Genomic DNA, 144,179 nt, shown 5'->3' on the forward strand with positions numbered 1-144,179 from the left:
TATATGTGCTCACATGATTCTCACACACACTTATAAGATGCACCAATCCAAAGTCTACAACATTAGGCTCAAAGTCAGCATCCAACAATATGTTGATACTTTTCATGTCTTTGTGGATTATGTAAGGGATGAAGCCATGATGAAGAAATGCAACTCCCCTAGCTGAACCCATACCAATATTAAATTTTTTGGGCCAATCAAGGACATCCAATGCATCAACTTTGTTTCTTAGCTAATAATCAACGCTTCCATTCACCATAAAATCATAAACCAACAATTTCTCATCACCGAAAGAGCAATATCCCAGTAATGGCACCAAATTTCTGTGCTTGACTTTTCCTAAGGTCTCCATCTCTGCTAGAAATTCTATATGACCTTGAGTGCAAGCCTCTCCAAGCTTTTTGGTGGCAACAGTTCTTCCATCGAGGAGTACATCTTTATAAACAATGCCAAACCCACCATCTCCAATAATATTGGTCTTGCAAAAGTTATTTGTGATCCGTAGTATATCAGCCAGTGTCAGGCAAAGGAGAGGGCTTTCAAACATGGCTACATTTATGTTGAGGGGCTCTTTTGACTTGCTATTACTCATAAAAGAAAGGGTAGGTTCAATGGATGGATTCAATTTTATTTTCTCATCCACCTTAGGGAAAACCTTGTTATCTCAACATTTTCCATTTTACCAAAGAAAATATAAGGCCCAACACGAAAAGGGTGCTTCCTATTATGATCCCAACAATCACCCCAGTGCTAAATAGATGAGGTTGTTGTCTTGGAATGAGTTTGCATTTTTGGCCCATTTGATTTCCACGTACAACCTTGTTTCTAAGAAATGAAGAAGCAGTAAAATTACTACATCCACCACCCTCAGGAAGAGCTCCTTCCAGCAGATTATCTGAGAGATTGAAGAAGTTGAGATCCATAAGATCACACAATTCATCGGGGACTGATCCTAAGAGATAATTATCAGAAATGTCCAAGTATATGAGTTGTGAAAGGCTACCAAGCTCTGGAAATATGGTACTTGTAAATTCATTGGTGTGAAGATCCAAGTAGGTTAGACAAGAGAGATTGGCAAAAGATCTTGGAATTCTCTACTAAATGGATTTAAACTTAAATTTAGTGTCTCGATCTGATGCCAGATTGTGCTCTTTGGAAGCAAGCTAGCAATGCCACAAGATAACCTGTTTTGCTATACATATAGACCAACATTGTTAACCAAATTTGCAAGAGTAGTTGGCAATGAGACATAGCTTAAACTTACAGCTTAAAAACATTAACATTCTAAATTCTCAAAACATAGTACATACCAGATTGAACATTAATTTCGATTTTAGTTAGAATGTTGCAAAGAAAGAATTCTAAATCAAGAAAATTCATAGCTTAAAAACATTAACATTCTAAATTCTCAAAACAGAATACATACCAAATTGAACATTAATTTCAATTTTAGTTAGAATGTTGCAAAGAAAGAATTTAAATCAAGTGCTTGGTTTTCCTTTCTTTAGGAAAAATCATTAACATTCTAAATTCTCAAAACGGAGTACATACTAGATTGAACATTAATTCCAATTTTAGTTAGAATGTTGCAAAGAAAGAATTTCATGTTGAAATTGATTTAATAGAAGCATCTTAGGTGAACTTGACTGCATAGAACCCTGAAGGGGCAACCCACTAAAAACATGCATTTTTATTTACCTAAGCTGCCTTGAAAAGATTTGAATTCTTCCATGAAACCACCCCGGATTTGTACCTAGCCCAAAATACTTATTTATACCTCCGTGGAATTAAAACTTGGTGGATGGCCTGACTCGCCACTATCTTTACCACTAAACCAGCATTCCATCCTCATCAACAAATAAGTTCCCATATTAAATTCAATTTGTTGTGATAAAGATGGTGGTTTTTGTAGCTAATCTGTAATGTGATTTGGGTCCATTTTTCACACTTGGCCGCGATTCCCTCCTTTCCCTTTTTCCTAATATTTTCCAAACTTTTCTGAGCTGCTCTCTCAGACCAATTTATGTACTTTTATAGGACTTTCCCATTTTTCTCGAAAAACTTGGCACTCTACTTAGAGGGACGAAATTGTCATTCTTTCATAGAGTACATGCTATGTCAACATTATTTAAATAACCTTCCACTTACTTACCCACGTAATTAGGGAAAATGCATGTGATAAAAACCCTACATCTAGCGCCATCTTTGACTTTCTTAGGGAAATGAGATGAGTTCAATATTGAATAGCTATAAAAGATTAAATTTCATTGCCTTTTCTTTGTTCTAGCACATCTCTTTTGCCATAGGTAGTGGAATGTGACCATAATGATTGCATGCTATAAATTTCACATATATTATGGCAACACCGAGAATCTTTGAGGACAAACTACTAGTAGTGTTGTGATGCAAACATACATTGTAGAAAGGCCTTTCATTCAAGTCTAGTCCTGCTTAGCAAATGGTCACACTAAAAAAACATGGCCAAAATTTATTGGATTTCATCTGTTCAAGTTGTTTTAGGAATCTTTCCTTTTGGGAATGACATGTTCAAAGTGAATGAGGCAAGAAGCTGCATCTTAAAGAAAAGGCTTGCATCCCAAATAGCCTGCATCCTTTTGTGCTATATATTTTTGCCATTATTGAGTGATTGATATTTCAGACCTCAAAAAAAGCATAAAAGAGGTTTTATATTTATATATATGTTGGATAACTTGTTTGACCAGATCAGTTCAAATGGACAAGCGAAGAAAATGGCAATATATCATAGATCTTGAGGTGCAAGACCTCAAAGGTAAAATGACGTTCTCTAGTAAAGATTTGGTTTGGATGGAAATAAATAGAAAAAACAATAGTATTGATCGAGTTGATGTAATCCCATTATGAAGAGTTGTTGACATTATCAAAGGAGAGGAAGAAAATCCTATTTCTCCATGTAAATTCATACGAAAAACAAAAAAAGAACCAAAACAAAGAGCTACTGCTGCATTGAAATATGAGATGTGAGTATTTAAAAAATGTATTTTTTGTATCTTCTGAAACGACGTTTATCTTTCTTTGTATGTACTAACATTTTAAATTTTTGGTTTAGTTATCATTGTTCATTTTGCCCAAAGGACAAAACAAGAGAACCTCCAACTAAACGAAGGACCTCATTTGTGCAGAAGAGGGGTTGCCAATGCCATTTTATTGTGAAATTTATGCATGAAATTCCTGATAGAGAAATACTAACTTTCAATATGTATGAACATGAATATGGGGAAGGTTGGGCTTGTCATGGTCAACGTGACACTTCAGGTGAGACTAGGACCTTGCATAGGCCAAAGCTTTTAAGGGACGTTGTTGCATATGTAGAGAGTTGTTTCTTTTTGGGAGTGCCTATTGATGTAGTGTATAGAACCCACATTAAGAGACATGTTGACATGGATGTGGTAGCTCGAGATAGAGATTTCTTCTTATGCAGGAAATATATTGTAAATATCTATAATAGGTTGGCGAAGGGAAATTATCAACTTCACAAAAAGGATGAAATGAGTGTAAGCCTTTGGTATTAAAAGCATTGGGAATATTTTTCTTTTACGAAAAGCCCAATGGTGTGGAGGTCCTTTTTATAATAGGGATTCAAACAAATTGGATGTTGGAGACAATGGTCACGCTATCTCACAATAGCTTAATAGCCATGGATTCAACATTTAATACAAATAAATACAGGGTAAGTTAGATGTCAATTATTAATTGAATATATTTATTTAAGTTGTATACATTCAGAATGATTAATAACTTGTATTTGACTTTATGTAATGTTGAATATGACAATATCAGTTGTATACACTCATGGCATTTGATGAAAAACAAATCGGGGTTCCAGTTGCATGGGTCGTGGCATCACGAAACACATAAGATGATATTGTAATATGGCTGGAGCAGCTCATGCGCAAGTGTTTCCAAACCCGTCCTGATTGAAAAGTCAATGCTTTCATGGTTGATGATGCACTTCCTGAAATTAGTGCCTTGAGATAACTTTAACATTGCCATGATATAACCAAACTTGCATTTTTTCTAAAAATAGCACACTAAAATGCATTGAATATGGAAGGAGGATCACAGGTTGTGATGTGATCTTATGCGTTTGGCATGTACAGAGGGCTTGGTTAAAAAATGTCAATCGGTTGGCCACTAGTTCCATAAAAGCCAATGAGATGTTCAGTGAGTTAGGTTTCATCATGAAACACACTCTCAATAATGAAGTGGAAGATGCAATCAATCAATTTTTTATCAAATTTGCAGATGAAGAGAAGTTCTTAGACTATTTCCACAAGAATTGGGTCACTGGAGATAAGATTCGTAAGTAAACAATTTTTTCATATTATATGCATTTTTTCTTCTATAAAGGTGATATAGTGAGACTGACATGGTTCTATTTGCAATTAGGTATGTGGGTGAAAGGTTGTTGGGAGTTTCTTCATGTAAATCAGGAGACCAATAATGTTGTTGAGTCATACCATTGTTACCTAAAAACAACATTTCTATCTGATAAAAGGAAAAAATGTGCACGGAGGATGGATTGGTTATTGCATATGCTACTAACAACAATTGAACCTTGTTATCAGTTCAATAAAATCTTAAAATAAGAAGGATTTCTAAACAACTACAAGAGAGAAAAGCAGCTAGAATCATCAGTGGAATGAGGAAGAAAAATTCTAGATACTGATTGTTGTCCTCATGAGAGCATAACCCGTGCTTATTAGGTGAGAAGTCAGACAGATCGAGGTAAAAACTACCTTGTCACCTGGTATCGTACGGATTGTATAACGTGTGAATGTCCATGGCCTATCTATGGAAACATTTGCAAGCATGCCATCAAGGTTAATTGGTTGTATTTCCACTCGGATAATTCAAATCCATTGCTTCATCAGCATGTAGAGGATAACAAATGCAATGACCCACCTAAGATCAATATAGAGCCTCAAAACCATGATGTAGATGTCGATGCTACTCTTATGGCCACAAACATTATTAATGCAGATGTTGAGGCACTTCATTTGGCAAGGGAAGAGTTGTTTAGCTATGCACATCTCATTTTAGATAACCCTCCTACTACTTTGACGAAGAAAAATTAGTTGACTGGTATGCTTAAAAAAATGTTGGATGAAGCCAATAATTTGCACATTACTAATTTTGACTTCACACCTGGGTTGGGTTCTCTTGATCCATCTTTGAAGAGGAAGAAGAGTTTCCTTAGCCCCACAAAGGAAAGAAGAAGTAATAGCAAAAAAAATGGTTTGGAAATTGATTTAGATGTTGATCCATCAGAATATGAACCATTTGAGTTTCGATACCTCAATAAGCGAGGATGTCATCGATCAAATAATGCCCTGTCTATGGTTCCAGGTTAGTTTCATGTGTTGAATAGAGTCATGGTTTTAGATTTAAGTATTTAATCATGACCATTCTTTAACCTGTTGTATGTTTATTTTTATAGCAATACAATAATCCCCAACCTTGGCGATAACCCAATACCAAAGGGAGATGCAAGACCATCCAACCTTATCTGCCATACCAGGTACATTTGACACTCTTTCATTGTGTGCGCACATATACCTTGATGCTCTAGCAAATTTCTTTGCGATAATGTTTGACACTTTGCTAGGTAACTATAGAACAAGTGGAGAAGCATCATTTTTTACCATGACTGATCATCCATGGAAGGGCTTCAACTCTAGTGGGAATCAATGAGGTATGCACACAGAATAGATAAGCTCGGTTTTCATGGCCTCGTCAGGTGGGTTTCCCTTTTTCATATGATAAATCTATATATGTTTTCCTATTGTTATGTTGTTATGAAAATACCCATTTCATAATTTGCTCATGGTCACTGCAAAATTAGGATTGCCAAATGTGATCATTATCAGTGCTTATGTTTCTTCCCATGCATTGCTCACTGAAACAAAGTTCAATCCTCAACGCCTTTCCCTCATTAAGGTTTTAATTGTATTTCCTATGCCAAATTTATGGGATTTACATGCCTTTTTATGCTTGTTCATGGTTGAGGAGAAGGACCATCATATGGGTTCATTGCCCATGCTTGTATTTTTTCCCTATCCATCATGCTAGCTATCAAATAGAATCTCTTTAATTATTTATGTTCATGAAAAATGTTTGATTTTTATACTTAAACATGTAGTTTCTATTTTCTCATACCTATGTTCATGGTTTGATATTTATTAGATTTATAGATCTTTATATTTTACATCTTTATAAAGTTATGGTTAGATGGTCAAAGGTCAGTGAGATTTGAACCTTATCATTGCGTTTTTTGTTGTTGGATTTTTGATTCCTTGCCTCTAGTCAGAGATCTTGTTGGATTTTCATGACCTCATCAAGTTGATTTTGCCTTCATGGAATAGTATATGATAGCGTAGTAGATTTTTATGTTATTTTGAACATGCCCTCTTCATGATTTGTCGATGTTCACTGAACGATGCTATGTCCTTTTATTCCTACGATAATATGTGAACTGCCATATTGCCCAAATCAAGGTTGGTTGTTATCTTTAATTTGTGTGTTCGCTGAAAGTATTTATTTTGATCTTGTGTGCTCATGTATATATGTGTGTTGCAGTTCTTGGTCACATATAGTTTATGTTCTTCTAGGATAATACAGGTGTTGATTAATTTTCAAAATTTTAACATGGACACTCTTTTTTTTAGGTTATTCTACAGTTCTGCTTCGAACCTCCATGTGGAAGACATAAATTCTGACCCAAGCACACAACATGGTCTTTTTCCAAGCACACAATTCTCAGCCAAGCACACAATGTTTATCTAGGATCCTCAGATAATTTCTAATCTAGTTGACTAAATTTTTATAGTTCAGGCTTGTTGGGAGGGGTGGTAACTATTGTGGTTGGTTGGTTGGAAATTGGTCTGCTATACAAATATGTTTTGTTGTAAAACGCATCATGGAAGTGATGGTCATGGTTGAAGGCTTGTATTTTATCTAGTCCATGGTTTTCCAACTTCCAGTTGTATAGTAAGTGAAAAAGTTGTGATAGATTAATTTACCTTTTGTATAAGCATCATTACATGAAATGATGCTCTAGAAGCACCAGGGAAGTATTATTCAATAATGTGGTAGTTTCCACGGTCTTGAGGAAACAATTCTAGCATTTTGTAATAAATTGAATATAATGAAATCCATTGCAGTGAATTTCTTGCTAGCAATCTGTTATATTTCCAAACTTTTGATGTTCAGCTCCACTCCATTTTGATATCTTCCTTTTTATGTCAGTAAAGCAGATCCGTTGCAATCATTGTACTTATCATTCCAATGGTAGCCCCTTTAAATTATTAATTAACCAATTTAAGCTAATAAGGAAGATCCTTCCAAGTGTCCACTCTATTCCATCTATGTTCCTCAGACATGCCAATGAAAACACTGATTCATTCTTTGAAATCTGCTCCCTTCACCATATTTCCGCTTTTGAACCAATCTTCTAAGGAAGTGATTTCTAGTAAATCTTTAACATAGAATGTGGCCCATAACCATATCCATACAATGTTTGGGTCCATAAACAAATTGTAGTTTGTGTGAAGGTGCATCAACATTTAAATAGGCAGATTAGTTAATAGGAATCTTATGGTCGTTGTATGTATTCATGCTTGTTTCAAATTAATAGCATTTTCCAGACTTAGAAAGAAACTTATATGGTAGCTTTTATAAAATTAGAAGTGCTTTTATCAGTTTTGTTTTAGGCACAGATCTATCTCAGTTGAAATCACAAGCTTGTTGGGTAATCTCTGTACAATCAAAGTGCCCTAGGGTTTTTCAGGGTGTTGAATTCATATATATAGTCAAAACACTAGTTTAAATAACACAAATCAAGTTTTCACCTCACCAAATTCTGGCAACGGAAATTCTAAAAAATCACACTAAAAACAACTTCGTCATCATGTACATCAGCAAACCACTTGTGATTTTGGAAAACCGTGAACCACCTCCAACACTTCCTTTGGTGGTTTTTGGAAATGAAGAGGGCTACAGGAAATATAAATTGTAGTCGTCGATCTAGAGATGGATGATTTGGCAACATATGGACATTCATTAGCCCAAAAATGAGAGATTGATACATTGAGTCTACTAAGATGACAATTATGGTTATGGATGGAAGGCAGAGACAATTTTCAAGGGTGCAACAATTTCAGAATATTATCTAATACACAAGGTAAAGGTGGCAATTCCTTGCAGGAAATCAATTTTCTCTATGAGAAATCAACCAAGGGTTTGTATTCCATCCTATTTCTTCCTAGATAATTGAGAGTTATTTGTTCTCTACATAACTAAATGGGGTTGTTTTGATATTTTTTGATGAGGACGATGATCCCAAACATGAAAGTTCAACCAATTGTATGTAATGAAATATAGGACAGTTCCAGTTGCTCATTACATGGGAGGTCTCTATACACTACATTTTTTATCTATACAAAATTCACATACATAATTAAAAATTGTTAAAGGACATCATGTCAACAGGTCAAATTTTTTCCTAGGATGTAGATTTACTCTAGGGTTTGATGTTAATTACTTAATATCTTATCTAGGTATGGTGATTTCATTGAAGAAAATATCTTTGGGAAATCAAAGTCCAATTATGGTCATGTTGATGATTGTTGATCATATGTTTTAAAAAAACAAGATAGACTTGTATTCCCGATAAGGAGATATTCAAGAGTATAAATATGCAAGACCAAGTTCTAATTCAAGCCAAGAGTGATGGTATAAATTTCTCTACAGATTATTTCAACTCTGAAGGAAGGTGAAGATACATTTGTGAAGCTTAGACTAGCACTAGATTCTATAACTAATTTTCATGCAAACTTGTCCTTAGCTAGAATGAAGCTTATACTAGGCGCTTCAAAGTCAAGTTCAATGAAAGATGTTGGACAAAAAGAATTAAATTTTATCAAGAGCTTATCTTTCCATTTTGGACCTGAATTGGCATATGATGCTTATGATAGGAAAAATTGAGTTCTCATTAATAAAAATGAAAGATTTTACTAGGTGAGCTCAAAGCTTCATGTTTTGCTACTCTAATCTTAATTCAAGGCTATTCGAATAGATAATTTCACCCTCTGAGGTTGCAAATATGTTGAACTAGCCAATTGGAAGCTTGCAACCATGCTCAACTACAAGTATTATTATCTACATAGAAATTGCATATCAAAATATTTGAGAAAGGGAAAAAGGTTGACCTTTTATTATCACAATGAGGAGTTAGCAACTTGGTTTGGATATATATATATATATATATATATATATATATAGCATGTATGTACACCCCCATAATTAGTGTGTGGTGAGTGTCACAAGTCAGTGAAGATAATCTCCAAGATAGAGTATATTCCCAGGAAAGTTGAATTGGTTTTAGTTGATGACACAAACAGGCTCAGGGTGGCAGAACTCCATCACTGGACATTGATGAAGCCAAAGAGTATGCATTTCTCATCATACCCTTTAAATGCTTTTATTTCAGGGGATGGCTTCTTTCTCTTCATTTTTTCAAACACCTGCAAAGTTTTCAAATCAAAAGGAAGAAGGTGAAGCTTGTACAATATGGTTCTCAGATTCACCTTGTTGTATCTTCTAATGTTGTACCTAGTTTTTTTTCTAAATATTGTAGCTAGTCTCAGTGACAGAAGCTTTAGACTAGCCTATGATGGCTTCAAAACATCATTAGATTAGCCTTTAAATTACCTAATGAGATCTTGGGTAACAATACCTCAATTTGTAGCATGGAAATCTTGGGCCATAAGAAATATCGTACATATCATAATGAACTTTGCAAATGCCAATGAAATCCTCGACTCCTTGACACCCAACATAGTTATTGACCATATTTTGATTGTGAATAATAGACATTTTCTGCAGTCATCAGTAAACATATCTTTCCAGCACTGGACCCTAACATAAATATTTCGAGTTTAGGAGTTTCTAGTTGTTCCAGAAGCATATCTAGATCTAGATATTACTTATGGTAGACAAATTGGTTACATCTTAGGACCCTGTGTAGTGCACTCTATGTAGCATGTCTAAAGTTGTGAAGGGTTGTATTGCAGTTTACATTCAAAATATTTCAAATAATTTACTTTAAATTTAACTCAACAACTTTCATTAAAAAGGCAAGGGCAATTCATGAATCTTATGATAAGCTTAGGAAAGGACATCTTGACACATTTATGTTGAATTTTTTTGTATGCTAGAAAGCCCTCACTTGACTAAGGATGCATGTCATATGTTGGCTTTGATCCCTTTGTGTTGCATGTTTTCAATGATTATGTTAACCTCTCATGGATAAATTTTATGATTTTGTCATCCAAAGAAACAAGTTACTTACAACTAAGGATGCTTATTTTTTATTTCATCATGTTGGAAATTTTGATGCCCATTAAATTGTTGTGTTGATTAAACATGAAATGGTGTTTTGGAACAACTTAAGGCAATCATCCATTTAGGAAACAGTTTGTCCTAGAAGGAACATCTTAATGAAATCGTCCATTTAAGCAACAATTAGGTGTTGAATTCCTATAGTACTAATATGTCCATCAAAAGTTGACCATCTGTGTATTAAGGAAATGATAAAATTTTAACTGTAATTGCATTTGTTGTATCTTCATTGTATCTTCATGGACTTGTAGGACAACAAACTACTCTATAAAATGTATGGTGGTGTAGGACCACGAATTAATTTATACCTTTTATGTTTGTGGAAAAACCTGTGAACAGTTTATGAAACCAATGTTTTGGACTAGCTTAGTGAGTCCATCATCAGGGCAATGTGATTTGTATTTTGAGAAGAGAGAGCGTGAAATTATGGAGCTATTAATAGTTATTTGAAAAAATATTTGATGTCTTTTTTAATGTCGACCTAACTGATTCATAATTATTAATTCATATATATATATATATATATATATATAATTAATTAATTTATTATTATTATTATTATTATTATTATTTTAAGTCACTGGTTTAATTAATGATTGATTATATTTAAATGTATTTATTTGATTTATATTTATTTCTTTGATTTATTTATTTAGTTATTTATTTATTATTATTATTTTTTTTATTATTATTATTAATTTTTTTTGAATTGATTATGTATATATTTAAATTTATTTATTTATTATTATTATTATTGTTATTATTATTTTAAGATTCTATGTTATATATATAAGTTCATTGCTATATATTAAATGCTTTTGAAGTAATAGTTTGAATTTTTTTTTACGTTGACTTATTAAATTATATTTAAAAGAGAGTTAGATAGATTTATTTATTTATTATTCTATTAATTTGTATTTACTGCTTTTTTATTTTATTTAATAAGGGTTTCCAAGTGCTACTTAATTTTAGTTCGTCATCTCTATTCATTTTTTTCCGAAGAAAGAGAGTTCATAATTTCTATTAAAAGAGAAATTACATGCTGTTGATGCCAAGGGCATATGCTGTAGTGTGGTTTTCACCACTGTTCAAAAATAATCAAAAATACATCAAGATAGTCCCACTGGGATGCAATGGTTCTGTATCCCTCATAGAAATAACAGTGTCATACAAAATAACCAAAATAAAAACAGAGTTTTGAGGAGAATATCCCTCATTCAGTAAATATAGCCGATCTGTACTGTGCTGTTATATACAAAAAGAAACATGTAGAGCAAAATTTATATGGGGGGGGATCCCCCCATAGGAGGCCGTCTATATATGGTCGATGAAAAAACCTGTGCATCCCCTCTGGTTTGTATTCCTCAATCAGCCAGTCTCCTAGAGGTCGATCCGCCGCTTCTTTCGAGAGCCGGTCAGCAGTTGCATTTCTTTCCCTGTAGATATGAGAAACAGTGATCTGGTCAAAATGTGTTTTAAGAAAAACAATTTCTTCCAAGATGTGTTTCAATGTCATCATCTCTATTCATGTTGTTGGAGGATTTCTCAATTTCAATTGCCTCTTTCACCCTTCTTTTTAAATAATGGTCTTCCTTGTGAATTAATTTTGCTTGTTCCATACAGATATAGTGTGAGGAAGAACATGCGTGCTCTGCCAGACCTGATTTTTCTGACCTGTTTCTTGTAATATCATTAATGTGTTCTTTTAATCTTATGCCAAAGGATCTCCCTGTTTCACCTATATATACTTTTCCGCATGAGCAGGGAATCGAGTATACTCCTTTGTGATTTTTTGGGTCTATTAAGTCCTTAGCAGAATCAAGCATGTTTTTTATGGTGTTAGGGGGCGTAAAGGCAACCATGATGTTATGCTTGGCGAGAATTCTGGCAATTTTGTCTGTGGTTCCTTTTATATAGGGTAAGGAGATTCTAGGGTTTTCAAGAGTTTTTCTTTTTTGGTTATTGGTTATGGATTCTTTAATTATTTTTTGGATAATGTGTTTCTGATAGCCATTGTTTATAAAGACCTTGTGGAGATGGTTAAGTTCTTCCTCTAGATGTTCAAGGTCAGAGATTCTAGAAGCTCTAGTAGCTAGGGTTTTGATGACACCAACTTTTTGTTTCGGATGGTGGTGGGAATTTGAATGAAGATATTTGTCAGTGTGAGTTTGTTTCCTGAAGACCTGGTGGCTTAGTTTGCCATTTTTCTTGGTAAGGAGGACATCTAGGAAGGGGAGTTGGTTGTCTTTTTCAATTTCAATAGTGAATTTTATGTGTTTAGAGAGGTTGTTTATGTGTGATAAAAATTCATTAAGTTTATCTAAACCATGGCTCCATTTAGCGAAAATGTCATCTACATATCTTTTCCATTCTTCAGGGGTAAAGGGGAAAGACCTAAGGGCCATTTGCTCAAAGTGTTCCATGTATAAGTTGGCAATCAATGGTGATAATGGAGAGCCCATTGCAACACCATGTGTTTGCTCATAGATTTTTCCTTTGAAACTGAAGTATGAAGATTTAAGGCAAATGCCTATTAGTTCCACAGTTTCAAGGTCTGTGATTTTCTTCAATACTTCTATGGCTTCATCTACTGGAATCATAGTGTAGAGAGACACTACGTCAAAGCTAACCAGTAGGTCATTGTCACTAATTTCTAGGTTTTTAATCCATTCTATGAAGGAAGCAGAATCTTTGATGTAAGAGGGAGTGTTACCGGATAAAGGTCTAAGTTTGTTTGCAAGGTATTTTGCTAACCAGTAAGTGGGTGATCCTATAGTGTTTACTATGGGTCTCAATGGAACTCCGGTTTTATGGATTTTAGGCACACCATATATTCTAGGGATGATGGCATTATTAGGTATTAACCTGTTCTTAATAGTAGAATCAAGAGAGGAGTTTTTAATTTTGTTACTCACTTGGCGAAGGATTTTGCTGCTAGGGTCCTTGTTAAGAACTCTATAGCAGCCACTCTTGTTAAGGTGTTCTTCCATCTTATAATCATAATCTGTCCTATCCATAATAACAGTGGCATTTCCTTTGTCAGCTTTTAAAATTATAATGTTTTTGTTATTCTTGATGTTTTTTAAAGCTTTGGATTCTTCTTTGGATATGTTGCTAGGAGGAGGTCTGGCATTTTTGAGAATTCTGGCAACGTCCTGTCTTATTTCTTCTGCAACATTTTGATCAGTGTTTTTGATAATGACTTCAATGTTGCTTATGATATCATTTATAGGAATTTTGGCTGGAGATAAAGCGAAATTTAGACCTTTTTCTAGAAGCAATTTCAGGTTATCATCTAATGTTAGCTTTGAGAGGTTAATTACAGTTGAGTTTCTAATTGAGTTTCCAGTTTTGTTTACTGAATTCGTCGAGTTCTTGATGTAGTCAATGGCAGCTGCGTGGGGAGCTTCATTAGTTTTCTGCGTTGAGCTATTTAAATGGGCGTTGGATGGGGGTAATTGATGTAGGTAGCAGCGAAGGTGGAGCTGTTGTCACTAGATTCTGGATTGCGTGATGCTGAAGAGTTGGTTTCAACCTGTGTTGTCTCAAGAAGATCCACATAACATCATTGTACCTAACATCAAATCCTTCAATCTTGTACAATTCTATTTTTTTTGCCATTAATTAAGAGACAAACCTGTGTAACCAAGGATACCTTATCACTGCTACACTCAAGTTGAAACATAAAATTCCATTCTAAATTTATACACAGGTCCTAAACATGTTGAAGTTGGAACATTTTCTTGCTTATAAAATAACTAGCTATTTTGAATTCAGATTACTGTGGATGGATGTATTTATTGGTTACATATTTTGACATTAGAGGGTTCGAACTCCTTTAAATCACCTTTGGCTATAAAACTGACATTTGAAAGGTATCTATTCCCATCGAATTCACCCTGGACTTGCATTTGGTCTAATCTGCAATTGGCAGCACATATTTCCTTGGGATTGGACTCATAGCAATTGATAAGTTCAAATTCTCATTTTAAGGTCTTAGTATAAGCATACTCAAGTCTCCATCAATTTAGGGTGCTGAAATAGACAATTTTTTCTAGAAACAAGTATGTGAGGCCCCAATTTTTGTGGTTTTTCTCTCTTAGTCGACAGTCTTTGTATGGTTGTTGGTGGTATCAATTATTTATCTGTAGTGAATGTTTTAGTATATTACCATAAATCTTGAAGACAATTTCCTACATGAATCTTTTTTACTGACATTGATCAGAATAGGTCATAGAAAATCCTTGTATTTTTTATATAATGATATGATTAGTTCCCATTTGTGTGGCTAAACTCAACTCAAACCTTCTCTTCACCAATGAAGCACAACATCCTCTTACTCATTAGCATCTTACTTGAGTTATAGTGGGAAGTCATTCTACACATTAGGTATTGTCATGTTGTTGATAAGATTATGAAAAATTCAATTAAATAAAGATTTGACTAGTGCTGGTGTGACTGTCAGGTGAGACTAGAGAGGGCATCTGAGATATTTTGTACTAATTTGTTTGCTCAATGATTTGAATCTCCAAAGCATCCTTCATGCCATATATCATTTATCTCTTATTTTCCTTCCAAGTCTAAGGCTCTTCTTGGTTGTGCTTCCCATCTTCCTTGTGCTCCTCCAGGTTGCGATTAACTACTCTACACTTTGTACAATTAAAATCCAAGGGAGTTCTCACTGTCTGCTTTTGTGATTGATAAGTTCCCTATTGATGCAAAGAAGCATGAGTGGATTGCAAAAAAGGACTCTTGGTTTTAAGGGCATCATTATAGTTCCAATTTAAATTACAATTACAATTACATAGATTTTTATATATTTGTGAAATTGAATCTTGTTCATGATTTCATTTCAACTCTAGCAATTTGACATGTCTATGTTGCTTCTAGGCTATGTTACCGCTCCTTCTGCCACATCACTATTCTTTGTTCAAAGGAAAAAACCTGGAGCATAATATTTCATTCATTTTGAAAAGGAAAATGAAGCAGAAGATAGAATCGTGTGCAGAAGACAACACCATAATATATTAGTGATAATCACAAAACCATGAACGAGTTACTTTTCTCAAAATACATTTGTCCATATACATGGAATATATTACATTTTCCATAAATTTGTCTCCCATACAAAAAATCGTAATCGTTGCATGTTGGGGAAAAATAAAACATTAACATGTTCTTCTTTAGTGAAAGAACCATGTTATGATATACTGAAGAAAAATTATAAAAACAACCCATTCGCACATTGGGGATCTATATTGAAGGTGATCAATGATTTCTGTTGCAGTGGATGGTGATCCTATGCCATATTTGACATCTACATATGTGCTTAAAAATGATCTGGACATTATATCATTGGACATATTTTCAATGTTCACAGAGTGATTGATGGTAAAATATTGAAATTGACAACTCCAATTTATTGCTTCCTTATGAAGGAGTTTTAAATTGTCCTTCCGAACTCAATAGATGCCTTTCATCTGATTACATATCAACTCCGAGTTGGTGAAGACTTCAATATCATTGACATCATGTTGTTTTGCCTCTTTTAGCCCTTCAACAAGGGCAATGTAATATGCCTCATTGTTTGTCGTCATTCCAGGAACTTCTCTCTTTCCATGAAATAAATGATTTGTTGCCATATTGTAAAGGACAAATTTAACAACTGCTCGACCTAGATTTGGAAAGCAGGACACTTCAATGCATAAACGCCACTTTTGCACCATTTTTTACACTTCAAAAACCTAGAAAATAAGATAACAATAAATTCATGTTAAACAAGTAGACAATTATCTATTTCTTAATACTCAACATGTTTTTTAGTCATATATAATTCAAAAAAGCAGATAATTTTTTTCACAAATTCAATGTAAGACTGATTGACAAATTTTGTTGGAGTATCAGAACCAAATTGAATGCTTTCGATATTGTTAGATATAAGTATCCCTATGACTGTTACAATGTCATATTTCCTACTAGTAGTTATAAGGTGGGGCTAGAAATTCCATTTCAGAACTTGCAAGAATAATTTTCAAAACAGTAATATTTCTTAAGTGCACCGGTCTTAAAAAGTTCCTGCATGCTCAAAAAGATAAATTAGTGTGATATATGTTGTCAGATGACGTTATGGGTTATACAATGAAATTTAAGATAGTCTCACGACACCTTTTGATTATTTGAGTAGTTTCTCTAATCTGGAATTCTTTCATTGCAACATTCTAACTAAAAAATTAATGTTCAATATGGTATCATAACAAAATTAAAGAGAAGATAGAATCTCAATAATGGAAAAAATAAATAGCACAAAAGGATGCAGACTATTTGGGATGCAAGCCTTTCCTTTAAGATGCAACTTCTTGCCTCATTCACTTTGAACATGGCGTTTCTAAAAGGAAATATTCCTAACACAACATGAACAGATGCAATGCAATAAATGTTGGCCATGTTTTTTGAGGGGTGACCATTTGCTAAGTAGGAATAGACTTCAATGAATGGAGACATTAGGAAAATTCAAGCACAAGAATTTTGGTGCCATTACTGGGATATTGCTCTTTTGGTGATGAGAAATTGTTGTTTTATGATTTTATGGTGAATGGAAGCCTTGATTATTGGCTAAGGAACAGCGTTGATGCATTAGAGGTCCTTGATTGGCCCAAACGATTTAAGATTACTATGGGTTCAGCTAGGTGCCTTACACTTCTTCATCATGGCTTCATCCCTCACATAATCCACAAAGACATGAAAAGTAGCAACATACTGTTGGATGCTGACTTTGAGCCTAAAGTTGCAGACTTTGGATTGGCACCTGTGAGTGATCTGGATTTACATAGGAATGAAATAAAATACAGAGATAACCATAAAGACAGATATGCAACGGAAATAATACTTCATTTCATTACTGTAAAATACTGAAATATGCTTACAAACAGAAATGGTAATAAGCCAGCTAAGGCGATGGTAGCTTATCTCTGAGAAGAGATGTGGTGGCTACATGCCTCTGAACTGTTCTAAAACTGTGTTACAATGAGGCTCGAAGGCCTATTTATTGTTGAGAAACAATGGAAAACCCTTCACATTCCAAAACCTAACCCTAGAAGATGAAATGCCAAATTGTGGGCCCTGTTTTGGGTAAATTGGTACATCAATTTCCCGGGGTCGTAACTTTGGCATACGATCTTCGTTTGACGCGTACAATATCTCGTTAGAAAAATCTATCCGAGTACTACCACTTTGGGAGACAACCACCCATGGACCCATGTTGCCCTAGATTTCCCAAAAAACGTTGTTTAGGGCCTCAAAACGGCTCCGGAAGTTCAGGACCCGAAAAACTGCTAAAAATAGTAAACTGTGCTACAATTTAGGAAACTGAAAAAGCTGAAAGAGACAGTTGTGGGGGTCCAAATGGGATAGGTGGGTGGCCACCAACATCCACCTGGATCATTCCTCCCCCCTTAGGAAGCAATGGTCCCCATTGCGTTGAGTTCCTCCTTGAGATGAGGAAGCTTCTGCTGAGTTCCTCCAGAATATGGTCAAAGTTGGATATCAACAACCAAAGGTGATGTCTAGAGCTTTGGGGTCATTTTGCTTGAGCTCCTCATAGGAAAGGAACCAACTGGACCAAATTTCAAAGATATAGAAGGTGGAAATCTGGTAGATGGATTCAATAGATAATCAACAAAGGGAAAGGTGTTGAGGCCTTGGATTCTGTCACTTATGATGGATCTTGGAAGCTTCAAATGCTTCAGATGCTTCCTTTCCAACATCCTTGATTTTCTTTATTTAGAATTCTTTCTTTGCAACATTCTGACTAAAATTGAAATTAATGTTCAATCTAGTATGTACTCTGTTTTGAGAATTTAGAATGTTAATGTTTTAAGCTAAAAATTTAAGCTATATGTCTCATTGCCAACTACTCTTGGAAGAAAATGTTGGAAAGTGACAGAGAGAGAAGTTGGAATCTTAGGAGGAATATCAAACTTTTTACTAATCGATGACCTGTTGGATTTCTCAAACGAAGAAATTGCAGCACCAATTGGAGAGAAATGCAGTGATGCCAACGGAGCTGATTCCTCCACAATAACGGACACCGCCAAGATGGCAGGAACCATGCTAAGTTGCAACAATGATTCCTTGCTAGATAACAGAAGAAGTTCCCACATTTCAAATGTTGTGAGCACAAATATTAAAGATCACAATTCTCCAATAGACCTTTCTATTTTAGTGAGTCATGTTGTTTCTTCTTCTAGACCCATTCGATGGACTACTTCCATTTTTGTTATTTAGTTTTCCATGAGAAACCCTAAGGTAAAAAATCAAATAAAAATTTACCTTATGTTTATTTCCATCCCCACATCATTTAGAAGATGATTTGCAAATTAAGTTAATCTCCATTGTTGTTTCATAGTGTGATGATTTGGTAGAAATGGAATGGATTTCAAACTTTGGGGAAGACTCCTTCTCCACTGGTAACATACCTACAAAGATAACTCATCATGTTCTTGACTCTGGTAAGAGGTCATCTAGCTATATATTAGAAATATTGCCCGTGCCTAGTTGAGCTCAAAGCAAAAGGTCAAGGGCACCTATTTGTAATTGGGTTACTCGCATACTTATTTCTCCAAGTTCCTCTGCAAGTATAGTATATCAAAATGGATCTACTTCAGAATCATCTAAAAAAACCGGTGGAGAAGAGTCTGTATCTGCAAATAGAGATAGACTTAGCAAGACTGAGACCAACCACGTTACATCGAAGAACAAATGTGTGGTGCAGGTGGATCATCATGGAACACAAGTAAGGAAATGCAGTCACTGTGCCACCCACAAGACCCCACAGTGGAGGACAAGTCCTAAACGTCACAAAACACTGCAACGCCTGCAGTGTGAGGCTCAAGTCCGATAGGCTTGTTACACAACATTTTGTCACTGTTCGTGTACTTCCCATTCCTTGATCCTAGAGGACCTCTATAGTGAACCCTACGTGCTTTGCCTTCATGAAGAAACTCCCATTGTGTCCCTCTTCATGAGCAGATAAATTCCCTTTTACACCATTTCCCCTAAAACTTTTTTTTTGCCCAGTTTACAACGCTGACGCTAATGACCGTTGTCTCCCCTGTTTCGATTTGCAGAGATTAGCACTACTCCTCGCGTCGACTGGAGCGACTGCGCCGTGTTCCAATCACGTCGGTCCTGTTATGGAAAGTTTTTTAAATTCGGAGCTGAAGCTTCTAGATCTAGAAGCTTCGTAATGAAAGTCTTGTAAATGGTTTGGCCAGATGGGGTCGAGGATGACAATTTGGGCTCCTTTCCCCTATAATGATGGAACTACCTCAAGGGATAAGACCTTCTCCCTTGAGAATAGGATCCATTTCCCATCTATTTTTCCTATATAAACATCCCTTCTTCCCAAGCACAATCTAGTTAGCGTGCTTATGCTATTTTGGTTTGGAGTAGACAACAAGATATTACTAGTTGTAGCTATCTAGTTGTGTGAGGGAGAAGTGTGATTTGGTTTGGAGTGAAGCCTAAAGGGAAGAGCTTTAAAACTATTGTTGATTGAGGCCATCATGGAATGCTAGCAGAAGTGTGTGGGAACCTGGTCTTGTCATAGGAGGACTGCAATGTCAAGACGAATGGTTGTAATCTCACTTTGATATTAATATATTCAACTATCGATTGATTTCCTACATGTTTTGTAATATTACATATTCATGGCTTAATGTTTCCTGACTTGTTAAGTAGGTTGAATTTCAATTTGTCTATTCTCATGTTTGTTTTCTGTTGTTGTTTACTTGTTTCAGGTGTTTGAAGAAGGAAGCGAGAGATAGTTGGAGTGAGCAAGCGAGTAAATCATGAAGCAAGATAAGCGAACCGAGAGGTAGGCCCTCTTGATTGATTCTAACCTAAGGAAATATTCCATAGAATGTATCTGTTGTTGCTATACCCATTATTGAGCCAGAGGAATTCGTTCGTGTCCTCACTTATAATTTTACTTCACCACAAATTGGCAACTAAGTTGGGGATCCCAATCCTTTTGTTTGTCTTGGATTTCATGATTTCATGAGAACTTTTCTAGTTCCACGTTTTACCTTTGGTTCTGTTTCTTTTCTCATGCCTACTAGTATGAGTCTAAAATTCATAGTAGCAGATCTGGTCCCTGTCTCAATTTTTTTTTTCCTTAGCTCCCTCGTTCAGTGCGCTTAATTCGTTGATAGTCGCACTGATTAGTGCAAGTTGCTAAGAAACAGTCACGTCAACCAGACTCTGTCACTTGTTGTCAGTTAGGCAGTCACGCCGATGGCTGTAAGTGGAGATTAGGGCTTGACACCAATCTTGGCCAGTGTGTTCTGCTCTTGTGGTTTTAACCCCATAAGCGTTTCAGACCATTTTCTCCCTTATTAGAAAGCTACTTTTCATTTGGTTTTGTTTGCTTGTTGGCTTATCATATTTTTGCTTGATTGATTGAGTCAATGAGTGGCCAACGACACTAGGGCATCTAGTTGGTCATCCATTTAGAAATTTGCAAACTCGCTAAGTCGGGTTGTAGGTGTTCTTACTCTTTGCATTTTTGTTTTGGTCCTTTTTACGACTTTGACCTCTTTTTGCACAAGTTTGAAAAGTTTTCATTTGCTTGCCTAAACATTTCTTTTCCAGCATGGATTACATTTCTTGTCTTGTGTTTGGTAGATTCGGTGTTTCATTGATCTGAATAAACCTTTCTTTTCATGTTTTCATCTGCTTGAAGAGATTATTGTCTCGATTTTTTTTTCATTGAAAGATTATATGCGAAAAGTTTGTTTCATTGCTTCATGAAAAAGTATGAAATTATAGCTTGTTGCATCATTGTGCAACGATAATTTGCATTGTTAAAAGACTATAATAGCATCAACATTTGAAAAAGGAAAAGAATTTGGTGCTTTTGAAAGGACTAATAGATAAGTGCTTGTTAGGAAATTAGGAATTTGAATGCATTTTTCATTAGTATGTTTTTTGAAAAAGTAAGGTAGTGAAAGATCATTGTGTTTTTAGTTGCTTGATTGCTTGCATTTGATTGAGTAGTTTCTACCCTCTCTAGTGTAGGCATTTCATCGAATTGAAAGGGTCTTGTCTCATTTAGTTACATTTAAGGTTTTTCGAGTAGCATCGCTAAGACTTGAAAACTGAAACATAACTCAAGATCAACTTTAAAATGAATTCAATTAACCTAAGGTGCATTTGACATTAACGATCATATCTAGAAGGTCTAGGCTAGAGACGTGTTCCATTGTCTTTAAACCTAGAAGTTGTCGTTAGCTTCGGCATTAGATAGAACTAGTATGGAATTGTGTTCCCTGTACCGTCGAGTATATAATGAGAGACCCCACTAGGCTGCAATCTTTGTATCCTTAGGAAGCCAAGTCGGCCACCTTGCAAATGTGATACACCGAACACAACATTCGGGGAGATTGCTTGATCATACTTCTTGGTTCGCCACAAGGTATTCTGCAGTTCACGGTTGCTTGGTAATCCTGTTCACCTAGATCATCCAGAGTAGTCATGTGATCTTTTTCACTCATTAAATTTAAAATATCATTCAAGCACTTGTCCTCTTGAGCTCGTTTCCAATTGAAAGCGATAGAGTCATCTTTGTTTCTTTCTTGAATCTTGAAAAATGAAAGAGCCTCAGTATTTTATGCGTCTTAATAATTGATTGCCCACGATCCAAAACAACCTGTTAGTCTTTTTTTTGAGACCAAATCATGAGTTTCCTTAAAATAAAATTTTAAAGCCTTGAATTTATTTGTTCCACCGACTAAGACAAGATCATCGTGGCTGAACCATATGGTTCACCCAATTCCTCTTCCTCTCCTCCTTCTGAAAGATTGTTTGAGGAGTCATTTCATGAGTTACCAGAGTCACTTGAGGACCAAATGTTGAACTTACAATTGTTTTCAATATTCAATTGTTGTCATCTCATCCTCCGCCTACTTTCGATACTGGGTCATCTACTAATCTTGGCCCGGAATCTTTGGACAACCCCATTCGAACTCCAGAGAACTCACCAACCACTGACGGTCAGCTTGGACTGGTTATCTACCCTTCGAACCCTCTGTTTGACCCTGTTGTGATATCACCATAGTTTCCTTACAGTCTGTATGACTAGCCGGGTGTTCTTTTAGAACTATTCCCTCATACTCGTTCGACCATTCATTGTCATTTTTTTTCAGAAATGAAACTCGAAGGCGATGCTCTAGTCACATCTCCGGATGAGTCCGAAGTTTCTACTCCACACACTGTTGAGGGGGAAGAATTACAATTTCCTCCCGATTTTTTCCATTTTTCAGAAGGTATTCCAGCTAGTTTTCCACCCAACTACACGTCTTTGGTGCAGTTGGTTTCAAGTACACTTAGTGCCTCATCACTTTACCATAATCCTAGTTGGGTGTTAGGCGCCAAGCCTACTTCAGGTCCATTCATTACGAACACGACTTCCCAATAGATTGTTACTTCAGTCTCGGTGCAACCCACCATTCCGAATACTCTTGTATCATCAATCCCAGTTACCCGTCAGGCAGAACAGGAAGTTTCAAAGATTGTCTCTGTCAATTCCTCCGTCCTGCTAGTCAGTGGCCAAATCGTGCCACTGTCTAGGGGGTAGATCTTGGATGTTTCTATGGTGTCAAGTTCCACTAATGTGAGTGGCTCACAAGCTCACATGCTTGGTATAAACCAACCTTCTTCTAGTATTATTCATAACCCTGTTGATCCTACTAGATCAAGAAATATCTAGTACCAACAGGTTCAAAATCTCGTTGGTCCGTCTGGATTGAGCAATGTTCAGTATCAACAACACTATGGGGCTTAGGTCCAATACCAAAATCCTTACGTTCCATATGTTTCTCAAGGAATGGTTAATCAACATAACACCCTCCAATCTGGGCAGTACATTCAGCCTCGCTATGGCCAAATTCAATTAGACAATTTCGCAGGCATTGTTCAAGTACCCTTGCAACAGCAACGACAACCTCTACAAAAACAAGGGAAACCTTTGTTATAGCAAGGGATCTCTGCGCAACAGCAAGGGAAAATTATCCAGCAGCAAGGTCAATTGCAACAACCGCAAGGTGAATCCTTACAATAGTCGCAGGGCCAACCTCTGCAGCCCCATGGAAAAAAAATTCAACCTCAAGGTCAACCCTTGCAACAGAAAAACCAACCAGGGCAACAACAACCCTTGTATACATATCAAAAAGGTCAACCCTTGTAGGCGCAGGGTCAAGGTCAAGTGTTGCAGCAGCAGGCTCAAAATCCTCATGTCCTAGGTCAACAAGTTCAGAATCCTGCCGGCCAAGGGCATTAGGTACAAAATCCCTATGTCCAAGGGAAACAAGTGTATCAACCTTATGTCCAAGGACTGCAAGTCCAAAACCCTCTTGTTCAGGGACAATAGGTTCATCAGCCTTATGTCCAAGGTCAATAGGGTCAACAATACGTTACTTATCAACAACCTATGGCTGGACAATTTCAAGTTATTCAAGGTCAAAATTCTCCCTATGGTCAAGGTAATATGCAATGGGGGCAACTTCAGATGCCATATGGCCAAAATCCCCCACTTTGGGGCCAAAATCCTTACTAGTAGGGATGGGCTTCTCCCTATGGACCCACTTATCGACCTCCCATGCCTTTTAACATCTAATTACCTTTCTTAGCTACACTCGAGTTTCCAAATGTTTCACGCCTTACGAATGATCTGATCCTTCATTCACCGTACTGGCCTCTGGTGCCATCCAAAATATCAAGTGATTGCCCAAAGTTTGATGGGGAAGCTAAAGAAGATCCTCATGCACATGTGATGACATATCACCTCTGGTGCTTGTCGAGCTCATACGTGGATGATTCCATTCGTCTCCATATTTTACAATGAACCCTCACGGGTGCTGCAGTGAAATGGTACATCGAGCTACCTCGAAGTATATACCATGAATTTAAATCTTTAGCCATGGCTCTCCTCACATATTTTCAGTTTCTGGTTCACTATGAAACTGGCACTTATTGTCTGACATTGCTTAAGCAAGATATTGTGATGCACATCTCTGATCACATACATGAATGGAGATGTAGGCGTTTCCTGATCAAATTCAATATTGTTGATTAGTTGCTCACTGAATGGTTTACCAAATTGTTCATGGCTCCAATTGCTCGCGATATGCTATGGGTGGGTGCGTCACTGAAGAGAAGTCCATTGCTCATGCCCAGTAATTGGATCTAGTTTACTCTCAGTCTGGAACTTTATACGAGTTATTAACCAATGCTCCGTGCCATCATCTGATCCCGTAGCATCAAAGTCACCAACTGTTCCTCCCATTGATGGAGTTATTGGTTCAGTATCCGAGACCCCTACTAAATATTCTTCCAAACAGAAGTCGGTCTCAAATACTGTACCTGATAGTTCATCCCAAAATCCATCTGGAGTTAGTAAAACCTCAGAGGTCCACGTTTTCCAGTCTACCGCAACAGACAAATCCTCGAAAGGGAAAAAGAAAGGCAAAGGCAAAGCTAAAGTCGATGCCCCAAAATAGGGTCCTCCCAAATCGTCTGTTGGCAAATCTTCGCAACAGAAACCTAAGTATCCCTGCCTCATTTGCGAGGAAGATCACTACACTTTAGATTGTCCCTGATAATCCGAAGTTAGTCTCCTACTCAAAGGGACCCTTGTTGTCCTCAAAGAGTTGTTTCTATCTCAGTAGACCCAAATAGTAGACCAACCGCAATCTTCTTCCTCCGGATCTCAAGTTTTCATGATGAGTACGCCCATTAATGTGGCTACTAGATTGAAAGACTATCAAACTCCTGCTCTGATAGCTAGGAAAGAGAAAGAAGTTGCACCTTCTTCTTCTACCGCGAGTTCTGGCCCTCTGCATATTGAGCACCCTAACCCTAATTCTGCCATGTGGCCACCCTCTCAAGGTGAACTATGGAAATCCTTGTATAATCCCAATGCCCGAGTTGCTTAGCACTACAATATTGTTTAGGATCCGGCTCAAGTGCCATTAGCCATGTCAGCTCTCGAGGTACTCCAAAGCTGCCCATTGCAGTGGAAATATTTACTGTTAGCTATCGGGGGCATTGACCCCACCGATTCCAATTTGATATGTTTTGATCTAGGGAACCATGTTCCATGGCTCCCTCATCGGATTTCCTTTCTTATTCAGGTAATAATCAATGAGAATACTATCCACAAAATTGTCATCGATGAAGGTGCTTCCACCTGTATCATGTCAACCACATGTTAGAAGGCTATTGGTTCCCCTACACTGAACCAATCTCCGAACACTTTGGAAGCTTTCGATGGGCACGATTCGCGACCCTTCGGTGTCTTACCTAACCTTGCCATCACCCTAGAAGGCAATACAGTGCAAGTTGAAGTAGAAATTGTTGACACCAATCTCAATTATAATCTTCTACTCGGCCGTAGTTGGACTCATGCCATGCATGTCGTGGCCTCCTCTTTATTTTGTGTGATCCATTTTCCCCATCAAGGGAATATTATCACCGTCGACCAGTTGTCTTTGTTTGACTCTTCCTCCTCGGATGGAAATGTTCCGTATGTCAAGCAAACTAGTGCTACCTATTAGAGTGTGGGGGCAGGTCTCTTCAAAGATTTTGCCTTAATGGGAAAATTTCCACTCCCTCCTCCTCATGTTTCCTCTATTAGCATGATATCAATCAAATCTGATCCCTAGGTCATACCTGCACCAGATCTTGTTGATACTTGGGGCGAGGTTATGCCCCTCAGTCCCACCGAAGTCAATTACATGGAAATTGTATCAGCTTTGAACTCTGCATCCTCTAATTCTCATATGCCGAAGACCTCTCTCAATACGTACTCTCAATCCCCTTGGTTTGGAACTTTGGAATCCCCTGATCCCTTAGCCAAGCTGATGAAGGTATCATGGAAATCGTGTCTCTCAAGGAAGCCCCATGGATCGATACTCATCATCGCTCCTCGTTCCTACCTCGCCCGGTGGTCATGTCTACCACTTTCGAAGAGTCCTCTTCTCCATTCCCCCCATCAATTTTTACTCATGAAGTATGGTTGGAAGGAAATTTGGGTAATATTACCCAAACGATGCCGATTGATATTTATATCAAACTCGGTATCGTTGAACATGTTCATATTGGGGTATCTTGTTCTCTGGATGAGATCAAGACATATACTCGTCTATTGCAAGAATTCTATGATGTGTTCGCATGGTCTTATGAAGAAATGCCCAGCATTGATCCTAGCATTGTAGTGCACGAAATACCAATGTATCCGCACGCAAAGCCCGTTCGCCAATGGCTTCACCTAGTGCACCCTAGGAAGGTCGTTTCTATTAAGGGTGAAGTTTAAAAGCTTCTCAAAGCTAGGTTCATCTATCTCATTCCCCTTACAGATTAGGTGTCCAATATTGTCCCGGTGACTAAAAAGCAAGGCACGATACTGGTTTGCATGGATTATCGAGATCTTAATCATGCCTGTCCTAAAGACAACTATCCTACTCCCTTCATTGATCAAATCATTAATGAATGTGCTGGGAGTGAGATCTTTTCCTTTATGGATGGTTTTTATGGTTTTAACCAGATCAAAATCGCATCGGCCGATCAAGAAAAGACAACCTTTATCTACCCATGGGATACGTTCGCGTATAAGAAGCTCCCTTTCAGCCTTAAAAATGTTGGATCCATGTTTCAACAAGCAATGTCCTATGCGTTTCATGATATTCGCAACATTTTCCAGCCTTACTTAGATGAACTTCCCAGTCATTCTAGTAAGTGCCAAGATCACCCAGACCATCTTCGTCAGATTTTTCTATGTTGTAGACACTATAACATTCGGTTAAATCCGCACAAATGTGTTTTCTGCATGGAATCATGATGACTCCTCGACTTCGTCATTTCCAAGGACGGTATTCACTTGAATTTGTTAAAAGTCGAGGCCATTGTAAATTTACCTCCTCCATCCTCACTGCACCAACTCCAGAGCCTGGAAGGAAAGGCCAACTTTCTCCGTCGTTTTATACCCAACTATGTTGGGCTAGCCACATGATTTACCTAGTTGCTCAAACAAGGAACACCCTTTGTATGGGACGAGATGGCCCAAAATCTTTTGATGATCTCAAAGAAGTCCTCTTAAATTCTCCTTTGTTGCATCCCCCAGACTATTATCGAGATTATGTCCTTTACCTAGTTGCGACCCCTAGCACCATTGCTATGGCCTTGGTCCAAGACGACGACGAAGGTAGTGAACATGTAATCTCCTACCTTAGTCAGAATCTTCTCGACACTGAAACATGTTATGCACATGTCGAGAAGTTGGCTTTGGTTGTCGTTTAGGTTGTTCAACACTTTCGACAGTATATCCTTTTGTGCACGACTATAGCGATTTCTTAATGCAACCCTATGACCTATATCCTGACTCGTTAGTTGCTGGAGGGAAATTATTCTAAATGGGTCATCATCCTGTAAGAATTCGATTTGGCTTCACTACAGTGAAATCTAAGAAGTCACTTACTTTCGCCGAATTGATTTGTTCCCTTCCCTCCAAGGCTGTCACTGCTGGTGTAGATGAACAGCTTCCAGATGAGACCCTTTTCCTGACTTGCACCCTTGATCGATGGTACGGTGATATCATCATGTATCTCCAAACGTCCATGTTTTGGTCTGCATTGACCAAGGATGATCGTCGAAGGATTCGACATCACTCCCAACCCTGTCGTATTATTGGTGATACTTTATACCATGTTGGTTTCGATTTAGTTCTTCGTTGATGCCTTATGATCCAGGAAGCTTAAAGAGTTATCAATGATTGCCACTTTGGGGCATGTGGTAGTCATATGTCTAGTTACACTACAACTCAAATAATACTTCGCGCTGGTTATTTCTGGCCGTCTATCTTCAAGGACTGCATTCTTGTTGTTTGCAAGTGCCACGAATGCCAAATTTACCAACACAAGATGCATGCCCCACTCGCTCACCTACACTCTGTCATTACTGTTGGTCCCTTTGCCAAATGGGGCATCAATTATATGACATGTAACCCTCGTTTGGCCAGGGGGCATGGCTATATTATCGTCGCTGTGGATTATTTCACAAAATGGGCCAAAGCGATGCCTACATATTCTGCAGATGGTAAGACGACAGCTCAATTCCTTTTCAACGATGTTATTTCCAAGTTCGACGTACCCCAAGCCATTGCCAAAAACCATGGCTCCCATTTCAGAGATTACATGATGGTTGAGATGACATCTTCATTGGGCTTGCGCCACAATGGGTCGACCCCATATTACCCTCGGGCCAATGGCCAAGTTGAAGTCGTGAACAAGGTCTTGGTCACAATGCTTCAGCGTACTATTTGGATGCGCAAGTCAAATTGGCCTCTCATGCTCTTTTCAGCTTTGTGGGCCTACCAAACCTCAACCAAAGACGCAACTAGTTTCACACCATTCTAGCTAGTCTATGGTTTGGAAGCAACATTGTCGATCAAATGTGAGATTCCTTCACTCAAGTTAGCAATTGAGCTCCTCCTCGAAACGTCACCTCAAGAGGAATGCCTCTTATATTTAGAATGATTGGACGAGACTCGTTGTCTCGCTGCCTTGGTCATTGAAGCACAAAAGAAATGGATCAAATCCATTTCAATCAATTGGTCTCCCCTCACACATTCTCTAAGGGAGATTTGGTCTTATTATATGACCAAGCTAACGATAAGCTGGGGGCAGGCAAGTTCGAACCTATGTAGCATGGGCCCTATATTGTGAAACATGTTTTGTAGAAAGGAGCCTATGGGCTTATTGATTATGAAGGAAATTCTCTTGATAAGCCCTGAAACGGGCTTTACCTCAAAATGTACTATGCCCAGGTCATCTAGCATGGTTACTTATGTACATTAGTGTGTGATTCATTTTTGTACAACGTGGTTTGTGTGATAGTTTTCAAACAACTTTCATGTTTACTATGCTTTTCTTGCTTTGGAGATGTTTGCGACTCCCCACATTGGCTTCGCTGATGGTGCTTACCATAGTACCCAGAACTTATCATCCGTGGCATGGGCTATTTATGACCCTAACGGTGAGTTGATCGACCTTCAAGGTATCTGTCTGGGTCGCAAAACCAACAACATTGCTGAATACAGTGCGGTCATCGAACTGTTGTCAGAAGCCATCGCTCTGGGCATTAGAGAATTCATTGTCAACCTGGATTCACAGCTTATCATCCTTCAACTTGACGGGAAATATTCCATCAAGAACCCTCAAATATTAAGAATGTATCAGCGTATCCATCTATTGGAAAGGCATTTTGATTATATTACATATCATCATATTCCTAAACGCATGAATCCATTGACAGATACATTAGCTAATTACGTGTTGAATAGACATTTACGAAACATGTAAAATATAAAACAAACCATTTGTACCATAATAGACAGGAAAATACAATATATATATATATATATATATGGTGAGAATTTTTTATACATCAGAACCCAAAAAAAAATAATATGTTTCTAAAATAACATCGGTCGCTCGCAAGCCTCACACATCCATGGCACGCAGGCCTAAAAAATATGTAAGTGCTAGACCTAGGAACTAATCAGCATGGTGATCATGGTAGCATGAGACGGCTCATGCAACACAAGTCAGCAATCAATGGATTCGATCTGAGACTCCCACCGTGTGTCTCTGGTACTAATGAGGAATGTCTCCTACCCAGGTATACTCCGGGATGCCACGAGTTAACCCCTCAAAGTTCCTACATCTACATTAACAAGAGAAATGTTATAAGCACATATATACCAAAAATGATTAAAAAATCTCAAAATTAGAAAAATTGATTTTTTACCTTTGTCATCGAAGTCCTCTCCATCTCGTAAGGGCATGTCTGGATCTCCAGGGAAATTAGTGCCATTGTATGGCTAGTCCTCCATGACGATCTTCTATTGTCGTAGCCATGAAAAGAATGCAGGTCGGTATGACATATGCTGACCCCTAATGATCTTGGGCATCAAATGGCTCCAGTGGGCCATCCGCGGATCGTGTGGCATAGGAGGATCTACCTCAGTCAGCTGATACTAGAACAACGGTACTCATTCCAGGAAGAAGGTCACAAGTACAGATTTGAAGCAAAATTGATTCAGATTCCCCGCCTTGGCTTTGGACAACTGGTGCTTGATGTTCATCTTCATGGCCTCTGCCTAGTTCAAGATCGTAGGAGCTGTGCAGTCAATAGAATAAAGGAACTTTGACTTCTTAGACTCATGTTCCAATTGGGACCCCGCCACTCTATTGATAGTCAACAGAAGCACCCTCAGTGTCAAATCCCGCACATTGGAAATCTCAATCTTCCCACTCTTGGATTTCAAGGCCTCAGGGCAGTGTTCAACAAACAAGGAAGATATGCTTGCCCCAATTAGACGTGACCCATACAAGTTCACCAGCTCCCCTTCGCAGGATAGTCCAGTGCTGAAGTATATATCTGAAGTTTCCAACTCTAGCTCCTAGTCACCAATGACAAAAATTTCCCGATTAGTGTCCTAAAGACTAATCAGATATCGAAGCAACTCGGGTTGAGCCCACATCCCTAGTGTAAGAAAGAATTTGAGAAGCCCGCAAGCCCTCAAAGCCTCCAGGCAATTTGGGTCATTCATTGCCTGGGTGTCAACATCTTCATGTTCCCAGTCTTTCCAATCCACCATTTTCAGTGATTCTCTCCTGCAAAAGCCATTAATTTGAGTCAATAATCATCCTTAGCACATAAAATTTAAGTTAAAACGGTCAGTTTTTTAGAAAATAGGGTTTTTCCCTATCGACGACACTGGTGCGCCTGTTTTAAAAACAATTGTGCTGATCGATGTGGATGGCTTTGTTAATCACCCTCGGCTGGCATGATTTCGTTCCCAGAAATCGCGCTGACAGAGGGCGAAAAAGATTTTCAAAAACTCCTTAAAAATCTTAAAAAGTGGCTAAAAGCAAAAATAAAGAACATAAAAATGGAGCTCAGGGCTTCAACTGTTACCTGGAACTGGCAGCTCATCGATTGACCTTCCGGATCTCCTGCAATATGCTCCAGAACAATTAGGGCAAAAGTGAGTAAAAAGTATTCATGGCAAAGGTAAAATGGTAAATGGAAAAAATATATTTACTTTTCCCCTTTTTATTCATTTTTTCATGAAAATATCAGGTTTTTGTAAATATTTTGACCTATTTTGCCTCAAGGACTCGATAATACACTTTGCCTTACTTATGCAGTGGTAGGTGATGGATTTTCGACGATGATGATGAGTCACAGTTCAACTCTTTTCTCGACTCGTTAAAATCAAATATTGTTGAGTATTTTTTCCTTTTTCACTTGTTAAAGAGAATAAAAATGGGGGGTCCGCTTTCAGCTCTTTTCCAACCCTTTAAAAGTGAAAAGATGGCCAAGCCATTGTCGTTTCGAACTCGTTAACGGATGTGAAACGTCGTGTGCCAAGTATAAGTTTACCCCATTTCCGGGCTAGGAGGCATTATTTACGAAAAAGGTACTCCTTGACTGAAATGGTCAAGCAGTTCTCTCAAGTATTGTTTTCTACCTTTTCGGGCTCAAGAGACACAAATGTACAAAAGGAGACCATGCGGAGTTTTCTTTTACGTGTCTTTTTCAAACTCTCTAAGCATGAAAAATATATCAAGTTACACCTTTGTCGGACTCGTTAAGCTATTAAAATACATCGGATTCATCAACATGACGAACATGAGCATCTCCTTCCTAGGGCTCATTAAACTTACTAGGTCAGATTCGTCCGAAGCATGAACTTACAATGCAAGCATATGTTATCCCCTTCAAGCTTGCGATTAAAAAATTAATTGGAGTACCTACCAGAAATGGTGGGGGAAAATTTGGAAATCTATTAGTCATGTCGACAACTCACTCTTGAACATGACACTCTTCTCTTCATGTCAGGTTGGGACATCCGCCTTTGTATTATTGACCTTCCTGGGTTTGGGCCATTCATTTTTGCCTTCCATTTGATCTCTACCATGTCATCATGACAACTGATCCTATGGATCCAAAAGTTGTCAAACTTCCAGTTGTGTCGCCGACATGTTCAAGAGTTGTCCTTCTACAGTTACACTTACCTCTCATTCTCTGTATCATCCAAAATGATTTTGCATCCTCTCGTCTCGCATCGATGATGTGGGATTCATTATGGCCCTCCTTCGACACGGTCGCTTTCTGTCGAATTCAACTCATTATCTGGGAAGTTTATCGAGAGACTCCCTTCCAGTACCTTAGAGCTTGCATGCCCTAATGGCAAGTTCTTCACACTCGACGAAAAGTTCACATCATTGGCTTTTGATCGAGTGATTTCACGGGTGTTCGACTTCAGTTCCTCTACTCACATTCTGTGGATTGTACTGTTAGTACCTTAAGGACCATTGTCATTATTGGTGGTTTCTCTCACGCTTGTTAACTGTTTACATCATTGACTGGTAATCAAGTGACTTTCTAGCATGTTCAACGTCAACACATCTATTCACATGCTAGAATCTGTACTTTGATCGGGTCGTGTTGGAGCGCAAGACCCTGGACTCAAATCACAAAAGTCTAGGTTGCGAAGTGATGTGACATGGTTATGATGATATGCATGTCTCTCTCAGATGGTTGGTTGTGACCAGACCATGAGTTATCATATGTGATCCTTCTCATTACTGGATGGCTGCGACCATACCTTGGTTTCGTTATGATCCTCCTTGATGGATGGTTGTGCCCATACCTGGATCCATTTACATGATCATTCTTTGGATGGTTGCGTCCATGCCACGATTAATGTATCATTTGACAGAGATATTAGTTTATGTATATGTATATGTATATGTACTTGCTTGCAGGTTTTCCGACGGTAGACTACAATTCCTTGCACTGATTTATAAAGCATTTCATCCCTCACTCTAGCTCGACCTTGTCATTGTCCCTATACTCCCCATTCCTTGATCATGGAGGACCTCTACAGTGAACCCCGCATGCTTTTCCTTCATGAAGAAACTCCCATTGTGTCCATCTTCATGAGCAGATAAATTCCCTTTTGCATCATTTCCCCTGAAATTTTTGTTTTTCCCATTTTACAAGACAGACACTAATGACCCTTGTCTTCTCCACACCGATGTGTAGAGATTAGCACTACTCCTCGTGCCAATCAGAGTGACTGAGCTGTGTTCCAGTCATGCCTGTCGTATTATGGAAAGTTTTCTAAATTAGGAGCCAAAGCTTCCAACTCTAGAAGCTTCGTAACGGAACTTTGGTAAATGGTTTCGCCGAATGGGGTCGAGGATGACAGTTTGGTCTCCTTTACCCTATAATGATGGGAACTATCTCAAGGGATAAGACCTTCTCCCATGAGAAGAGGATCCATTTCCCATCCATTTTTCCTATATAAACCTCCCTTCTTCCCAAGCACAATCTAGTTAGAGTGTTGATCTTAGTGTGCTTCTGCTATTTTGGTTTAGAGTAGACAACAAGCTATTACTAGTTGTAGCTATCTAGTTGTGTGAGGGAGAAGTGTGATTTGGTTTGGAGTGAAGCCTAATGGGAAGATCTTTAAAACTATTGTTGATTGAGTCCATCATGGAATGCTAGCAGAAGTGTGTGGGAACTTGGTCTTGTTAGAGGAGGACTGTAATGTCAAGATGAATGATTGTAATCTCTCTTTGATATTAATATATGCAACTATCAATTGATTTCCTACATGTTTTGTAATATTACATATTCATGGATTAATGTTTCTTGACTTGTTAAGTAGGTTGAATTACAATTTGTCTATTATCATGTTTGTTATCTGTTGTTATTTACTTGTTTCAGGTGCTTGAAGAACGAAGCAGGAGATAGTTGGAGTGAGCAAGCGAGGACATCATCAAGCAGGATAAGCAGACCAAGAGGTAGGCCCTCTTGATTGATTCTAACCTAAAGAAATATTCCTTAGAATGTATCTGTTGTGGCTAGACCCATTATCGGGCTAGAGGAATTCGTTCGTGTCCGCACTTATAATTTTACTTCACCATAGGCTGCTGCCAGAGTACAGACCTGCTGTAATTCCTACCTTTGTAGGTACCCAACATTCAAACTCCCATAGGAAAGTTATTGAGATGAGGCATCATAATTTGAATGACATCGATGAGAAACCACGTGGACACATTGAAAAATTAGTCCAAGGAATGATAGAATATAACCACTCTTCTTCTGAGCAACAATCAAATTTTGGTAAATTAGATGACGACAAATTCTTACGCCATAATAATATTAATCCTAGAGAAGACATGGATTTTCTGTAGGCAAATCGTTTAGTGATGACTTTTATAAGTTCTTCACACAAAATCTTGTACAGTTTTCTAAAAACAATTACTGATGTGTTTAAAGGCTTTGCAACATTCTAACTAAAATTGAAATTAGTTTGTGTTCATTGTATACAGTGTTTCTATTATACTAATATCGGGTAAATATACTCACCTAGAATAACTTACTTCCCGCCTGGTTTGAGAGTTCTAATCGCAAGAGTTCTGAAGGAAAACTGTGTTCAAGCTCGATGGAAAATGGGGAGCAGTTTTGTAGGAAAGTTTTGAGTTCTAAAGGAAAATTGTGTCCAAGCTTGATGGCAAATGGGGAGCGGTTTTGCAGGAAATTTCTTAGTTCTGAAGGCAAACTGTGTTCAAGCTCTATGGCAAATGGGGAGGGAGTTCTCGTGTGCGCCTTTGCAGGAATTTGAATACTCCTTTGAATATTGGCCACCAACTCGGAAAATCCCATAGCGTCACGGCGAGATGTGACCAAGGAATGTCAGGACTCCCGGATCTGGGTTTGTCAGACGATATCCCACAGCAATTAATGTGGAAGGGTGGCGGAGTTGCCGAAGGGTGGCATAATTGCCAACTGCCGGAGTCAGACGTTTTTCTGGGCGAGAACGGAAACTGGTCAATTCCTCCGCCTTGTTAGACTACTCCTTTTATATTTCGTGGCATTTAGGTTTTTAGTAGTGTGATTTCTGTAATAATAATAATTAGGTAAATTTATATTTGGTTGCGTTCGAGTTTTCGGTTGTAGGAAGATAAACGCAATATAACGGAAGCTTCTCAATAAAATCATTCGGAGTGAGGGAAATATTGAGTAGAATGTAATATTTAAGGTGGGGTGTGACCTGAAATATTATGTAAAATTTAATAATATTACATTTTAATTAGAATTTCTCCCCACCCCTGGTTATTTATTAGGTGGGGGTGGTTATAAATTTTGGGTAATATATAATATCGTAATATTAAATTTTATGTAGTCAGTATATTTGTAACAATTAGTGGTGGTTATAAATTTTGGGTAACATATAATATTGTAATATTATATTTTATGTAATCAATATATTTGTAACAATTAATATAGATGTGTTCCATCTATAAATTTAATTAATAAGTGGATAAAAACTTAATATTTACAATATAACAAGATTTTTAATCATGAATATTTATCATGGATATTATTAACTTCTAAGTAGGTTTTTTTACAATACCATGGGCCAATACCCACAAGAGAAAGATAGAGAGGGAGAAGAGGGAAGAAAATCATAATGGCATGGGCTACTACCATGGTTTATCAAAACCATGGGTCATCTAGACCTTTGATTATTATGTTATGGATCTAGGCTTTTAATTATTACAATACCATGGGCCAATACCATGTCTTATCAATACCACATGCCCAAAAACAATAATTTATTTCAAAATGAAAATATTTTACAAATATTTTATTTTAATTTAATTTTACAACATTTTTTAATTAAATCTAAGAGAAAAAAGGTTATAATTACTTTTGAGGTATATCTAAACCATCCATCCTCACGACTACTAATAATATTTTCATAGAGATTAAATGGAGGTTTTAATAAATTAAAAAATGAGAATACTTGTATATATACATATGTGAAATTTATATAACATATATAATATTATAAAGAACTAGCATCTTAAACAAGGATCCAAGCAAAGTGATTAACAATGATAGAGGAAAGATAGTGCGTGATTCTTTTAATTTTTTTATTATTGTATTTTCTTTAACATGATTGATCCAAAATATAGGTTTAATATTTTACAACCAATTATGTTTTTTTAATTAATTTAGATGTTTTCTTAAATACAATACAATGGGATCATATTTAAGAAAGAGACTAAGATGGAAGGGGGAATAGAGTGTGGGAGAGAGATATAGAGGTGAGAGACACAGTGAGAGAGAGAAATGAAGAGAGAGAGAGGAGGGGGAGAGAGGGAGCGAGAGAGAGAGAGAGAGAGAGAGAGAGATGGTTTTGGAGGGGCAAAGAGAGGGAGTGAAAAGGGATAAATGAATATGGAATGAGGCAGAGAGGAGACGAGGGAAGAGAGAGAAAAGGAGAGGATAAATATAGGGAAAGAAGGGGAAGAGAGAGACAGGGAGACATAGATATGGAGGGGGGGGAGAGAAGGAGAGAGGGAGGGAGATAGTGATAGAGTTGGAGGGTGGAGAGAGAGTGTGTGTGTGATGGGGGCAGAGACAGAGGGAGGCGGGAGAGAAGGGGAGAGAGAGGAAGGAAAAAGAGAGAGGACTTGAGAGAGAGGAGAGAGAGAGGGGGAGAGAGAGATGGATTTGGAAGGGGAAGAAAGACATAGAGAGATAAATGTGGAGAGGGAGTGGCAAGAGAGAGAGAGAGAGGGAGAGGAAGAGGGAGGGAGAGATAGATCGATAGATATGGAGAGAGAGAGTGTATGTCTTGGGGGCGAGAAGGAGAGACAAGGGGAGATAGAGATATAGAAGGGGTGGGGGAGAGGGTAGAAGAGAGAGGCAAAGAGAAGGAGGGAGGAAGAGGGATAGGTGGGATATATATATATATATATATATATATATATAGAGAGAGAGAGAGAGAGAGAGAGAGAGAGAGAGATGTGTAGGGGGGTGAGATAGAGAGACAAATAAGAAGAGATGGAGGGAGGTATAAATATAGATGGCAGGGGGAGAGAGGAAAGAAGAGAAAGATAGAAAAAGTTAGGGAGAGGCAGATAGAGTGAGACGGGGGAGAGAGGGAGGGGAAGAGAGAGAAGGAGAGGGGGAGGGAGATAAACATGGAATGTAAGGTGGAGAGAGAGGGAAGAAGAAAGAGTCTCACAGAGACAAATACAGACATAGAAGTTAGATCTAGAAAGTCACAAATATTTTAGATATTCACTAAATAGATGTATTGATTTCAATGTAGTTGTTGATTTCTAATCCTATTTGATCACATGCACTATATGCATTGATTTGAGTGTAGATGTTGATTTATAATTCTATTTAATACCTTACACTAGATGCATTGATTTCAATGTCGATGTTGATTTCTACTCCTATTTGATTGCTTGCACAGGATGCATTGATTTCAGTGTAGATATTGATTTCTAATCCCATTTGATCGCTTGCACTAGATGCATTGATTTCAGTGTAGATGTCGATTTATAATCATAATTAATACCTTACACTAGATGCATTGATTTCAGTGTAGATGTTGATTTCTACTCATATTTGATTGCTTGCATTAGATGCATTGGTTTTAGTGTAGATATTGATTTCTAATCCTAGTTGATCGCTTGCACTAGATGCATTGATTTCAATGTAGATGTCGATTTCTAATATAATACCTTACACTAGATGCATTGATTTCAGCGTAGATGTTGATTTCTACTCATATTTGATTGCTTGCATTAGATGCATTGGTTTTAGTATAGATATTGATTTATAGTCCTATTTTATTGCTAGCACGAAATGCATTGATTTCAGTATAGATGTTGACTTCTAATCCCATTTGATTGTTTGCACTAGATGCATTGATTTTAGTGTATATGTTGATTTCTGATTTGATGCAACAAAATGTATGATGTACATTAATTTCAAAGTAATTAGATTAATAGTGTGCATTGATTTCAGTGTAAGCACATCTCTAGCTCCTCCATGTATATCTCTATCTCCCATTGTCTCTCCTTCTCTTTCTATCTATCTCAACCCCTAAACATACACACTCTCTCTATATATCTATCTATCTTTCTCTCCCTCTCTCCCTTTCCCCTCCCTCTCTCTCTCTTCCCCTTCCCTCTCTCTCTAACATTTATCTCTCCATATCTATATCTCTTCCCCCCTCCCTGTCTTTTCCTCTCTCTTCTTCCCTGTCTCCCCCCATCTATATCTCTATCTCCCCTTGTCTCCCCTTCTCACCCCCAAAGCACACACGCTCTCCTTCAGTGTAAGCACATAAAAATTATTTACCATAAATACAATACTTGCATTTTCATCCTAAATAAAATGTTTGCTTGCCCCAAATGTTTGCTTCTTGAAACTATAAACTATTTATAATTGGGTACATCCTTATTACTTTGCATTCAAATGCGATAATAGAAAATAACTACCATTGAAAATTATTTGGGGTTGAACACTCCATAAGTCACAATGATTGACTTTGGAGAAAATTACTATTAATATTGGAGAGCAACAAAGACAAGGTATGCTGTTTACAGTAGCTCAAGTTAAATATTTGAATGGTCTATGATTCCAACTACTCTTTTCATATGATCGATATGAGAAAATGGAAAAACTAATAAGCGTGACAATATGAATAGTTTCAGATTGATTGCAATGAAGATTGCTTGTAATTGACTATATGCTTAGTATTCACATTTTCTATCTAATATCAAAATTGTTACATTAACACTTTGCACTCAAAATTTGTATTTCATCATTTTTCATCATTCAAGTTGCTAAGAGTCTTTCTCATCTCAACAAACTGAGGTAACTAAGCAAATGTTAAATTAAATTGACCAAATTAATCTTAGACATATTTAGCATATTTAAAATGATCAAAATAATTAGATGTTTAACAAATTTTGTATGACCGCACACGACTAAAACCAACCTAGATCCATCTTAACACCAGATCTATCAAGCGCTAAGAGGGATCAAATCTCTTAAGGTGCAAACCTTTTCTCAAGTTTTTCACTCAAAAAATAGGTTTTCGCCTCGAGAGATTTGATCCATCTCGACGCTTGATAGATCCAGTGTTAAGATGGATCTAGGTTGGTGTAGTCTATAATTAAAAAAAAATATGAATATGTTGTAAACTAATTAGAAGTAAAAAAGATGTGTGAATTAGATGTTTAAATCTTATGCTTTTCAAAAATATTTCAACAAGATATTTAAATAAACTATTTGAACATCTATGTTAATTAATTTATGTCGGTATCAACTTCATATATATCTATATATAGAAGAAAAACAATTAAGTTTTTATGGTTAAAATTTTATTCAGTCCTAAATACACTTTATTTAGCATTCAAAAATACAATTTAAATAATAAAAAATAACGCATTATATTTTGCACTCTAAAAAAATTTTGCTTGTAAAGAAATTTGATCCCTCTAGGCTCATGTTAGAAAGTATTTACAAAATTTATGGAATTTGAATTTATTTCAAATAATAGATACAGCCTTTAGTTTCATCATTGGTAGTGGTGTTCTCATCGCCGCAACCTTGATATGTGCTCTTTCAAAGAGAAAATCTTGTTGGTGGCAGTGTTCTCATGGCCACAACCTTGATATGTGCTCTTTCAAGGGGAAAATCACAATGCAACCTTATTTTTTTGTTGTATTTGTGTGCACAAAGGCACACTCACAACTTTGAATCTCCTCTCAAATCTGGCTGCAGATTCGATAGGATTCACCAAGATTTCAAGACCAAAATCTTGAGAAAGGGGGAGCACTTAAGAAGGCGTGGTTTGATTTTGGATGGCGAAAAAACTTGTGGCTCAATTTAATGAATAGGATTGATGAACCTTCGCATTTTGGAAGGCCACAAAACTCATAGCTCAATTTAATGAATAAGGTTGATGAACCATCGCTTTGTGTTGGAATCACAATTTTGAAAGTGAATTCTTGGAAAGTGAATTCAACTGTATATTAAGAATGGCATGAAGAATGATATACATAGTACATTTAGTTTCCTAGGTTTTTTGGACTCTAATAATTAATTATCATAACACACCATAACCCAAATCATGACCCTTGGATTAGGTGTCTAACAATGTAAAATGATTTTTTGTGCTTATTTATATTTTGGATTTAGAGGAAATTAATCCATGTAGAGGGCATAGATACCTAAATTGAGTTGTGGGATTGAAATTTCATGGATGGTTGATGTTGTTGGCATATTGTTGACTTGTTGGGGCCTGACCCAGGTTCAAAAGTGTTTTAGCCAAACAAATCCCGAAACTACCAGCCCTTTCAGCAACAGTCTGCGGTGCGCGGACTGAGGTATCACCCGAGGTAGCATGGGAGGGTGCTAGAACCAGGTTTTCGCACCCTAGGGATGTTTTGATGAAGTCTAGGAAGTTTGCGAACCGATCATGCACGCTTGCACTGCTTCGCGCAGCTGTTTGACCTTTGTGTAGCTCTGTAAAGAGAGCGAAGAGGCACAGTCTAGATCCTTTAACCTTACTGCATTATTATTATAGATTTTAAATTAATTTTGTGGGCCCAATATTCTTATCAATCATTCAACATTCATAACAAGTGTGCGCAATCATAAAATGTAAGGAGATGCATAAACATATAATAGAAGCATAAACATACAGATCTACGAATAGATGCACAATATTTCAGGGTCAACTTACCTTTTATTAAACTTTTGTTCTGTTACAATCCCAACTCCGCCCTACGCACTCAACTGCAGGGGTCCACGCACACAGTTGCGGACTCTACCAGGCCTCTGTGAAAATAGTTGCAGAGCTCCTACTGCTACAACCCATGACTTGGACTTACAGACTCAAAGCGAATATCACATTCAGAAACCCATATCACTTGAGATCAAGACTAAACACTATTGACTTCTACACTTAGAGCCTTGCTCTATTTATACATTCCCATGGTCCACGGACCATGGGTAGGCTGACACACTCTATATTAAATTACAATATTTTAGGGTAGACAACCCTAGACTCTCGTGCTCCACGCCCACATTTTGCGGGGTCTTTACATTACATTGACCAAACTCGGGCTTTAAGCCCCAAAAACCCATTATGGGGGGATCCACTGCCCAACAATCCCCCAACACAATCATCGTGACTCGTCCTCGAGTCACCCGGCTGGTGTGGCAAGATTTGCGCGAAGTCCATCCAAGTATGCCTGTGCTGCGTGAAGGTCCGCAACGCCCCATGCTGTCGTTGTCTGCTCCATCTCTTCCTCTAAATCATCTGCGTCTGACTTGATTCTATACTTTGATGCCGACTTCTAGTACGTGTGTTTATAGTCCTGTAATTTTGTCCGGCTTGTCGAGTCACGAAGACTATACTTTGGTTGATTAGTCAGAAAACCAGCACACCCGTGTAGAGCTTCAGGCGACTACCATTTAATCTTCCTGGGAAGGGTTCTCCATTAAGTTTGACTAGCTGGACCGCGCTCCCATCTGTAACTTCTTTAAACACATATGGTCCTAACTAATGCATTCTAAGTTTCCCCGATTTTTTTTTGAACTTGTTGTCATACAACAACACTAAATCGTTTACCTTGAATGTGTGCATCTTGATATGGCTATCATGCCTGGCTTTCTTGCGTTGTTTCTCTACATGTTGATGGAATCCCACCAGAAATCATTCTTCCTCAATTTCTTCCAATTGCACAATCCTTTCTTCCAATACTTCGCGGTCTGACATGCCTGTCATCACTGCTATCCAACAACTGGGTATGATGTATTCCATTGGCATGACTTCTTCCGTTCCATAGACTAACCTGAAAGGTGTCTAACCTGTCAATTTCTTGCGTATGGTTCTGTATGCCCATAATACGGTAGGTATGCACAAGTCCTAGTCATTTCGCTTCATGTTACATACTTTGGTCAGCGTAGTCTCCATAATTTTGTTAAATTCTTCTACTATCCCTTTAGCTTGTGAATGGTACGGTGTCCTTTGTTGATGATACACCTGGAATTCCTCGGTCAGTGTGCTAATGGTCTCATTCAAGAAGTGAGTCCCTCGGCACTCATTAAAATTTTCGGGAAACCAAACCGTGTCAACACATTATCGAACAAAAATTTCACAGCTGTTGCAACCTTGCAGTCCTTAAACGATTGTGCTTCCACCCATCAAGTCATGGATTCTGTTGCGGTGATGATGTAATGTGCACCCATCTTCCCCTGAGGTTTGATTGGTCCTAGAAAGTTGATTCCCATTTTTCGAATGGCTGCAGCATCATCTATGGATTGAGTAGCATCTCATCCCTTCGTGATGGTTTCCCAGTCCTTTGACATACGTCACAGGCCCAATAGTACACTTTGGAATCTTGATGGAGGGTTGGCCACCATAGTCCTGCGCGAAGAATATTAAGTGTCGTCGCTCGTCCCGCATAATGTCCTCCTGCAGCCTCCCCATGTGATTCTGCAAGGATCTATCCTCACTCAAATTCAGGTACATATCTTTGTAATATACCATTGTTTCCCATTTTGTAGAGGTGCCCCGCGATTACAGAAAAATCCGTCGTGCGTACCACCAATTCCTTCTTTTGCTGGACTGAATGTCCCTGCGACGCAGTCCCTGTGGTTAAGAAATGGATTATAACTTCAAAGTGGCCGTCCGCGACACGCACTGCATAGAGTTGTGCATCAGGTAGTCCTTCCTCCAAATTTGTTGGCTCCTCGTTGTTCTCAATTCGTGATAGTTGATCTGGTCCTGCATTTAGGCGTCCCGGCTTTACGATGACCTCAAAGTCATATTCTTGAAACAGTAATAGCCATCTGCATATGTGCCCCCCCAACACAGGCTTGTTCACTAGGTATTTCAACACGGAATGATCGGTATACATCTTGAAGTGCCTGCCAAGTAAATAGTGTCGGTATTTCTGGAGCGCGTATACCATTGCCAACCCTTCGTGCTCAGTAGTATAGTTCTTTTCGACTTTGGACAGCCACCGACGAACGCGATCGGGTGATCCACGCCTTCTGCGCCTTCCTACGTAAGTACAACGCCCAACGCGATACACGACGCATCAATGTGTACATGAAATTATATGTCCCATTTTGGAAAGACCAAGATGGGAGTGGATGCCATTTTCTCTTTGAGAACATCCAAACTTTTCTCACAATCATCATTCGAACAATATGTAGCATCCTTTTTCAATAGCTTCTCCATTAGATTTGTTATTTGTGCATAGCTCTTGATAAACTTCCTATAGTAACCAATGTGCCACAACGTAGATCGTAGTTGTTTGACACTTCGCGGTGCTTCCAGATTGAGAATAGAAACAATCTTCGTAGGGTCCACCATCAGATCTTGTTTGCAGACCACATGGCTGAGCAGGTTTCCAAAGGGGACGAGGAAGGTGCACTTTTTTAGATTCAGCGCAATCTGGTGTTGTCGCCAAGTATCTAGAATCAACCGTAAGCTTGCTATATGGTGTTTAACTAACCCGAATACAGTTCAATCGTCCAGATAAACCTCCAAGAACTTGTGGATGTATTCCTTGAATGCGACCACAACTATGCGTGAAAATATCGCTAGCGCGTTCTTCAGTCCAAAGGGCATAACGGTGTATTGAAAACAGCCCCATTCGATTGTGAAGGTTGTCTTACTCCTATCTTTCGGTGCGGTCTTGATCTGATGGTACCTTGAGAAACCATCCATGAATTAGTAAGCTTCTTGTCCACCAACATTCTCCAATACTTCATCTGTAAATGGTGTTAGGAATGGATCGTGAACACAGGCGTCGTTAAGCTTCCTAAGGTCCACGCAGATTCTAATTTTTCCCTTCCGTTTTTTCTGCTATACTACCATAGGACTCACCCAGTCTGATTCTTCCACTGGTTCAATAATTCCGGCTGCAAGCATTTTGTCTAATTCTTCACAAACCTTTTCTTTATACTTCTGATTCAAATGGTAAGGTCGTTGTTTGACTAGCTTCGTGTTCGGTTTCAGAGTAATCTTCTTAATCATCCCTAATTCGCCAATGATCCCCTTTAAGTCGGTGATTTTGGTCGAGAACAAATTTTGATATTCATGGAGTAGCTCAGCGACCTTATCTACTGTAGCATCATCCCAATAGTCCCCAAGTGTCACATACTTTGTCTCCGCGTATGTACCTATGTTTACCTACTTTGTTTTTAACGGCGCAGTGATGTCAGGGTCCTCAATTGCTAGTCCTCAAACTTCATGACTCCCTTCAGTTTCTGGAATATTAATGTTTTGAGGGTCATCATCCTCCTCCTCTACTTGTACGTTGTAACATTTTAGGGCATGGCTTAACTGGTTTGCCTGTGCTGGTTGAAATTCTTCCCGTGGTTCTTGTGGTATTTTGAAGATGGTGATTTTCACAGCTTGCAGCGCATCGTTTACAGTATCCGACCATCGGTCTTCAAATGTGAATGTTAACAAAAATCCATCGTGCAAAACATCCCATTTTCCCGTACCATGTCGGAGTTCTATCTCGGTATACCAATTCATGGGTATGACATCCAGGGTATGATAGAAAAAGTGTACCCATTCAGGCTGAGGCTCTTCTCCATAGGCCTTGGTCCATTTTGCAAGGTGCATGTACAGGTCATCACGTCCATTGTATTTATCTGCCAGCCATAGTTTTGGTTTCCCAAATCGTAGCCACATCATCCTCTTGCCGCCACACCAATTCTCAAAATTTCCTTGATGTGTCCCCCACCAGCACACACGTGTCGCATGTAGCGCCCACCTCAATGCATCGAACTGTTGTTGCTCCGGTACAATGCTTTCAAACTTGCTCAAGAATTCATCCACTGCTGTCAATCCATCATATGTCGGTAGATCTCGGGCTTGGGTTGTCATGCAATGCAGTGATCTAGTCATCATGTTGCAGTTCAGCATTGTCACTTTGTTCAACTGATTGTGCCAATGTTCGTCTTCTTCGTCTGAATTCAAGGTATAGGAACCTGTGTGCTCCCACGAGATCCTTCCATCTACAATCAGATTCACCCAATCCTGATCTCGCGCAGTTATCTTGTAGATACAGTCCAACTCATCATCACTCCCATCGTCGCGCACGGATTCAGTATAGCACGCTCCTTTGGCTGGGTCTAGCGGAACTACCACACATAGGGAATTTTTCTCCAATATCATATTTCACATTTTTAGATTGATGACTCCATTCATATCAGTGGCCCAGTCTATTCCTAGCAACGCAGGATAAGGATTGCTATCATCAACAATCTCTATTACTTCAAAGTATCCCTGTGTGATCACGCCTTCGATATCAACGGTTACCCCTGCAACCTCCCCATGGCAAAAATCTTTTGTTGGTTCGCCATTCGTAATTGAATAGGGGACTACTGTAATGTGGGCTTTCCCATACATTTCCATGTCTCTTTTGGTAACACATTCACATCGGATCCCAGGTATAGAATTACTTGATCCATTTCATATTCGCCAATCTGCGTCGTCAATCTCATTTCCCTCTCGGTGTGCAATGCATGCTTTCCCAGTTTCCGGACTACGCGCGGTTCCCCTGACCCTGCGCACCTAGTTATCAATTCTTATAGTCCTTTTATTGCCCTATTATCGCGCAACAACTTTATGCATGTCTCTAAAATGGTAGTAAGCATAGAAGGATCCATCCCTGTCTCTGGTTGATCCTTACTACCTGAAGTAGAGACCTCCGCAAAGCTCTTCTTAGCTTGCATAAATGTCTCCTTTGCACGTTCCAAGTCAAACTCAGGTTCCTTTGTAGGAGCCTTGCGAAACCATGTATCTTCCTTGGGTTCTTCCCCTTATCTTCCCCTGTGGTCACACCACTTTTAAGCACCATATTCACATTTGGGCCTTCTTCGCATGGTTCAAACCTCATCATTTGAATATTATACATCAGAGTAGGCTGAATTGCCCCTTTCTCATGCATCTGTGCGATCAAAGTAGGACAATCTACTGCTTCGTGATCAAACTGAGAACAGTACGAACAAGATAGTCTCGTCGGGCTGGTACAATCGCGAGTGTATTGCCTCGGTCCTCTGCAATTGTAGCAGATTAACTGTCCTCGGCTCCTTCCTGGTCCCATTCCTCCTCGTCCTCGACCCTGCCCTTGAAATCCACCGCGTGCCATTCCCGCTACCGGGTCGAGGGCTCGCGTTTCTATTTGCATTTGATAAGCTGGGGCCCGATCCATCATTAACTCGTAGCTTCGACAAGTACGCCCATCATGGCCCACTGATCTACAGAAATTACAAAACAACTGCTACGGAGTCTGTGTATACTTCTGCAACTGATGACAGTTGTCCATCGTGTGCTTTCCTCCTATCTAATAGATTGCGCACCATAGCGAGGGTGTCGCACTTGGCCCTGCTTTTGCCTCTGGTCTCAAAGGCATTGGGCCCCCTCCTACCCAGTAGTTCATGAATACCGGACAATGATCCTTATCGTGGCCCTCGCCTTTGCATTTTATACACCACACTTCCTTGCGTGCCTCCGGCCGTGGTGCCCTATCTTGCTTCAAGATTTGCATTTCCAGGGAAATATTTTGTAGCTACGTGTGAATCTGTTGAACTCCTAGCCCTGGATCCTGTATCAATGTTTCATGCAACCTCATCGCCATTTCCAATGCTTTGGCCTGGGTTGAAAGCTTTTGTTGTGATAGTGCCATCCTCAGGTGGGGTGTCAAAGACGCCACAAACCACGCGTGGTGTTGCACATTTGTTAGCATCATATTAGCCTCGCGGATCATACTCTTCAGTCGCTGATCTAGATCCCATGGGGTCTCACCTGGAAGCATCACGATCTCCTTAAATCCAATGATTGACAGCGTCTCTGATTTCGACCGGCTAAATTCTCTGTTCAGCGCATTTTGGATCTCCGCTATTCCTGCAACATGCTTACCAATGTAGCCTTCTTAATGTTATCTTCCGTAACCCCTTGTGCTTCCTACACTGCTCTTACCACAAACCAGAACTGATCCGGGTCCTCATTTCCTACTCCTTTGAATACGAGTAGCTTAATCGCGCTCGCTATACTGAACTATTGGTTTGGTGGAGGTGGCGTGGGCGAAGATGGAGGTGAAGGAGGTGAAGCGAGTGGTGGCATAAGTGGAGATGGTAACTGGGGAATGCACTACCTTATCAAATTGACCACATTCCTCGGAGAGACTTGAGCGAGCTCTTCCTCGCTCTCCTGTGAAGGTGAAATTAAGGGATTATTTCCTAATTCCCCGTTACCTCTATAGACATTTCTGCTCTGCATCGTCCCAAACATTAATGTATTCGCATCACCCGTTTTTCACATAACAGCATCTTAATCCAGGTATTCAAAGATTTGATGTACTTACCTAGCGGTCCCTTGAGAAAGCGTCTTTTTGCTTTGCTATAGCTCACAGTTGTATCTATCGCGAACTCAGTGATAAATCCTCCTATTATCTGGTTGAGCCATTGGTCCATGGGCCGCGCGACCTTATCTTCTGATGCCTCTAGCCTGCGCACTAACTCCGGAGTCCACACTATCAGTTAATCGAGCTTATACCTTCCTTAGCTGTCGACTAACCTCGTGATCCAATCATATAGCTCTAAAGAGAAGGACATGAAGAAGATCTCGTGGATTTCCGTATATACATAGCGATCCAGCCACCTCTTCTCGGATATCTGCAGAGTTCTATTTTTTTGTGTCACAAACTCGTGAAGCTTCTGATCCACCCAATATTCAATTTCCTTCTTCGTATGGTTCTAGTGTTCCAACATCAGACATCCCTTAGGCAAATCCCGGTCCTGGCAACGGAACCATTTGTTGGCTTGTTGGGGCCTGACCCAGGTTTAGAAGTGTTTTAGCCGAACAAATCCTGAAACTACTGGCCCTTTCGGAAACAATCCACGGTGCGCAGACTGAGGTCTCACTCGAGGTAGTATGGGAGGGTGCTAGAACCAAGTTTTCGCAATATAGGGATGTCTTGATGAAGTCTGGGAAGTTCGCGAACCGATCCTGCGTGCTTGCACTGCTCCGCGCAGCTGTCTAACCTTTGCGTAGCTCTATAAATAGCGCGAAGAGCTGCGGTCTAGATCCTTTAACATTACTATGTTATTATTATAGATCTTAACTTAATTTTGTGGGCCCAATATTCTTATCAATCATTCAACATTCATAACAAGTGCGCATAATCATAAAATGTAAGGAGATGCATAAACATATAACAGGAGCATAAACATACATATCTACGAATATATGCACAATATTTTAGGATCAACTTGGCTTTTATTAAACTTTTGTTCTGTTACAATCCCAACTCTGCCCTGTGCACTCAGCTGCAGGGGTCAACGCACACAGCTGTAGACTCTACCTAGCCTCTACACACACAACTGCAGAGCCTCTTCCTACTCCTACAACCCAAGACTCAGACTTACAGACTCAAAGGAATATCACATTCAAAACCCATATCACTTGAGATCAAGACTAAACACTACTGACTTCTACACTTAGAGCCTCGCTCTATTTATACATTCCCATGGTCCACGGACCATGGGTAGGCCGACACACTCTATATTAAATTACAATATTCTAGGGCGTAAAACCCTAGACTTTCGCGCTCCGCGCCTGCATTTTGCGGGGTCTTTACATTACATTGACCAAACTTGGGCTTTAAGCCCCAAAGACTCGTTATGGGGGGGTCCACTGCCCAACACATATCAATCTTAATTAATTTTTTTAAATTTAAATTTAAATTTTATTTAAATAAGTTAATATTACATACATTGTCATACTTGGTTCTAGAGTACCTCTTAGGCACACCAATTACCAATCTAGATCCATCTTAAGTGCAAATCAAAGCATTGAGACAAACCTATTTTTTAATGGAAAACTTGTGCACTCCATATATATATATATATATATATATATATATATATATATATATATATATATATATATATATATATAATATTCTTCATGCCTTTAAATTAGTTATATTACATAAGAATACCATTGGCAAAACTATTGGTAAATTTTATTTTAATAATTATAATTATTAATTATTTTATTTTTATTTTTATTTTTTTGTGTAATTTCATTTCAAGTGGAAATGTTTAAATAACAGGATATTACAAATATCTTGTGGCTCTCGGCACTATAAATTTATTATTATTATTATTATTATTATTAATAAAAAATTAACATATGGAATTATGAAGCATGTAGATTCATCTATACTTTACCATGGAGATTTTGTGGGCATCATGGACCAAGATCATGGGCCAATACCATGAGTTACTAGTCGGATCAAGTCCTTTGACATACACACCTCTTCAAAGTGAAAAGAGATACGAAGTTAAAATGTAACTAGGCTCGTTTAATTATTAATTATAATTATAATTACTAATTTTTTATTTTATTTTTATATAATTTTATCCCATCAAAATGTTTTATGATTTTGATTGATAATTATAATTATTAATTATTTTATTTAATTAATTTAATTCAATTTTAGTTTATTTTAATATAATTATTAATTATTTTATTTTGATCTAGTTTAAAGAATATTACATTACATTACAATGATGATGCTGATGATGATGGTTAATGTCCACTGAGACCAAACTTTGGTCTATCGGACCTAAAGAAATGAATTATTTAGTTTGATTTAAGATTTTATTCCTATGCTTAAAAATCTTGGAGAGAAGCCTCCTGAGCTCATTATAATTTTGACAACGTAAAAGATTAGGAAGGTCAGTATTGCAACAAAGATTTTGAAACTAAGATCTAATGTGGTTGTAAGTGGGTCACTCTAACAGGAAGTGATTTTCATCCTCGATCGTATTCTCATAGAGATGGCAGAACCTTTCCATCTATGGTGTTTTAGGAACTGCCCAACTACCCTTTTCACTATGGAGCTCATGAGAGTTCGTTCTAATATTGGCTATATTAATTTTCTTTTTTGAACTAGATAAAACAGAGAGATACTTTTGATCTTCTAGGGTGGGGTTGATGACCTCATTATAATATCTTAATTTTCTTTTAACTGCTAAATCTTTCTCATGCCACATTTTTTCTTTGAACTTAGAAGTAACAATATTTTTAATGTTATTAATGTTTTGCAATGCAACATTCTCGTCTCCCAATGGTTTAACCAGGCCCTGGTGTCTTGGTGTCTTTATACAAACCTCGTTTGAGCCTTAGGTGGTTTTGGTTGGAATTTAAAGCTAACTTAAGAAGTCTATGACTAGAATATTACATTACATATTTACTATATTGGGTTGGAGAGTCTCTCCTTACAGTTATTACCATTAATTGTTTAAAACCAGCTTAGATCTAAGATCTACCAAGAGAGGGACCAACTCTCTTTTCATTAAAAAAAGAAAATGTTTTCAAGAGATTTGATCTCCCTCAACACTTAGTCGATCTGGAGTAGCTGGTTGAATTTCCCTCTTTAACTAGGGTTCTCATAAACTTGGAGCTCAAAAACCACTAGTAACTTGAGCAAGTAAAATTTACCTTAACTAGCCAAGAAAAATTAATGATTTTTTTAATTTTAAGTGTTTACATGACATTATGTTACATATCTCTACCATACTGGGTTGGAGAGGGCTTGTCCTACAATTATTATTATTATCATTAATTATTAAAAAAATTGATATATGTTAAAAATATGGAACAAGATTATTAACCATGAAAATTTATCGCCACTTTACTTTGGAGATTTTTAATCAGTAAATATAACTCATTATGATATTATGATTTTATGGCTTATCAATACTACCTATAAAAAAAACCATAACTCAATTCATATAACATTTGTTCATATGACATATTTTTAATTAATCAATTTAAATTAAAAGAAAAAAAAAAAAAAAACAGATTTGCATTACACATAAATATAAATCTCTAAATTTTATATAGTACTAAAAATATTTTAAAACATTTTAATATGAAAATCTAATCCTTATTGAAAATTCTAATCCAAAATACATCCATGAACATAGCTGAAATATTTTATTATCTACTTTCTATTTCTTAAATGAAAAAGTACATTTTAACAGTAAAATTTATCATATTCTACATTATTGTCTTAACACTCTTTTTCTACTCATAAAAATGAGCATGCAAATAATTATTGGTATTATATTACTGCGCATGTAAAATTCTATGGCCAGTGAAATAAACATTTCAATATCTTTGAAATTTATTTGTATGGTTGAAGCTTTTAAAAAAAAAATAGAATGTGGGAAAAAAATTCCCTCGTCCTTTACGTGAATGCACAGAACATAAAATCAAACAATTCTAATCTTTGAACTTAATTAAGAATAAAAGTAAAAAGAAAAAGTAGATTGGAATATCTTTGAAATTTAATAAAAAGAAAAACTAGATTGGTGTATCTTTGAAATTTATTTGTTTTGTTGATGCTTTTAAAAAAAAAAAATGATCTCATTAAAAAAAGGTTCTCTCGTCCTTTTCATGAACGCACACAAAATAAAATCAAATATATCACGCAAGATCAAATATATCTTTGATCTTAATGAGTGTGGAATAAAGCGAAAAGGAAAAGAGTATTATCATTGTGGAATGAAGTAAAAGGAAAGAGTGTTAATCAATGTAGAATAACCCTGAAACTAACCTGAAAACGGAGTTAGGTTGATTCTGTTGGACTAATTAGATGCTTGGCAGCTGTAGGTTTTGAAGAGGTACCACGAAAATAATTATTCTCACTGTATTATCCTCTTGGTATTCCTTGGTATCCTCTCGGTATTCCTCATGAAGGGTACATCTATATATATTGTTTGAATTGCTTTTTAATTCACAGGAGATCAAGGCTCCCGCAGGTGGTCCTAAAAACATATATATAAAGAGAGATTTGTATGTTCCAGTTTCTTTATGAGAGCCAGTATTGGAAGATGGATATATTCCCATTCTCCAAGCTTTCTTTGGACAAAAAATTTCATTCCGGTTCCTTTTAGGTTGTTATATAATTATATATTAAGATTGGGAGAGCAAGGGTACTGGGGGTGTCTGTTTATAGGGTTTGAGAAACTAGTTTGTGAAATGGCTGTCCTCAAGGATGGGCAGGGAAGGCTATGCATGATGATCCTCAAATTAATTTGCTGGTGGGGATCATGGCTAACTGGACAGCTCCACATAAGTGGAACGGTGACTGTTTTGGTCAGTTTTCCTGATTTAGGAATCACATGTATGGGTAAATTCCCTGTGCTTACTCCCATGTTGCCGTTGCCTGAAACATGGCTGCTATGTTTCCAAGCAGGGCCTTTTGCATGTGGAGAATGATCACTTCTACAATGAGAACTTGAGAGAGAGTAATCCTCAAGTGGAATCGCCTTCTCCAACCTGTTTAACGCTTCATTTTATTTTTCGGTTTAGAGTGGATGGCTTTTCTAGCGCTTCAAAGCGGATGGCTTCTCTAACGCTTTAGCGGCTGCAAGGGTAGTCAGAGACTGCATTGTGGACAAGTACAGAGCAAGCGGGTTTGCTGCCCATGTGTTTATAAGTATGGTTGAGGCCAGATCTAATGCCAATAGCCCCAACTTTTGCTCACTGTTGTCATTCAGAGGTGATCTTCTAAGCCTCAAAACCTCGATATCCATGGTGGGTTGTGTCAACGTGATTTGCTCTTTTAGTTGGGCAGTGCTGGTTGCATTGGAAGGAGGCACTAACAAATGGTATCATACGCCTTCCATGGCACCCTCTAAACCTAGAGTTACTGTGATAACACCAGCTATTGGTATTGCTTTGGGCATGGAATGCTTCGATTTGAGTTTATATTCGCTAAACAGAACCTATCGGAGAAACAGTCTTCTTGTTTGTGGAGTGATAGTTTTGGAAATAGTATGCATTATATGAGGGAGCGCAGTAGCAGGTGTTTTGTTGGGGTATAAATGTTTTTGGGGTTTTGTTGGGGTATAAATGTTTTTGGGAGATCGATATATAGTGCTGTGCGAGCTCTTGTTAGGGTGAAATGAGAAATGAGAAATTGGGACTTATCTTCTTGGTCCGTATTCTCCAGAAAGTGGTGGAACAATTCGGAATACCATGGAGTATTGCAATGGTCATAATTTCGATTATCATGTTTTACTCCTATCATGAATTATCATAATTAATGAAAGTGAATTTGATTATGTCGTGATCATTGTTCATTTTGGTTTCATTAGATCTTATTGTTGTTACAGGAATTTCATGTGATATTAAATGGAATTTGATTACTGTATTCAAATGAATCATAAAGAATTGTTTTTTTAATTGTTTTTATTTTCAATATAATTAGATATTTCTGTTACAATATAAGTTTGATTATTTTAATATTTTCATTTTAGTTTCAATATTATTGAATATTTATTAGGTCTATAGACCTTTCTATGTATCAACAATCGTCAACACTTTTACCATGCTCCATTCGATCAAAGTAAAACACTTTCATCCTTTTATCCATTGATTTGAAGTATCAAAATAAAATCGATGCAATCCCTGTAGATTCTCTAACTAGATTAACGTATAAATTTCAACCACTAAAATACAATAAACAAACTCTGTGTATGAGTATTTATCTATGATATTTTAAACTTCTGATCTTCGAGGAGTGTTTCAATTCTCTCTTTCTTTTTTTTTAAATAATGGCTTGACCATGGATCTGTAAAGGTTATCTACGATTTAACACATTAATAATTTAAATAAAAATTATTATATTATATTGAGTGATTTTGTATAATTATTAGGCCTATAGACTTTTTTATACATCAACAATCGTCAACACTTTTATCCTGCTCCATTCGATCAAAGTAAGACATTTTCATTCGTTGATTTGAAGTATCATCTAACACGCATGCACTGCACTTTGACTGCTTTTTCCAAATATCGGTTGAGTTGCCTTATTTTCTGCTGTGCACTGAACTTGGCCCTGTTATGCAAAAACTCTAATCAGATTGCCATTTATGTCCGACATCTATCTGATTCAGCCATTGCACATTTTCTGCTCAATGCAGGAATAATGTCTAATGCTGTGTTCACATTTGGATTTTTCTTTTTTCAGGAAATGATCAGAAAGTAACTGTTATGTGTGAAAGCTATCTAATCCAAACATTGCCTGTTTTCCTTTCAATTCTGGACCAATGTTTGATGCTGTGTTCACATAGAAAATCGCTTTCCGATCAGGTTTTCTTTTTAATGCAATGGTTAGAAAACTGGACCATTGTTCTTGTTCTAAATCTGATTACTGCTGAAAGTGGTTTTGCTACCCTTTGATCAGATTGCCATTTATGTCCAACATCTATCTGATTCAGCCATTGGACATTTTCTGATCAATGCAGGAATAATGTCTGATGCTGTGTTCACATAGCAAATCACTTTGCGATCATTGTTGGATTTTTCTTTTTTCAGGAAATGATCAGAAAGTAACTGTTATGTGTGAAAGCTATCTAATCCAAACATTCCCTGTTTTCCTTTCAATACTGGACCAATGTTTGATGCTGTGTTCACATAGAAAATCACTTTCCGATCAGATTTTCTTTTTAATGCAATGGTTAGAAAACTGACCATTGTTCTTGTTCTAAGTCTGATTACTGCTGAAAGTGGTTTTGCTATCTTTCATTTAACAGTTTGTTTTGTAATGGACATAAACTTTTCTGGCGAAGTGAGCAATCCCAGAATCAGATAAATGTTGAGCATGAGTTCTCCCACAATTAGGTGAGAGAACTTTTACGGTAGCTGCAGTAAAAGAATATTTAGAGAAAATCTATTTTCTAGAATTTCTTGGAGAAACAATTCCTGTCAAAACACCGTATGAATCTGATAATTGGTAGACATAAGTTTTCCAGCACTTATCAGAAAATTCTATGGTAGCTGATTTAAAAGTGTGTCTGAAAACAATCATTTTCTGAAATCTCACAAAATAACCCCGATATGAACACCCTATCAGACATTGGCCTTTTCTGATCAATGATGGAAAAGTGAATTCGAATTTCAAAACAAAACATACAAATAAAAATTTGAAAACTATTGCAGTATTGCAGCATCTTTTACCCACAAACGCCAAAATGAGCGAGAAAGTTTCATAACCGAACTTTAAACAAAATCTTAAAAACTCGACAATCTTGACAATCTTGGCACTAGGAGACAAAAGTCATGGTAGTTGGATTGACATCGAAGGAGTTAGGAAGAGGCCTGCTCTACTAGAAATTATCTTCTAGTCTTCTTGGATTAAACTCAATCCGACGAGTTGAAGTATCTTCCTATCTTCTTGGATTAAACTCAATCCGAGGAGTTGAAGTTCTGTCACATATTTTATCTCAAAAAACCAAAATGAGTTAGGAAATTTCATAGCCGAGCTACAGAAACAAAATTTTAAAAGCCAGCGTTTTTTATCAATTCTTAAATCCAATTCAATTTTGAATCCAAGAGAAAAGGTACATCTCTAACTTAAAAAACTCCAAAGATAAACATAAACAATCGGAGCTACGGAGTTGCCTACTTTCTCTTTGACGTCCTCCTCCCATAGTAGCCCAGGGTGATTAACTGGTCATTCTTTCATTCGATTTATCTATGTAAATACGCTTTTCTGCCATCATTTTAAATAATAGGGAAGCAGGCAATGTGTGTAAAACAGCTTCTCTACTCGATGGGCCCACAACAGATATGAACAATGAAGTTGTCGTGGTACCTTGCATCCATTATCTAATATAGTGATTAAACTGAACTTTTTTACAACAAAATCAAAACCTTAATTAGAAAACCAATATTTTTGATGAATTCTCAGACTAAATTCAATTATGATTCTGAGAGAAGAGGTCCCTAAAGACCGGTTAGATCTCTAACTTAAAAAAATTAAAAATAAACATAAACAATTAGAGCTATAGAGTTGCTTATTTTCTCCATGACCTCCTTTTCACAGAGTTGAAGTGTTAGTTATGACAGTCTTGCCAAAACTAGGGGGATGGCGAGACTGGAATTTTGGGATGCTGCGTGACTGGATTTAGGAAGAGGTCTGCTCTACCAGAACTAGGACCTATTTTCGATTTTTTTTTTTCCTATCTTGGATTAAAATCAGTAATCAATCTGAGAAGTTGCAGTATTGCATCATCTGCTATCTCACACAAACCAAAATTCTCAGATCAATTCTCAATTTAAATTCAGTTTTAATTTTAAGAGATGAGGTCCTATAGAACAGTTAGATCAATTGGAGCTACATAGTTGCCTATTTTCTCCGTTATTCCGAGATGTGAAGTGTTAGATTTGGAAATCTTGCGCAAAGTAGGGATGAGGAGACAGTCACACTAGTGGGGTTGAATTCCAGGACCCAGGAACTCAGGAAGAGGTCTTCTCTACTCTAGAATTGGGCCTATTTTTCAAGTTGTTTTCTCGTCTTCCATGTTTTCAAAATGGAACACAAAAAGAAAACCTTGCCACACAATCTTACCAAGATATCTTTGGATGAGGTGGAAGAGATCTGATCCATAAGGGCATCGACAATTGGCGAGAGTCCTTTGAAACAGGAGATCAAAGCATATTCGTTCTAGGATTTGATATTAGTCCAGGCCTGGTTAGATGAGATTTTCAGAATCAGGATTGGATCCATATTCTCTACATAAGATAGATAAGATAATATAATAGTATTAATGTCCAATGAATGATCAAATAAGTAGGTCAATGGGACTGGAAAGCACATCCAGTGCCAGCAAATAGTGGGAGTGCAATAGCAGCAACTAAGGTGATATTAACAAAGACAAATAAAAGTCAAAGTAGCTAGCTAAAAGAAAATGTAAAGATTACATGAAAATGAAGAATGCTAAAACCAAATGGGGCTATGCTCAGTGCACAGAGAAGATGTCAAGGCCTGCTGTGAATCTTCCTGCCTGTGGTCGAGGGTCAGTGGAAGATTTCTCAACATCCTTGAAGGACCTCCTATTTTAGGAGGCATGACCTGGATACAGGGCTTGGCTCCACAATATAATCCTATTTGCACCATGGCTCTTCCTGCTCCTTGTAGGGATGTCATTAGATTATGATCATCATTGTTATTATTTTATCATGGTTGAATAGATGTTGTTTTCTGAATATTTGTTTTGAGTTTTTCATGCTCAGCGGCTTCTGGAACTTCTTAACATGGTCAATATCTGTAATTTCTACTTCAGAGCTAGAAATGTGGTTTAGGCTTTTATTGTTACTTCCCTTTGTTGCTCTGGTTTTCTTGTTTTAAACTGGGCATGTGAAATTCTTGAATTAGGTCAAACCAGTTCGTGATTCTGTCGTTCAGACTTTACAAGCTTGGACAAGCATTCCAGATTCTGATGGGCACTTACCAATGACCATCACCTGAATCTTTTGTAAAAGGTAAATCGTTGAATTCTCCAAGCATTTTTTCATATAGCTTCTTGTGATATGGTTCAGATTTTCCCAGCAGGGATTATCCAGTATTCTTGTATTTGAACACAATTCTTAGGTTTTTCTAATAGGGAACATAAGCTTTTTGAAGGCGGTTTAGTTGTGAATTTCTATTCTGTTAAGCTTTCGTAATCTTTTCATGAATTGTTTGCCTTCAGTGTTTGACCTTTTATTGTGGTCATTGCTTTCTTGAAGTAGCTTTTTATCAGGCTGTTGTAGCATGTATTTTCTTGATGACCATAGAATATCTGGGAGTATGTAGATTTTGTGCTGGCAGTTCTATTCTTTTTGGAGATATTATTCTGTAATTTGCTGAGATCATTAAGTTAAATGGCTGAATCAGATAGGTGCGAGTCATGAAATTGGCATGTTAAGTCAGGGGTAGAGCAACATTCTGGTTGGGGTCAGATCAATATTTGATTTCTGCCCTGTCCAAACTTCAAGAAAATGATTTAAAACTTTTACTTGATGAGCACAATTAAATGAAAATATTTGTTTTATATAGGTTTAAAGACAAAGAAGTTCAGAAGGATATGAAACTGATACCATACAAGATTGTGAACAAAGATAGGAAACCTTATATTCAAGTTCAAGTATGAGATGGAGAGACAAAAGTATTTAGCCCTGAGGAAATCAGTGCTATGATTTTGACTAAGATGAAGGAGACTGCAGAAGCATTCCTTGGCAAGACTATAAAGGATGCTGTGGTGACTGTCCCTGGTATGCTTTCTTTTCAATTTTTTTTTATGAGGTTGTGGGTAACCAATTGTTCACTGCATTGTGACTGTTAACTTGTGGGCTTGCGCAGCTTATTTTACTGATGCACTGTGCCAAGCAATGAAGGATGCTATTGTTATTGCTGGCTTGAATGTAGCTTGTATTATCAACGGACCCACAGCTGCAGCAATAGCTTATGGCTTGGACAAGAAGGGTGGAGAGAAAAATATTGTTGTTTTTGATCTTGGCGGTGGCACGTTTGATGTCAGCGTTCTGACTATTGACAATGGAGTTTTTGAGGTTTTGGCTACAAACAGTGATAGCCATCTTGGAGGTAATCTGTCTGAACTTTGTCTGGCAGTTTTACATTACGAATTTGAATACATGCACGGTGGTTATCATTGACTTTTTTTGTTGGCTTTTGAGTTTTGAACTTACCCGGATATACACTAAATTACTAATATGCAGGTGAGGACTTTGACCAAAGGATAAGCAGAAATTGATCAAGAAAAAGCACGGAAAGGATATTACTAAGGATAGCAGAAATGAAATAAGACATTCAATGTGTTCCTTGTAATATAGATATAAACAAAACATTTAAAGAAAAGTAATTGTACAATAATCTAGTGCAAGAAAACAAGGGTTTTCCACAAACCAATTAACTCTTCTAGAAAAATTCAACAATTCCAATTTAATAATCCTATTGGCCTCTCTTTGTACCTTTTGGGACAATTGTTAGTTTAATTATTCCAATATGGTTCATTTTCGTTTCATTAGACCTGATTGTTGTTATATTTTATTATTGTATTCAAGTTAAATATAAAGAATTATTTCATTTTTTTATTGTTTTTCTTTTTAATGTAATTAGATATTGCCATTATAATATAAGTTTGATTATTTTAATATTTTTATTTTAAATTTAATTAAATATTGTTGATCTCATATGAATTTGATTAGATAAGATTTATATTAATCATAGATTTAATTTGAATTGAGAAAGATCAAACTTATTGAACTGAGACTTCTGTGATCCATATCAATTTTTATGAAGAATCTTCGGCGAAAATCACATAGAAAAACTTATGTCGAGGCGTTTCTGTGATCCATATCAATTTTTATGAAGAATCTTCGGCGAAAATCACATAGAAAAACTTATGTCGACGCGTTTCGAACCTTCCAGTGTGGTTCATCATCAGGATAATAAAAAATATAATAAAGTGTTATATTTAATTATTGTATTCAAGTTAAATATAAAGAATTATTTCATTTTTTTATTGTTTTTCTTTTTAATGTAATTAGATATTGCCATTATAATAGAAGTTTGATTATTTTAATATTTTTATTTTAAATTTAATTAAATATTGTTGATCTCATATGAATTTGATTAGATAAGATTTATATTAATCATAGATTTAATTTGAATTGAGAAAGATCAAATTTATTGAACTGAGACAACTGTGATCCATATCAATTTTTATGAAGAATCTTCGGCGAAAATCACATAGAAAAACTTATGGCGACGCGTTTCGAACCTTCCAATGCGGTTCATCATCAGGACAAGTTGAATGAGCAGATCTCATTTAGCACATTAAATAGACAGAGGAGAGAATCCATGACCCAACGGCTAAAAAATAATAGCTAGAAAATGATCCTGATGATGAACCGCACTGGAAGGTTCGAAACGCGTCGACATAAGTTTTTCTATGTGATTTTCGCCAAAGATTCTTCATAAAGATCAAATTTATTCAGGGGCAAACTTATTTTATAGTGTTAAAAACAATGTGTAAAATTGTATTTTTGAATGTTATAGAGATTCGATAACATGTGCATTGAATTGGTTTTTTGTTATTAATATATTTTAAGTATATGTCAATATTAATTGATATTAAAATATTGTATTCATAACTTACACTTATATTTTATTTTATACAACATTAAAATATTTTTATTAATATTTTATATATATAGATATATGAAGTTGATATGAAGTTTTAAAATATTTTGAAAAATATAAAGTTTAAACATGCTCAATTTTATTTTATTTTTTTTACTTTAATTACTTTAAATAAAATTGTATTAAGCTATATGGACAACTCATTAAATATGCATAATATATGTTTTTTACTTATTTTTTTATTTAAAAAATATTTATTTTTATTTTAAAAAAAATAGACATACTTACACATAAACTTCACAGATTGTAAAATTAACCTTTCAACTCAATAACCTTTTTAGCTCAATTAAAGATAATAATAATAATAAAATTATCTTTATAATTTCATTAACATATTAATTATATTATATTTATTACATTTCATTATGCTAAAAGGTTATATTGAGGAGAGTTATTATAATTTCTATTACATTTAATTATGTGCCAAGAGCTTCTATTTTTCCACCAGGAAAAAAACTTTGATTAAGGTAAAGTTAAAAAGGTACAAAGTTCAATAGTAATTGCTTGCCGTGATTGGAAGACAGAGGCAAAGGTCATTTCAGAGTCATCTCCAGCTATTTTGCATTTTCACAAAAAAAAATAACCGAAAGAAAAAACAGAAAAATGTGAATACAGTCTAAAAGGAAAACATGGGAGATCATCTCAAAGATTTCATTGTAAAATCTAGCTACTAACAGCTAACAGCCCAAAGATCATCAATACCGAATATTTCACAAACAGAACTTTATATGAGATGACATACCTTCATTAACAGCGGAAGATGTAATGGCTGCCATCTACTTTGATCTGACTCCTAACTGTTCCTCTTCTTCAGAATTCGGTTTCTCTCCTCTTGCCCTCACTTTCTTTATGTGCTTCTTGATGGAGAAGAATGCAACTCTTGTGTGGGAGAGAGAGGACCCAATTCTTTATATATTATTTAACTTTAATTTGGTACGTCCATCATATACCAATTCAACGCTTAAGATCTAATGCTTTAGATTAGAAACTGCTTTAGTGCTTTAATGCTTTAATGCTTTTAACGCTTTAATGCTTTAATGCTTTTCACCAGGTCACATTAAGATTTAGAAACTGCAGATTTCTAACATTCTCCCACTTGACCCGATTATTCATAATATTAAGTGTTGAACATCATACTATGATAAATTGCTGAGAGTTATGGCGGTTGTGCACTATTAATTCAATGCATTCCCTTCCATATACTACAATACCAGCAATCCATCAATTCATACTCATAATTTATATAAAACAGCATAATGGTCCACATAATGTCTTATATCATAATGATTAAACATAATATCTTTATAAGACTCTTTCTTGTTTAAAATTACATAAAATACGTACTACTTCATTAAAACAAGAGACACATAATTGTATATCAGAAACACATAAAAGAGCTCAGAATGTCACACATCAATTATTATTAATACAACCAAGACCCATTCTTTGAACATGTTCCTTAAATTGTCTTGGTTGTAACCCTTTCGTCAAAGGGTCTGCAATCATAAGTTCTGTCCTGATGTGCATGATTGACACTCTTTGTTTCTGAACCTCATCTTTCACAACAAGATACTTCAGATCTATGTGTTTGGCACCTTTAGAGTACTTGTCGTTCTTTGAGAAAAATACTGCTGCAGAGTTATCACAATAGATTTTCAGCGGCTTGCTACTGGTGTCGACAACCGCAAGTCCTGAAATAAAGTTCCGCAACCATAATGCATGAATTGTGGCTTCAAAACATGCCACAAATTCTGCCTCCATAGTAGATGAAGCAACGATAGTCTGTTTCGCACTTTTCCATGATATGGCACCTTGAGCAAACATAAACAGGTAACCAAAAGTCGATTTTCTAGTATCGATGCATCTAACAAAATCTGAATCGCTATATCCAATCACCTCTGATTCATTGGATCTTCTATACATGAGCATGTAATCTTTCGTGCCTTGTAAGTACCTCAAAACTTTCTTTGCAGCTTGCCAATGTTCCCTTCCTGGATTACTTTGATACCTCCCTAACATACCGACCGCAAAGCTGATATCCGGTCTAGTACAGGTTTGAGCATACATTAGGCTACCTACAACAGATGCATATGGAATTGATTCCATTTCCTTTCGTTCAACATCATTCTTAGGACATTGCATGAGATTAAATTTATCACCTTTCTGTACAGGAACTATTCCAGGTGAACACTTAATCATTCCAAATCTCTCTAGAATCCTTTCGACATATCCTTTCTGAGACAATCCCAATATTCCTTGTGATCGATCATGGAATATTTCTATTCCAATCACATAGGATGCCTCTCCCATATCTTTCATTTCAAAGTTCGTTGAGAGAAATTCCTTAGTCTCATGCAATATACTTAAATTATTTGCAGCAAGCAAGATGTCATCAACATAAAGGACCAGAAAAATAAACTTGCTCCCACTGATCTTTAGGTATATACAGTGATCAACCGTATTTTCCTTAAAACCAAAAGATGTAACAATGGTATTGAACTTAATATACCATTGCCGGGATGCTTGTTTAAGCCCATATATTGACTTCTTAAGTTTACACACCAATTGTTCTTTACCTTCTACAGAAAAACCCTCAGGTTGATCCATATAAACATCCTCATCGAGATCTCCATTCAGAAAGGCTGTTTTCACATCCATTTGATGCAACTCCAAATCATAATGAGCTACTAATGCCATTATTATTCTTAGTGAGTCCTTTTTCGAAACAGGAGAAAATGTCTCCTTGTAATCAACACCATCTTTCTGAGTGTAACCCTTAGCAACAAGTCTAGCTTTATACCGTTCGATATTACCACTAGAGTCGTGTTTGGTTTTAAAAACCCATTTGCATCCGACTCTTTTACAGCCATGTGGTAATTCAACGAGATCCCAAACTTCATTATGTTGCATGGATTTCATTTCTTCTTTCATGGCATTAATCCATTCCTTTGACTCTTTACTTTCTACAGCATGTGAAAACGAAACTGGATCCTTATTGATTCCAATATCATAATCTGATTCTTGCATATAAACCACATAATCATCAGAAATAGCTGACCTACGATTTCTTTGAGGTCTTCTTAATGCTACTTGTTGTGGTTCATGTATATCAGCATTATGTAAGTCATTTCCTTCAGGAAGTACTTCTTCATTTATATGTTGTTCATTATCATCATGCTGTTCTACAACAGCTGGAACAACATTTGGAGTAATAGTAGATGGAGGAACTATTCTAGGCAATGTAACATTTACCCTTGTTTCCTTTATTTCTACTATTTCTCTTCGAGTACTCCCACTGACTTCACCATTCTCAATGAATCTTGCATTACCAGTTTCTACAATTCTTGGACTATGATTAGGACAGTAAAACACGTACCCTTTAGATTTCTCAGGGTATCCTAAAAAATACCCACTGATCGTTCGAGAATCTAATTTCTTTTCATGTGGATTATAAATTCTCGCTTCCGCTGGACAACCCCAAACATGCAGGTGTCTTAAGCTAGGTTTCCTGTTAGTCCATAACTCAAAAGGAGTCTTTTGAACAGCTTTACTAGGAACCCTATTCAACAAATAATTAGCGGTTTTGAGAGCATACGACCACAAATTCTTAGGTAGTGTAGAATCTGACATCATACTCCTAATCATATCTACTAACGTCCTATTGCGCCTTTCTGCTACACCATTTTGCTGTGGTGTACCTGGCATTGTGTATTGCGCACATATGCCATGACTTTCGAGGAATTTTGCAAATGGACCTGGACACTGGCCTGACTCATTATATTTACCATAATATTCACCACCTCTATCAGAGCTTATGATTTTCACCTTTTTATCTAATTGCCTCTCAACTTCCTTTACAAACGTCTCAAGGACATTCACAGATTGAGATTTTTCATGAAGCAAATAGACATAACCATAACGGGAAAAATCGTCAATAAAAGTGATGAAATACTTTTCTCCATTAAAGGCTGGAGTGTCCATAGGTCCGCAAATATCAGTGTGTATTATTTCAAGAAGCTGGCTGCTTCTAGTGGCTCATTTCTTATTATGTTTGGTTTGTTTACCTTTAATACAATCCACACATAATTCTAGATCACTAAAGTCCAAATTTGACAAAATTTCATTACTTACTAATCTCATCATTCTTTCTTTGGATATATGACCTAGTCGTTTATGCCACAAGAAAGCAGAATTTTCATTCAACCTGCTACGTTTACATCCAACATTATTTACTACATTCAACAAGGAATTCGCATAAGTGTCATTCAGTTTCAATTTATATAAACCATCAATTAGAATACCAGAACCAACATTATCAGTATTCTTATATAAATCAAAACAGCCAGATCCAAACATACATCTAAAACCAGAATTATCCAACTTACTTACGGAAATAAGGTTTCTAGATAATGAAGGTACATAAAGGGTACTGTATAAGTCTAATACATATTCACTTTCTAGAATTAGACGATAAGTCCCAATGCCTTCAATTGAAGATTTCATTCCGTTTCCCATAAAGAGAAAACGATCTTCATTTGGATTTATGGTTCGGATCGTAAGAAATCCCTGCATATTGTTGGAAACATGAGTTGTAGCACCAGTATCAAGCCACCATGTATTAATAGGAACTTCAACTAAATTTGATTCAAAACATACGAAAGATAGATATCCTGCAAATCAAAAATGAAATAACTATAAGCTCATAACTAACGCGATTCAGATGTAGACATAATAGTATAATATAGCACTCCTTTGGGTAGATACTATCTTATACTTAACATAATTAAATACCAAAACATAAGTAGGTAATAAATATATTTAATTAAATAGAACTGACATCTTTGGATGGTCAATATTTATTTAATCAAAACATCTATTAAACCTCATCATGTCAACTAGTTATAGAACAAGACTTTCCTTTGGGTAAGTTCTCAGGTTCTATCATTAGTGACGCCAGTTCTTAATTGGTATTATTATAACTGGCAATTTCTATCAATAATCATTATGTCACTTATGCACTAAATGATTATTCTGATTTTGACCACTTTGGTGATTAACAAAATCATAAATCTCATGTGCATAAATAATTTATAACACATACCTTATGCAAAACAACATTCTGATTTTGACCACTTTGGTGATTAACAAAATCATAAATCTCATAGAGCAATTACTTTTATGCCTAAAATTTCAAACAATTATTTTGGATTTCCATTACTGGAAAGGCATACGAATGCGTCATTCAAACAACAGATTGGACTTTCATTACCGGATCGGGATTCTTTATGCCGGAATCACATGAATGGTTCATTCAAACAACAGATTGGACATGCATTTCCGAAAAGGCATTCTTTATTTCACTGCAAGTTAATACATTCATTCCAACATACACAGCGAACACAATTTCAATCCCACGAAGTAAAAATTCTGGTCGATTATGACTGGATTCATAGGAGAAACTGCAAAACTGGTAAAACAAATTCCTGAAGAAGTTAAGAAAATTGAAAGCAAATTCAGCTTGTTTGTGCCTCAGATGTCACTGTCTCCTTTATAAAACTGGCTGGTCATAAGAATCCCATTATTTCCACCATGTTAACAAAGCGTATTGAATACGGTACATAATTATCTCATGAGCCAAAATGTGTTTATAAAACACTTTCCGCTCTTGGTTTTTTAATACAGGGAATGCAGGAAACTATTGGGACCTTGCCCCCAATCTCTTAAATGGATTACAATTCACAAACACCCCCTTTCATCAGAGCGTACAATCTATACGCCCGGATCATGCTCCCAATTTCACCTGTAAAAGAATCCGTCCGCCAAGATAATAACAACATGACCTCGATCGAATCAACGCACATTTTCCCACTAACATATGGCAAATTCATGAGACAGAAGCCTTTATCCTGATGTCTCAAATCTGGCGATTTGAATGGGAATCATCTCAGAACGAGGATATAACGGCGACAAACGTAGCTGCTCTCAAATTTGGTGGGACTGGATAAATACGATACTGCAATCGTACGCTGTCTCAGAGAGTATGTGGGATTTGGCCATGGACAAATAATCGATCGGACAGTGGACAGGCAGACCCACCATGGTCATTGGAGGTAGGTATGCCCAGGATTGGCTCGCTCCCTCCACTCAATGCCGTCGTCAATTGCGCTTGACGGTAAAGTTTGAAGGTAGCGACACACACAGTACCATCATCGATATAATATGTACAGAAAGAAAGACTTTGAGACCCGGTGCTAACTTCGATATAGTGTCTGTAATTAAAATCTACGTGGGCTAAGCTCTTAACCCCTTTTGTGAAGCATGCACAGGACTTGGTTAACAACGAAAGGATGCAAACAGGGGTCAATAGGCGCATAGTCAAAGGACTCATGAATGCGTGATCATTTCATGAAACCCTCACAGTTTCCCGAAGGCTCAATCACATGAGTAAATTACAGAACATATCAATTGCAATCATAGGAAATATTCAGTTATTGATTGGTGGCTCCGATACCAAATGTAAAATCTAGCTACTAACAGCTAACAGCCCAAATTTCAAACAATTATTTTGGATTTCCATTACTGGAAAGGCATACGAATGCGTCATTCAAACAACAGATTGGACTTTCATTAGCGGATCGGGATTCTTTATGCCGGAATCACATGAATGGTTCATTCAAACAATAGATTGGACATGCATTTCCGAAAAGGCATTCTTTATTTCACTGCAAGTTAATACATTCATTCCAACATACACAGCCACTAGTCGAAAACGAAAGTTTACCAAAGCCAGCGATAATGCAAAGCACCCACAGTAGCAGCCCACAATAGGTTGCACAATACACAGTGTAAACATGGGTAAAATGGTTATTATAAAAAAAAAAAAATAATAATGATATTGTACCATAAATGTGGGATATTAGTTTCAAAGCAAGTATATACAATGTGCCGATTTCATAATAAAAAATATGCAACCGCTGGATCAAACTCGCTAACAAAAAACTATTATTGTTTGAAAAGCCCAAAGAAAGGGCATTTAAACGCTATTAAAGCCAACCAAAGAGCTTAATCGAGATGTATTAAGGTGACAGGCTCTTGATATATACGTTGATTTCAATGGTACCGTTTACTGTGGATAATGCTCCACATAACACCATTTTGAAGTTGGCTTCCTAGGGGGCCGAAGGTCGTATTACACCCTTGTAAATTGGACGTGTTATTGGTATAATTAAGCCTGACAGTCCTAAAGCCACTTGCTTCTTCAACTCCGTTATGCAGAATTTGCTTGCGGTGGATTTGTTTCGTGATCATTTCATGAAACCCCCACAATTTCCCGAAGGCTCAATCACATGAGTAAATTACAGAACAGATCAATTGCAATCATAGGAAATATTCAGTTATTGATTGGTGGCTCCGATACCAAATGTAAAATCTAGCTACTAACAGCTAACAGCCCAAAGATCATCAATACCGAATGTTTCACAAACAGAACTTTATATGAGATGACATACCTTCATTAACAGCGGAAGATGTAATGGCTGCCATCTACTTTGATCTGACTCCTGACTGTTCCTCTTCTTCAGAATTCGGTTTCTCTCCTCTTGCCCTCACTTTCTTTATGTGCTTCTTGATGGAGAAGAATGCAACTCTTGTGTGGGAGAGACAGGACCCAATTCTTTATATATTATTTAACTCTAATCTGGTACGTCCATCATATACCAATTCAACGCTTAAGATCTAATGCTTTAGATTAGAAACTGCTTTAGTGCTTTAATGCTTTAATGTTTTTAACGCTTTAATGCTTTAATGCTTTTAACCGGGTCACATTAAGATTTAGAAACTGCAGATTTCTAACATTCATATCACAGAGTAATCAATATATTGCGGAGAGTTATTATTTAAAAACTTTGTAATCAATAACAGAAAGAAAAAACAGAAAAATGTGAATACAGTCTAAAAGGAAAACATGGGAGATCATCCCAAAGATTTCATATCACAGAGTAATCAATATATTGCGGAGAGTTATTATTTAAAAACTTTGTAATCAATAAAAACGTGTGCGTTAATAATTTTTATTTAATTTTATAATAAATTTTTAATAATTATTTAAATCAATTTATATGATTTTTTATATTAAATAAATATTTAATGTAAATTTACAATTTTATTAATTTTTTGATAGAAGAAAGTTAAAAAGTAAAAAAGTTGAAAATAATTACGCCGTAAGGCGTTCCCTCTGAGAAAGACATCCCTAAAATGTGACGTGTGCGATCCTGAGCCATTGATTCTGTGTGTTAGACGATTGGGGTGTTTTCTGCCGTTGGTTTAATCTGTTTTTTTTTCATGGAAAAATGTTTTTTTTTCCCACCGGCTGGAAGACAGAGAGGGAGGATCTGGCTATGGGCCATGAAAGGCCAGGCCTCCTGGCGATGAGACTCTTCGCAGTGACTGAACCGACGAAACGTGTCTTTCTTCCCTGGTTTCGTGTCTTTCTTCCCTGCATGAGGGCCGCGTAGCCCGCGTAGCCTTGTGCTGTTATATCAATATTTGTACTCGTCTGCTTCACACATGGGATTTCTGCTCAGAGGCGATTGGGGTGTTTTCTGCCGTTGGTTTAATCTGTTTTTTTTCATGGAAAAATGTTTTTTTTCCCACCGGCTGGAAGACAGAGAGGGAGGATCTGGCTATGGGCCATGAAAGGCCAGGCCTCCTGGCGATGAGACTCTTCGCAGTGACTGAACCGACGAAACGTGTCTTTCTTCCCTGGTTTCGTGTCTTTCTTCCCTGCATGAGGGCCGCGTAGCCTTGTGCTGTTATATCAATATTTGTACTCGTCTGCTTCACACATGGGATTTTTGCTCAGAGGTCTTATGGTTGGAAAACTCTTAGCGGTCAGTGTTTCTTGCCCTTCTTTCTGTTATGGTTTCTGATTTATGTTAGGTAACTGGATTTAATATATGCGAATGTGTGTGCATAATGTTTTTTACCCGATCTGCATTGGATTTTATATTTTTGAAAAAGATGCAATTGCTATCCTTTCAAGGAGTAAATGCGAACCCATCATCACATTAAACAGTCGTTTCCCTGCCCATACCTACTCTGTAGTTATGTAGCAATCTCCTGATGCTCATATTACAGATAGAAGGCAATAAAATTTTCATCTTTCGGGTTTCCTGAAATAGCTGCAGTTTTCCATCGTTAATCCCATTTTATGAACCCTATTTTTAAGATTTGGTGCAATAAGTTTAAATCAATGTTGCACAAGACTGGGTGTGAGTATTGGGTATTGGGTATGGTATGATTAAGGATGAAACATTTTGAATTACAAGTAGGGGTAGTGGTTATGGTAATTTTCCTTTGTAGTGAAGAGTGCTGCCCTTGAAGCAAATTTTAAGAGTTGTCTGTTCTTTTCAGCTTTTAGGTTGCTTGGGTAGCCTTCCAGGTTTTTAATGCTATATATTTCTTGTGGAGGAGATTATTTTCTCTTCATAGGTTGTTAAATGTGATTCGAGTCTTCTTTTTGTGTGATTCAATTATGTTTTTTGTTTCTATATCCTTTTACTGGAGAAGACTATTTACTATTAATGGGTTGTTCAATGCAATTTGCCTTTCTTAAGTGTACTTTTCAGCGCTTTAACAAGTAATTAATTGTACAAAGATAGTTTCTTTACCTTCTTTTCACATACATTACAAAATATATTTTGATTGCAACTCAAAAGTTTTAGGTTTTACATTTCTGATTACTTGTTTTGTGGTTGATGAGGTTTACAATCTGTCAATCTGACAAGGAAAGAAAAGATTCAAGTTAGGAAATATAATCGATATCTCTAATATCTAAATGATTCGTGGTGTCATGATTGTTCGTGTGAACCAAAGATTATATTAAACATCATCAAATATGAGTACAATGATATCATCTAAGCAACCTCACCAATCTCTTCCATTTTAGTTTATTTAGGAAGTAAAGACAAGAAAGGGAATAATTTTCTCTGTATTCAACTCCAAAACATGGGCATTACTGGCAGTGTTTTGATCAGAGGGAATAGCAGGGCACCAAAAAGAGGAAGTGGTGATGTAGTACTAAGGATAAATTATGAAAGATTCCCTAAATGCAAGTTCATAAAAAATGTAGATGCAACTACTCCCTTATTTGACAAATAAAAATGCAATCAATGGTGTACTTGGGAAGAGTCAGTTACTAGCTCTCATCTTGCCATATCTCTTACATGTACAAATTCATAAGAAAAATAATAAAAACTGCACTAAATCCTATAGAATAAGAATCAAAGGTAAAAGAAGAAGGTTCAGAACTTGGGAGGATTTTGGCAGTCTGAGCGAGCCCATCCAATCTGGTTTTTCTCATTGTCATAAACAACAAGGTGCTCTTGCAAAGAGATATCTGCAAAATGCAACACACTTTTGTTACTTTATCTTAATGCAATCACCAACATGTAGATTAAGAACATGCCTTAACTACTCTAGATACAAGCCCACCCAAGGTCATTCATGACATGCTTGTAGAAAAATCAGACTGACAAACACACAAACAAAAAGCAGCAAAACAATATGTTGTTTCATTACCTCCAAGAATATTCGTGTCCACATTACCGATTGCAGTACCATTCAAGATTCCTGAGCAGAGGTTACCTTTTCCTGTGCATTGAAACTCATTCAGCAGTAATCTTTTTTTATCATAGCAATCATTAAGCTTAATGAATAAATAGCTTCTTCAACCTATTTTTCCCTCGCCAACAGAGTGGTAGGAATGAGTGTGATGAATCTTGCTCCAACTGATTCCTAGCTAGGTTTTCTTTAACCTGTCAGCATTGCATTATTAGAAATAGAAAAATTCCTTATAGTACAAGGGAAGGGTAATTTGTGATACTTACAGCTGAAAGGAAAGCACTATAAGCTTGATTTGTGAAGTATGTGTAGGAGCTACCACTATCAAATATTATTCTTCCTAGTCTTTTTCCATCTCCATCTTCGTCAAGGGGTTTGTTCCCAAACATCATCTGTGCAACGCCCACATCATAGTGTTTTCTGTAAAACAAGAGAACAATATGATAATAGAAGTTCACAGATTATTTTAAATAACAAATTAAATCAAGAAAGTTTATTTTAAAGGGATTCCAAGTTCATTCTTAAAGCAGAAGACATGGGAGTTGTTTCTAACTAGAGGCCTATGATGCAACTCAGTGTCCCTAATACCTATGAATTATGGGCCAAGTCTAAAATGCAAGATGCTACTGTAAGTAAATAGAAAACTGGCTTTAGGATGGGAAGATACTTGTCAGAGAATATAGTTAACTCGTAGGAAATTCTGGACTGAGCTTCAAGAAAAGATATGAAGGTCTCTGTTTATCTTCAGGGTGAGGAGTTGAGGAAACAGGTCGGTGCTGCTGCATACATAGAGTGCAGCTCAAAGACTCAACAGGTATACCATCTGATATGTGCCATGTTCATATTTGCCTTATGCCATGAAGTGTTGTCATCTAATTTCTGTTTATCTTCTCCAGTTTAATACTCTTAAATAGTGGTTGCCTGGTAGCTTCAAAACGTGTGCATTTTGTGCAAAGAAGTGACCTTTTTCTCAGTAAAAGATGCTTAAAGTGTTCCCAAAACTGGCCTCTTTTGGATGGATAATGTAAGTGTATCATCACCGCTATAATAATAATACAAAACAACAGAAATCCCCTTTTTAACCTGGAAAAATTATATTAATGTACAGAAATTACCAAAGTAAATTCATAGGACTTCCAAATCCATCCAGAATAACTAACATAAAGCAATTAGCTATATCATGTTTACCTTTTGCCTGCTATTGCCCTCTCAATCAGATAGTATGATAATCTTGAACATTTAACTTATTACTTCTCACTGAAAGAATTTCATCAGCATGTGATGTTTGTAAAATTGGTGAATTCTCTGATGACATCTCACAGTTCAAGCATTTTACAAAAGCAGATTGAAAACATTCTAACCTCTGCTGCCTGCTCTGCATTTTTGAAAACATTCCAACCTCTGCTGCCTGCTCTGCATTTTATGAGACATATATCTAACTTGTCAGGCTGATTCAGTGGTGAATTTTATTCACAATGCAGATCTTCGTGAAGATAAGCGTTATTTGGCCGACAATCTGGGTACTACACCAATAACAACTGCACAGGTATGTTTGTTTCATTTTGCTTACTCTCGATATTAGATTGTTAGGTTGTTAATAATAAGGGCAATTCCAGTTTAGGTGAAGTTGCTTAGATGTTCCCATGTTTTGGATTTTAGCTTGCACAACTTTTGAATTTAGATGATGGACATGCTTAATAAAACAGTTAAACAGTATACCAATGTCCTACCAAGCAATTATAGACTAATTGCAATTGCTGTCAAATAATTTAATCCAGTATGGCACAGAATTACTAATTAAAGTCCCAAGTCTGGAGTTCAACAGAGAATTTTAGCATCTACAACAGAAATAAAAAAACAGTGTGCGGTATGAACTCAGTGTTCTGGCTTGCTTCTAATATTCCGTTCTGTCAGCTCATGGCAGGGTTAGGGTTTATTTGTAGTTTAGAACTCACGTGTTTTCCCAGCCTCTGGACAAGAGGTCTGTCTCTCCAATTCCAGGCATCGGGGTCCCCCTATTCTGCATTTATTATTATATAGCTCAGGAATCTTGCTTTTCATTTATCCAAGCTATTAAAACTCTTGATTGGCCCTAGATTGTATGCCTGTGGGCCAGAAAGCTGCATGAATTTGTACTATGTTTGTAATGTCAGTTGATGGTTGATTGAAATGCATAAATTAGAAGTATATTCGCTTAGCCTGATAAGGATTTTTAGAAGAATAAAGTAGAACTGTGTTCTCATTAATCTTTTTCATAGCTACTTCAGATTTTTTAAAAGCATAATCCTTCGTTTAGTATCATGATAAGAAGCTGAAGTTAGAGACTGATAAGCTCTGGATTTTTTTCACCTTTGCTCAAGTATTTCTACAACAACTTAGATTTTTACATTGATTTATCATGATTCGGTGGCTTGCTTCTATCCCAAACGTTACATTGGAATGTCATGATGTCATCCTTGATTGGCTGGAGAATTGGCATTGCCAAAGCACATTTAGTGGACACCACATCGAGCTGGGATATGTCCGAGGGTAATTTCGGTTGATGGTTGATTGAAATGCATAAATTAGAAGTATTTTTTCTTAGCCTGATAAGGATTTGTAGAAGAATAAAGTAGAACTGTGTTCTCATTAATCTTTTTCATAGCTACTTCAGATTTTTTAAAAGCATAATCCTTCATTTAGTATCATGATAAGAAGCTGAAGTTAGAGACTGATAAGCTCTGGATTTTTTTCACCTTTGCTGAAGTATGCAGAGGTCTGCTAATGAGTTTTTGATGCTCTTTTAGTTGTATTGACATTGCTATTTCCTGGAATCTTGTACATAGTCATCACACCTCATATCCACATGGATATGTTGAATTTAGGGTCTTCTTAGGGATTTTGGACTCAAACTTGGGTTTGTTTCCCTACAGAGGCTCTATTGCCATTATCCCATACTCCCTTTTTTTTTCTTTTTTATTGTATAGTATATTGATTCTTATCTATTCTTTGATTACTGTTTAGATTGTATGCTTAATAGTAAGTGGGTATTATGGTATACATTTTTATTTGCTAGGACACCCACATTAGCTTAGGATTTTATAACATAAGAAAACCTTTAAATTCCTGCAAAACCTTCCTCGTGAGGATTAGATTGTGTGGATTATATTGGGTTTTTTTCCCGCAGAGACTATTAATTTCCATAGCACTGTACAGATTATGTTGGTTACTCACACAACAATGTTATATACAGATACTTTGCCTTGGCCTACTCTGTTTTGTCTCTGGGTGATTCAACTTTCAGCTTTCAAGGACATTTCTGGACGTTTCTGTATTACTTCATCTCCGGTAACAACCTTAATCTCCTTTCTGAGTTTTTGTTTAATTTCTATTTCATCCATGGACCATGATAGAAAATCCTCTGCCATCAATTGTACATTAGCCACATAGCAGATACAGAGTCTTATAAATTTGATTCAAAATTATTTCCCAATTGAATTGATTCAGTTATATATATGCTTTCTTGATAATTTAAACTTTATTCCTTTGTGTTAAACTAATGCAAAGTGGTGCCATCGTGACTGTCTTGTTTCTGGTGAACAGACTCTAGAAATCTTAGATACCAACTTTAATAGCTTTGCTCATGTCTATCAGAATTCTGGAATAGTCATATCTATGTATTGATATTATATTCCACTTGGCATTTTTTTTATCATCCACACATTAAGAAAGCGGAAAACAAATACATGCATGTGCATTTGCATTTAGAATGCATGCGGAAATTGATTTATGACTTAGTGTGTGCTCTCTACTCTATGTTGAAACAATTTCACTTCTCTTTCCTTAGTAGCTAGGATTTTCACTGCAAAAAGAAAGTAAACGACTGTTTATCATCTTAGATTGCATATTTAGGAATTGTATATGTACATCACACGATCAACCTTAAAGGAAAACTTCTTAAGAAAGATCAACTATAAAATAAATTTCAATAAACATAAAAACGCTTTGGAACCTAACGCACAACATTTAGAAGTCTAAGCTAGAGACGTATTCCAGCGTCATAAAGCCTGGTAACTATCGCTTTCATCGTAGGTTGGGTGATTCCTCCTCTTTGAAACGATAAGTGCCAGTACGGACTTGTGCTCCCACGTACCGTCGAGTATATATTGGGAGACCACAGTAGGCTATACCCTTTATCCTTATGAAGCCGTGTATGCCGCCCTGTCGATCGCAATGCACTGAACACAACATTCGGGAAGATTGACTGCCGTACCATAAAAAGTATTCTGCAGTTTTGCGATTGGTTTGGTAATACCCCTGTCTAGATATCCAGAGTAGTCACTTTCATTCCTTTTCAGACTCCTTAAAAGAAAAGGTCCATTTGAGCACTTGTCACTTCAGGGTCATTAAAAATTGAAGGTGACTAGAGTCATCTTTAGCTTTTTCTCGACTCTTAAACATTGAAAAAGAAAATTGTGTCAAAGCGTCATAAAATTTATTTAAATCGGAATAACATCGTTGTTCCCTCATTGGTCTTAGGGTGAGAAAATGGAGTCCACCAATCAAGGATTTCCCCTTGGGGGAATCCTACTTCCTTTTCCTCTAGGGGAGATGTTGGTGCACCTCATATGGCTACATTATCCCTTCCAGGGCTTGCAATTGGCCCGCCAGTATGGCTTTTCTCGACCTATGTCGTTCAAAACACTGTGATTCTTGAGCAATCAAATCAGCAACCTGTTGATGCCTCGAAAATCGCTGCAACAACATAGGGGAAACCACCCAGTCCGGACCTTGATACAGCTCCTTTTCCGTTTGGAATAGTGGCTCCGACTGGGGATAATGGGACCAGTTTCCCAAAAATTATAGGTAGACGGGATGGATGAATGGCTTATAGAATATGCTGGCGATAAACGAATAACTAAAACTATCAATAAAATATGATAACTATGATCTATCCCGGGGACTTTATCAATTTTCTAAAGCGTAGCGTTTGATGGTCTGTGCTTTTAAGACAGGCATATAGATGACTCCATCTCTAAAACATAGATATTAAATCATTCTAGACTGTGGTGCATAAATAGTTACGCAAAGCGATAACAGCGAAATTACTACACTTCATCATTTATATCATTGTTACATGCATGATTAAAAAAAGGCATATCGCAAAACATCCAATAGTGGAATGAGATAGAGATTTGTTGTTACAGCGCATACATGTATTCAACAATAGCAAGAATAATTACACAACAATTCATATAAAAGGAATGAATACAGATACAGATAAAAGTACCATATAAGCTGATTAACACCCGTATATCAATGGCTATGTCACAGTTCTTCCTTTGACTCAGAAAACATCCCCAACAAAAGACAGTAGTGCGCAATTGTATAAAGAAACTTTCTTGTCAAATTGAGAACGATTGGTCGAGTTTCATAAAAGAATATAGGCTGAAGCACAATAGTGCAAACTTCAGTCTTTAATTCTATTACAAAATTTTACGACCCTTTCCAAAACAATGAAAGGGTCTATAAATACTAAGCTAATCTAAATATCTAATAAACAGAAATCCTACATAATTGGTATCAATAAATATTGATCCTTTTTTCTGGAGCGATCTGGCATTTGGCGGCAATGATTCATCAGGTAGACTCTTTGCCTTTAAACCTGAGCTGACTTATCGCCAGCATTGGCTCTACTTCAGGCGGTTTGTTAAGGCGCGAACTGAGCTGAGCAGCGTATTTGGCATCTTGAATATCGGGAATTATACACCCGAGTGCATCAGTTAAACACTTGAGGGCAGACCTTTGTGTGTGTGGCTTGATCAGAAAGAGCCAATATGCATCGAAAGTCAAAGTATTAACCCCAGCGATTAATCTCCCCTTCTCCTCTAAGTCAGGATAACTTGTCTGCTCAATCACATTTGTTGTTGTTATTCTTCCAGGTGTACACTGGGAGATCATGTTTGCCAGGTAGAGGGTGTTGTTGACTAGATCAATCATATTGCTTGCAGTTAATTTACATCTTGAAGCCGCCCTTTCTGCTTTCATCACTTGAGTGTGCCATTCTGTAAAGAGTATGTCCTTATATGTTTCTTGGATTCTAGGCAACTTCGCTGCTTTTCCCACATCCGAATCTTGCCAGTCAAGATATCCACTTATGAGCTCATAGGCCTGGTCCAACTCATTCCTGGCCTTATCTACCTGCTGATTAATGGATGTGGTTAGCTCGCATAATGGTTCTGCCTCAGTGAGTTGATTACACAGGAGTCTGATCTGTGATATTAAAGCATTGTTTATTTGTGATGCCTCTGCTCTGAAATCCTCCACCTTTTGGGTGCCTTTTATGACTTCGAGCCGTGACGATAATTGAGCTATTTGCTTGTCCTTCGTTTTTATCATCAGCTCATTTGTTGTCCTCAACTGTGCCAATGCCTCTGATAACTCCTTTTGTTTCTGGATCGCGCTTTGGTCGATCCTCTGCCTTTCTTCTTGCAATTGCTGGGTTAATTGATCATTCATTTGTTGTTGTACCAGCAATTTCTCCTCTGCTTGCGCTGCCCTCTGTTTTGCCTCGGTCACCTCTGCTTGTAATGCAAAAATATCTTGGTCCTTAGTCTTCAATAGAAGACTTACCTCCGATGCCTTGTCGATAGCAAGGATAATTTTAGGGGCGAATGTTCGCCCTTTGGCGAAATTAAGGGGTTTTAAATTTTTAGTGGGCGAATATTTTGTATCATAGTACATTTTTACAAATCACCTCAAATAGCCCACCTTATTTTAAGGGAGAGGGTAAAAAAGGTAAATTTAGCCCTTGAAATTAGGACTTACAACCTTTCATTCGCCCATTTTCAAGAATAGGTTTTATTTAAGTGAATCCATTCGCCCATTTTCAAGAATAAGTTTTATTTAAGTGAATCCTATGGGCCAAATACCATATTTATAAAAGAGGTATGGTAAATTAATAAAAATATAAATAAATGAGAGGTATGGTAAATAAATAAAACATTTTTTATATTTACTCCATAAGTCACCTTATATACATGTAAGGGTGTAAACAAATAAAAATATAAGTAAAGTGGAGGTATGGTAAATAAATAAAATGTTTTTTATACTTACTCAAAAGGTATGGTAAATAAATAAAAATATAAATAAACTAGACGTATCGTAAATAAATAAAACCTCTTTTTATATTTAGTCCATAACCCTCGTTCTATTTATGAAGGCTCAAGAAAGTTTTATTTAAGTGAATCCTATGGGCCAAATACCATATTTGTAAAAGAGGTATGGTAAATTAATAAAAATATAAATAAAGGAGAGGTATGGTAAACAAATAAAACATTTTTTTACATTTACTCCATAAGTCACCTTATATTTACGAACACTCAAAAAATGGGTTATATTTAGGTGAAACCTATGGCCAAAATACTATGGGACAAATACCATGGACTAGATTGTTATTAATACCATGCAAAAAACCATTATTAACCCTAATATTAGAATTAATAAAAATAAAAATGGCACATGGTATTGACCCATGGTATTCACCAAAATGGCACATGGTATTGACCCATGGTATTCACCTGGAATGTAGCCTATTTAAATGGGGGAATTAAACCAACATGTAGCCTATGATAAGATTCACTAGGACTTTACAAAGTTTTATTATTTAGTGAAAGACTCGCCAAGATCTTACAATATTTTATAATTGAGTAAAATATTCGCCATGCCTCGTGAGATATTCGCCAAAAAATTATATATACATATTATATTATTGATAAAATCGCCTTCCATTTTTCCTATATACCATGGAGATTCGCCCATTTATTATATTTATAAATTTAGGGGGGGTTCTTAAAATTTTCCCTGGTCGATAGTTGCTGCAGAATAGGCACCTGCATACTGTGACAGCTTTGTTAGGTCATCGGAGGGGTCCAATTCCTCCTTCCATACTACATTACCCGTGACTGTTTGTTCTGGAAAGGTAGAAGGTTGATCAATCCTTCGTCTTTTCCTTGATCGCTTCACAACTGCTCTATGTCGTGGGCTGTAGAAAACGTCCAAGGGAGGAATATCTTCCACTTGGAGGACAATTTGAGCGGAAGGGTCTTTAGTAATTACCTCAACATCTTGGGAAATGGGTGGGCCGCTGGTTCCACTTAGAACCTGAGGAGAAGTGATGTCCTGCATATCATTTGTCTTAGAAGTGTCCCCATCTTTTGAACATTCCAATCCACTGATGATGGAATGAAATTGCTGCCATTCTTGAAATAGTTTGGGGTCTATGGTAGTGTCTACATTGACATCGGTGGTTTACTTCTGCTGCTCTTTTTCCTGCTCTTTCTTCTGCTGTTCTTCTTGTTCTCTCTTCTGATGTTCTTCTTGTTCCCTTTTCTGCCTATCTGCCAGTTCTTTTTTCTGTTTCTCTTCTTGTTCCCTCTTCTGCTGTTCCTCTACCTCTTTCTTTTGCCTTTCCACTTGTTCTTTTCTCTGCATTTCTGCCTGTTGCTTCTTCTGATTTTCCTCCTGTTGTTTCTTTTGATCTTTTGTTATAACAGGAGGCTGGCTTGACTGTTGCTGACCAGACTCGCTTGAAGACGTCGCTGGGGTTGTTGCCAGTAAATCTAGAGGCAGAGTTTGCAACCTCTGCTCCCTAAGTTTATTGAACTCAGTTACCCCTTGATCATTATATTTTAATCGAGCAAGTTCTCTAGCTTGACCTATTGTTTCGTTTGAAACAAATAGGTCGTCAAACCAATCTTATTGATGGTCAAATTTTGTTAATTTGGCCTGTTCTAATGCAGCATAGGCATGTTTGGTTGGATCATATAGCCTATTCGGGATAGTGGCCAGGGTTAAAGACTGCATCTTTGTGGCTTCCTTTTCTGCGTGTTTGAGATCATGCAGAGTATATACACCAATTCTCAAGGGAAAAGAGGGCCAGCCCCTCTTCTTTTCTTTCTTGAGAGTCTGTGTAGTACTCTCTGCCATAATTTGATAGGAGACTTCTCTTGCTAGCAGTTTATCTGGAATATACAAAGGGAGAACATGCGGATTGGCTTGGCTGCCAAAAACTCTAATGTAGATAAATCTCTCTTCTCCAAACCAACTTGCTACCGCCGGCAAATCAAAGGAAGCTAGGTAGGAGATCCTGGGAATGGGCTTATCAAAAATAGAATAATGAATGGGAACCATAAAGCCATTGCAGATTTGATACAAATGGTCCTTGTAAGAGGATTTCCACAATTTCTGGTGGTATATATGAATGGGTGAGGGGTCTTGGGCAGTCCACCTCCAACCAAGGACGGGAAACTCAGAATTAAAACATAACGTATCTAAAATGTATGCACTGTAATAAAACGGGGGAATTTTCCTTTCAGTAACAACAGAACCTTTTCTAAAATCACGAACAGCTACGGCTAACTTATCAGAGAGAATAGTACCCCAATCCATAATTATGATGTTTACTGCTGCTTCCATTAGAGGAACCATCTCTATGGTAAAATTAGCAGAGTCATGTAATCCCCATAGCCTACACATCATTATCCCTACACAACAATAGGGAGAAGCCAAAGAATCGACTAAGTACTTACCGGAAGACTCGTGCTTGTGTTTGGCTAGATTCTGCCTCCAATCCCGGATGGGTTCGGATTCTACTTCATTATCGGCTGCAAATTTCTCCAGGAAGGTCTTGTTATAGACTTTCTCTGGCTCAGGCAAATGATACATTTGCCTTAGATGTTCTGGCTTGAACGATCCAAAAATCCTTCCATCTCTGGTGCAAAAGGTTCTGTCGAGGATTGGAATTTCCTCAATTGCCCATCGCACGACGTCTGTGTAGGGGAGAATCTGTTCTCTGGCCGCTATCCTGTGAAGGAAAGAGTCGGCTAAGTCTTTGAGAGTGGACTCAGACTTGCGAGTAGGATCCGGAGTAGCTTCTGTCACTGCCTTCTCTGGTTGTTCGGCTTCAATCAAATTATACGTGCCTTGCCATGTAGCTCTAGTAAGGCCCGTGCATGTAGTATCCCATATTAAGCCCTTCTTTTTATCTGTGGCAGCTTGTCCTGCAACTGATGAAGCAGCGGAACCCGCAGTCTTCTTAGATTTCTTTCCCATTATGCTCAGGCTTCTGTTAGAAGATGAATCCTACACAAAGGCAAGAAAAACCGTAACATAGAAATATAATGATGAGGACTCATGGTGGGAAAGATATACCAATTGAAGCGTGCTGAGAGATTAATTCTCAAAAATGGCTGCGGATCCAATCAATGGGCAGATATTGCAGATATATTAAATGGTCGTTTAAGGCTTGCTACTCCTTAAATGCTTATTACACCATTATCCGGTTGAATGACTCCCTTAAGCGTGCAATGGATATTTTGGCGGTTGAGCGCAGGTGATCGTTAATCGAAGGGGCAAAACTTTAAATATGAATACATCACCTTATCCCTCCATTTAACGGCTTTTTCGAAATCTGCGCTTTATTGATCGGAAATCAATAACACTTTAGATCTTCAAGCTATACCTTTTGAAATTCCGATCGTCAATAGCGATATCGCATCGCATGGGGAGAATGGGCATTATATAATCATAAGCGTAGGATCCTCCGAACGTCGATTGCGACGTCGCATCGGATTAGCGCGAAGAAATATGACAAGGTGCATTTAGAGTAAATTGCCGATTTCCCGATAGCCGATATCGCGTCGCATCGGGGGTAAGACCTAAGCGCCTTATTAATGTGCATGGGATGTTCCCGACTGCCGATTGCGCAATCGCATCGGATCGGAGTAAATGACTTAAATTGCCTTGACCGCATATGAAGTATCGCCGATATCCGATCGCCGATATCACGTCGCGTCGGGGCTTATGTTATGTGTGTTTTTTAAGATGTGTATGAAATGTTGCCGATCACCGATTGTGATATCGCATCGGGGGTAATCAATGTGCCGCTTATTTATATTTCTTATGTCATTGCGATATGCGATCTTGCGATCGCTTTATCGCAATGACAAAGATTTGCCTTATTTCTTTTTAGGGTCTTTTCAAAAAGGGTTTTATGAAATGAATTCCTTTGATTATCGGACCTCTTTTGAACAATAAAAATATTGATACCAATTAAATTTTCAAGGGACCCATTTCATACGTTAATATTTATAAGTAAAGATGATATGAAATGGGGGGTTGTTGTAGAGCACAACAATTGGCGATTCGCTGGAAGAACCAGTTATCTCTTTCAAAAAATAGAAACATTTAAGCTTTTTCAGAAAATAGAGTTTCAATCAATGGGGAAATCTCTAATATAATTAGATTTTATTATATTCTGAGAAAAATGAAACTATTTTGTTGACTTCCTCTTTTCTAAGAAAATAAAAACATTCTAAGCTTTGAAATAGGTCTTTATTGGTTTGTAATGATAAAATAGAATACCTTTCCAAATCAGCCTTTTATAGTAAACTCATTTGTCATAGGTAGAGCCTCTGCTGCCAGCAAACATCTATAGTTTCGATAGGGATATCTTTTAACCATGTGATTGTCCATTGTCCCATCCAATTAAGAGTGTGATTAACAGAATGAATTCAAAATATTTTTTCATATTTTGTATTTCATTTCCTTTTTTCTTATTTGTCATTGATAAGATAAAAAGCCATTGTCCTGGTTTGGTGGCCAGCTGTTGACAATGCCACTCATGATAGTAGTCTAACTGAACAAGCTGGCTCGTGATGAGACCCCTTGTCTTGTAATTTCAAGCCATTACCCTGTTTTGGTTTGCAGTATTGGTAATGTCAGATAAACTATTTCTCTGTGAACATGGTAAGCATGCTTGTGATAAGACCTCTTATCTTTAATATCTTATATTTTAGAATTACACTCTGAGTAATCATAAACTTTAGTGAATGGGGTGAACAATCTTCTTCTTAAGAGTAATGGATGACAGAGTAAGAGTTGAAGATGTTGAGATTGGATTGATTCCTATCTTAGTATGGATAACCTTTAGAGACCAATTAAAAAATAGAAAATGATTTACAATATTTCCATGCTTTGAGAGGAGTTGACGAAATTTGAATTGTGATTTCAGAATACAAAGATATCTAATTTCCTAGAAATTATCCTTTTTTGGTTAAAAGTTCTATCATTTTAAAAGCAAATGTTCATTCTCGTTCTATGGGGACAACTTTTCAAACACAGCAAAAGGTCAATGGGAGACATCTCACAACCTTATTTCTTAAAATCCTACAAACTATAAAATCCTACTGAAATGAAAGGAGAAGGGGTTACCTCCTCAGTGAAAGAATTTCTTCAAGACAAGGCCATTAACAGGGAGAGAATCTCTCAAACCTGATAAATCTTGCAATATAAAGGTTGAATGGCCTATCTTCTCACAAATCTGAAATGGTCCAAGCCACAACTTCTGGAACTTGGAGTGTTTACCCTTGTCTTCATGGGCTTTGTCCCATTTCAGAACTAAATCACCGACTTGGAATTGTTTTGAACCGGATGAGACTGAATCAAAAGCTGCTTTGATGACTTGCTGATGTTTGGCATGGATAACCTTGGATTTTTCTCTTTCCTCTTCTAATTTTAGGATCTGGTCATGTCTAAACTGAATAGAAGAGGAAGGAGTTTCCTCAATAAACTGCACTAGGGCTAAAGAAGGAAGAACAAGATTTGTGGGTAAGATTGCTTTTTTTCCATAGACAAGATTAAATGGAGAAGTTCCAATAGAAGCTTTCTGTGTTATCCTATCAGCCCATAATGCAAACACTAAGGATTTGTGCCAACTCCTCTGATTTTGTTCGATAGTTCGCTTAATGATTTTAATCAAATTCTTATTAGTAGATTCTGCTAAACCATTTCCTTGGGGATAGTAATTAGCAGAATATTTTAACTTAAATCCTCTTTTAATAGAAAAATCAAACATAGCATTGCCTGAAAAGTAAGATGCATTATCAAAAACAAGAGCATTTGGGACACCAAACCTGGTAATAATGAATTGGTCTATGAATTCAATGATTGCTTCAGAATTTGCTGTCTTTAAAGGGATTGCCTCAACCCACTTTGTAAAGTAATCAGTGGCAGTAAGGATATACTTATGCTGTTTGGAAGATGCTGGAGTAATCTCCCCAATGATATCCAATCCCCATTGCTCAAATGGTTGCTCAATGTTGATTGGTTGCAGAGGGAAGGCTGATTTACGTTGTCTTCCGCTAGCAGTTTGACAATTTAGACATTTCCTTACGTACTCGTGAGCATCTTTAAACAAAGTAGGCCAATAGTAACCAGCATGAATAATTTTGTGAGTTGTTGTGTCAGCTCTGAAATGTCCTCCTGCTGGTCCGTCATGTAGCTCCTGCAAAACCTTTTGAGCTTCAGGTTTTTCAAGGCATCTTAACAAGATAGAATCATAATTTTGTCTAAAAAGCACGTCATCAATGATTGTAAAATTCTTCGCTTTTAATCTAATGGCCCTTTTGTTTTTGTAAGACAAATTCGGAGGTGCATAACCATTCTTTAGATAAAAGATTAAATCTGCATATTGAGATCCAGAATCAGTAACACTTATCTGATTAATTTCTTGAGTTTGATCTGTATCGCTTGATTCTGGAATATTGGATGCTCCTGCCAATATCCTGCAAAAACCTTGGCCCCTAACAATCTTTGCTGGCTTAATTTCTAGGTCATACTCTTGAAGTGCTGTGACCCAATTTGCCCTTTTTTCACCCAGCTCTTTTTGGATTAATAGTTGTCTAACTGCCGAGAAAGGAACTATTATTTTTGTATGGGTTTTTAAAAGAAAGGGTCTATAATGTTTTACCGCTTTAAATACAGCAAAGGCTTGTTTTTCTACATCGGAGTAATTTAATTCGGCACCCTGAAGATTTGAGCTGAAGAATGATATGGGTGCTTCTACATTGTGAGCATTTGGCTGCGTGAGAACTGCAGCATAAGACACATCGGATGCAATGGTATACAATGTAAAATGATTAGAAAAATTTGGAGTATTCAAGGCTGGGGCATTGATTATTGATTGCTTGATTACATCAAAAGCTTGCTTTTCTTCTGATCCCCACTTGAAGATTGAATTCTTCTTAATCATTGTCTGAAGTGGTAATATAATTTGAGAAAAATCTGGAACAAATCGTTTAACGAAATTAATCTGGCCTAAAAATGACTGCATCGATTTTTTATTGTGTGGGAATGGGATTTCAGAAATCTCCTTGATCCGATCAGGATTGATATAAATGCCATCTTTGGATACAATAAATCCTAAGAGTTTTCCTTGATCAAGAGCAAAGAAAGACTTTTTTGGGTTCAGAGAAATACCATATCTTTTGCATCGCTGAAAGATTTGATTTAAGTCATGCAAATGATTATACCTCTCTTTAGAATATACAGTAATATCATCTAGATAGACGACTACTGTTCGATTAATCAACCCTCTAAAGGCTATATCCATAGCTCTCTGGAATGTCGCTCCTGCATTTATAAGTCCAAAAGGCATTTTCTGATATGCATATGTTCCCCATTTTGTTCTAAATGTGGTTTTAAGTTGGTCATCAGGATGAACCAGAACTTGGTTGTATCCTGAGAATCCATCAAGAAAGGACATCAATTCAGAGCCTGCTACTGATTGGAGTATTTGCTCCATAGTAGGTAATTGGAAGTTATCTTTCAAGCTCGCTTTGTTCAGGTTCCTGAAATCAATACAAATTCGAATGTCGCCATTTTTCTTTCTGACTGGCACCATATTAGAGACCCAGTATGAGTGTCGGACCGGAAATATAATCTTGGCTTTCAAGAGCTTGTTAAGTTCCGACTTTATCTGGCTCTCCAAATTTGGATGTATTTTTCTTAACTTTTGCTGAATCGGTTTCTGATCAGGAAGCATTGGAATGGTATGCTGGATAATAGATGTATCATATGTCTTCAAATCATCATACTTCCAAGCAAAGACCTGTTTGTTTTTTCTTAATAGTTTAATAAATGCTTCCTTCTCTTCCAAAGAAAGTCCTAATCCTAAATTGATGTTTTGAGGAGCATGGTCAGTACCTAGATTTATCAATTCAAACCTAAGGGTAGAACTTTGAAGCTTTGCATTAATTACAGGTTTAAACCTGTCTTTGATATCATAAAGATCTTCGAGCTTTACCACTGGTTTAGGAATTGAATTTTCTTGAGGTGTTTCTTTCATCTGTAGACCATGGTCATTTTCCTCAATAATTTGATTGTCATAGGACTTTTCGGAAGTTAGAAACTGCAAGATATCTTCATCATGGTTAAATACTTTCCAATTAGTGGCATTGTCAGGAATTGAAGGCCTAAAAAGTAATTCTACGGAAAATCTATCAAGGCTATAGTCTTCAGAAGGTAAAAGCTTAGAAGCTACATTGGCTAGTAGGTCGGCTGCCGAGTTTTGCGACCTAGGAATGGAAGAAATGTTAAATGCTGAAAAGTGTGAGGTAAGATTCTGTACTAGCGATTGATAATGCTTGAGGTGACTTGAAAGACAATGAATTGCATTCCTCACCTGTTTGACAATGATTTCCGAATCGCCGAATACTTTTAGATATTGCACTTTGAGGCTGATTGCTTTATATAATCCCTAGACTAAAGCTTCATATTCGGCTGTGTTGTTAATGCAGTCAAATTCTAACCTACAAGACAACATTTTCTTTTCTCTTTGTGGACTAACCAAAATGCAACCTGCTCCTGAGCCCTCGCTGGACTTAGAGCCATCAAAATATAAAGACCAAAATAAAGGAGTATTAACAAAAATATTTACATTTTCCTCAGCATCATTAAAACATCTAGACTTATCAGTTTGTGAAAAATTTTCAATCTGAGATGTAAAATGATTAACTGAAAAAGGAGATGGTTGGGCAAGAAAGTTGCCAAAGAATGACTCTGACGAATAGTTCCCCAAAATGTTGTTGTTGAACGCTACAGGTTGGTTTTCTTGCTCAAATTCAGTAACTGTGTGGGTCATATGCTTCTCTCGATCGATCCTTATTTGATTTGGCTTTCCCTTGTAGGGAAGCCACATATGTGACCAATCTGTGGAAATATACCCATGCAATTTTTCGGACCAATCTCTGCTCAAAATTAAACCGTAGAATTCAGGTATGTCAGCAATTAAGATATCAATCCTCTGTACAATCCTGGGATTGGCAGACAACCTGATAGTTATGGAATTAATTTCTCCCACAACCTGCACTTTGGTCCTGTCCAACTGTACAATATGAATAGCAGACTTCTGGGGTTCAATGTTCAGTTTAGAGCAAACTGAAGCTGGCATTATATTAGATGATGCCCCTGAATCAATTAAACAGTTGTGCAGGTTTCTGTTATAAATCTCATAGGTCAGCAGGAAGGGTGGAGTATGAGAATTCGATCTATCTCCAATTAGAACTGAATCGGTAGCTTCAACCATACCTGAAGGAGGTTGGCCAGAATCGTTGGCAGCTTTTTCACTGGGAAGGGGAGTAGAGGGAACATCATTTAATTCTTTAAGAAGTAATTTTTGCTGATGCTTTAATTTACTAAGCTCAAACATAGTTATGTTTGCCTTAGTTTTCTTCATGTCATCAACAATGTTATATTCCATTGAATCAGATACCACTAACGTTTTGGATGTTGAAGGAGAATTAGAAGTTGAAGGCTGGTTTTGGGGAACTACTACAGGCGACTTTTTTGGGGGAACTTTTTCCTTCGTTGTGGTAGCACCTGCACTCCTTTTCTTTGAAGTTGCCTGGGCAGGTTCAGGAGTACTTTTACTTCTTGTAGTAACCGGAAAGGCTTCTTCTTCATTCTCGGTATCAGAGTTTGGGAGTATAAAATCCCACATTCTGTGGCATTCAGCTACTTCTTCTTCATCATCGGTTTGTGAGGTTGTTTCCTCTTCCTCTTCTTCTTGCTCTGAATCTGCGTTAGATATAACATTGGGTGGCTTTGTTTCAGTTTTCTTAAAAGTCCTAAATGGTCTTTTGTTTGAGGTTTCGACCACCTGCTTCTTTATTTCAACCATTTCGTTAGACAACGTTTTAAGGACTTTTTGTAAACCCTCCATGTCGTACAGATCCTTTGGGGTTTTCTTCTTGGAATCTTCTTTAAATGAGACTTTTTTAGCTTTTCTATCTTCCAAAGCAGCTTTCTTCTCTAGAGCGTTGATGCGCTTTTCAACAGCAAGTGCTTCTCTCATGTTTTCAGCGAAGGTAGGTTTCCCAGCCCTGTCCACAAAAATGGCTATGTTGGCAGGTAGGGTGGTAATATACCATTCGCTTCGAATTTGTTCACTTGGTTTAGAAGTTGTAGGGATTTTATTCAGGAGTTTATTAAATCTGGCATTAAACTCCTTTATTGGTTCCCTATGCTCTATTCTCAGATTGGAGAGGTCGTTTATTAAAGTAGATAAGGACCTATCATCTCCATATTTGGTAAGAAACTGCTCTTGGCATGTGTTCCAACTGGTAATTGAACCAGAGGGTAAGGAAAAATACCAGGATCCTGCTGATCCTTGTAAGGTGTAGGGGAAGAGTCTTACAACAACATCTTGCTCTGTCACTCCTTTTAGGTTAACTGCTAACATAAAATTATTAATGTGTTCTTCAGCCTGGGTCCCGTCATCTGGGTTAAATTTAGGCAGCCATTTTTCAGGAGCATCTGGTAGATCATGCAATGGTGCAGGCATGTTGACTGCACCTGGCCTAGTCCATGGATCTGCCATTATAATAGCGACAGTGGTTGATACTACTGTCACACGGAATCAGTCAAGGGTGCGGACACAGCTGACCTTCCTAGAAGTCTAAGACATTCTAATGACAAACAAAACAAACTGGAGCTATCCTTCTCTAAACATACATTATGATATGAGAAATCAAGGTGTTTCGTTCTTACCTCTGTCCAAACGCTATTGTAGAAGTCCAAGCTTTGTTGATCCAGATGAGCTCCTCCCGTTCTCCAAAACCTGCAATCACCAACAGTTCAAACAATTAAATAGCACCTGATTATAACATAAAACAAAGCATATTCAACATATAGACCAAGGAGTACATGAAATAACCCATTAACAATAAGCTATTGAGAAGAATGGACCAATTTGCATTAAAGGTAATCAAAAGGAACCATTACAACCTGAGCCTTGGTGTTGTGCAAGCTCCTTCCAGGGTCCACAAGAGTCTTCCTCTACTTTGACAAAGCTCACCCACTTCCAAGTAGAACAAGTAAGGGTGACAATCTCTCCTCACAAACTTCTAAATGGGAGTCCTAATTCCTGCAGCATTTACCCTTAGAAATCTATAGCTTTCAACCTCTCCTCCCTCTGGCTCAATGTCTTTATTTATAGTGCTGTAAAGAGGTTATTCAGGTCCACTATCAATGGGATAATCCCCCTCTTTGGGTGGGATAGCTTCCTTATTGATGGGATATGTTCCCCCTTAATAGAGATACATGAACCAACTGGAGGCGCATCCATTTCATCAAACCGACCTCTAGAAGGTTCTAGAAGTAACCACAAGTAACTTTTTTAAGATGAAACTCGCACATTTTGCCTTTTACAGAAGGACGCACCTGTCCCTTAACATACAGAGCGTCCATGGACGCAGCTTTTGTGAACATGGTAAGCGTCCCCGCAGGTAAGGCTAGAGAGAACCTGCGACCCCAGAGATAAACACATTTTTTACAAGACTTTCTCTCTTCTTTGAGTTTGAGATGGATAGCAGAGGCATAAGACTTGCCTAAGAGGGTAGCATGACTGTTGATTTGAGCCATACTAACTGTAAGTGGTCATGGTGACATTTTTTAGTGTAACAGATTGCCCCCTAAAGTGCGAAGCCTGGAATAGATTAGGGTTTTATAATTCTAGGAAGGGTGAAGCGCTTTATCATTTCAAGGATTGTCTTGTGGATGACCTAGTTGGAACCTGCAATTTTCAACACAAAATACATGTATAAGATTATATCATCACTGAGGTAGGCATTCCCATACTCAGATTCAAAACTTTAACTAATGGACTAACTATTCTGATACAGGAATGATCTTGCAGTACATCATTTTTATAGACTTTTGTAGACGCAGTATGGATGCAGCCATCTGTTTATGATTAGTCTACATAGATAATGAATACAAAACTCCTCGCAGCCTGGATGGTAGAAACTAGATCCAGGGTCTTCACTTCTACTTCCCGAATTGGTACGATTCTAACCATGTGATTAAATGATTTGATGTCGAACATGTTAGAAACCACTTGATTACCAGTCGATGATGTGAACTGTTAACAAGCGTGAGAGAGACCACCAGTAATGTCAATGGTTCTCAAAGTACCAAGCACAACCCGTGAAATGTGAATAGATGTTTTGATGTCGAACACTTCACGGAATCCTTTGATCGAAAGTCAATGATGTAAACTGACGTCAAAGGCGAGAAACCTGCCATTGATGCATGCAGACTTCAAGGTACTGTCGATTCCTAAGTCATCTTTCTAGATAATGTGTCGATGTCGATAGAAAGCGACTCGTTGCAGGCAAGCCTGCAACACAAAATCATTGTTCAAGTTGAAGAAATGTTGCTGTAAGGACTGACTCAGGGATGGTCAAATGGATGACAAGTATTTTGCAGATGAAAGTTTTGCTTGCAGACCTCTTGAACACATAACGACACGACAGATGGCTTGGTGACGAATAACTCAAAGTTAATCCCCGGAACCCGGTTAAAGACTTTCAAAAGTGGTTTGATTGACTGTGAGGTAAAAGATTTCCCAACCCAGGTGAACGAAAAGTGTCGTGTCCAAGAGTGGTAATAAAGTTTCTTTTGAGACAAAAGGTAACAAATAAGCTCATTCATCTCTCTTTTCCCCCACCATTTCTGGCAAGTACCTCTTTATTTTTAACAAGCTTGAGGAGGATAACATATGCTTGATTATAAGCTCATCCTTCGGACGAGTCCAACCTAGTTTAAATTCGAACCCTAGGAAGGAGTGGTTCGTTCCTGTTTGTAATTGAACAGGTCCTTTACTGTAAAAGTTTAACGAGCCCAGTATAGGAGAAACTCGGCGTTTTTCAATTTTAGAGAGTCTGAAAAACTTAAGGAAACTCCACGTTGAACTTTTTCGTAAATTTGTGTCCCTCAAGCCCGAAAAAGTATAAAATAATACCTGGGGGAACCGCTTGATCTTGCGACCAAGGAGTACTTTCATAATAGTGTCGTCGACCTGAAAAGTAAAAAGCGATCAAGGACACGCCGTTTTATTTCCTTATCGAGTTTGAAACGACAAAAACCCAGCAATCTTTTCCTGATTTTGCGGTCAGAAAAGAGCTAAAAGGGGACCGTCTTTTAATTCCGTTTTAACGAGTGTAAAAGAAACGCTCGGCAATCTTTTCATGTTTTAGGAGTCTAAAAAGGGCTTAAAAGAGAACTCCAAGGTTTCACTTTTTCGTAAGTTTTAACGAGTTCGAAAAAGGGATAAAAATGTACTCATGGTTTTCATTTTTTGCATAAGTTTTAATGAGCTCGAAAAAATGATAAAAATGTACTCATATGGCCGACTTTCAATTTAATTTACGAGCAGGAAAAGACGGAAAGAACTCGGCATTTTCATTTGTTTTACGAGAATGAAAGATAGCAAAATAATCTCGGTATTTTCATGAGTTTAACGAGTCTTGAAAATAACTGAAATTGACTCGAGATAGATTTCATTTTTACAAAAGCTTGAAACAGATAAAAACTATGCTTCAAAGTAGTTTCATTTTTACACAAGCTTGGAACAGACAAAAACTGTGCTTGATGCCCCCTAAGCGTAACTGTTAGAGCGCATGCCCCCCCAGCTTCATTTCATTCAACCAGTAGGATGAAATGAAGGTTCATGAACGAGATCGTTTGAAAGACTCGACCTAAAACTGTAAGAAAATTATGCAAAACACTGAAATAACTAACCTAAAACTTAACATTTACGAGATCTAGTCAAACTCTCGACTCAATTAGAGGAGGATTTGTTTCATTTTTTAACGAGCTTGACACAGGAAAAGAACTATGCTCGGATTCGGTTTCATGTTTACGCAAGCTTGAAACGAAAAACTATGCTTGTTATAAGTTCGCATGCCCCTAGCATAATGACGCAAAACGAGGTACATGCCCCCCAAGCTTCATTGCATTCAATGAGGTGGACGGAATGAAGCTTTACTTTCAAGATCTTGTAAAGATTCGACTTGAAAAGGGAGTTGTTTCATTTTTTAATGAGCTTGACACAAGACAAGGAACTATGCTCATAACTACTTTCTACAATCTACCTAACAAAAACTCTACTCTAAAAACCTTGATTCATTTTTTCACGAGCTTGACACAAGACAAGGAACTATGCTCATAAATCCTTGATTCATTTTTTAATGAGCTTGAGACAAGACAAGGAACTATGCTCATGACTCCTTGTTTCATTTTTTAACGAGCTTGACACAAGACAAGGAACTATGCTCTTAAATCCTTGATTCATTTTTTAATGAGCTTGACACAAGACAAGGAACTATGCTCATGACTATAATCTACAATCTACCTACTTAACCTACCCTTGTTTCATTTTTTAACGAGCTTGACACAAGATAAGGAACTATGCTCAAAAAGTTCGCATGCCCCCAGTATAATGATGAAAAGCGAGGTACATGCCCCCCAGGCTTCATTGCATTCAACCGGCTGGATGAAATGAAGGTTTACTTTCAATATTTAACTTGAAAAGGGAGTTGTTTCATTTTTAAGGAGGTTGACACAAGAAAAGAACTATCCTCATACCTGATTCATTTTCTAACGAGGTTGACTCAGTAACAGGAACTATCCTCAAACCTGATTCATTTTTTAACGAGGTTGACTCAGTAACAGGAACTGTCCTCAAACCTGATTCATTTTTTAACAAGGTTGACTCAGTAACAGGAACTGTCCTCAAAACCCTACTTTCTACAATCTACCTACATATCCTAAAATCTAGCTGATTCATTTTTTAATGAGGTTGACTCAGTAAAAGAACTGTCCTCATAACATCCAATTTCATTTTTTAACGAGGTTGAGAGAGGAACAAACTATCCTCGTACACACTGATTCATTGTTTAACGAGGTTGACACAGTAAAAGGAACTTTCCTCACTACATCCAGTTTCATTTTTTAATGAGGTTGAGACGGGAACAAACTATCCTCACTCACTGATCATGGCTTCCAACTGGAAGAAAGACATGTCAATGGACACACCTCGATCATGGCTTCCAAAAGGTCTTCATCAGAAGGAAGAATAATCTTTTGGAAGGAACACATGTCAAGGGACTCAAAAGGGATAAGAACATCGTGTTCAAGTAATCCCATAGAGTTTTCCATGTCAATTACCGGATCTAGATCAACAGTGAGAGGCTCACTTACATCGGTAACTGAAAACATGGGACCAGTTGCCACATAATTAACCCGTGGCAGGGTAGATACCACTTTAGAATCAGGAACATTTAGGGTCGTCATATTATTGGTGGTTGAGACAAGACTAGGGAACGAAAGCTGGTCTACAGTCACAATACTGCCATTGTGAGGGAAGGACATCACACGAAAGAGTGTCGATACGACAGCTTTCATTGCATAAACATAGTCTCGCCCAAGGAGTAAATTGAAATCCAAGGGACCTCGAACTACCATAAGATCAATACAGACAGTTTTACCTTCCAAGGTAAGAGAAAACTTAGGAAGGATCCCTAAAGGTTCACTAATGGTTCTGTTAAAAGCTTTCAGATTCTGCGTAATAGGAGCAAGCTGAGGGGAACCCAAAGCTTTCCAAACAGTTGAGGATAAAATACTAACAGAAGCACCTTCATCTACCTGAGTACGATGTATGTCCCTACCACCAGCCTTGACAACGATTTGGAAAGGGATGGAGGAAGGAAGACGAGGTTCTGTCATTCTATTCCAATCAAAGGAAAAGACCTCAGTGCTTGGAGGGGGTTCTGTAGAAACAGGTGAAATGCCCCCCGGCATAGAAGAATCTGATGTAACAAGAAGAACCTGAGCGGTATGAAATTTACTCTTAAAAGGGAGAGTGTGATCGACCGAATGTGACATTGAATCGACCACTTGATCAACTAATCGATCATCAACCTGAGTGACATGAGTTTCACTCTCCAATGGAAGAGTGTGATCGACCGAATGTGAAATTGAATCGACCACTCCGTCAGTTGACGGCAGGTTGGGAGAAAGTTTACGATAACCAGTTGGAAATTCTTGCTGTGGAACAGTAAGCTTTTCCAACAATGTTGAGGCTTCATCCATGTGAGGGCAAATGTGAGTTTGATGACTCCCTTTGCATAACTTACAAGGAAACCTAACTTTACCCTTTTTCCCAGGAACCTGACTATCACTGGTTGATGGATCAATGGAAAGTTGATGGGATTTTTTTGACCATACTTCCAGGACCTTTGGAATACCAGGACAATTGACAAGGAAGTGGTCACCCTTACAAAGCCTGCAAGGGTATTTGGGTTTACGATGCATGTCAGAGTTTTCCTCAACACAACTAACACTTACAGCCATGGTTGGTTGGTTGACTTCTTTCTTATCTTGCTTCTTCTTCTTCTTCTTCTTCTTCCCTTTCTTCTTCTTCTTAGCCTCCTGGTTACTAGCATCAAGGCTTTTACCAGGCGAAGAGGAAGAAATGGAGGAAGAAAAATTAGGCGAAGAAGGTAAAGGGTCAACAGAAGGTTGGTGATGTTGAGATGGTGAACTCTGTTGAGGTGAAGCATCCGGTTGAGGTGGAACAATTGGAGTATTTTGGGCCAACGAAGTTGAAAATAACCATATCGGTAATCCTATTGTAAATCCAGGTAATGACAAAGTAGCCATATAAGGAGGACCAACATTTCCAAAGTAAGGAAAAGTACTAGGATTCTCATTAGGAGGGGTTCCTAGGTTGATAAATTCCGGAACATTTGCCATTATATTCAACTTCAGTGAATTTTATTAACAATTTAAAACTAAAATTAACAATTCACAATTCACACTTAACAACTAAAATTCACAATTCACACCTATGGTCTCTAAAAGTAAAAACAAAAAAATTAACACGCGCTATCAAATCTAGGAGTCAAACCACACACAAACAGTAGCCTTCCGGACCGAAAACACTAGTTGGTGATTAAGCCCAACCTCGCAGAATCCAGTACAGAAATAGTGGGTGGAACAGTTACCCCGACAACCTGCTTAATGAATAGACTGGACCAAGTTCCTCCACTTTAACCGTCTCGAGTGAAGTGAACCCCCCAGAAAATCCAAGTGAGTATAGCCGACGTCTGCTCCAGGTACAGTGGGATCTTCCCTCCACCGTCACCTTGGGTAGAATCCTAAAGATTATGGTCACTAAGGTTACCAACGGCCACAAGTACACCTGGGGGAACAGTCTAAACTCCGACAGCACGCAAGGGCAGAGTAGCAAGCTCAATCCCCTTACCGGCTCCTTGACAGTAATCCAAGGTTTACCGATAAGTGACCCCTGGCTCCTCGACAATGGTTAATCCGAGGTTTACCGTTTGTAATACGTACTGTCTGGCGTCGTTCCCAACGAGGGAGGATGGATCCCCTCACTGGTTCGGACACGAGCTCGTGCTTCTCCTTTAAGAGGAGCTTTCCCAGAGTGTAAATGTAACAATTGGATTTGATTCTATCACAAGATCAGCTACTTGTTTGGTTTTACTGTCTTGGAGAGTTAAGTACTCACCTACTCCAAGACACTAGCCTAAGCTATGTTGGTGTTTCAGAGCCCTAGAAATGTAAAAATTACTAGATGAATTTTAATTAAGCGCTGTGTTATTAAGGTTGTTATTACTCAAATGGGTAAATGGATATGAAACCAATGGTGTTATGACCCGACTCAACTGAATGCAATCGAATATGATAATGCAATCCTTTCAATTCGATGAATCCTAACTAGAGTAAGGAGAGAGTTTCCATTCACTTCCAACAATGCAAAAAATTGATCACTAAGAGAAAATATAACAAATTCTCTAATGCACTAATTTCATCAAGAAAAACTAATGCAAATCAATTCCAAACCATTTTTTTTTATCTTTATTTTTGTGTAAATTCAAATCAAAGAAAGCTGATCTAAATCTACAATTGATTTTTTTAGAATGTAAACTATGCAATTGTAATCTATGCACAATTCACTTGAAAAGTATGCAAATGTAATCTATGCACATTTTTCATTAATATTCTGAAAATGAGAATTCTAATTATACAAATGTAATCTATGCAAGAGAATTCTCAAACACAAGATGATTCTAATGTGATCTAAGAACCAATCAAGTGCAAGTCGAGAAAATTGGGTGAGAGTTCCAAAGATCATAAAATAAAAACACTCAAAGGCGATTAACACTCATACACAATTTAGCCCCCCCCCCCCCCCCCGGCGAATGAGGGGGAATTTTTTTTTTGCAAAAACAGAAGCAAAAAGATGCAAAATTGTGAAAAGACTGAGAGAAACCTTCAAGTAATGATCAAAGGAAAACAAATCAAGAATTTCTCAAAAAAGAGACTCAAAACACCCAATTGATGAAAGCTTAGAGCAGAAATGCCAATGAAACAAGCCTAGGTGAAGATTTATGGCAGGTAACCAGTGGATCTGGGCAGTAAAAACAAAGTAAAAGCAAAATCTAAAAGAGCCAAAAGCAAAAAATGGAATTTTCTTAAATTTTAGCAGGGGACGCAGGCAACCCGTTAAGACAGGTGCGGGCCCGCACTGTGCACACAGCGACAGTGCGTCCAGGGACGCACTGTGCAGCACTCAGAGGGTGCGTCCTACTGAAAAACTCAAGAAAAACCAAAATAAAACTAATCCTAAGCTAACCCACCCAGAGACAAGGTCACAGAGCCAAAACCAGAAAAATAAACCGATTTTCTCAAAGCAAAGTTCACACAAAGGAAAAGACTCTTCTCATCAATGGAATCTCCCCAGCGGAGTCGCCAATTTGTCACACGGAATCAGTCAAGGGTGCGGACACAGCTGACCTTCCTAGAAGTCTAAGACATTCTAATGACAAACAAAACAAACTGGAGCTATCCTTCTCTAAACATACATTATGATATGAGAAATCAAGGTGTTTCGTTCTTACCTCTGTCCAAACGCTATTGTAGAAGTCCAAGCTTTGTTGATCCGGATGAGCTCCTCCCGTTCTCCAAAACCTGCAATCACCAACAGTTCAAACAATTAAATAGCACCTGATTATAACATAAAACAAAGCATATTCAACATATAGACCAAGGAGTACATGAAATAACCCATTAACAATAAGCTATTGAGAAGAATGGACCAATTTGCATTAAAGGTAATCAAAAGGAACCATTACAACCTGAGCCTTGGTGTTGTGCAAGCTCCTTCCAGGGTCCACAAGAGTCTTCCTCTACTTTGACAAAGCTCACCCACTTCCAAGTAGAACAAGTAAGGGTGACAATCTCTCCTCACAAACTTCTAAATGGGAGTCCTAATTCCTGCAGCATTTACCCTTAGAAATCTATAGCTTTCAACCTCTCCTCCCTCTGGCTCAATGTCTTTATTTATAGTGCTGTAAAGAGGTTATTTAGGTCCACTATCAATGGGATAATCCCCCTCTTTGGGTGGGATAGCTTCCTTATTGATGGGATAAGTTCCCCCTTAATAGAGATACATGAACCAACTGGAGGCGCATCCATTTCATCAAACCGACCTCTAGAAGGTTCTAGAAGTAACCACAAGTAACTTTTTTAAGATGAAACTCGCACATTTTGCTTTTTACAGAAGGACGCACCTGTCCCTTAACATACAGAGCGTCCATGGACGCAGCTTTTGTGAACATGGTAAGCGTCCCCGCAGGTAAGGCTAGAGAGAACCTGCGACCCCAGAGATAAACACATTTTTTACAAGACTTTCTCTCTTCTTTGAGTTTGAGATGGATAGCAGAGGCATAAGACTTGCCTAAGAGGGTAGCATGACTGTTGATTTGAGCCATAATAACTGTAAGTGGTCATGGTGACATTTTTTAGTGTAACAACTACCGTTGGAATTCTAGATGTATGGGAAGGGATTAATGATGAGGAGTGAACAGGTTGGGATGTTGAGGCTTCTAATCCCTGGTGAACGACAATTTGTAATGGGGAAGTGGATGGTTGACTTTGCAGAGATGAAGATGCAATGGAGGACGTGGATGAAAGCTCTTCACTATCAGATCCTTCAGTAATTTTCTTCACCTTTTTCCTTTTGGGTAAAGGGAACTCAGTGGGTTCAATACCGAGTTTTTCGCTCTGAAGTCTGGTGAGAGGATGAGTTAGATTGAACTGTGAAGTCGCACTGCTTTCTGATACCTCAGATTTCTGTGGTGAAATCGAGAAGCTCTGAAGTTTATGGATTAGAGACTGGACTTCAGGTGATTCAAGACTTAATTGTTCTGGGGTATGATGGGTTTGAGATGGTAGTTGATTCCCCTTCTCCTAGTTTGGATACCGGCGAACCAGTGTGCAAATGGGAAGGTCGAGGGGATTCGGAGGGAGAATTACTCTTAGAATGGCTTATAGGTTTGGACTTATGTGCCATTCACAGTTGATGGCCCTCCTTCTAGCACCAATTATGTTGATGCCTCGAAAATCGCTGCAACAACATAGGGGAAACCACCCGGTCCGGACCTTGATACAGCTCCTTTTCCGTTTGGAATAGTGGCTCCGACTGGGGATAATGGGACCAGTTTCCCAAAAATTATAGGTAGACGGGATGGATGAATGGCTTATAGAATATGCTGGCAATAAACGAATAACTAAAACTATCAATAAAATATGATAACTATGATCTATCCCGGGGACTTTATCGATTTTCTAAAGCGTAGCGTTTGATGGTCTGTGCTTTTAAGACAGGCATATAGATGACTCCATCTCTAAAACATAGATATTAAATCATTCTAGACTGTTGTGCATAAATAGTTATGCAAAGCGATAACAGCGAAATTACTACACTTCATCATTTATATCATTGTTACATGCATGATTAAAAAAAGGCATATCGCAAAACATCCAATAGTGGAATGAGATAGAGATTTGTTGTTACAGCGCATACATGTATTCAACAATAGCAAGAATAATTACACAACAATCCATATAAAAGGAATGAATACAGATACAGATAAAAGTACCATATAAGCTTATTAACACTCCCGTATATCAATGGCTATGTCACAGTTCTTCCTTTGACTCAGAAAACATCCCCAACAAAAGACAGTAGTGCGCAATTGTATAAAGAAACTTTCTTGTCAAATTGAGAACGATTGGTCGAGTTTCATAAAAGAATATAGGCTGAAGCACAATAGTGCAAACTTTAGTCTTTAAGTCTATTACAAAATTTTACGACCCTTTCCAAAACAATGAAAGGGTCTATAAATACTAAGCTAATCTAAATATCTAATAAACAGAAATCCTACATAATTGGTATCAATAAATATTGATCCTTTTTTCTGGAGCGATGTAGCATTTGGCGGCAATGATTCATCAAGTAGGCTCTTTGCCTTTAAACCTGAGCTGACTTATCGCCAGCATTGGCTCTACTTCAGGCGGTTTGTTAAGGCGCGAACTGAGCTGAGCAGCGTATGTGGCATCTTGAATATCGGGAATTATACACCCGAGTGCATCAGTTAAACACTTGAGGGCAGACCTTTGTGTGTGTGGCTTGATCAGAAAGATCCAATATGCATCGAAAGTCAAAGTATTAACCCCAGCGATTAATCTCCCCTTCTCCTCTAAGTCAGGATAACTTGTCTGCTCAATCACATTTGTTGTTGTTATTCTTCCAGGTGTACACTGGGAGATCATGTTTGCCGGGTAGAGGGTGTTGTTGACTAGATCAATCATATTGCTTGCAGTTAATTTACATCTTGAAGCCGCCCTTTCTGCTTTCATCACTTGAGTGTGCCATTCTGTAAAGAGTATGTCCTTATATGTTTCTTGGATTCTAGGCAACTTCGCTGCTTTTCCCACATCCGAATCTTGCCAGTCAAGATATCCACTTATGAGATCATCGGCCTGGTCCAACTCATTCCTGGCCTTATCTACCTGCTGATTAATGGATGTGGTTAGCTCGCATAATGGTTCTACCTCAGTGAGTTGATTACACAGGAGTCTGATCTGTGATATTAAAGCACTGTTTATTTGTGATGCCTCTGCTCTGAAATCCTCCACCTTTTGGGTGCCTTTTATGACTTCGAGCCGTGACGATAATTGAGCTATTTGCTCGTCCTTCGTTTTTATCATTAGCTCATTTGTTGTCCTCAACTGTGCCAATGCCTCCAATAACTCCTTTTGTTTCTGGATCGCGCTTTGATCGATCCTCTGCCTTTCTTCTTGCAATTGCTGGGTTAATTGATCATTCATTTGTTGTTGTACCAGCAACTGCTCCTCTGCTTGCGCTGCCCTCTGTTTTGCCTCGGTCACCTCTGCCTGTAATGCAAAAATATCTTGGTCCTTAGTCTTCAATAGAAGACTTACCTCCGATGCCTTGTCGATAGTTGCTGCAGAATAGGCACCTGCATACTGTGACAGCTTTGTTAGGTCATCGGAGGGGTCCAATTCCTCCTTCCATACTACATTACCCGTGATTGTTTGTTCTGGAAAGGTAGAAGGTTGATCAATCCTTCGTCTTTTCCTTGATCGCTTCACAACTGCTCTATGCCGTGGGCTGTAGAAAACGTCCAAGGGAGGAATATCTTCCACTTGGAGGACAATTTTATCGGAAGGGTCTTTAGGAATTACCTCAACATCTTGGGAAATGGGTGGGCCGCTGGTTCCACTTAGAACCTGAGGAGAAGTGATGTCCTGCGTATCATTTGTCTTAGAAGTGTCCCCATCTTTTGAACATTCCAATCCACTGATGATGGAATGAAATTGCTGCCATTCTTGAAATAGTTTGGGGTCTATGGTAGTGTCTACATTGACATCGGTGGTTTGCTTCTGCTGCTCTTTTTCCTGCTCTTTCTTCTGCTGTTCTTCTTGTTCTCTCTTCTGCTGTTCTTCTTGTTCCCTTTTCTGCCTATCTGCCAGTTCTTTTTTCTGTTTCTCTTCTTGTTCCCTCTTCTATTGTTCCTCTACCTCTTTCTTTTGCCTTTCCACTTGTTCTTTTCTCTGCATTTCTGTCTGTTGCTTCTTCTGATTTTCCTCCTGTTGTTTCTTTTGATCTTTTGTTATAACAGGAGGCTGGCTTGACTGTTTCCGACCAGACTCGCTTGAAGACGTCGCTGGGGTTTTTGCCAGTAAATCTAGAGGCAGAGTTTGCAACCTCTGCTCCCTAAGTTTATTGAACTCAGTTACCCCTTGATCATTATATTTTAATCAAGCAAGTTCTCTAGCTTGACCTATTGTTTCATTTGAAACAAATAGGTCGTCAAACCAATCTTCTTGATGGTCAAATTTTGTTAATTTGGCCTGTTCTAATGCAGCATAGGCGTGTTTGGTTGGATCATATAGCCTATTCGGGATAGTGGCCAGGGTTAAAGACTGCATCTTTGTGGCTTCCTTTTCTGCGTGTTTGAGATCATGCAGAGTATATACACCAATTCTCAAGGGAAAATAGGGCCAACCCCTCTTCTTTTCTTTCTTGAGAGTCTGTGTAGTACTCTCTGCCATAATTTGATAGGAGACTTCTCTTGCTAGCAGTTTATCTGGAATATACAAAGGGAGAACATGCGGATTGGCTTGGCTGCCAAAAACTCTAATGTAGGTAAATATCTCTTCTCCAAACCAACTTGCTACCACCGGCAAATCAAAGGAAGCTAGGTAGGAGATCCTGGGAATGGGCTTATCAAAAATAGAATAATGAATGGGAACCATAAAGCCATTGCAGATTTGATACAAATGGTCCTTGTAAGAGGATTTCCACAATTTCTGGTGGTATATATGAATGGGTGAGGGGTCTTGGGCAGTCCACCTCCAACCAAGGATGGGAAACTCAGAATTAAAACATAACGTATCTAAAATGTATGCACAGTAATAAAACGGGGGAATTTTCCTTTCAGTAACAACAGAACCTTTTCTAAAATCATGAACAGCTACGGCTAACTTATCAGAGAGAATAGTAGCCCAATCCATAATTATGTTGTTTACTGCTGCTTCCATTAGAGGAACCATCTCTATGGTAAAATTAGCAGAGTCATGTAATCCCCATAGCCTACACATCATTATCCCTGCATAACAATAGGGAGAAGCCAAAGAATCGACTAAGTACTTACCGGAAGACTCGTGCTTGTGTTTGGCTGGATTCTGCCTCCAATCCCGGATGGGTTCGGATTCTACTTCATTATCGGCTGCAAATTTCTCCAGGAAGGTCTTGTTATAGACTTTCTCTGGCTCAGGCAAATGATACATTTGCCTTAGATGTTCTGGCTTGAACGATCCAAAAATCCTTCCATCTCTGGTGCAAAAGGTTCTGTCGAGGATTGGAATTTCCTCAATTGCCCATCACACGACGTCTGTGTAGGGGAGAATCTGTTCTCTGGCCGCTATCCTGTGAAGGAAAGAGTCGGCTAAGTCTTTGAGAGTGGACTCAGACTTGCGAGTAGGATCCGCAGTAGCTTCTGTCACTGCCTTCTCTGGTTGTTCGGCTTCAATCAAATTATACGTGCCTTGCCATGTAGCTCTAGTAAGGCCCGTGCATGTAGTATCCGATATTAAGCCCTTCTTTTTATCTGTGGCAGCTTGTCCTGCAACTGATGAAGCAGCGGAACCCGCGGTCTTCTTAGATTTCTTTCCCATTATGCTCAGGCTTCTGTTAGAAGATGAATCCTGCACAAAGGCAAGAAAAACCGTAACATAGAAATATAATGATGAGGACTCATGGTGGGAAAGATATATCAATTGAAGCGTGCTGAGAGATTAATTCTCAAAAATGGCTGCGGATCCAATCAATGGGCAGATATTGCAGATATATTAAATGGCCGTTTAAGGCCTGCTACTCCTTAAATGCTTATTACACCATTATCCGGTTGAATGACTCCCTTAAGCGTGCAATGGATATTTTGGCGGTTGAGCGCAGGTGATCGTTAATCGAAGGGGCAAAACTTTAAATATGAATACATCACCTTATCCCTCCATTTAACGGCTTTTTCGAAATCCGCGCTTTATTGATCGGAAATCAATAACACTTTAGATCTTCAAGCTATACCTTTTGAAATTCCAATCGTCGATAGCGATATCGCATCGCATGGGGAGAATGGGCATTATATAATCATAAGCGTGGGATCCTCCGAACGCCGATTGCGACGTCGCATCGGATTAGCGCGAAGAAATATGACAAGGTGCATTTAGAGTAAATTGCCGATTTCCCGATAGCCGATATCGCATCGCATCGGGGGTAAGACCTAAGCGCCTTATTAATGTGCATGGGATGTTCCCGACTGCCGATTGCGCAATCGCATCGGATCGGAGTAAATGACTTAAATTGCCTTGACCGCATATGAAGTATCGCTGATATCCGATCGCCGATATCGCGTCGCGTCGGGGCTTATGTTATGTGTGTTTTTTAAGATGTGTATGAAATGTTGCCGATCGCCGATTGCGATATCGCATCGGGGGTAATCAATGTGCCGCTTATTTATATTTCTTATGTCATTGCGATATGCGATCTTGCGATCGCTTTATCACAATGACAAAGATTTGCCTTATTTCTTTTTAGGGTCTTTTCAAAAAGGGTTTTATGAAATGAATTCCTTTGATTATCGGACCTCTTTTGAACAATAAAAATATTGATACCAATTAAATTTTCAAGGGACCCATTTCATACGTTAATATTTATAAGTAAAGATGATATGAAATGGGGGGTTGCTGTAGAGCACAACACAACCAGATGATACTAGAGTTACCCAAATCGAAGGCGACTGGAAAAGGTCCATCTGAGCACTTGTCACTTCAGGCTCATTAAAAATCGAAGGCGACTAGAGTCATTTTTAGCTTTTTCTCGACTCTTAAAAATTGAAAAAGCAAGTTGTGTCAAAGCATCATAAAATTCATTTAAATCGGAATAACATCATTGTTCCCTCATTGGTCTCAGGTTGAAAAAATGGAGTCCACCAGTCAAGGATTTCCCCTTGGGTGAATCCTACTCCCTTTTCCTCTAGGGGAGATGTTGGTGCACCTCATATGGCTACATTGTCCCTTCCAGGGCTTGCAATTGGCCCGCCGGTATGGATTTTCTCGACCTCTGTCGTTCAAAACACCATGATTCTTAAGCAATCAAATCAACAACCAGATGATACTAGACTTACCCTCCAACCTTCTACTTCGTCTGTTTCTCCCTCTCCTTCTTCCTCTTCGCTTGGTGAAACTATGTTTAAAAAAAATGATCGTATAAAAGTTGTTTTAATAAATATCTTTCTTCATTATGTTTCCAAGCTTAGATACCCACTCATTTAGAAAAAAATCGAATATGCTTCTTGCCCTTTGCCCTTTAATTCATATATTTTCAAGTAATGTTGTAGGAATGTAATGAATATTAAACATCTTATGCGAAGAAAACAACATTTTTGTGTTTTGTTTTGTACCAGAAAATGACAACAAACCTTACTCAGAATGCAATTTCCTCAATGTTATCTGGATCAACTCATATTCAACCATACCTACAAATTTTTGAACTTGAACCGATACAATCAATGCAAAATTCAACTCCACGTTATCGTACTGCAATTTCAGACGGAACACATAAGAAACACATCATGCTTCCAAAAGATTTCAATGATCTCGTAGCAACAAGCTTGCTACAAAAGGGTTTTGTTATAAATGTTAAAAGTTGGACTACCTCAGCTATCGGTCCATCAACGTAAGTTTGTTATAAATTTCTTATTTCAAATTTAACATTTTTTATTTATAACACAACCGCTTCTAACAGTTATTCCTATGACTCTCATTTGTCATGTAGGTCTATAAAGCTAATAGACTTTGAAATATCTACTTCATTTGCACCCTTAATTGGCAATCCAAAAACTATGAGTATCCCGATCACATCTAATGAAAACACTCCATCCTCATCGGACCCAAATCCTTTATCAAAAAGACACTGCCCCCTTCCAACTACTCCAACTCCATTCGTTCTGCTAGTTCAAATTCCCATCAAATCGTTAAACCCTTACCACTCAAATTGGTCCATAAAAGGATACGTCCAAAGGAAAACAGCTCTTCGACAGTTTCAGAATCAATACGGACCTGGTAAAGTGTTTGGTTTTGACCTGTTCGATACAGAGGGTGGAGAAATACATATTACATGTTTCAATAATGTCGCAGATTATTTTTTCGACAAAATCCAGAATGAAAATGTCTACATTGTCTCTAAAGGGAATGTAAAAATGGCTAATAAGCAATACAACCACTTGAACAATGACTGGGAAATTTTGTTGAATGCAACATCTACCATAGAACATGTTGCCAACGAAAAAAAACATAATCCAACAGTGCGATTCAATATAAAATCAATTAATGATATCAGAACAACAAATGTCAACTCCATTGTTGATATTCTTGGTGTTGTCACAGCCATTTCCAGTGTATGCACTATACGTAGAAAAGACAGCTCTGAAGTTAATAAACAAACAGTACAACTTCAAGACATGTCAGGGTATAACATAGATGCAATCTTTTGGGGAGATAATTTTAATGCCGTGTCACAAGAAATATCCTCCCTGTGTGCTACAGGAAATAACCCCATCATTGCAATCAAATCTGGGCGTGTTGGAGAATTTAATGGAAAAAATATCGGCACTACAACGAGATCCATTGTTCTTGTAGATCCTGACATTGAAGAGGCCCATACGCTAAAGTCGTGGTTTAAAAAAGAAGGCTCGACTGCAGCTTCTACATCTTTGACAACACGATCTCCTTTTGGCGATCAACAAAAAAAATAACAATTGCTGACATTTACAGTATGGATTCCTTAGAGAAACCATCATTTTTTCAATTAAAGGGCATAATAACAAAAATTGGGATGGATAGTTTTTACTACATTTCTTGCCCGTCGATCGTTGGTGGGAAAAAATGCATGAAAAAACTTATTCCACAAAATACAGGGATGTGGTTCTGTCCAAAATGCAACACTGAAGTAAGTGACTGTGATTACAGATACTTATTGAAAATCGACATACAGGATCACACTGGTGAATTAGCTTCAACTGTTGCTTTCGAAGACACGGGATCTACAATTCTTGGAAATAATGCCAAAGACTTCTACTTATTGTCTTCAGATCCAGAACTGATCAAGGAAATTGTCTCTAAAGCTCTATGGACAGATCATATCTTCACGCTATCAGTGAAGACAGAAACTTTTAAAGAAGTGCCACGATTGAAGTGCGTTATCATAAAAGAAGAAAAGTTTCATTTCACGACAGAATGCAACAACATCCTTCGAGAAATTCAAAACATCTCGACATTGTAGATAAATATTTCAAAATGTATTCCTTGCTTTTTGACAATTCCTATTGTCCAATTTTATAAATACAACTTTACAAGATATACTGTTGCATGCCTTCTTATGAAATTTTCTTATATACCATTGAAATAAGTATTCGTCCTCCATTGTATCTAGCATTATGTGAGTAGAAAAATTCACATTCTTTTTTTCTTTTATCATCTTCTTTTAAAAAATGACGTAACTTGCTATGTTACACATGAAACTATCTACATGTATAAAGAAAAAATACTAATATGTTCTTTCAAACAGATTATTCAAATAAAAAAATTCACATAAAACTATTCAAAACTTAGATTTTTTTCCCTTCTTTCGCTTTCGCTTGAATTTTTTACCCTTCTTTCGCTTTCATACAATAACATGGTTGTTGTCTCCAAATAACATTCTTCTTTTCCCCTCTCTTGCTTATAGGTACCATAAATTTTGCAAATGGCTTCTTCTTCTAATAATGAACGTGCTCGAAGATACTATGCAACAAATAAAGAACGAATAAATGCACGTCGCCGTGAGCTTTATCACGCAAAAAAAGACATCAGAGAATGTCAAAAACACAAAAAACAGAAGGAAAACCAACATTCCTCGTCTGAAATGGCCCACTTGGAAAACAATCCTCCCTTGCAATTATCAAACTCTTTATCTTCTCAGCAAACCTCTCAAACAAATACATCCATGCCTCATTGCCCTAACCCCTCCTTTGCACATGCTTTCAACAACGTTTATACTAATCAAGCACATCGAGATTTCCGTGCAAAGCTTGATAAACTTCCACCTAAATGCCCATGCTCCATTTGTCTTGAATCATATCCTGGAATACATATCCGCAATTCCAACCACATGTATTGCTGCTCCAGATGCGTCTCTGAAACAAAGGGTCATCGCTTCTCATTATCAAACAACATGGACCCTGGTCCTCAACCAGCTATCCTTACATCTCTTTCACAAATAGAAGAAATGCTCATTGCTAGGGTTAACCCTATACTGCAAGTAACACATGCACGTGGTGGCCAATATAAATACAGTGGCCACACAATTTGTTTTCCTCAAGACATTACAAAAATCACAAACATGTTACCACGACGTGTTGAACACTTGGACATCCTGATTGTCACGCGTCATAGTAATGACCATAAGGCTTATGATTTCATTGTCAGTAGACATCGCGTTCTCGCTGCATTAGAATACAAATTGGCAAATGACCCATACTATAAGAATGTTCGTATTGATACCAACGCACTGGCATCCTTACCAGCAATCCCCACCGATGTCTCCTCCTCCCTTCACCATTCCAATACTACAGAAACCACTGTCCACCTTTCACTTGAACCACCACATGGGCTCACCGAAGATTCCGCAGACCCATCCGTAAACCAAACATCGTCATTCGCACCCATCATACCTAATACAAATACAGAAATCCAAGAAATCTGCCATTATTTACATGCTTACAACCACCAATCTGATACTACAATTGAGTGGCCACCAATTGGTTTATCGCCAGTCAATGAATATAACACAGAAGGTCTACTCTCTATGGCTTTCCCCACCCTTTTCCCGACAGGAGCTGCAATGCCAAATCAGCCAAGAATGAAAGCAGTGCAGTTACATGAATATGCACTTCATCTCATACGTTACTGTTAACACCCAGGTTGTTCCCTATGACTCCCAAGGGAATACGGCCGGGGTAACCACTAACCAAGCTTTGGATTATAGTCTCTAGCCAAACTGTAATCAGAGAGGGCTCTCTCTTTAAGATTTATCTCTGTTTTGTGAGGATTTTAGGCTAGTTATGAAGTGAGGGTTTGGTTTGAATTTTGGTTGAATGATATCTTTCAATACCTAAGATGTAGTGTTCAGACAGTTGTAATTCATTGGGCAATGGAGTCTAGAGCTATGAATTGTTTGAAATGCTTAAGTGGGAGTGTTCAGACTGCAGGGCCTATTGGGTATTCCAACAAACAAACTTAAAACCGTGGTGATTATGTATGATTAGCCAATGGAAAGCAATTAAGAATTTTCCACTAAGCTAGTGGTGTGAAAATGAAGTATATTGCACAGGAGCAAACTTGAATTCCTGAAACAAGGGTCACTGTGAAAGATATATTCTGAAAGTGCAGCAATTAAGAATTACACTTATCAAGATTATAACTGAAGAAAACATTCATTAACAACATAGATTGAGCTCAGGGTATTTCATGAATAAATCCTGAAGCTATTCTTTTTCTTTGCTGCTAAATACTAGAACTTAGAAACATGTATGGATTGTAAAAGACTGAAACACATAACGAAGAGAGTTACAGAAGACTTATTGTATTGTGAGATACACAGGGATCCTGCAACTTTTAACAAACACCATGAACGCATTCAAACAGCTCAGAACTTGAGAGATTCCATCACTTCTTTTATTAAACTCTGAATAAATTACAGCATAGGATCTCTTCAAGAGGAAATCAACAACCACCCCTGCAAACTTATGTGAGGGGGAATATATACAAACGCTCATACAAAATATCTGAAGCGTTGAGTCATCTGAGAAATGAATACGTTCGCCAACTTTTCAAGATAGTAGATAAGAAAGTTATTACATCATTGAATACAAAATAAATGCTCTTTATATCTGTCAGGAGATACTTTGACCTTTGGAGGCCACTTAGTCGGTCTGAACGTTCTGCTTTAATGCTGGAAATGTGCCTTTATGGCTGTTGTGCTGTAGCTTTTCGGCCCTGTTAGCTGTCAATCTTGCTTTGTTGGCCGAATATGATCTGCTGAGTTGGCTCAGCCCTTCCCTTTTCATGCATGCTGATTTTACTAAGTTTTCCTGTGCATGCCAACTTGTATTTTTTGATGAAAAAACTTAGTGAATGGCTTCCTGGTCTATAAGATCATCTGTATTTCCTTAGTCCACCATTCCTGTGTGGGCAGTTGATGTCTAATAATTGCATCCAAAGTCTCATCTGCCTCTGTGTATTTATAGAAATTGGGAGGCACTTCAAACAGGTGTTTAATTTCATTCATTATAAAGAATAAATTCTCTACCCTGTTGTAGAGACTTTGTCATGTAGCTGGGCCTTTCAGTGATCTGATTTGTGGCGAATGTGTTGACCCTCTTGGCATACTGCTCATGTGTAAGTAGCCTTCCTGCGTTGTTCAGTAAGCCAGGGAGACCTCTGTTTTGCAATGCCACATATTTGTCCATGAATCTATTGACCTCTGTCTGCATGTCCTGGGTCCTTCTCTCTAGTGTCTGCACCAGGTTTCTTAGTGTTAGGACCCTCTTTACTAATAAAATAGTCTCAGTCCTATTGGAGATCCCCATAGTTGCTAACTGAGCACTTGTTCTATTATTAAGCACATTGATCATCCTGTTGGCAACTTCAGGCATATTGCCTAGAGAGGCCCTTGATCTCTGAATTTCCCTCTGTGCTTTTGCAATGAGCTCCAACTGTTCATGAATTGTCTCAATATACTGCCATTGATCAGTGATGGATTGGCCAATATTGGCCCATAGCACTGTCTTGAGCTCAGCCACTACTTTATCCAGTTTCAGCTCCTTCTCCAGCTCCTTTATCCTTTCTTTGAGGGCCTTTATTTCCCTACCCTTTTCTGCCACGGTCTGCTTGGATTTATCATATCTTTCATTTACTTTGGCTAAATTCTCCCTGGCCTCATTTAATTCTGTCATTTGAGCTTCCAGGGCCTGAATCTCATTTCTCAGCTTTTGCATGTCCAGGCTTGGGGCCTGCTCTGTTGTTGGTGGTGGTGCTGAGGTAGAAGGTGCTGCCTGTTCTGTCTGTTGAGTGAGGGGAGCAATAGTTGGAGGAGCTTCCTCAAGGTTAATTATTTCTGGAGGAGGCTGAGATGTTTGACCTCCTTCCTTTTGTTGTAATGCTGCTTGTAATGCCGCCTGTGCAGCCTCTGATTCTCCCAACTTTTCTTGAGTCTGGATCAGCTGCTTATATAAAGACACCAGCAAAGCTGTGGCATCTTGATCATGTCTCAGCTGGGCAACTTCATCTGTTTGAGGGTGAATTGTTGCTGGGATTTTGATCTTTTTCCTCAAAGCTGCCATGTCTGCATCCCTCAATTTCAATATTTCTTGTATGCCCTTGATGTCCTTGGGATCATGCCCAATCTCTATGATTATATCTTCTAAGGACCTGATCCTGTTGTCCTTTGCTTGAGAGGATGCTCTCTCCAACTCAAGTTGGGCAGCTGTATTATTTAGGCTATTTTCTAGCCTATAATTATCCAATGTCTTATCTGCCAAGGAGGCATACACCATCTCACCCGTTTGTTTATGCAATTCGATTTTGTCCATTGGGTGGATGTCCTTGGCAAGGACCTCAAGATTGGTCCTCAAGTAGTCTGAAGGGGACTGTGGTTGCAATGCAGTTGGCATGAAATGGCTCATGATCATTTTGCCTTCACTAACATCATATGCAAACATCAGTCTTTGCTGGTTAGTGGGAGCCATTTTCAACAAATGATTATATAGTTGTATCTTTATTGGCTCATTCCTCCTCTTTATGTCAATGAACTGTTGTTTGATGCTCAATTCACCTTCTCTCTGCTGGCTTGAGGAGCTGACTTCTCCTCCCGCTATCCTCTCTTGTTCCTGCTGGAAGGAACTCCCAGATGCCTCCCTGCTAGGTGGGCCCATGCCCAAAGATTGCCCTATAGGCACTTCTTCCTCTGAGAAGGGATTCATTCTATGTCTTTTCTCCCCATGAGTTGTCGATGTTGTGAGGGGAGTCTCTCTGTCCCTCTTCCTGCTTATATCTTCTTTTTGTGGGGTTTGGAGGACTGAGGCCTCCACTGTTGTCTCTTGCCTAGGAGGCACAATTTGTTGGGGCTGCTGCTCAATGGATTTTGGGGCTTCCACTGTTTGCTTTTGCTGCACAGGCTGCTCCTGTCTTTGTTCTTCTTGCTGTTGGTGTTGTTGTTGTTGATGCACTTCCTGCTGCTGCACTTCTTCTTGTTGTTCCATCTCTTTTTCTGTTTGCTTCAGTCATGGGAGGTGGTTGTTCCTGTTCCACCTGTTTTTGTTTGCCTTTGCTGGATGTCTGTTGAGTGTCCATGGCAGCTTGCTGATGTGCTGTTGAAGATGAGGCAGCTGCTCCAAGTTGCCTTTGATATGAGAGGGAAACCTGTCCACAAGTTTCCAAGTCAGCCTCTTTTTGAATATTCCTAGCCTCTCTTTCTAGCATTTTCTCTCTAGTAATTGGCTCTTCTAGAGTGCCCTCTTTCCAGCTCAAAGAATTGGCATACTTTTCAACATGAGGCAGCCTTACATGTGCATAGTTACCCAATTTGTATTTTATCCTCCTGAGGGAAATAAAATGATTAGGGTCATAAGGTGTCCATTTGAAACTGGTTTGCAATTGGAAGCCCTCTAGGATCATATCTGCCTCCTTCCATCCCTCCTCTCTTTTGTTGTATAGAAATGGGCCTAGCTGGTTCCTTACCCTCAGCTGCACCTTCTTGTTCTTGCTTTGGAAATGGAAGCAGTCGGCATTTCCAAACTGCCTGAAGTATTCTAAGGCAAAAAGTCTCATAGGGACATATCTTGGCAGCCTATAAGGGTTCAACTCACAGCCATATATTCTGATTACTGTGTGGTGTTGGTAAAAGTACCAATCACCAATGTTGTAGGCCTTGGAGAGATGGAGAACTCTTTGCATGTCATCAGTCAACCTTGGAGGAGGAACACCATACAGCAATGTCATAGCTGGGTGAATGAACAGGTCTATGAATTCACAGTATGTGTATGGTGATTCAGAAGTATAATGAAAAACTGAAGTCCAAAACACAACTGACCTTGGATTTCCCTGGGCATTAAGTTTCTTGAGGGGAATGGAGAAACTGTCTGGTTGATAAAATAAGAACAGATGGTAGATGTATGAGGTGTATCTGAACACCCTTTCCCTTTGTAGATTCATTAGTTGTTCATGAATCTTTTCAGCAATATATGTGGCATAGTCATAGTGTACAGCAGGAGGCTTTCCAGGAGAAAATATGGACAGCATTGCCATTATGGTGTCATCAACATCCTCAACTCCCCTGTACCCCAGGACGTAGCTGATCAAATCCACCAGCATTTTGCCCAAGTCATTCAGGTACTGATATCCAATAGGAGGAGTTCTCGTAGTTTCAGAGCTTGGCTATATGAATAACTGATTGATTTTGATGATGTGGGCACTTGACAAATTACTCCCCTTCTTTACTAAGTCCAACATGGAGAGAGGGGTCAATGGTTTTGCAGTGTGAAAATGCAGCATCTCATTTATGGTTTCTGGGGTGATATGGAACAAGACTGAGCCTGTAGGACTGAGAATAGCTCTCTGGCATGGATCATAGCACTCCTGGCATCTATGGATCAAGTCTGGAAGGGCATTGACTTGAGGGAGGTTGTAAATGGGCAAATTTGAGTCCCAAATCCCTAAAATATCAGCTCCACTAAGGTGTTGGGCTTTCAATTCATTTAGCATATGAATATTAAACTTAGAATTCATTGGGAACCAGTCTATCATCTGATAATCTACATCTCCCAGGGCTTTCCATTCTAACTCCCTTTGAGGGGCATTCAGAGGCTGAATATTCAGGGCTATTGGTGTTTCCATGGCTAATAAGGCTTCTGACTTGTATGTGAACTGGTTTGAGTGAGCAGAGCAACACAGAGGGGTTTCTTTGCAATAGAGAGGTGAGTTGCAAGGAACAGAGGGTAAATTGTGAAAGCAGCAATTGAAATACTGCTCAGAGGACTGATGAAGCCAGTACCAGGACTGATAAGAGTGTTTCTACGGTGAATTTATGCAGTTGAGGTTTTTAGTTCACGACTGCGCGAACTACCTGTGAATTTAGGTAAATTTTGCTAAATGCAGGCTCTGCAGAAGGTTTTTTGCCCCGCCAGTTGGAAATGGATACAGGTCACTGGATGTTTGCTGGTGAATTCAGTGCTTTACACTCTCTTAAGCCAGTTTCTTGGACAAATATGGATAAAACCAGGTGCGGGGAATGATTTTGAGAAATACCTTGTGAATTGCCGGTAACAGTTGCAAATGCAGGTATGACGGATGCGCCCACGGTTTCTGAGTCGAGTTCTGCAGGTTGGCGCTGGTTTGGTCGTGAAATGCATGCAAGGAGAACAATAGTCGTTTTCGCAAAAAGTGGGAAAAACACAATTTTTTGGCTAAAATATGGATTTTTTGGAATATTGGCGCGTTTTTTGGATGACGTCATCAGGTGGGGTCAAGGTCGGATGACGTCAGCATGACGTCACCGGGTGATGTGGCAAGCTGTGAGTGGTCCACGGGGATGGTGAGGTGGCGGACAGATCAGAGCAGTGGCGGACAAGGGTGCTGACGCGGCGGCGAGGTAGCACTGACGTGGGCCTGACGTGGTGATGATGTAGGCATAGCAGGACCGGCGGTAAACCAGAAGCGGTAATGGTTTTTCTCGGACCGCCTTAGATACGGTCGCTGTTTTGTCAGAGGGCGACCCGAGAAATTGTGAGGGTGACGCGTGGCAGAGGCCTGACATCACCCTCTGACAGTTTCTCGGGTGCTATCTTACGGACGTCGGGCCCGACCCGATATGCATACAGGCCGTCCGATCAAAGGTGCCCGATCCGATGGTTGACGGATCACTAAATTGTGCGGACAATACAGCAGCAGGTAGGGTAATAAAATATTATTTTCTTTGAAAAACGCGCCCGGCGGGACTTTGGGTTTCGGCGGAGTTATATAGTTTTCATTGTATTTTTCAAATGAAAATGTATATTGCGCCCATACTTTGGATAAGTCGGAAAAAGTGGGTTTTTTGTGTATTTTTGCGAATAGAGCGGGTTAGGGGTAAAAATGGGGTTTTTACAAGGTTTTTTAGCAAATGAAGGGGTTAATGGTTTGGATAACTTCTGAAGGGGAAAAAGGGGTAGGGTTTGGGTTCTTAAACTGACCAGATGTCACTTTAATCCCTGACTGTGAACATATGGCTATAGTGCCAAAGGGGAAGGGGTATTTATAGCATGCTTGGGGTTTATACACCATAGTGTTTATAATAGTAGGGAAAAGGGGAACATAGGGGATTTAGATAATAAGAAGTTAGGGGTTAGTAAGAGCGGGGGAAGGGGTGAAACACTAAGTTTTTGTATGAAATCAACTTAGTATAGGAAGTAGATCAAAATGAAAAGAATTTTTAGACAAGAAATGTGGCTCTAAAGGAAACCAGAACCAACATAAAACCTTGAATTCTTTCATGAACACAACTGGTGTAGGGATGTTAGTAATGACTATGAGAAAGGCAAAAAGGAAGTTAGACATGCTCCATTGTGTTACTGCAAAGTGATAGAGAAGAGGAGCTTTTCTATCCATTGATGCTTTCCTTGTTTTGACCAGCAAGATTCAGTTGGAAAGGAATGACATTTCTGCAACCCCGTCTACCTACCCATCTACTTGCCTAGCATTTTTTGTTTCTTCTTGGAGGGTGCACTTGGACTTGCAGACCCTCATGTGCCTTTTCTTTTCCATTGGCTTTTTCTTTTGATTGTGTATCTAGCACTACCCTTATTGCTTCCAAGGCCCCAAATTAGGCGGTTGGGAACCTTAATTCTCTGCCTAACTATTGGTCTGCCAAGATTAAACAGTTTGGACAGACTTCTTTCTCTATTCTACAACAGAAAATTGAAACATGGCATGATCCAGATTAGGCTGTTGGACCATCCACCAAAATTGAGTCAACATCAAGCTATGTACATACCTTGTCTTCTCTTGGAAATATGGGATCTTTGTATCAGCAAAGCAGAGCATATTTGGCACTTGCATTTGCCAATCATGAAATATGAAACCTATTGATATAGGTATCCAACAGTTACTACGATAACAGATTTGGAAAGCACCCACGCTTTCATTATTACATATATAATCTCATGATGCGACATCGAAGTCAAGCAACAACATCGATTTTTGTGAAAAAGAACATCACAGATAACTTCCCCATATCTATTCAAGATCTGAACATCCGATTAGAACAATTTCCAGATGAGAAATTGGCAGAGCAAGTCATTCGATTCGATAGATCTTTACGTGGAACAAGATCATTTTGGCACAAAGCTAAAAATGAACTAACAGACATGATATCTCAACTCGGTTGCCCGACGTTCTTCTTCACATTAAGTGCCGCTGATACAAAATGGCCTGATCTTCATGCAATCATGCCCGGATGTCTTCCTTCTGATATTGCAAAACAACAAAAGTGGAGAAATGATAACATCATCTCTAACCCACATTTAACATCACTATATATGCACCATAGATTCACAGCATTTCGTGAGATTATCTTAGAGAAACACTTGAATACAAAAGATTACTGGTACAGGTACACATTCTACTGCATTTTTTTTCCAAAAACTCGAAACTACATTCCTCACCTATTGCAAAATTATCTTACAAAAACGCATTCTTGGTAGGTATGAATGGCAACATAGGGGATCTGTGCACATCCATGGTTTCCTTTGGATAGAAAATGCACCTGATATGGAAAACCTCAACTGGGAAGACACAGAAGTAGTTGATATTACAAGGCAGTTCTTCGACAAATATATTTCCGCTTGGAACCCTCGTACTCCTTCGACTTCAAACCAACCAATTGCTTGCACAAATCTCGAAGACCCTTGTCTATTGTCCACACAGCAAATCTTCAGAACCAATCCTTTCAGTGACTATGAACAACTCGTCAATTGTGTTGAACGTCACACAAAATGCTCAGAAAGCACATGCCTAAGAAAAAATGGATCCTCACTCCAATGTCGTTATAAAGCACCATGGGAATTACATCCAAAATCGGCCTTATTCATTGATTCCAATGGCCAAAAAACATACACCCCTGCTCGCAACGATGATCGACTCAATAGCCATAACCCTACCATCCTATCTATTTGGCGTGCAAATGTTGACTACCAACCAGTGCTCTCCATACACGCTGTACAAAAATATATTGCCAAATATGCATCCAAAGTAGAAAAAAAATCTGAAAGCTTCCACCACATGCTACGTAGAATTGTCCTGGCTTCACCCATTGCTGACCCAGCAATATCCGCATTCCGAAAATTTCTTGCAGAGACCCTTGTTGATCGTGACATTGGAGCACAAGAAACCTGCCATATGCTGCAAAAATTAGCATTAACATTATGTAGTCGACCATTCATTTCTTTAAATGTAAACCAAAAAATTCTTATGCACCTTCCACAAACGAACACCACCTCCACTACATCCCCACACATCATAGATACATATATCCAACGCCCTTCTACCCTAGAATCCACATCACTAATAGAATTGGCAAGATCCTGGTCATATGATCCTCGTCGCAAAATAAAAAAATGGAAACAAAGACCTACAAAAGCAATTGTTCGGGTCATACCACGTTACTCCTCCATACTATCCATAACAGAACCTTGCTACGCTAACTTTTGCAGGGTTGAACTTATGCTATGCAAACCTTTTCGCCATATCGTACAAGATATAGCAGATTTTGCTGCAGAATTCATCGCAAATTGGCAAACATTTCGTCCATTCTACAAACCTTGGCATCAACACCGCACACTATCTGATATTGAATCTGTCACAAATGATACCTCAACTATTCATGAAACCAATCCTCCAGACACCATGGAAATAAATGAATGGGAATTACTTTCCCAATTACACCCTACAAATGAGCTTTTCATAAATGACCTTGACATGCTTGGTCTTCGTGGCTTTGATGACACCCATAACTGGAATCATACCACTATCCCATTGGATCTACAAAATAATGCCATACAATTCATTGAAAATAATCGCTCCATCCACCGCATTCTTCAAACACATCAACATATCCTGGCAACCCTTACTACATTATCTCCAATGCAAAGAAAATCTCTAAATATTATTTCTAATCATTTTGCTAGGAAGGATTATTTACCCGCTCTCAGAATGATAATACAAGGCACTGCCGGTACAGAAAAATCCCTCCTTATTAACTGCATAAAAGATATGCTCATAAGCCTTGCAAGCCCAGAACCTTCACCAATCATGCTCCTTGCCCCTACAGGGGTTGCTGCCTTCAACATACAAGCATCGACAATCCATTCTGCTCTACACCTTCCTATAAATGATCTTATGCCCTTACAAGGTAATGCTCTTGCAAAATTCCAAGAAGAACTCAGCATATAAGATACATACTAATCGATGAAATGAGCTTCATTGGGCCAAAGCTTCTCAGCCATATTGATGAATGTCTTCGAGAGGCATTTCCCAGCCAAAGAAACACTCCTTTCGGTGGTTGTTCCATTATATTGGTTGGTGATCTCGGTCAGCTACCACCCGTCAAAGACATACCTCTATATGCAAGGATGAGCCATGGAAGCGCACTGTGGAACACTTTCAACACAGTCATCACATTAGACACAATATTTCGTCAACAAGGCGACAACATCGCACATGTTACTTTCAGGAACATTCTCCAGAACATTAAAGATGCAAATCCAACAATCGACGACTACAATGTACTCATGTTGCGCATAGATTCCTTTTTATCAAAAGAAGAAATATGTTCATTCCATGATTCCATGCATCTATTTCCAACAAATGCTCAAACAATGGTCCATAATAAGCAAATGATGAAATCTCTAAACACTCCTATCGCAAGATCCATTGCTGAAGATGACAACACATATTCCAACATTTCCTCAGAAGACGAGCAACTTGAGCGAATTGTATTACTATGCAATGGCGAAAAAGTTATGTTGACTTCCAACCTTTGGGTTTCAGTCGGACTTGTTAATGGTTCCCTCGGAGAAATTGTGACCATATTTTACAAAGAATCAACTGCACCACCACAAATTCCAACATTTGTTGTCGTAGATTTTCCCAAATACATTGGGCCTCCTTGGGATGAGAGAAACCCCACTCACTTGCCTATTCTAGCAGTACAAAGAAATGGATGTGCACAAATTCCATTGAAGATGGCTTGGGCTTTAACCATACATAAATCTCAAGGTATGACACTTCCAAAAGCAACAATTGACATTGGAAAAACAGAACGTCAAGGTCTCACATTCACAGCTATTTCAAGAGTACCTTCTCTACAAGATCTCCGGATTAGCCCCGCATTCAGTTTCGATTGTTACAGTAAAATGAAGGACAACAAAAACATTGCTCGTAGAAAACATGCAGAAGAAATTCTCCGTTCAATGCCGCCTCCAGATAATCTGCTCCAACCCATACTTTAACATCACCAAAATGTTTCCTCCATTTATTTACCTCATTCTATTTCATAACATACTTTTCATATCTTTCAACAACAACCAACTTTAATTAATATTAATAATTAAGCAAATATTAGAATGTCTTTATATTATCTATACATCTCATTCTAACATTTTCTTTATTTTGCAACAGGACACATGGACTCAGAAATAACATACCTAAGCAACTACAAGTAGAATGGCAAGCAAAAAATATGCATCTCCAACTACGCATTAACCTCCAATGGTGTTCAATATGTCGTTATTCACCATGCATCTTCCACTAACAATATATAAATCCCCATAGCAAAGGTAACTTCATTTCCATTCGTTCTAGATTCATTTTAACACAACTCACCTGCAAAGTATTGCTAATAAATTTCCGCAGCTGATTTACATATTACTAATTCTAACAAAATATACATTTTGCAGGTCCATTACTACTTCTTCAGGTCTTCGATGCCTCCAACATGTTTTCATACAACTTCAAATATGGAATGACAAGCACAATGTTCTTTTGAATATTATATTCCTTCTCCAACCTCTTCTGTTACAATTCACTGTTTGTATTTTCCATTTCAAACTTAAAAAATTATGTTTCAAGATCAAATACAGTTTTGATGGTTTGTTTCCTCACAACTATTTGTGTTTTCCATTTCAAACTTAAAAAGGATGCTACAATACACTATTTGTATTTTCCATTTCACACTTAAAAAAGGATGTTTTAAGATAAAATACCATCTTGATGGTTTATGTCCTCACAACTATTTGTGTTTTCCATTTCAAACTTAAAAAGGGATGTTTCAAGATCAATACCATTTTGATAGTTTATGTCCTCACAACCAATTCATTGTCAATGGGTTTTAACATATTTTGTTGACAAAATCAATTGATTTTAATGAATATAATACATGTTTTCAATATATCTTCATATTAATTTAATTTCCTGTTTGAATAATGATTTTTTAAATAACCCTATCCAAATCAATATGGATACCCGGTTTTTGTTCGCATGGATGCATTCATTTATCTTCACCTTTAACTCCACAATTTTTACCAACTACAAACAAATGTCTCTAAACAAGTTCAATGCATATTTATGGATACTTGCATTCCATTTCAACGGTTTTCGGCATGGCTTCCTCAAATTAAAACTCGAAATCATCGGCCCTTGCTTTCAAAAAAGCCCACAAAAGCCTATTCACATTTCAATATTCTTCCACACACTATGCCTTACGACGTTTCCTTTGCAACATTAAGTGCAAATGCTAGTTAATATTATTTTGTATTAATAGAGAAATGGTTACATAAGTCGTAACGTATCTCCTTAGTTTAGGATTTGTTCCTAGAGTTTAGGAGTTTGTTTGCAACTACCTGATTTCTAGTGATGTACTTAATAATGTAATCATTCATTTGATGCATAGTAGAGTGTACAGAGATATTTCTTTTTGTATGAGTGTAGTCTCCAGGTGCAGTACTCACCTGTGAGATGTAACTCCTTTTTAATTCAAGTCTGATTTTTATCTTGGTATCAGAGCTCAGAGTAGGGATAGCCTTAATTCTTTTTTTTCAGGATGCATCATTGATTACAGAAGTGTAGTGGCGCATTTGTAGAATCAGGTGGACTGCAGTAACACTTGGAGCATAGGTCTCAGATGACTGATCATCTCTGAGCACAAGAAAGTGTTGGCATAGTTTTTATGCGAGCAGTCGTGTCATTTTTGAGCGGAAAGAAGAGCTGGCACAGGTTTTTAAGGAACAATCGCGCCACTTGGCACAGTTTTGAGGGTGATAAGCGTGCCAGAAAGTCCTATTGGCGCAGAATATCAAGGATTAATCGCACCAATTTTGTGCCTCGTGTTGATTTTTTTCTGGCGCAGGCATTTCATTGTCGAAAGAACGCCAACCTCTTTCTCTTTGAAAAATCTGCAATTTTTTGCAGATCGGAGTTTCCCAGTGGTGGCACTTTGAATTTCCGGATCTGTTTGGTGGCAGCAGATCGAAGTAGCCTAGTGGTGGCGTATTGGAGTTCTTGATCTACTCGATGGTAGCAGATCGGACTTGCGCGGTGGTGGTGCATTGAAGTTCCTGATCTACTCAGTGGCAGGAGATCGGACTTGCCCGGTGGTGGCGCATTGGAGTTCCGGATCTGTTCGATGGCAGCAGATCGGACTTGCCCGGTGGTGGCGCATTGAAGGTACAAATTTTTTTCAGCAAAACAGAGCTTCGAATCTGGTATAAGTCAATATGAATAACAGTTTAGAATCGTATCTCCATGAGTCTGGCAAACTCGATGGATCAAATTTTAACAACTGGAAATTCAAGATGCAGACTTTACTTGAAAGTGCAAATGCGTGATCGATCGTAACAGGAAATGAGCTGAGATCGGGATTAGCCACACAAGAACAATATTGGGATAAAAGGGAGACAAAAGAAAAGGTCATATTGAAGATGTCCGTCAAGGACAATGTTATCCCACATATTAGAGACTGTAAATCGGCCGCTGACATTTGGACGACCATTAAAAACCTATACCAGACGCAGAATTCAAACCGTGTCTTGTCACTCAAAGGCAAGTTGTTTGCATTGAAGATGGAGGAGAATGAATCCGCTACTGGATTCATTGTGAGAGTCAAAGACCTGAAGGACAGATTGGGAGATATCGGAGAGAAAGTTTTCGATTCAGATCTGGTCACGATCACGTTGAATGGAATGATTGATGATTACCAGACATTTATCACAGGGCTGTCAGCAAGGGAGAAAGCCCCTTCATTTGAAGAGCTGACAGGGATTCTGATACAAGAAGAAGAGCGACGACAAAATTTGAAATCTCAGAGCAATGACCTTGCTCTGATGGAAAAAAGGAGACAGTGTAAAGGGAAGCAGCATCAGTAACTGCAGCAACAGCAGCAAAGAGGAGCCAACACATTTCAGAAGAGACCGTTTAAAGGTATGTCTGCTAATAATTTTCCCATCAAGAAATGTTTTTACTGTGGAAAACCTGGACATGAGATTAGAGATTGTTATAAGAGGCAGGCAGACGAAGGAAGAAACAAACAGAGAAAACATAAGGGTTACTTCGTTAAGGAAGAGGAGGATCATAGCCACGAACTTCGACAATTTATAGTCGATTGTGCTCTTTCGGCTTCAAAGGAAGATGAGGACGACATATGGTATGTCGACTCTGGCGCATCCTCACATATGACTGGTAAGAAGGATTGGTTTGAATTTCTTGAAGAAACTTCATGTGGGTCGAAAATCTATTTAGGATATGATAGTGGACATGAGATCAAAGGATATGGTGACATTCCTGTAAAATTACCTAGCGGAGACATTAGACACCTTAAAAATGTATTGTATGTTCCAGGAATTAAGAAAAATTTGGTCTTTGTCCCAATGATTACTGATCAGGACATGCAAGTTCAATGATTCAAGTCTAATTGTGTCATTAAGGATAGCCAGATGGAAACAGTTGCAACAGGAGTGCGCGTGGGGAACCTGTACAGATTAGATGTGAAGAGTATGCCACAGCAGGCAATGGTTGCAGCTGGATCGACAGCCGAAAATCTCTGGCATCAGAGATTCGGCCATCTTAATCTGCAAGACCTCATCCTACTTTAGAGAAAAGGTATGGTTGATGGACTCCCTGTTTTCCATAATGTTAAGCTGGATTGTGATGGATGTGCATTAGGGAAAATGCATAGAGAAGAGTTTCCTTTGCATGTTAATAGAAAGGAAAGAGACATTTTAGAACTGGTGCATATAGACATCTGTGGACCCATGCAAACCAGGTCATTAGGAGGAGCATATTACTTTCTCTTATTTACAGATGATTGCACTAGATTCTCATGGGTATAATTTCTAAGTAAAAAGAATCAAGCTTTTCAGTATTTTAAAGAGTTTAAATCCATGGGAGGAAACCAGACAGGAAAAAGGATAAAAATTCTCTGCTCAAATCAAAGGGGAGAATACAGGTTGGGAGAGTTCATGGATTTCTGCAAGCATCATGGGATTGTGCAATAGTTTACAGTGCCTCACACTCCATAGTAGAATGGAGTGGCAGAACGAAAGAACAGAACTCTTGTGGAGTGCGCAAGGAGCATGCTTCAAGGTAAGGGTCTATCAAATGGTCTTTGGGCAGAAGCTATTAACACTGTTGTATATTTAAAGAATATGAGTCCTACTAGGTGTCTAGGCTTCAAAACCCCTTTTGAAGCATTGTTTGGATTCAAACCAACAGTGAGTCATTTAAGAATATTTGGGTCAAAAGCTTATGCTCATATAGCTAAGGAAGATAGGAAGAAGTTAGATCCTAAAGCCTTGAAATGTATATTTGTTGGATATGGCATTGAGTTCAAGGCATATAAGCTATTTAATCCTGTGACTCACAAGGTTTTTTCAAGCAGAGATGTCATATTTCATGAACAGGTTGAAGAAGGAAAGAATGAATCTAACAGTGATTGGCACATTCCATTGCTATTGGAAGAAAACAGTGAGGAAGATCAAGAGCAGGAGGAGAAACAAGAAGAAGAAGTAACAGATGATGTAATCAATGAAGATGCAAGCTTGGAAAAGGTTGAAATTGAGGTAAGTCCCCTACCAAGGAGATCAGGTAGGAAGACTCGATTATCTTCTAAATTGAAAGGCTATGCTTTAATGTCAAATATTTTAAACATTGTAGAACCTGCAAATTATGAGGAAGCAAGTAAATCTGATGCATGGAGGGCTCCAATGTATGAGGAAATAGATTCAATAAACAGAAACCATACTTGGGATTTGGTTGAATTGCCTGAAGGTAAAACCCCCATAGGATGTAAATGGCTGTATAAACCAAAAATAAATGCAGATGGGAGTATAGAGAAACTTAAAGCTAGACTGGTAGCAAAGGGTTACTCACAGAAAGAGGGAATAGATTTCGATGACACCTTTGCTCCTGTAGCCAAATTAAACACCATTAGAATGATAATTTCCTTAGCAACAAAACACAAATGGCAGCTACACCAGCCAGATGTCAAGTCTGCATTTCTGAATGGTGACTTGAAAGAAGAAATTATTTAGTACATCCTGAAGGTTTTGAGAAAAAGGGACAGGAACATCTTGTGTGTAAATTGAAAAAGGTACTTTATGGTTTAAAACAGGCACCCAGGTCGTGGTATGAGAAAATTGACTCATTTTTTGTACATCATGGCTTTCATAGGAGCTTGAATGATCCAAATCTGTATACCAAGTTTAATAAACAGAGGCAAATTATTTTGATTTCTTTGTATGTAGATGATATGATCATAACAGGGAATGCTAACAATCTGATCAAAGAAATCAAGCAACAGATGTCACAAGTGTTTGAGATGAAAGATCTCGGAAACCTTCACTATTGTTTGGGATTGGAGGTATGGAGAGACTCTGGAAAAACTTTTCTCACTCAAGGAAAGTATGCCAGAAGCTTGTTGGAAAGGTTCAGAATGGAGCAGTGCAGATCAACAGCAACACCATTACAACAGAACTTAAAGTTGAGCAGTGACGATGGTACTAAACAGGTGGATGCTACCATGTACAGGCAGCTAGTTGGCAGTTTGATATATCTTACTACAACTAGACCAGATTTGGCATATTCTGTTAGTGTGTTGAGCCAGTTCATGTCAAAACCACTCGAAAGTCACTGGGTCGCAGCAAAAAGTGTGTTGAGGTATCTTAGTGGTACTAGTAATTATGGCATTTTGTACACTGACACTTCTGATGTTATTCTAGCAGGTTTTTCATATTCTGATTGGGCAGGTAACTTGGATGATCGAAGATCCATCACAGGTTACGCTTTCATCATTGGATCCGGGGTCATAGCATGGAGCAGCAAAAAGCAGCATACTGTAGCTCTATCTTCATGTGAAGCTGAGTACCAAGCATTGTGTGTAGCCACATGTGAAGCTATCTGGTTGAGAAGACTTCTCAACGATGCAGGAGAAGAGTAGAAAAAATCAAATATTATCAAAACCGACAACCAGAGTACCATCAAGCTTGCAAACAATCCAATCTTTCATAAAAATACCAAGCATATTGATACTCAAGTTCATTTTGTTCAAGAGAAGCAACAGTCAAAAGAAATATGTGTTGAATATTGTAAAACTTGTGATAACATGACTGATATTTTTACGAAGCCTCTTGGGCGTGTAAAGTTTGAATTGTTTAGAGGGATGCTAGGAGTTCAAGATAATCCTTTCTCCATTAAGGGGGGGAGTTGAAAATAATTAATATTATTTTGTATTAATGGAGAAATGGTTACATAAGTTGTAATGTATCTCCTTAGTTTAGGATTTGTTCCTAGAGTTTAGGAGTTTGTTTGCAACTACCTGATTTCTAGTGATGTACTTAATAATGTAATCATTCATTTGATGCATAGTAGAGTGTACGGAGAGATTTCTTTTTGTATGAGTGCAGTCTCTAGGTGCAGTACTCACCTGTGAGCTGTAACTCCTTTTTAATTCAAGTCTGATTTTTATCTAAATTTTTTTAAGTTTCTTACTACTTATTATAGTTTAGAAGTGAGTTAGAAAGTATAAATATTTAGTTTTGATAAGAGAGTTTTTTATTATTATTAATTTTTGGTTTATTTACTTTTTTTTTCGAGTATTTTTTTAATGTAAATTTTATTAACAATGTAAAATACAATTTTTATCAAATTTATTAATTTTAGAAAATTTAAATTTATTTATTAATCAATTTTATTATATGTAATAGTTAAGAAAATTATGCCTATTCACAAATATCAATTACTTATATCAATAATTGTATTTCTTATTTTATAATTGTATACAAGTTTTGTTAAAAGATAATAGCTTGAGTTGCATTTTATAATTTTATATAAATTTTATTAAAAGATAATAGCTTGAATATTAGCTAGTAAGTTTAATTTGTCATCCACCTAAGTTTTATTTTTTGGATTATATAATTTTAATTTACATGTTTAGTGATATAAAATTAGTAAAAAAAAAATGTCAAACTTCATATGATATTTCTTTAATTAATCAATTTAATTAAAAGAGAAAAAAAACAACTACTTTGAAAATAAATATCAAGCTTTGACTTGTGAATACTATTAAGATTAATTCTATAGTTCATGGAAGTTGAATCATTACCATCTACTTAATAATTTTTTGAAAATTAAATTAAAATTCTAAAAATACTATTCCAAGCTAAAAACAACTAACCTAATAAATTATTAATATTAATTATAACAAAAAAAATTATATTACATAATTTAAATAAATATTTTTTTAATGTAAATATTGCTCACATGCATTCCACTATTAAATTTCCACCCAGTCTAAATAGGCTAAAATTTTGTCCAGAAAACAATGGAAATTTTGGCATGATTTTGATAAAATTTGGTGGAAATGTTTGAAAATTTAGGTTGCATTTGTCAAGCTTCAGAATTTTGGGTAAATCCACAATCCAGGTGGATTTTTAAAGAAGTACCAGTGGCATGGTTAAAGTCTCAAAACCTAAAGTGGTAGAATTTGGATAAACTTAGCATCAGATCGAAGTGTTCATCATCCTGATTCCAACGGTGCGAACGACACTAAAATCCGAGTTCATACGAAGACGTTAGAGCAAGTCAAAGTCTATGTTTGACTTGAACACGTGGCAGGAGGAGATGATGTGGCAGACACTCTCATCGAATGGCGAAATGCCAAGCGGCAGGCTTCCATTGGTCCCACATATCGCAAATTGCAGGAGGAAGAGGTCGTGACTTAAAGAAAATTGTCCCCAAACGAGTTATGGTTGTGATGCGATCAAATTGCAATTGCCCATCGCAAAAGGAGAAGGTTAAAGAATCAGCCCCCGAAGCAAGCTAGGTTGTGATGCAATTGCAATCGTAAAAGCATGTTGCAATTTGCGATATCTCAATCGCATTTTGCAAAGGGGAAAGCAGTCGCATGTTGTTCCAATTTTGGAAACGTCGATTTGCGATTTGCGAAATGGGCTTCCGAACTTGATATTTTATATATTGTGGTTAATAGTGTGTAGCTCGCAGTTATCGCAACGCGCTTGATGTATGGGCTTTGGTATGTCCACCGATTGGAAACATCGATGGGGGAAATGCTGATAGTAAAAGGTCGTTGGGTTAAACGCGCAATTAAAGAGTTTTGCCATGTTAAGTAAGGGTTGTTGCCACGACCCGAGATCCTCGATATTAAATCAAACCCACCTGTTAACTTGGTTTATTGTTTAGAATTTCCCGGGAGTTGAGGGGTTTACCACCAGCATATATAAAGGACTATCACGTCGAGGAAGGATAGGAGACTGGCCGAAAGTGCAGAACACTTTATGCAGCAGTAACTCGACTTGAGAGTAAGGACCGGAACCGCGCCTTGAGCAGCAGGGAGGTTCTGAGAAGGTGTAGAAAGCCCGATTAACTGAATTGGGTGTTTAGATAGGCATTTTTGCACGATTTTTTGCCAGGATTTCAGTGGTACTGCCTGTTTCTAAAGTTGGGCTCTCCATTCTTCATCCATCTTCCATCTTGGAGGTATAAGGATTGTAAATGAATGTTGCTTGTACTTTATCTATTTTTATGCCACTTAATGAAAGAAGGTCTCCCCACTATTGAGCAGGGCTCGAAGATGTAGTCCAAATTGGACGAACTGTAGAAATTTTGAATAATATGACACTTATTCACAGAGATTATCCTGATTATACACTATTGCGGAATACATGCATAATACATAAGCTCCTCTATGTTGATCATCAATTTAGCAGCATTAAAAACAATGAAACATCAATCGCATGCGCACATTAACATAGTATGTAATCCGGGGAAAGCATACAGCTGAAAACCCCACACTATTTGTATATTATAATGACAATACTCCTCACAAGTACTCAGTACTATCTCCACCTGTTACACACAAACTAGCTCAGATCTGAATCAATCACAGGTTCAAATCTCCTCCGCTACTTGCCTGCCTCCACTACGCAATCCTGCATGAGAATAGATGAGAATGGCTGAAGAAAACTCATATTTCCTTGGCTGAACCACGCAATCCTCATTGGCATTACTCAATCCCACTGATTGTGCAAGATCTCATGCACAACTATAGTCACAACTGATAGCAATCTCAACCTCTAACACCTGTCTCCACTGAACTGTACATGCACTGAGTTAACTGATGTATTCTTCAGTTGATTTATGAGTTAATAATTAGTGAATTAATTAATAATTAATTCACACAACTCATCACTAGTGTATTATTTAGTTAGACTAAAATACAACTAGTTCAACCAAGTCAAACTGAACACAACTCCATCAACTCCACAATCAACTCCACCAAACTCAACCACATGAGTTCTAACTGAAGTCCTTCATGCAATAGCTCAACTAACCCATAAGAAAAATGTATTTCCTTCTGGCAGTTGCATGTGCCACATCTGTAGCTCGAACTGAAGTGCTCCAAGAGGATAAGATAATGTTTATAGTCCAAATATTATTATGAGCTAATAATATTCGACTGTTCTATATTTAGACTTGGCAGTCTAAAAATAGACTCCGCCCATATGTCTAAAAATAGAAGTCCATCTATTTTTACCAACATGACCAATCATCCATAAATAGCATCCTGCAACTCATAGACCATAATCCATATGTCTAAAAATAGACATAGTCTAAAAATAGACTTTGCGCCAAAAATAGCCTGCGGGCCCACTTAGTGAAAGCGACTTCTTTTCACTAAGCTCCATCATCTTGTTGCATTTTGAACACTCCCTCTCGACAAGATATGGATTATCTGCAACCCCTATCCTGTAACTCTGGAATGTTCTGCATGCAACACATTTGCCCGGTCCACTTGCTCCAACAACACTTGGAACAAAAAAAAAACTCCCAACTGACCACTCTATTTGGCTAGAAACATACTTTGATGCTGAAGCTCTACCTGCTACTGACAAGTGCTCCCTCTCTGACATCTACGCTATTGCAACATCTCCATGCATCTCGCACTATTGCACACCTCTCTGTGCCACCTAGCACTGTGCAAAACACTTGTGCCTCTCGCATTGCTGCAGCTTGCTAACTATGCGCTGTCCTGGGATTCCCTACACTGTCGCTCTCTTTGCTGCTCCATCCGCATCTGTCTCTACCCAATTAGTCAGTTCCTACTACTCCATATCGGGGCTCCTGTAGCAAGGTCTCATCCAAGAGGTTGGGTACCTCAAGGATCGTGCCCCTCCTCCTTGGGACGATCACTCTATATCGCCCCACCTCCTACCTGGAGGTACGGCTGCATGTGATCCCTCAGCCCACCTGGCTCGAAGTTTCCCCCTACTGGAGGTATCTGCATGAGTAGATGTCTCTACTCGATCTCCACTCAGCTTCCCCTGTTGTGGCTGCTCCACAACCTCCTGAAGTTGCTGCACCAATTGTGGCTCCTCCACAATCGTCTGAGACTTCTTCTGGCTCTACATGTTGAGAGGTAATATACCCTCCCTCTCAACCACCAAGTCTCCATCAGTTACCTCGTTGCTCAAGGCTTTGCATGCATCTTGAACCTCAAGAGTATACAGGTTCTTGACCCGTGAACCAATCTGCTTCCCCTGTCTAGTGATGATGTGTCTAAGGAAAACCTTTCCCTTAATGAAGACTACATCATAGCCTCTGTCTTCCAGCATCGCGATCGACACCAAGTTTCTCTTCAGTCCTGGTACATACTTGACATCGGTGTAAAGCGAGATCCGTGCTCCCTCTGAAAAATAACTGTGCCTACACCTGAGACACTATACTTCTCATCATTACCCATCACTATGAGTATCTGGAGATCTTTCTCCTCAAAAGTACTGAACAAACTCTTGTCGCCGGTCATGTGGAAGGAAGCTCCACTATCAAGAAACCAACCACTTCCCACCATGGATGAAACCATGCATGCGAAGAGTATGAAATCCAACTCAAACTGTGAAGCAAGTGCCTCACCTTTAGATCCTTCCCCGGATCCCTTCTTGGATTTCCTCTTCATCAGATGCCTTTGATGAAGATCCGTCCCTGGTATTCCGCCTGATCTCCTCTTGCACAAGATCTGACCAAAGTCTCTCCCATCCTGGAAATTTCTCCCGACCATTGACAGAGTCCTGATAGGAATGCCAACTCTTCGGAAGACCAAGGAGAGCCAAGCTCACCAAGTCCTCATCATCGACAATAACCCCCACACTTCCCAGCTCATCCCGGCATTGGGTGAACTTCGTGAGATACTGGGGCATATTGTCTCCATTCTCACACTTAGATGTTTCTGAGTTTATCCTTGAGCGCCATTCCACCAGCTCAAAACTCAACCGCTTATGATCTAAAATTCGTGAGAACAAAGTATTTCTTGTATAGAGATCGACTGTATAGGCATTCACCAGATATATCACCTTCCAAAAGAAGGATGAATCCAGAGGCTACCTGGCCCGATTACAGACTCTACCTGAAGAAATAAAATGTAATCACTTTCTGAATAATAGATCTGATGATCAATCCTCGCTTTGATATCCTGTAGAACCTTTTCTACAAATCAACCAGCTCTGATACCATGTAGAAATTTTGAATAATATGACACTTATTCATAGAGATTATCCCGATTATACACTATTGTAGAATACATGCATAATACATAAGCTCCTCTACGTTGATCATCAATTTAGCATCATTAAAAACAATGAAACATCAATCGCCTGTGCACATTAACACGGTATGTAACCCGAGGAAAGCATACAGCTGAAAACCCCACGCTATATGTATATTATAATGATTGAGAACATGTAACAATACATAGTACAATACTCCTCACAAGTACTCAGTACTATCTCCACCTGTTACACCAAACTAGCTCAGATCTGAATCAATCACAGGTTCAAATCTCCTCCGCTGCTTGCCTACCTCCACTACGCAATCCTGCATGAGAATAGATGAGAATGGCTAAAGAAAACTCGTATTTTCTTGGTTGAAACACGCAATCCTCATTAGCATTACTCAATCCCATTGATTGTGCAAGATCTCATGCACAACTATAGTCACAACTGATAGCAATCTCAACCTCTAACACCTGTCTCCATTGAACTGTACATGCACTGAGTTAACTGATGTATTCTTCAGTTTCTTTATGAGTTAATAATTAGTGAATTAATTAATATTTAATTCACACAACTCATCACTAGTGTATTATTTAGTTAGAATAAAATACAACTAGTTCAACCAAGTCAAACCGAACACAACTCCATCAACTCCACCAAACTCAACCACATGAGTTTTAACTAAAGTCCTTCATGCAATAGCTCAACTAACCCATAAGAAAAGCGTATTTCCTTCTGGAAGTTGCATGTGCCACATCCGTAGCTCGAACTGAAGTGCTCCAAGAGGATAAGATAATATTTATAGTCCAAATATTATTATGAGCTAATAATATTCGACTGTTCTATATTTAGACTTGGCAGTTTAAAAATAGACTCTGCCCATATGTCTAAAAATAGAAGCCCATCTATTTTTACCAACATGACCAATCATCCATAAATAGCATCCTGCAACTCATAGACCATGATCCATATGTCTAAAAATAGACATAGTCTAAAAATAGACTTTGCACCAAAAATAGCCTGCGGGCCCAGTTAGTGAAGGCGACTTCTTTTCACTAAGCTCCATAATCTTGTTGCATTTTCAACACGAACTTCGTAATCAAATCATTGTGTCATGGTTTCATGTTTATCTTGTTATTTCTGTATCGTTTTGTGTGCTTTTAAGTTCCATGGTTAATAAGTTATGTTTCATGTAATTCTGATGCATCTATAAGTAAAATATCTTGGACAAAATTTGGCATCATAGTAGGTCTTTGTTGATGTGAATTGCATGAGTATATGCTAACCCAAACAAGCTGCAAAAAGGAGAAGGAACGCTTAAGTCCTTTGATCCCGAAGCAAGACGTGTACAACGAAGAATAAACATGGCCAATGAAGAAGCTCGGTGGGAAGAGGAACAAAATTTCTACAAGGTATTCTACAATATGGCAGAGAAAGTGGATAAGTTATTTTCATAGTATGAAAAGGCACTTGGGCACGAGAAGCAAGATGTCAATGACAATAGATCAACAAATCATGAAAGTGGTGGAAAAGAGCCTCCTCCCTCTGCTTCTTCAAGTGATAGTTCTCATCATTCTAATCGCAATTCCAAACATACATCTAAGAAAGCATTCTTCAAGCTAGATGTAAAGTTTGACCTGCCCATGTACAATGGAGAGTGTAGTGCAAAAAAACTAAATAATTGGATAAGGCAGATAGAGTTCTACTGTCGATTTTAGCGGATCAAAGAAGATGAGGCAAAGGTCAAGTTAGCATCTCTTCGGCTGAGTGGAAATTCTCTCGTTTGGTGGGAGAGAAAGTTGCAGAAGGGCAGCAAAAAGTCGGGTAATCTTCCTTCCTCTTGGTCTAGTTTTATTTTTGCATTGAAAGACCAATTTTACCTTTTGGGTTACAAACGAAAGGCACTAATGGAATGAAAATATCTAAGGCAAGGTAAAGGCCAAAATGTGCAAAGCTTCACTAAAGAATTTTGGAAACAGGCATTGAATTTTGGCATCTCATTAGATTCATCCAAGATTGTAACTAAGTATGTTGGCGCACTACATAGTTACATAAGACACTCATTGTTATTGTTCGAGCCTACTACGATTGATGCGGCCACTGTAAAGGCGATTCATCTTGAAAGTCAAGGAGAGAATGACAGAGATGATCAAGCCAAGAAAACATCGTTCAACCCTCAGCATGGAAAATTCCAGAAGAAAGGCAAGGGGAAGGCTAAGAGGACCGTCGCAACCAAGAAAGAGGACGGAGAAAAACCATCTTGCACGCATCGCAAGAGAGAAGGTGATGATGAGGACCACTATTGGAAGATACATCCAGAGCTGAGACTAAAGAGATTCAACGGAAAGGGCAAGTAGAAGACAGTGGCAAAAATGCAGCATGACCTTGGATCAAATTCCGGTGATGAGACATTAATCACATCCGTGGGTGCAAAATTTACTCCTTCTGTTAGTAATAATTCTGATTCAATGAAAAGTACTAGTTATTTGAATGAGCCTATAAGTAATGAGCGAAAGAGAATTGAATTATTCAACATTAGAGTTATTATAAAACACACAAAGGTGGAAACTTTGTTCGATTCAGGTTCCCAAGAAAATTTAATCTCAAAGTCCTCACTGAAAAATTTAGGCCTCGAAACTAAGCTTCATCAGAGTCCATACCCGCTTGGTTGGGTAAGAGATAAAGAAAAACTACAAGTCACTAAGTAGTGTTGATCTGATATGATCATATATTAAATACTGATGTAGAGTTGATGAGCCATTAGTGAGTTTGAATGTTAACCGAGAGCATGGAAAACGAGGAAAACTGTTGGAGAAAAACACTTTACGACAGCTGATAAACCATAAGAAAGATACAAAACAGAAGTATGAACAACGAAAACACAGATATACCAGACAGTGATATTGATTACGGAGTTTGTCCCTGATGGACTACATCTTCGGGTCCACTTTCAAGATGGACGACCATTTTATTACGAATGAGAAGAAGAAGTGGATTACACAGTGATTTAGTTAGACTGAACTTGCACACAGGAAATTCTAACCTCTTTCATCAGATAACTCTCTAAACCAGCTTTCCAACGCTGCTTACGATTTCCAAATCTGACTCCCGATGCTCCCGAAACTCAAAAAACAAAATACGCGTCTAACCTCCAGAACCTGCATACAAAAGTTGAAAACTCTCCTCCTTGTCTTCAAAGGACAAATCCGCCACTTAAAGGCCTGCAAATGCATAATAACATCCTATGACTGCTTTGGAATGAATGTGCTAGCTTCTGGGTTGAGTTAGGTTGAGTTTAATGGCACACTGCCACCTTAGGGTTTAGTTTAGGCATTCGAATTAATTAAAAATCTTTTAACAAATAAAACCCAAACATAACATTATAAAACCCTGAAAACCACTAGCAGTTAGACTAACGACATGGAGACAAGAGACGGTGCATGTGAACGGTGTAATTAATCCACGGTTTTATTGGCGGAGGTTCCGCTAACTGCCAGTTATGCTCGCGACCTGTCACATGGTCGATAACTGTCGGTTTACCTTGGTGGTTCCGCTACGGTTATGGTCAATTAACTATCGGCTTCCACACTGGTCACAGGCCCCGGTCCACTACTAACTCCCCGCACGATTTAGGTTGGTAGTTAGGCACCCGACTGTCTTTTCGACGGTTTATTACCATCCATTCACATGACCTCCGGCACGGTTTGGCTGACCGCGCGGTCAGAGGACTGTGATTTTAATTTATTTGCATTGTTTTAAACATAGAATAGGCTGAGGGTTAGGTGAGAGGTTTTTGAATGTAGTTTAGGGTTTTTAATACATAGGATGTAATGTATTAGGATTTGAATGTAGATTAATACATAGGAATAGCTTAGGGCTAGGATGTAGCTTTAGGTTTTAGGTAATGGATTTTGATGCCATTAGGGTTTTTGAACATGGTTTAGAAATAGGTAAGAATGCTTTAGGATTCTTAGGGTAACAAGATGAACAAGATAGCTTAGGAGTTAAGGTTTAGGGCTAGGCGTAGGTTTTAGGTTTTAGGGTTTCATTTAACTTTCAAGACCCATGTCAACTCTGCACAGCGACATCGGCGAAATTGAAGCCTTCACCAGACGATCAACCCTAGTACCTCCTTGTGGTCTCCGTGTGACATTCGTCAATGTTGCATGACGATGACCATCACATCTTTGAAACTAACACTAGTGATGATGACAAGACTATGTCGTCGACCAGGTATTTTAAATCGAACCCTTTTACACAATCAACTATATCAACCATAAATCTTGCAAAGTTGAATGACAAAACACATGTCATCGACCAAACCCTAGCGGAACTGTCGATGACATAAGTCTATAGCTAGGTACAACACCACGTCAACTGAATGCCATAAACCATAATATTACCTGAACACTGATCATTACCAACATTGTCGATCTGTCGAAACTAAACTGAAATGATGACGACATTGAACGACACTGAACGACACTCATGAACACTAATGACAACACTTCAAACACATGTGAATTTGGATCGATGGATCCTCCTGGATCAAGTGTAGGGCCAGATTTGTTCTTGCTTCCAAATTAGTTAATGAGGTAGAGTTAGATGTTTTTCCTTTGGATATTTGTGGAATTATCTTTGGAAGTCTATATTTATATGATAGAAAGGAATTTTTCATTTGGAACGAAAATAAATACCACCTCACGAAGGACGGGGTAGAATATATAGTCATAGCTCATCATACGAAAGTTAGTGCTAGCCTTATAAGTGCAGGACAGACTAAATGACTAGTTAATTCCAGCAAAGGGTGCATGCTCATGGTAGTGAGAGCGAAAGAGGCCAAGACGGATGAAGCTTTCAAAGGTTGTGATTCTGATCATAAGAAAGAATTGTTTGAAATTAGTTTTGACTATGATGGATTGTTTCAGGAACTGAGAGGATTTCCCCCAAAACGGGAAATCCAACATGAGATCCATTTACAACAAGATGCTCCTTTACCGAATATTGTCATGTACAGGATGGCTTATATTGAGATGGAGGAGATCAAGAAACGAGTGCAGGAGTTGCTAAATCAAGGGGTCATTAGACCAAGTTCTTCTTTGAGCAGCTCACCGATCGTGTTGGTGCCAAAGAAAGACGTCACATGGAGAATGTGTGTAGACTACAGGGCGCTAAACAAAATTATGGTGAAGAATCGATACCCTCTGCCTCGCATTGATGAATTATTAGATCATTTGAAAAATGTTGTCTATTTTACAAAAATGGAATTTTGTAGTGGATATCACCAGGTTAGAGTTGCAAAACAAGACATTTGGAAGACTGCATTCAAAAACAAAGAGGGGTTGTTCGAATGGATGGTGACTCCATTCGGATTGTGCAATGCTTCGGCCACGTTTATGAGGGTAATGAATGATCTGTTTAGGCCTTCTATTAATAATTTTTTGCTTGTATATCTGGACAATATTCTTGTGTATAGTAGGACATGGGATGAACATGCATGTCATGTGAAGAAATTTCTTGATGTTTTGAAAAAAAAAAAAATTGTATTTAAAACTGTCAAAGTGTGAGTTTGGGAAGACCTCTATGGTTTATTTAGGTCACATAGTCAGTAATGGGAAATTAAAATTAAATCCCTCTAAAGTAGATGTGATTATGAAGTGGCCTGAGCCCACAAATTTTACAGAGGTCCTAAGCTTTTTGGGTGCAGTACGATATTGGAGAAGGTTTATTGCAAACTTCTTTCTTATCGCAACCCCCTTACACACATTGAAAAGTGTGAAGCAAGCCTTTTAGTGAGGAGGAAAACAATAGAAATCATTAGAAAGTGCTGAAAGAGAAGATCAACACAGCACCAGTGGTAGCCTTACCAAACCTTCAACTGCCTTTTGAGATTGAAACATATGCCAGTAGATATGCCATGGGCACTATATTGATGCATCAAAGGAAGCCTATATGTTACCATTCAGATAATTTCTCCCAGGATTTTGTGAATTATCCCACGTATGACAGGGAGTTGTACACCTTGGTTCAGAGTGTAAAGAAGTGGAAACACTACCTGATCGACAAGGAGACCATCATCCATACGGATCATCAGCCCTTGCAGTACCTTCAGTCACAGACCAAGCTTCAACAAGCCCGTCATTTCAGATGGATGGGACTCCTCTAATAATTTCATCTAGTAATAAAATACAGGAAGGGCGCTAGCAAAAAAGTAGCATATATGCTTTCTCGCCTTCCTTTTTCTGCATCTGTAGTTTTTCAAAATGCATCTTCATCATTAGAAGGTTATTCTAAACAATATGCTAGCGATAATGATTTTAAGGAGATTTATGCAAAACTAACTCATGGGTCGCAGGTAGACAATAACTATTTGTAGGGAAAATTATTGCACCACCTTGGCAAACTGTGCATACCCATTGATGAAAGGGTACATGTAATCCGAGAGGCTCATACCTCTTTGGTGTCTAGTCATTTTGGGGTTGAAAAACCTATATGTCATTTACAGAGGTTTTGTTTTTGGCCTCATATGAAAAACATTTGACTCACTTTGTAAAGGGTTGTGTTTGTGTTTTGTTTCAAAGCCCTCTAAAAGAAAACTTGGGCTCTACACACCACTCCCTATTTTGAGTTAACCATGGGAAAGTGTGTCCATGGATTTTGTAGGTGGTTTTCTTATGTCTAGGAAAGGTCACGACTATTTGTATGTCGTCTTGGATCGTTTTAGTAAAATGTGTATTCTAATGCCTTGTAAAAATACAAGTCACTACTGAGCAGACTGCTTATCTTTTCTTTCAGCATGTTTGGGTCCATTTTGGGTTTCCCACATCTATTGTGTCAGATTGAGACTCTTGTTTTCTTAGAAATTTTCGGACCAACTTGTGGAGAATGATGGACACTAAGATGAAAAGAAGTAAACATTTCATCCATAGACCGATGGGCAGACAAAAGTCGTCAACCACATCATGGTACACTTCTTACGAGGCTATTATGGAAAAATCCCAAGTTGTGGGATGAACAAATTCTTTATGTGCAACAAATTCCTTCGCAGGTGGGTTTGATTTAATATCGAGGATCTCGGGTCGCGGCAACAACCCTTACTTAACATGGCAAAACTCTTTAATTGCGCGTTTAACCCAGCGGCCTTTTACTATGAGTGTTTTCCCCATCGACGTTTCCAATCAGCGGACATACCAAAGCCCATATATCAAGCACCCTACGATAACTGCGAACCCAATGAACTATTAACCACAATATATAAAATATCAGGTCCGAAAGCCCAGTTCGCAAATCGCAATCGACGTTTCCAAAATTGGTACAACATGCGACTACTTCCCCTTTGCGAAATGCGATTGCGATATCGCAAATCGCAACATGCTTTTACGATTGCGATTGCATCACAACCTGGCTTGCTCTGGGGGCTAATTCTTTAACCTTCTCCTTTTGCGACGGGCAATTGCAATTTGATCGCATCACAACCATAACTCGTTTGGGGACAATTTTCTTTAAGTCGCGACCTCTTCGTCCTGCGATCTGCGATATGTGGGACCAATGGAAGCCTGCCACTTGGCGTTTTGCCATTCGATGAGAGTGTCTGCCACGTCATCTCCTCCTGCCATGTGTTCAAGTCAAACATAGACTTTGACTTGCTCTAACTTCTTCGTATGAACTCGGATTTTAGTGTTGTTCGTACCATTGGAATCAAGATGATGAACACTTCGATCTGATGCTAAGTTTATCCAAATTCTGCCACTTTGAGTTTTGAGCCTTTAACCATGCCACTGGTACTTCTTTAAACCACCTAGATCATGGATTTACCCAAAATTCTGAAGCTTGACAAGTGCAACCTAAATTTTCAAACATTTTGACCAAATTTTATCAAAATCATGCCAAAATTTCTATTGTTTTCAGGACAAAATTTTGGCCTATTTAGACTCTGTGGAAATTTAATAGTGGAATGCATGTGAGCAATATTTACATTAAAAAAATATCTATTTAAATTATGTAATATAATTATTTTTGTTATAATTAATATTAATAATTTATTAGGTTAGTTGTTTTTATTTTCGAATAATATTTTTAGAATTTTAATTTAATTTTCAAAAAATTATTAAGTAGATGGGAATGATTCAACATCCACGAACTATAGAATTAATCTTAATAGTTTTCACAAGTCAAAGCTTGAGATTTATTTTCAAAGTAGTTGTTTTTTTTTCTCTTTTAATTAAATTGATTAATTAAAAAAATATCATATGAAGTTTGACATGTTTTTTTACTAATTTTATATCATTAAACATGTAAATCAAAATTATATAATCCAAAAAATAAACCTTAGGTGGATGACAAATTAAACTTACTAGCTAATATTCAAGCTATTATCTTTTAATAAAATTTATATAAAATTATAAAATACAACTCAAGCTATTATCTTTTAACAAAACTTGTATACAATTATAAAATAAGAAATACAATTATTGATATTTGTGAATAGGCATATTTTTCTTAACTAATACATATAATAAAATTGTTAATAAATAAATTTAATTTTTCTAAAATTAATAAATTTAATTTTTCCAAAATTAATAAATTTGATAAAAATTGTATTTTTTTATTATTATTATATATAATACTACCTAAGCTATCGCAAGGAGTGCCTTAGCAATGCACCCATTCACCGTCAATCTAAAGCCCCGTGGGCATAAAAAACATATTATACATTGTTAATAAAATTTGCATTAAAAAAATACTAGTAAAAAAATAAATAAACCAAAAATTAATGATAAAAAAACTCTCTTATCAAAACAAATATTTATACTTTCTAACTCATTTCTAAACTATAATAAATAATAAGAAAATTAAAAAATTTTACTTTTTAACTTTCTTGTATAAAAAAATTAATAAAACTGTAAGTTTACATTAAATATCTATTTAATATAAAAAAATCATATAAATTAATTTAAATAATTATTAAAAATTTATTATAAAATTAAATAAAATTTATTAACAGTACACGTTTTTATTGATTACAAAGTTTTTAAATAATAATTGTACGCAATATATTGATTACTCTGTGATATGAAATCCTGAGCATGATCTCCCATGTTTTCATTTTACACTGTATTCACATTTTTCTGTTTTTTCTTTTCGTTATTTTCTTTTGTGAAAATGCAAAATAGCTTCAGATGACTCTGAAATGACCTTTGCCTCTGTCTTCCAATCATGGCAAGCAGTGACTATTGAACTTTGGACCTTTTTAACTTTACATTAATCAAATTTATTTCTTTATTTATTTATTTTTCTTTCGGTTGAAAAAAAAAACTCTTCTTATCTTTTCTTTCAACATGTTTGGGTCCATTTTGGGTTTCCCACATCTATTGTGTCAGATTGAGACTCTTGTTTTCTTAGAAATTTTCGGACCAACTTGTGGAGAATGATGGACACTAAGATGAAAAGAAGTAAACATTTCATCCATAGACCGATGGGCAGAAAAAAGTCGTCAACCACATCATGGTACACTTCTTACGAGGCTATTATGGAAAACATCCCAAGTTGTGGGATGAAAAAATTCTTTATGTCAACAAATTCCTTAGCAGGTGGGTTTGATTTAATATCGAGGATCTCGGGTCGCGGCAACAACCCTTACTTAATATGGCAAAACTCTTTAATTGCGCGTTTAACCCAACGGCCTTTTACTATGAGCGTTTCCCCATCGACGTTTCCAATCGGCAGACATACCAAAGCCCATACATCAAGCTCCCTACAATAACTGCGAACCCAACGAACTATTAACCACAATATATAAAATATCAGGTCTGAAAGCCCATTTCGCAAATCGCAATCGACGTTTCCAAAATTGGTACAACATGCGACTACTTCCCCTTTTCGAAATGCGATTGCGATATACCAAATCGCAACATGCTTTTACGATTGCGATTGCATCACAACCTGGCTTGCTCTGGGGGCTAATTCTTTAACCTTCTCCTTTTGCGACGGGAAATTGCAATTTGATCGCATCACAACCATAACTCGTTTGGGGACAATTTTCTTAAGTCGGGACCTATTCCTCCTGCGATCTGCGATATGTGGGACCAATGGAAGCCTGCCACTTGGCGTTTCGCCATTCGATGAGAGTGTCTGCCATGTCATCTCCTCCTGCCATGTGTTCAAGTAAAACATAGACTTTGACTTGCTCTAACTTCTTCGTATGAACTCGGATTTTAGTGTTGTTCGTACCATTGGTGATCCGGATTTAAATAGGAACGCAACAAATTACAGAGATAACCATATACATAAAGATGCAGCGGAAATAATACTTCATTTCATTAATGGAAAATACTGAAATATGCTTACAACCAGAAATGGAAATAAACCAGCTAGGGCGATGGTAGCTTATCTCTGAGAAGAGATGTGGTGGCTACATGCCTCTGAACTGTGTTACAATGAGGCTCGAAGGCCTATTTATTGTTGAGAAACAATGGAAAACCCTTAACATTCCAAAACCTAACCCTAGGAGATGAAACGCCAAACTGTGGGCCCCGTTTGGGTAAATTGGTACATCAACTTCCCGGGGTCGTAACTTTGGCATACGATCTCCGTTTGATGCGTACAATAGCTCGTTAGAAAGATCTATCCGAGCACTACCATTTTGGGAAAGGCAACATGGGTCCATGGTCGACCCATGTTGCCCCCAAATTTCCCAAAAACGTCATTTAGGGCCTCAAAACGGCTCCAGAAGTTCAGGACCCGAAAAACTGCTAAAAATAGTAAGTTGTGCTACAATTAAGGAAACTGAAAATGCTGAGAGAAACAATGGTGGGGGTCCAGGTGGACTTGGCAGGTGGCCACCAATATCCACCTGGATCATTCCTCCCCCCTTAGGAAGCAATGGTCCCCATTGCGTTGAGTTCCTCCATGAGATGAGGAAACTTTTGCTGAACTTGTTTCCTGTTGAGCCACTTGCCCTGCTGAAGGAGTTGGCCTGCTTTGACAACTCGATACAGTTGGATATTTTGTTGGCGAGTTTTCTTGATCTGTGTGTCCATGATCCGATCAGTTGCAGCTTGTTCCATGCAATCTGGATTTAATTCTGTGGGTTTGAGCTGTTCTGCAATGTCGAATGTGTCTAGCAATGGTGGAAAGTATGGCCGAAGGCGGTCCACATTGAACACTGGGTGCAGGCCAAGGAATGGGGGAATGCTGAGCTCAAATGCATTGTCTCCCATAGCCTTAGTAATGGTGTAAGGACCATATTGGAGTGGTCTCAATTTCTGATAGGCTCCAGTAAGGCGTTCCTTTTGCAAATGCAACCAGACTTTGTCGCCCACCTGAAACTTGTGTGGCACCCGATGTTGATCATGTCGCTGCTTGTACTTGGCATTTGATTTCTCAAGAATGTCATGGACCTGCTGGCGAATATGTTGGATGCGCTCAATGAAGCTGGTGGCCTTATCTGTTTCGGACTGGACATGAGCTGAATTTATGTGAGTAGCTGCAAGTGGCATGGCCACATCAATGGGGCATAGTGGCTGGAATCCCAAACCCACCTGAAAAGGGCTATGGCCAGTGGAGCTGTGAAGAGCTCGGTTGTAGCTGTGCTGAACATAGGGGAGGCTCTCGTCCCATGTGCGTGGATGCTTTGAGTTATACATGCGCAGAATGTGCACAATCATCCTATTGACAACCTCTGTCTGGCCATCAGTTTGAGGATGGAAGGCTGTGGACTTCGTGAGTTTGGTGTCCAGCATTGACCAGAGACTGGACCAAAATATGCTGAGAAACCGACTGTCCCGATCTGAGATGATAGACTGTGGGATCCCAAAGTGCACCCACACTCGTTCAAAGAAGAGTTTAGCAGTGGCTTCTGCTGTGATATTCTTCTTGCAGGCCGCCATAATGGCCATCTTCGAGAACCTGTTGACGACCACAAAAACACAGTCATTTCCATGCTTAGTGGAAGGAAGGCCTGACATGTAATCCATGGAGATGGATTCCCAAGGTCGACTAAGGGTAGGCAACGGGGTATAGAGGCCGTGCTTCTTAATGGTCGGTTTGGCAATGGCACAGGCAGTACATGATCTGATGTACTTCCCAACATCCTGTCGAAGATTCGGCCAATAGAAATAATTTTGCAGTACTGCCACTGTTTTCTCGACCCCGAAATGCCCAGCAGCCCGACTGTAGTGTGCTTCCCAAATCATCTTGGCACGCTCGCTTGAAGGAACACAAAGGTGACCCAGGTGGCATAACAGGGCATCCTGGAGGTGAAAATCTGGAACATGCCGACCCTCCAAGAGTGTCTGATATGTGTGGCTGAATTCTGGGTCGCTTTTGTAGAGAAGTGGCCAATCAGAAGTCTCGTGCCCACAAGAGTTGAGCACAGTGGTTAACGCCATGATCGGTGGTCGACTGAGGCAATCTGCAACATTATTGGTGCTGCCCTTCTTATACTTGATATTCAAGTGGAACTGTTGCAGGTATGTAGACCACTTCTGATGGCGATCATTCTGCAATTTTCCTTGGGTCTGTATGAACTGCAGGGGTCGGTGGTCTGTGTGGATGACCGTTTCCTTCCCCAAAATGTAATGCTTCCATTGTCGGCAGGCCTGTACAATGGAATACATCTCTTTATCATAAGTGGGGTACTTCCGGACTGTGTCTGACAGTGTTTCACTGTGATATGCCACTGGATGTCCATGTTGAGTAAGGACTGCCCCAATAGCATAGTCAGAGGCATCTGTCTCGACCTCAAATGGTTGTTGTAAATCTGGTAACGCTAGAACTGGTGCCGTGCAGAGGCGATCCTTCAACTCCATGAATGCCTTCTGTTGAGATTCAGACCAAAAGAATTTTGTTTTCGCCCCTCCCTTGGTGACTTGACTCAAGGGCCAAGTAATATGAGAGAACCCCAACACGAACCTGCGGTAGAAGTTGGCAAGACCTAGAAAGCTGCGGAGCTCTGTTAGAGTGGTTGGAGATGGCCAATCCCGAATGACTTGGATCTTGGCTAGATCGACATGCACCCCCTGTTCATCAATGATGTATCCCAGATACTGAACCTGGGTCATGCCAAAAGTGCATTTCTCCAAATTGGCACATATCTTGTGTTGCCGCAGTGTTTGGAGAAACTGTCGGATGTGGTGGAGGTGCTCTTCCCAACTCTGGCTGAAGATCAGAATGTCATCCAAGTATACTACTACAAAGGAGTTGGTGAATGGCCACAAGATGTCATCCATTAGCCTCATGAAGGTTGTAGGAGCATTCGTCAATCCGAAAGGCATAACCAACCATTCGAAAAGGCCCTCCTTGGATTTGAAGGCAGTCTTCCACACATTAGAGGGTTCGATTGGTACCTGGTGATATCCTGACTTCAGATCGATCTTGCTGAAATATTTCGCCCCCTTTAGTTGGTCCAGGAGGTCATCAATCTGCGGGATCGGGTACCTATTACGGACAGTGATCTTGTTCAGCGCCCAATAGTCAATACAGAGTCTCCACGTCCCATCCTTCTTTTGTACCAACATGATCGGGCTCCCACAAGGCGATGAATTTGGACGAATGTGACCTTTCTGCAGGAGCTCCTGAATCTGCCTCTTGATTTCATTGTTCTCCAGAACGGAGTGCCGATAAATTGGTCCATTGGGTAGCGGCGCACCTGGGGTCAGATCGATGGAGTGCTTGACCTGACAGTGCAGAGGAACCCCTGCAGGGGAGGTGAAGATGTCCTCGTACTCCTCCACAACCTTGTCCATCTGTAGTTGTCGTGCAGAGG

At 38.2% G+C, this 144,179-nt stretch overlaps 1 protein-coding gene and 1 pseudogene across 4 annotated transcripts; one reads left to right on the forward strand and one right to left on the reverse strand.

Annotated features, from left to right (window-relative positions):
• Window positions 1-18,599, reverse strand: part of LOC149243136 (leucine-rich repeat receptor protein kinase EMS1 pseudogene) — an 18,793-nt pseudogene extending 194 nt beyond the window's left edge.
• Window positions 18,600-52,307: 33,708 nt separating this feature from the next.
• On the forward strand, window positions 52,308-119,133 carry LOC149243137 (luminal-binding protein-like). 4 transcript variants are annotated; one of them, XM_089374422.1, is made up of 6 exons: window positions 52,308-53,003; window positions 57,666-57,772; window positions 58,329-58,543; window positions 58,632-58,874; window positions 74,347-74,441; window positions 118,980-119,133. In XM_089374422.1, exons 3-6 carry the CDS (start codon window positions 58,465-58,467, stop codon window positions 118,998-119,000), a joined length of 438 nt encoding a protein of 145 aa, XP_089230548.1. In that variant the 5' UTR covers window positions 52,308-53,003; window positions 57,666-57,772; window positions 58,329-58,464; the 3' UTR covers window positions 119,001-119,133. The 4 variants fall into 4 exon arrangements, with proteins under 4 accessions (XP_089230548.1, XP_089230547.1, XP_089230546.1 ...); XM_089374421.1 differs by lacking the exon at window positions 52,308-53,003 and adding an exon at window positions 54,452-55,748 and having other exon boundaries at window positions 55,849-57,772; XM_089374420.1 differs by lacking the exon at window positions 52,308-53,003 and having other exon boundaries at window positions 54,452-57,772.
• The last annotated feature ends 25,046 nt before the right edge of the window (window positions 119,134-144,179 follow it).

Source organism: Pinus tabuliformis, chromosome 8 (assembly GCF_031772625.1).
Source record: "Pinus tabuliformis cultivar Carrire ecotype Pingquan chromosome 8, CPIR1, whole genome shotgun sequence".
In the NCBI taxonomy this organism is placed as follows: domain Eukaryota; kingdom Viridiplantae; phylum Streptophyta; class Pinopsida; order Pinales; family Pinaceae; genus Pinus; species Pinus tabuliformis.

Bases quoted from the DNA above. Each gene is read 5' to 3' on its own strand.
- LOC149243137 (XM_089374422.1), top strand. From the start codon at position 58,465: ATGATTTTGACTAAGATGAAGGAGACTGCAGAAGCATTCCTTGGCAAG. The intron at 58,544-58,631 runs GTATGCTTTCTT...GGGCTTGCGCAG, and splicing joins TGCTGTGGTGACTGTCCCTG to CTTATTTTACTGATGCACTG. The intron at 74,442-118,979 runs GTAACAACCTTA...ATTTTGCAACAG, and splicing joins TCTGTATTACTTCATCTCCG to GACACATGGACTCAGAAATA.